This window comes from Metopolophium dirhodum, chromosome 4 (assembly GCF_019925205.1).
Source record: "Metopolophium dirhodum isolate CAU chromosome 4, ASM1992520v1, whole genome shotgun sequence".
NCBI classification, from domain to species: domain Eukaryota; kingdom Metazoa; phylum Arthropoda; class Insecta; order Hemiptera; family Aphididae; genus Metopolophium; species Metopolophium dirhodum.
Genome location: NC_083563.1, coordinates 18868089 through 19012267, shown reverse-complemented (window position 1 = coordinate 19012267; position 144179 = coordinate 18868089). Strand labels below are relative to the sequence as shown.

Sequence of the window (144179 nt, the reverse complement as noted above, 5' to 3'; positions counted from 1 at the left end):
TAGGTACCTATATCGTATAATATAATACTTAATAAGTTATAAGTGTATATCCAACATATTAGTACTTGTATTACCATATTACGCAACACTAATATTATTATAAACGTAGGTATGATATCTAAATCTATTAACACAAATAAATAAGAGTTCACCGAGTAGTTAACACTTAAACGTTAAACTTAACTGCCTGCCCGGCTGCCCCGAGTACCTGAATGCTCCTTGATGTCATGCACACGCTCATGCTTATTGCTTAGATGCATACTGACATACTGCTATAGTAGCCAGTACTAGTACTCAGTAGGGTATATATTGTATATAATATTATATACATTATACTTATGCTACAGTATCCGTCAGGATTTTCGTTGCCCGTGGCCGTGGCCAACAATATAAAAATACAAAATTAGTAGGTAAAAACTTAAAATATTGTCTAAAGATTAGTGACTAGTGAGTCGTCAAATAGGGGGGGGGGGGGTGCTTAGCCCCCCTAGAATTTCTATAGCCCCCAAAAACTAATGATTTCACTACTATAATTTAAAAGTATCATAAGAGTATCAAGTATAGACCTGATACAGCCCCCTCAAATTTCAAACACTATTTACGCCTATTTGACCTATATTTTAACAGAACATAATATGTTGATTTATTACGTTGATATGTTATTCGAAATTTCGAACTGATTTTTATACCTACCTACTTTGTTTCATATATCGACTAGAATTTTAGTATTTACCTATCATCACGTCTTGTTACGAAGTGTTTACCGTTTTAGTAATCTGAAATAGATACTGAAATAGTGAAATATCACTTTGAACATAATACAGAAGTTTATGATAAAATAAGAATTATAACGTATTACATTGATTGTGCTTTACACACTCATGCTCATTGAATGTAGAGTATTGCAGAGTGTGCTTTTCCTTAGGCACTTGTTGTATATTTATATAATATAATATATATATATATATATACAACAATTATTTTATTAATATATAGTGAATACTTATCAGTTATCGGCACCAAATCATTAATCAATATGAAAATGCTCTGTCTGAATAATGGTTTTCAACTATTGGATGGATTTAGGATACGCATTTAACTTCCTGTTTATTGAAACTTTTTTTTTTTTTTTTTTTCAATCCTTAGATTGGTTAAATGACTTTGATGGCTCTCCACTTATCCCTATCCATTACAGCTACTTTTAGTTCTTTATAGTTGGTTTTCTCTATATCGTCTATGATCTGTTTCATAAATGGTGTTCTTGGTCTACCTCTCCCAGCTTTATTGAAACTGCGGCTCCCTAAATGACAAAATATATTATAGTATTATCAGTGGCGTATCCTGCAGGGGGGTGTTTTGAATGTTGAATTGTTGAAACAACCCCTCCGGCCATCAGCTGTATCATACTATCATATATGTACCAGATTAATACACAATATGTTGTCATATATGGTTCTATACTTCTATTTCATATTTTATATTATTAATGTGAAGATTGATGACTATAATGGTGAGTATGTAAATCCTCCCACGTTTTATATTTCAAAATAAAACCAAAACACCCCCCCCCCCCCTTCCTACCAAAAAAACAAAATAATAATCCTGGCTACACGTCTGAGTATTATACAATTTAGTTTTGTTAGTCTTCATTGTCCATAAACGTGTTAATATTGTTTATCACACATTTCATAGTAGGTATGAACTCCGACAATATTATAGTCGATGAGTGCATGAAACATTTTTTAAACAAAGGCATATCACATATTGACATATTATGGATATGGAAATGGAATGTTTATATTTACGACTTAAAGAATATATCATATTATCATCAAGTCAATAAAAAGGAACTCGACCTATAGTTTACTACTTTACTGTTTAGTGTTTAGGATAAAATCGTTTTTGTTCGCTTCTTATTCAAATACAACTAAACTATAATATAGACAAGTTATTATATTGGTTACCGAACTCACAAACCACAATAATTACGCAAGTCACAAGCTACATATTTATTTTAAAAGCCCATTATAAGATAAGTACGATTAGCTTAATGTAATAAATCTATTATATACATTATAAATCAACATATACCACATATATCACATCAGGGGCGGCTCTAGAGACATGGTGGGGGGAGGGGAAGTCGTCATTTTCAGAAAACGTCGATGATTTTTTTTTGTAATTTTGCTTTTAACAGTATAAAATTATTTAGAAATACAGCTTGGGAGGGCCGCGTCCCATAGGGCCCCCCTAAAACCTCCTCTGTACCACATATACATTGTTATTTGTCAGTACAAATTCTTTTGATAGAGATTTTGCTCTCTCTATATACTATTATATTAGCAGTAAGCCCTAAGCACCATCAATAACCTCCAAATCAACCTTCATATTCAATCAGCAATCGATTGGCAGATAGATTACTATTATAGGTAAATGTATTTAATTGCATCCAAAGTTCACACGACGCCTATATACTAATAAAACATCTACCTACCCTTCTTAACGTTCCCAGAAAACCCCGGTTAAACTTTCTGACACTGCTTATTTCTCTATACGGAACTATATTAGGTTGGTAACCTATTTCAGAAATTCTAGTTAGGTATTAAATAGTTTCTGATTGTACTACATGCGTCTATACGCGTGTTCATAACGGATTAGCGTTAGCATACCATTTTTCCAATAAAAAAAAAAATAAAGTTAGATAGATACTATTAGATCGTATGCAGTTTACCACCTTTACAGGTATTGCATAGGTATACCATTTGGCATTTTAAAGTGTATTCATACCTAAATGTGATAAACTTTTTTTACAATGTTTTATGTCGTAATTGTGTAAGACTGATATATACTTACTTTTATACAAAACCATTATTTAACCAAAAATAGTATATCGTACCCATATTATAACAATATTTATATCGTGATTTAAAATTTTAAAAAAAATACTTAAATATTTAAACGCATATAGCTGCATTAAAAAAATTGTAAAATTTACTATACATTTTATTTCCCTAGTTTACTATCGTATATTCATTATTCACACATCTCTAAATTCCAATGGTTTACATTTAGTTTTTACATCGAACTTTGTGATGTGATAATATTATAAGCAATTTACGATATATTTAAAATGCGTTTAAAATTTAAATTACCGACTTTAAAAGAGTCCAAGATAGCTGATACATTTTATAGCCTGTAGGTACATAATATTATTTTATACATAGTTATTAGTTATGAGTTTATGACATATATTATATATTCCTACTTAGTGGCTAGTGCCTAGTAGTTAGTATACCTAATACATATTAAGTACCTACATAATATATACCTAACTTAATGTTATTATTAATTTATAATATTTATCAATATTGCATTGCATAAAATAGTTAAATAAATTAAAAATCATTTCTTATCGCCATCTTATCGCTTACGAGAATACACAAGTAGGTACGAGATATTAGACTAAATGGAGAAAACATTTTTTCTAGCATTATATTCGCACTATTGCACTAATCCGTAAAACTTTGTAGTTTGAACTATATACTTCATGGACTAGTTACGAAAATACAATATAAACAATAAACATAATATTATATTCTTTGATTTATTATTTAAGAATTATCACAATGACACCAATTGTGTGTCATGGCCTAAACAATTGTTAATAAATATTTATTTTTTTTAAAGTTTACAGAGGTTAAATTATATAATTCATATCATAATATTTTATACTTGCATTATAGCAGTTGTGTACTTTATATAAATATTGGTGGATTACTATTTACTAAATACTGCAGGGTATTTCTCAAGTTATCCACTATAGTAGTCATGAATTACAGCTTGATAATAATATATATATAGGTGTTACAAGTTATACTTAACTCTGATATAAAAGTAATGTACCTAATAGATAATATATAATATATAAGTAATAATATTTTGTTGCCAGGACGTTTACTAGGTATAAACAAGTAAAAAACACGCGTGGCTTATCATAAATTCATAAGTATAATAAATTGTGTGAAATATATTTTGATAGTATGTAACTATATAGTGGATAAGTTTTCATTTTAATAACAATAATAAATAATTAGCCATAAGGCTTATACTTTGTATTAATAAAAGGGCCTTTCGCTGGTTTTTCAAATTTTCCTCAATTCTATAAATTGTGAAAATATATTTTATATTTTAGTTGCCACCTTAATAATTATATTACTTTTCCACTAATCTCCTGTCCGATGCCTATTTAGGGAGGAAGGGTTGATAAGTGCATTATATCGAAAAAAATGACTTCACGGGTATTATTCTCTGCAGGCCTTGTAGAATTGCCGGATTTTGATCTGTCCATCACTCCAGCACCCCAAGTTCTAAATTTTTGTGGCAAAATTTTATAATATTATATAACCATTTTCTAACGAAATGTAACCACGATAACTTTTTAAGTTCAGAATTCCAAATTTTAATTTCAAGTGCTAGGGTGACGTTATCTTTCGAAATTTGTTTGATTTAAAATTTTCATAAGATTATGTGACCATTTTGTAACCAATTGTAGACTTTCTACAGTCCGAATTTAACTCCGATTTTTATTTTATTACTTATAATCGTGTAATATAATTTATAAAAACTAGTTTAAAATTGTATTATTTTTGAAGACATATTATAAAGTTTTCATTGAAAACCGGAGTTCAATGCGGCCTGTAGAATATTACCCTCTATAAGTTAAAAAAAATAATTATCAAATTTGGTGAATTCTACAGAACAGGATCATTATTTCCGAAGACTGTATTTTTGTGGACATAATTATATTGGCACCGGGTGCCTTAAGAAATTTTGTAATAAAAACTTTAATCGAATTCAAAAATATAATCAATTGTACCTAAATTAATTTAACTGTTACCACATTTGTTTTTATTAGCTAAGGCGCTAAGCCATGAAATAAATAAGAATACAGTCATAACTTAAGTCTATAAGTACCTATAAAAAAAAAAAAAAACACTTTAAAAGTGAAAAACCATAGTATGATTTATATAGTTATAATGTAATTAATGAGGTAGTAGAATCTATTTTGTTGAATTTACAAAATATTTACCATGTCCATAATACCCACAAATTATAGGTAGGTGGTAATTTTATTTTTATTTAAAAACTATAATCGAATACATTTAATCATTTAAAATTAAAAAATTACTTTAGTATAATATCATTTTTTGCACCACACAATTAAAAATTTAATCACTATAATACTAAAATATACTAATCTCACTTGATTTTTATTTCTAATATTAAAATACTATTAAGCATTGATATTGTTAAGTATTGAAGTTAATATCAATGCTGAACCAAATAGCTTATTATAATTAATAAATTATAATGATTTCAGAATTATAATATAAAAAAGCCTGGTGTGGGAAAAAATTTAGGAGATAAAATATTTCTTCTTTGCTGTTTGCACAATTTTGCGTTCCTAACATTAAACTATTATAATTTATATCTCATATAGTCATATCTAATAAGCTGTATTTGATACAATCGAACAAATACTTTAAAATATTGGTTGGTATACACTATACTTATAATTTAATATTTAGAAAATGTACGATTATTTTTCAAGAAATTGAAAAGGTTTTTGTTTAAAATATAAAAATAGTTTGGTCCTTCAATATAATAAGGTTGAAAAACGATGTAGGTATCTACCTAATTTAATTAGTGAAATTCAATTTTGAATTTTGGAATATTTAAGTAACTTAAGAATTAAGGACCATATTTTCAAGTATGTACTATTAGTTTTTAAACTAAAAAGTTACATACTTCGGTTTTCAAATGAGAATCAACATTTAAACATAACTGTAAGTTGTCAAGCAGGTGGATTATATAATATTTTATGTAGGTATCTAAATCAAAATTCGAATGAGTAGGTAGCTTATACTAGCTTTTGAGATATTATCATGTATAAACTAAGGATAAAGATATTAGTTCAATATTCTTAAATTTGTATTTGTTTATAATATCATTATGTCATTTTCATAATAACTAGGTTCATTAAAATTCAAAACGATAGGAGTACTAAGATTTTATTGTTTTTGTTTGTTATGAGTTCTTTATATGCTGCAGGCTTCATGTATAGTTTTTAGGTAGAAAGTTAAATGTAACCTGCTTTCTGTTCGTCTTTCATTAAAATGATTACAAATTAAGTTACGATGAATATTTGTATTTTTAGAATATATACTATAATTATTATAGACTATAGTAATTACTAATTAGTATTTAGTATGTACTATATTGTATGCTTGTATGTATATGCTATATAGGTACTGTATGTATGTATAGTGTATAGTTCAAATAGTTAATACTTCAAATTTCAATGCTTTATAGTTAGTATACTTCGATATTCAATCCTTGAAAATTGTTTACTGATGTTGTATAGTTTACTGGTATGAATGATACATATTTTTTGTTGGTTACGTAACTATGGGTAGGTACCAGCTACTATATTGTAATTATAAATTTTGCAGTGAAGATATCAATTCTCCAAAGAATTTTATTTATCTACTTAACATGTAACTAATATTATAAGAACAAAGTGACAACTATCGAAAACAAAAATCGCATCAGAAGATTGATCTTAAAATATAACTGATTAGGTGACTATATTTGTAAAAATAAAAAAGGATATATTTAAGCATTGAGATTCACTTCCGAAAATAGGACTACGTAAGGTACCTACTTATTATTTTAATTTTATTTACTGTATGTAATCTTATTTATACAGTAAGTAAATAAGGTATTATTTTTATTAGAATAACACCTATTTTAAATTATACAGTTGGTACGCTACAGTATTACACAATAATAATAAAAAAAAAACACACGTATACATATGGGGAAGGACTGAAGAAAGCCTACCAGTGTAGGAACACCCTCTGACTTTGAAGAGGGACAGTGAGGCCTACTTATTTAAATAAAACGTTCAATGATATTGGTATAATAATTGTTATTGTAAAATATAGAAATATATTTACCTATTTAGTAATTTTCACTTACAGGCTAGGAATGTCTTATTATTATAATAATAATAAAAAAAAGAAGTAATTTTCAAATTAAATCAAATTTATTATAATAGGTTATTACTGTTATTAGGCAGTGTTTTTATTTTGTTGTTTTCATTTTGTAATTATTATGAACTTCACGAGTATTAGGTCACTTATTATATATTGAATATTTGGTTAACGTTTTAAAATGTTCAAACATTGTTCATTGTTAATAAATTTAGTATATTTTGTGCATCAATCACAATAATTAGATAGGTAGGTATTGGAATTTTAAATGACTATTTACATTAATTATACGAGCGTAGTTATATAAACAAATGATATTGTAACAATGTTACCTATTGTTTATTAAATTGTTTAAAGGATTAATTATTTATAAACTACTATGCTCATCGATAAAAATTGTAAAATAATAAAACTTTTTTTTATTTTGTAGGTATAGTTATTAATTTTAACAGGTACGTACAATGTACATATTATATTATTCCTAATTAAAATTTAACAAACAGGAATTATTTAACTAGAAATTATTTAGTAAATTCAATAAAATAATACAAGGTTTTATAGGTACCTAGTACCTAGGTAGTTAGTTTTAATAATAAATAGCTATAAGAGGATAATAATATATTATATGTTCATTGTTATTTGTTTGATATTGACACATTGTAGGTACAACATATAGTTAATAAATAACATTATCATACTAATAAATAAAATAAATAATCAGATGGATAAATTGTTTAACATACAAAAATGAAAATTCCAAAAGGTACGCAAATTTACAATATTACAATGTACATAATATACCTAACGCCTTAAAACATGGAGTTTTTTTATTATTTTACTATAATATGGTATACATCGTTTATGTAAGCTGCAATAATCATATAACTATACTTATAGATATAGTATAGGTATGTTGCATACATATTAGGTACATAACATATTATCCCCATTCCCCGGTCGACTTTATTTGTCATCTAGATACTGCGGAAAATCGCATACGTTATCATATAAATCAGTTATTTCAAAACATTATTTTATCCATGTCTAATTTATGTCTTTATACTTATTGTATTGTGTTATAACTTATAAGGAAATAATCTACTTGAATACTTCACTAGACATAAATATAATAATATAATATTCATAATGTGTAGATTAATTTTGTGATGGTTCTTTATAATAAATTATTATATAACACACATGCGAGAACAATTTTTACTAATTGCGGGAGTGTAGTTTGCGTTAGAATCTTTAATCAAAAAACAGTCAAGTAGGTAGGTGTTTCATATTTTATTTTAACTATAGATATTAAATTATACGATCAGTATTTGTTATATACTTTTAACTATTATTTTCACTCTAATCTTCACTTTAAAAACCTACGACCTACCTATATATTGAAGAGCAACAATTATTAAGATACGTTTTCACTTTTTTATACGATTTAAAATATACCTACTTATAATTTAAGACTCATATAAATGACAACTGGTATAATTTTGGTTGCAATATTATGGATTATTGTTTTAAGTTTTTTAAATATGATTGTGATATAATTATAATATGATTGGTTCTTAAAAAATAGGTTGTGAAATTATGAAGGTACCGCGTTGTGATTTTTTACTTATTCTAAATTATACGTAATTATAAGTTAAAATTATTTATATTATGTTTAGTTATTTTTACATTGTATAAGTACCTATAAAAAAAAATGTATTGATGAATGTTCCTAAAAAATTAGTTAGATAAAATATAATAAAGGTTATGGTAGTAGTTATATTAAAATATTAATGTTTTCTCGATCTTCTAGAAAATTTAATTTGTCAGAAGTTTTTGACGTTTCTCGTATCTATCTTAATCTATAATATAACCAATTAAAAAAAGGTTACAGAATTTCGTAATTATTTAGTAACAAAACGAAATTATGTTTTGTTAGGTATTCCTGGCATAAACATTATTTTATTTATTCGAATGTTCTAAAAAGAGCAGACATGTCACGAACTCACGACCGTATTTGTGTTTTCAACTGGTTTGTTGTTGGTGCAACCGGTTATGATGATTCTCCTGTAGTATCGATAGACGATAGACTGCTGAAAATAATCTCCATTGAAAATCAAAACTCTGACCTCAACTCGAAGAGAAAATATATAGAGAGGAGATATTTATTTATTTTATAAGCTTTAGATACACCGTATACGGTATTCCGTTTATTCAAGTTGAATCTCCCAAATATTTAAGGTATTAGGTATTAGTGTACCTATACACATTTCATAACATCCAATTATTTAAATACATTTATTTTGCAACTAAGATTATTCATGCAGTACATCGTATATACTACATGATTCAGTTGGCTTGATTCAGTCTAGGTGGTAGTTCAAATTGATAATAATCATCTAGTAGTAGATAACCGTGATAATAATATTTTAGCCTACCTATTAATTCCTACCTACGCTACCTACATAATTTTGTTATATAAAGTTTCATATACTCTTGTGCTACGCAAAGATAATATACATAATATTGCATACTTGTTCGAATTTTATAGCGTGTTCATAATTTGTTTTTTACCATATTATTAATTTTCAAGCAATATTAAATAGACTTCTTAGAAAAATGATTTAATATTACTAAGCAGAAATTAACAGTAAGTACTGCCAGAGAAGATGATCTAATAATTTGACATGATATTCAACACCGACAACGTTCACGTTAATTGTAGACAATTTTAAAATAATTAATGTGGCGATTGCAGGCAATGTTTGCAAAGGCGATATGGTCGGTTAGTTAATGAATTTATGGGTGCCATCCAAAAAGAAACCAACATTTAACATCATATTATCAACTCCTCTCTCCGCCCCCCCAAAAAAAAATTATTTAATTATTTTCATTCATAACTGAAATAATTCAAAACATAACACAAATACCTGCAGCTTAGGTACTTATAAGCTTTAATCATTATAAATACTGAAATACGCAGTATACCTATACTTACCTACTCTCATTTTAAGTGTAAAATTTAATATTTTGAGTGTAATATTTAATTTTCAAGTGCTTCAACTCTTCAAGTAGCGATAGTTCTAAACAACATAATAAGAATACCTTAATCTCATGATACATCAATAAATCATCATCATAATACACCCCCACACGCTAATTATCTGTATTTATTACGTATAGTTTTCAAAAATGGTTACTTTTTTGTCGCCAGTATTATTTCAGGGACTATAATTTTATATACCATAGTATGGTTAAGTGATATATTGTATTATTATCATTGTCTGGCGCGCATTATCGCACGTGTCGTACTGTCGTGAAATCGAATACCGTTCGGTGTTCGTTGCCGTCGTGGCATCATCGCGTATTTTGGCGAGTGTAACTTATAAAATATTTTATTGAGACGCAATTTATTCGGCGGCAGCGGGTAAGTGGGAGGAGATCAGGGATGCACAACAGCAATATTACAGAGGATTTTTTTATGATATAATAATATGTACCCATTACACATTTTACGGTCACGTACTACAGTCGTACAGGCGTGGCAGCTATTATTTTTTGTTTTTAAATATTTTATCCAACTTTGTTTTTGACGGTCGAGTAATTAATCGCGTGTCGATTATTTTGTTTTCGAACTGAATGCTGCAGCAGTACTCGAGCAAAGCTCTCGCGGTGTTTATATTATTATTATTACACTATTTCCGCCGCGCGGCCGACTATAGACGTTACACAATATGCGCCTCGTCTGTAGGGCGCATGCGTTTGACGTCATTTGTTTTTGCGTTTCGTGACCCGCTTTAGGGGACTTTACTGGGCACTACCATAATAATATAATACTATAATTTATAACATTTTTTTTTCATACACAACACACATGTTGTGTTCTTGACTACAACTTCACAACGTTTCTCCACACGCGGCCGTCCGTGGTAGCAATGTACAAACCCTTCGGGGTGGTTGCCGGGATTTGCGTCTCGAGAAATGAATATTATTACAACGCGTTCCCTGCAGCGTTATTTCCCATATCAGATTTCTCATTTCACACGACTCCTGCAAAGCGATCTCTGACGGGCGGTGCTGACAATATTATACGGTCTTGTTTACTACGTCGTAAAATAATATTATTATTATTAATATTATTTGTTGTTGTTGTTGTGAGAACCATATGTCTCGTCTGCAATGGCTGGGCTGGCGGTGGTGAATTTTACACATGACATGCATTATATAGCCATTAACCGGGCGACTTATTGTCGCCGCAGCACAAAGCTAAAAACTACAATATCAACATTCCCGTTCGATACATAATAATAAATATTAAATAATAATGCGCATTTTAAAATACCATATTATACGTTTTTATTGAAGCCTATAATTTATTGCTCCGCGCGCAACGTGTTACATTTTATGAAATTACAAACCTACATATCTAACTGCTAAGTTTACAAAAATATAGTAGGTACACGGAACACGGAATACCGTAACCTATAGGAAAAAATCAACTTCTGAGCTCTAATATTCATGACGATACGTTTTTAGTCCCTATAATGTTAATTATCATTAGGTTAATACAACGAAATAACTAAAATGGTTAAAAGAACTGTGCATAATGTACGTCGTTTAAACTTTTTGGGTGAATGGAAAAATTAAACAATTAAAAAAAAAACACGTTACTTGGGAATCGGGGCTATGCCCCTGAAAAATAATTTATATGACGATTTTAATTTGTCAAGAAGTTCCATCATTGCAGGATAGATTCTTTTTTTAAGCCTCCCATCAACTCCCACAACGCTTGTACTTATTGTAAAAAAATTAATTTACAGATTGTATAAATAAATTAATAATGTAACAATAAAATAAAAATAAAAAAATATGACGATTTTTGTTAAAATTCTAACTTTAAATCCTTATAAAAAAGATTGTGACTATGTGTTTTCGATATTTTTTACATGGAGTATGAACAACTTATGAGGAACCTTTTATTAATTTTTCAAACTTTTTGACCCACCGTAAAATGTTTTATTGATAGTAGAGGTGAAAAAAACTTCAAACGTGTGGTAAGTGGGTACCGTTTTAGTCGTTTTACTATATATTAGGTGTCGTGTGGCCGTGTGAATCACAGGTGAATCGCCACTCGCCAGGGACGGATCCAATGCCCCCTCATTGCCCCCCTGGATAAGTGTCCCTGCCCCCCAGGCATATTATTTCTCTAATTTTATTATTTACTTAAACATTGACCTAATAATTTAGCGTTTTGGAAAAAGCGGCAATATGAAAAGACGTTTGGATTATAATCATTAATTGTCAGTTGATTTATTAGGTACATTAAGATTATATTAATATTGAGAAAATTGGTTGCCCCCCCCCCTTATCTTAACTCCGGATCTGTGCCTGACTGTAATGGATGTGTTTAGTTTGAATTCAATGATATAAAATCATCATATACGATAAACAATTCAGAGCGAAGACGGTCTATCGCAAAGATTAGTATATTATGTCGTCTTTATTGCCAAGTAGGTATACTTTATGATATTATTGCTATTAAGGTAATTTATTTTATTATTAGTAAAACAATAGGTTGAATTAATTTTGCAGATAACATTGCATTTTAAAATGTCATAATGTGTATAAAATATAATAATATATCTATATTTATATGTTTATAAACGTTTCAAGTACCCACGACCAACATTTTTAAATTACAACTAAATAACTAAAATTGTTATTCTTTGTTAAAATATCTAATTTTGTCTAGATTCGAACTTAACGTATCTATAACAAAAACTGTGTTTATAAATTTGTTTAGATAGTGTTGCGTAAATATTAGACATTTATAGACTACCGTTTTTCATAATTATTTTTAGTATTTCTCTATTTTTTTTAAAAGTTCTATGAATATTTTACATTTGACACCCCCCTCCCCACAAGTACCACCTAGATCTAATTTTATCTCAAAACCCCCACTCTAAGAAAACCCAACTAGAAAATTGAATACTATTACTGCTAGTAACAAACAAGAATTGATATAAACTGTTAATAATGTTATCTTTTTAAGAATTAAACGATGAATGTATTATACGTTCAAAAAATGAAACTGTAAAATAATTGTTGTGATCTAAACCTTATATAATAATATATTCTTTTATACATTTTCAATATAGTAAATGGATGACTCAGCCTGTATTTAACAGTATAAAATTATTCTGATGATATAAGATGATTTAAATAATAATGTAAATTTTATACTATTGTTTATGTCAATTTTTTATTATGAAATGTCTGAAATGATAACGTTAACAGAATTTTAAATTATGAAAATATAATCACAGACAATTTTACGGCTGTTGGTCACTACATTTTAATTAACTATAGTTAATATTGATTTGTCATATATGTTATACCAAACAATTTATACTAATTTGATGCTTAGAAGATTCGTTAAAATTACATTATACAGTTTTAGAATGACGTGAATATAAATTAAAAATTACATTAATCTATGTTAATTGTAAATTTATTTTTAAATTAATTACTATGTTGTGATGAAAATTTAAATATTCAAATTTGTATTTAATTTAAGAAAAACATTATAAAGAATGGTAATTTTAGTTATTCATATTTAAATGTTTAAAAATATACAATAGGTACCTACATACCAGGCACCAGCCTACCAAATATTATATTAATTTAAAGTATTACATATTTTAGAATTTACATAATAATAAAGATTATGTCACTTTGTTACAATATACATACCCTATTATATAATATCCAGAGCCATCCTAAAAATGTTCGATTCCTGAGTCAAACAAATAAAATCTATTAACCCGGTGAAAAAATTTAAATATTTGTTTTGATTTTTTAGTTTTTACTTCATACTTTTAAGTTATAACATAAGAAAATTATGAAATTCTCAAAACTCAACTATGCACGGTGGTATACAAAAACAATAAATAAAACATTATCAGAAGAATCAGCTTATTTTTGAAACAGTTTATAATACTAAAATGATATACATCCACTAGGTAGTTTAATATATAGGTTTATTTAAATATTTATAAGGCACAGATTTGAACAAACTGACTGTTGACTGTTGGGTTAAATTTTGTGTACATAATTCACAATAATACAAGACGTACCGGACTGCGAAAGGTATCATTCAACCTGCCCTATGGGTATTTTATATATTTTTTTACCTCTTACAATATATACCTAATGGATATTAATGGCATAAACATTATACGATAAGAAATAAATTTTATACTGTTCTTATCGTGATTAATTAGGGACCTTTATTATATTATTATACGTACCTATGTAAATCAAATTCAATTATATTTATGCATTAAATAAAAACGAATATTTATCATAACATATTATATTTTATTAACATAATACATCTAGTGTGGCTTAATCATATATATCACAATCTCGTGCTGATTTAATGTTTTGAAGTAATTGGCAATAGTTCATATTATACTAATGTTGTAATCGTTCTAAAAATTAAATTTTTTTTTTAAATAGTTGAATTTATGGCATGAGATTCAACATAAGAATAAATAAATTCTGGTCCAAGCTAAGAAGTTATTGTGATTTAAATATCAATATATAACTTCTTAACTTGTATGTTATATGGTAATGGGCTTATATATTAAGTTATAATATGAGTATATGAGTCGTGATTCATGAACGTTATTTACGTTATATACGATAAACTAAATAACACTAAATTAATATCGTACATCTCACATTTTTTTTCATGATTTTCTACTAAAATACTACATTTTTGATTATAGAAACATAAAGTTCAAGAAAAATTTGCTTTTATTCATCAGGTTGTGAACAAGATTCTTTCAAAATCAAAATCTAATATATCCGTTCGTGGTTCGTCTATTCTGCTGTAGGTACAAACAGTTAAAATTAAACTAAAAACTTGATTAAGTTTTATATGAATATTGTATATGAACAGTTTTTAATTTAACACCAACAAACAATATTACAGCTTTTAGTAGACCAAAAAAAAAACAAGTAGAAATTTAAAGTGGTTAATAATTACAATTTATTTATAATTTGAACACTTACTTTGGTTGAAAAACTTTAAGCTTTAAAGTAGTGGGAAATATGAAACTCACTAAGGAAAATAACACAAGCAACACGAAACGAAAATCAACGCACTACTAACTAAATTACTAAGATAAAACAATATATAAACTTGCAAACTGTCGGGATTTTGATGAATTTTGTCAAAATTTGAACTTTAAATGCATATTAAAAATAATCTTACCTATGTATCATTAATATTTTTGAAAATCTATTAAAACATCTTATGAGGACCATAATGTTAAAATTTAAAGCTTTTTTACTAAGTAAAAAAGTTTTTAACGACAGTGATTTAAAAAAAAATTACAACATTTTAAAAATTTCTCAAGGCTATATACTAGCTATAGCTCAAAAATATTACAAAATATTTCGAAAATATTACCATTTTATATGGAAAATGCTAATATGTATAAACATTGTATCATTGTATCATTGTAAATACAATACATTCATTCGCTACGCTCAGAATCTAAAAATATTCTAGTTTTTTTCCGTAACGTTAGAAATTTTTAAAGTAGGTACCTCCTACTTATCGATTAAAATTTATAATATCCAGATTTTCTTATTTGTTTGAAATATATTTTAATTAACATATATTTTTTGTATTGTTTGTACTTATATGCATAATTCTAAACAAACATATTATTCAACTATGTTGCTTAATACTTTAGTTTTGACAAAATGAGGTTTGAATTTTAGACTTTCCCTACTGTAGTATGTAGTATTATACATTTATACAATTTTAATCCTTAAGCTATTTAAATTACAAGATTTCACTTAATCCTATAAGGTTAGCCACGAGTCGTGACATGTTTGAAGTAATTCAAAATAATTTACTATTATATTTACTTACTCAAGACCCATTGCATTATCCAATAGGTAGTTGAACTTCTAGCCTATAGGTAATACAAACCAATATAATGCATGTACATTGTACCTACGTGTTTATAAATATTTATGTGTAACTTAATAACTTACTCGACCACTGTGGTTATAAGTTAATTATAAGCTATTGTACAGTTATAGCTAATATAATATTATAGTCAATTTATCTAAAAACCTGTAAATTGTAATATAACAAGACACAAATTGAATATTTAGGTTGAAGTTTTGAGCAGTATATTTCAAAAAATAATGCTTTTACAATTTATTAAGATTTGTAGCATTAGAATATCTTAATATTTTAGAAATGAGTACCTAAACTGTTAATTTATGATTAAAATTAAATTGAACATGTTATTTTACTTAACTGTTGTATTTACTTTGTATAGCTTACTAGTTACTACGTATACAATATTTAACTTTCCATTTAAGGAAGAGTCCGCTGTATAATTTAATCATTGAGAATTGTGTAGGACGTATAGGTACATGTTTTGAATGACAATTTTGCTTTTCTTATTTGTAGAATGTAGATGCATATGTTGGTACTACATTTAAGATGAATTACAATTATTTTAGTTATTCCTAGGATCGAGGTCCATAACTATTTCAAACAATATGTTTAAAACGTAATATTATAATTATAGTTTTTAAATCTGTGTTTAAAATGTAATAGATAGGTAACGTTATATGAGTAGATACAAATGTCTAATTATAATCATAAATTCTTAAATCAATAGTATGATTTGTCAAAAATAGGTGTACCTGCCTACTTGTACAATTCATTACAATTTAAATATATTTATGCTATAGAACGAGTACGAATGTATTAGGTATAAACTATAATTAGTAAATTGTTTGGTAGGTAATGAATCTTTGGTATACCTATAGTCATAATATTTATTTAATAATAATGTATATAGGGATGTACATTATAACTATGTTAATACTTAATACTAATTTAATACGAAATTAAAAAGTTGAAGCAGCCGAGCAATATCATCTCGTATCGTTCACCTCAGAGCAGGATAATAGTGATATGCCTTGATTTGTGAAATTAAATTTGAAAGCAATGAATTACATTAACTATCGTATTCAACTCACAATTCTATAAGTGGAACTCAATTAAAATCGTATTAGCAGTTAACTATATAAGATTTCTTCAAAACTACGCTTACTGACGTTTTTAATACATTATATTATAATATGATAATAATTGGTCACAATTTTCAACAACTTTTAAAATCTTATATTTTCATAGGCAATTGTTTTAGGGGTTGTTTAAAAAACATCGCCGGATCCTTCAGCACTATTGATGGGTTTCTTTATTCAGTTCATGATTTTAAAATGTCAAAACATCATATTAGTAAAACATTTTATAGTTATTCTCATTGTGTAATAGGTTTGTGTCTTTTTAAAATATTCGTGATTTTTAATGATATGTGTCATGCCTTGTAACGTGTAGTTATAAATTATAATAGTTTATTTTTATTACTGTACTTAATGTTCCATAAAAGTAAATATAAAATAAATGATTCGTAATAATTTATAAATCGCATCAAAACACTCGTAATTAAACTAAATTTTACTTATTAGTTATTTTTAATTATAAGTATTACATTATAACTATATTATTTTGATATATGGATATCGTCGAGCCGGACAGTCCTTTATATAATGTGATACATTGATTGCACCTACCCCCACAGGGACAGTCTGGAATGTCCTTTAGTTTCCGTTTGTTTAAGCGTTGGTTCAACGTCCTTGGACGGTGTGGATGCTATTGAGGCGGATCTATGTTTTACATGGGAGTCCCATTCCTGCAGGCTGTGGCATTGAGGGGCAACTGACTAGTTTCCCGTTTATCGGAAGATTTTCATGCCATTCGGTTTGCAGTGCGTTCTGGTTATTTTTGTAATATAGCTTGGCAACCTTTCTGCTCTGTAGAGAAGAGGTTTACAGGATTTCAGACGATGTATCATAATTCCATCCTAGCTAGTGGATCGGAAGTTCAGGGTCTTTATTGATACGTTCCACTAGCTTTAGGACAGCGAATTCTCATATGATGTGAGTATATACGTTTGAGTACAATATATACTAAATAATATTACGTATAGGTATGTATTATACTTAATACTTATAGTTATAAACTTATAACTTTTATTAATTAATGATATCCATTGCACACACATGTCGCGACTTTCTTTATCAATTTATAATAGTAAATTATAGGTGTTATACCTATATTGTTTTTATAAAAAATAACATTTTACGATAACTTTGGCTTAAAAATGAGTACACACTTCTAATGGCTTATCTTTGTTTTTGTATTATTTTATAGCTGATATTCAACTAATGAAATCGTCTACAATGATTTTGTGCATCTAATTTTATTTACTTTTCATATGCCACACAATCACGTGTTGTTTAAATGTGTTTACTGTTTTCGTAGTATTCATTTGAACATTCTTAATTTTATTTTGTAACATATTAATATTAATTACTGTTTTAATTATATATTATATTTAACTTAATCTTTACATTTTAGAGTTTAGCTGTATACACTTATTATTACGATATAATTAAGTGTAATTTTTCTTAATAAATTAATCATAATTGTAATTAATATTTTGGCTTCTATATTTACAGTTTCAGGTATAACACTAAAATCATAAACCTAGGATAGTGCAAGTCAGATTTCTTACTTTTTTAGACTTATTACTTTTTAGTTTTTTATGTTACGACACCAACAATTACTTATAATTCTTTCTATTGATCTCAACTCCTATCATTATTATAACTTCTGTAATCTACATTCGTTTATAAAATATTGAATCTTCAACTGTACTGAATCTAGAATTAATACAATTTAAATCAAAGCTAATGATATAAAATATATTTCAGTCATGAGTGGAATTATTTTGGAGAATATCATGTGCTTATAATATCATATATTTTTTTACTACCTATTTCAATTGTGTTCAAGAAATTATTTTGTATGGTAATCTATAATTTTAATCAGTTATTTTATACATATTATTAAACATTAAAAAAAACTAAGGTGATGACCGGTAAGTATTATAATATGATGGCATACACTCATATCTTGTTTCCACTCATATATGAGTATTGCCTCCGATTGTAATATAATTACAAAACTGTAATTATAGAACTATTTTAGACTTTAAGCATAACCATTAACCATCCAGATTTTTTGTACGTGTATTATAATCATTTTGACACACCTGTACAAATTATGTTTACACGTATTCTAAAAAATAAAGGCAGATACTATATAATATGTAATATGTATACAGGCACATATTTTAATAGCGTGTCGTTGCAACAACATTGACTGTTAACATTTAAATAGGATTATATTTTACTGTACATATCTACCCAGTAATTTTTAATTTTAGATTATAATTGTACATAAGAAGGTACCACACATATTTGATTGGCATTTGACTGGATTTTATACTTTTTATATTGTGCTGGTAGTCGGTACCTATCTACTTAACTTAGGATACATTGATAGAATTACTTATGAATCGTCTCTACCCACTTCAAGCTTACTGTAGGTATGGTTAGATTTCACTAAAAACTGTACGTACATCAACCTTTTTCATTTACTCTCAATTTTTTTTCGGCACTTTGACAGTTCCACAAATAATGACGTATTTTATTAATCTTTGAAGTTTTTTATATTTGTACCTAAAATATCACCATAAATTATAAATAATAAAACACAATATTTAGCTTTTATATTTCGTATTAATATAGGTAATTTAATTTGTTTTGTATTGTTTAGTACTTTAGTTGTCAAGGATAATTTAATTTATTTTCATAATTCTTTATCAGTATTCAAGTTAATCTTTATTTCATGTCAAATCTACCTATCACCTTGCTAATTCATATACATGCAAATTCCATTCTAAAAACACGTGAACATGTGCGATCAAAGCACCAGTTCATATACTTCTAATTTGTCGACAAGTGTAGTGTGATTTTTATTTCTAGATTGCTCCTTTGGCTAAAGAATTACGAATAGTACTATTATTAAATTTACTATGAAGTAGGTAGTTAAAAAAAGTATTATAGACACTGTGTCATAAAGCTGACCCTCGTAATTACAAGCACAATATAGTGTCTAAATTTAAAATTTTCAATCTGCAGACAGTTCTTTTAAAGTAGACAGGTACACAATTTAATTGAAAAGTCAGATTGCCCTTTAATAAGGTCCTTCTTAATTACACGTTTGTTGTTATAGTCTTAGTGAGCAACCTATATTTATGTATGTTCATGAAGTATTTTTGGATTGGCAGACGAAGTGTTTTGAAATGCATATATTGTCATTGGTATACCTATACCAACGAAGCTACGCATATACGTTAGTATATCATCAACACTAAATATTGGATAGGTATCTTTCATTAATCGTTTATTATGTATTATAGATACTTATTAGTTATTACCATATATTACTTATATTTCAATAAAGAGGTACCTACCTACACCTATAGTAATAACGATGTTGTATTTTTCTTTTTATGAATATAGATGAATGACAAGGACAAATTTCAGAACCATGTCCAATTATATAATTCAATCAATTCAAAAACAAGTCGACTAACCAATACTACTCACGCCATGAAGTACTATTATTAAATAGTTTTTTTAATCAAGCCAACCAAACCTTCTTATGTATCCCTATTGTAAAAATATTTTATACAGATTGTACAAATTAAAATAAACATGACAAAAAAAAAAGTTCAATAACATTAATACCAAAACTTGTATTCAAATTATAAACTATACTACCACAATACCACCCATTAAATAAGAAAAAAGACTATTTAAAGATTCAAAATAAATGCCAATCCAACCAGTGGTGGTCAGTGTCTTGTACTCTTGTATGCCATGGTATAATATGGGAGTGAGGAGTCGACGGAGGTGTCAGTGTTTAGTCATTCTGTTATCTGCTTGTATTTTGGCGAAACTTTATTTATAAATTATCAGAAGTTAGAAACATTTTAAAATAATATTGTAGAAACAAAATTTAAAATAGTACATTCAAAAATATTAGTAATTGGAATTTGGATTAGACCACGAGAATTAAAACAAGTATTTAGTATTTTAGAATAAAAATCCAAATAAAAATTATTTTTAAGTATTTTAAATGCATTGGTCAAAAAGTATTTGAAATACAAAAAAAGTATTCGAATAATTAACAAGACTACCTCCAGTATTGTTAAACATTGAAATACTTAATATTACCTCGATGTTATAGTATACATTGATTAATGTTTAGACGATTAAATACTAATCTAACATTTAATATTTTTATCATAAAAATATAATTTAAAGCTTCAGCTGAAAAAAGTAATTGGATTGACGTCATTAAGAGATCAAAGTCCACAATATTAATTGATTAATGTAGGTACATTAATATACTTAAGTCTTAAACATCAAAATATTTTTTTTCATATTTTTAATCAGCTATTTCTTTGCAATAGAATCTATACAATAATTATAACTTCTTCATATGACGTATGTTCTTACAAGTACTTAAATATTTATATTATATTAGAAATGTGTTTGTAGTATAATATTATAGGTATAATATGATCGCACTTAAAAAATATATTCTTATTCATTATTCATGTAAGTAAAAGTTTAGAAAAATCCAATGAGCGTATTAAAATTTTAACTGAGTTTTTTTTGAAAGTTTAATATACCTACGAATATATTTTATAATTTAGCTCAACATTCGGTATTGAATTATACCATACGATTAGTAGCATAAAAATATCGAAAACAAAAATAATAACAATATTGATGAGTGTCTAAGTATAATATTTATTACAGCAATACCTACTTATTAATTAGCTAAGCCAGAATATACAACAGATAAAGTCATGAAGACTACCAATATTATAATATTATTTACTTATGAAAGAAAAGAGTGGTGAATTATAATGATAATGATTATTTAGTTATTGTATAGAACTATATAATATTATATACCTATTATATACCTATTTTAAAATGTTTAATATTCTTTTAAATAAATTGTCACTTGTCAATTGAAATATTTTAACGTTTCGTGTTTATTTTGATCCAATAATCTTTTTACTATATACTATAGGTAGTAGGTACCTATGTACATTTTTCAACAACATATTTGTTTACTTACCACACAACCATAAATATATTAAATTATAACGTTTAGAACAAAAATAAACTCGGGCTTATAATTTCTATTATTATACATTTATACATTATATTGTACCTAATGATAAATCCATATTATACTTGAAAATCAATTTCTGGAGATCAGCTGCAGCCTGCAGATTATAGTAATATGCTTATTTTATGTAAAATTAATATAAATAATATAACTAATTAAGTTAACCAGTATGATAAGCTTATTATAGTTTTGTGTGTAATTATTATTTCCTGAATTCTCGTAAAATAACTAAAATCTAACTAGGTATTATTATTTTTTAATTTGTTGATAATTTTTCTTTATGCTTATTATACATTATAAAAAATGTTTATGATGGAGGATAACTGATGAGTGATGACATTATGTATCTAGTACATAAATAACTTAAACTTTAAAGATTAAAAATTAGATGTATAATACATATATAATACAATTTAATGTTGTATTATTATACAACAATATATGAAATATCTGTTTAAGTTAATTTTGCATAAGGATAAAAAGTTATTAATTATAGAGTTATAATACGGAATATAATCAAAAACAAGTATAATTGCCTGTATTTTATCCGTTATTTTCAGTTTAAAAATCAGTTATTATATTTCATAATTTTTTTTAGTAACCTATAATTTGAACAACAGTTTGAATATTTTATATTGTAGAAACTGAGAAACAGACAGTAATAAACTATTTTATTCTATGAAAATTCAAAGTTGGATTTATAAGTCAGGGGCGCCATTTGGGGTATCGCAGGACGCAGGGTATACATTGGTGGCCCTATTTTTCCCCGTACTTGGCCTGATTCAATTTTATACTGGCGCTGATGTATCAGTTCAATTGAATTAATTAAGCAATGTAATATAAAAATATTTTATAAATAATGCAATATTATACTTTTATCAGTGTTATCGCTTTAAAATATTGACGTTAATATTTTTAAGTTAAGGTGCTATTATTAAATGTTTGAATTAGGGTTATAATTGACAGTATAATCTAGATTACATAACGGCATATCGAATACAAAAAAAGGAAGCTTGCTGATTACTACTGTAATTTAAAAGAAGTAAAAGTTCTAGTGGTAGCATAGGGTTCTATTTGTATTATATTAGGCAGATTTGTTGTTCATCCTAAGTTTAGAAATAACTCCAACATTTCAATTTTCATTGTTATAACTGTGGCCTAGCGGTGGAAAAATGTGGTCTGATAAAAAATTTGGCAGCCCTATTTCAAAACTGAAATGGCGCCCTTGATATACATATTAGATTTTTTTTTCTAAATTTATAGTTAGAAGCAATACATTATTATTAAATACAGTTTTTTTTATAAAAAATTCAATTTTAGTAAAAATGTAGATAAAATATATTATATAAAAGTCCCTGCTAACTAAAAAATAACTTGTTCAAACTTGTTCAAAAAAACTATTCAAAATATTTAGTTCATTAATGATGGATTATTCAAAGTGCACCAGATTTTCAATGTGCAAAAAGTATATACAAAAAATTCAACTAGAGTTACATAACAAAAAAAAAAATTGAAAGAGGGTGTTGACGCCCGCAGGCAAATGCATTTTAGAAAACAAAAAAAAATTGAAATTAAAAACTTCAAACTAAAATGTCCAGAATCTTAAACAGAAAAAAACCATTCAAAATATTTAGTTCATTAATGATGGATTATTCAAAGTGCACCAGATTTTCAATGTGCAAAAAGTATATACAAAAAACTCAACTAGAGTTACATAACAAAAAAAAAAATTGAAAGAGGGTGTTGGCACCCGCAGGCAAATGCATTTAAGAAAACGAAAAAAAATTTTTAAAACAATATTATTGTAGGAATACACATTAAAAAGTCTATACAAAAAATTCAACTAGTCACATAACAAAAAAAAAAATTGAAGGAGGGTGTTGGCGACCGCGGGCAAAAGCATTTTAGAAAACGAAAAAAAATTGAAATTAAAAACTTCAAACTAAAATGTCCAGAATCTTAAACAGAAAAAAACCATACAAAATATTTAGTTCATTAATGATGGATTATTCAAAGTGCACCAGGTTATCAATGTTCAAAAAGTATATACAAAAAATTCAACTAGAGTTACATAACAAAAATAAAAATTGAAAGAGGGTGTTGGCGCCCGCAGGCAAATGCATTTTAGAAAACAAAAAAAAATTTTTAAAAAAATATTATTGTAGGAATACACATTACAAAGTCTATACAAAAAATTCAACTAGTCACATAACTAAAAAAAAATTGAAGGAGGGTGTTGGCGCACGCAGGCAAAAACATTTTAGAAAACAAAAAAAAAATTTTAAAAAATATATTATTGTAGGAATACACATTACAAAGTCTATACAAAAAATTCAACTAGTCACATAACTAAAAAAAAATTGAAGGTGGGTGTGAGCGCCCGCAGGCAAAAGCATTTTAGAAAACAATAAAAAAATTTGTAAAAAAATTTAGAAAAAACTATTCAAAATATTTAGTTCATTAAAGAATTACTCAAAGGGTACCAGATTTTCAATGTTTAAAAAATTTGGCTAGAGTTAAAATCATAAAAAAAAAATTGAAGGGAGGTGTTGGCGCCCGCAGGCAAATCGATTTTAGAAAACAAAAAAAAAGTTTGGAAAAAAATTTACATTAGAAACACACATTACGAAGTTCAAACTAAAATGTCCTAACCAAATCTTAAACAGAAAAAACTATTCAAAATATTTAGTTTATTGAAGAATGATTATTCATGGGGCACCAAGTTATCAATTTTCAAGTCAATACAAAATATTCAACTAGAGTTACAGTACTAAAAAAAAAAAATTGAAGGGAGGGGTGGGCACCCGCAGGCAAATCGATTTTAGAAAACAAAATTAAATTTGGAAAAATAATTAGAAAAAACTATTCAAAATATTTAGTTCATTAAAGAATTACTCAAAGGGTACCAGATTTTCAATGTTTAAAAAATTTGGCTAGAGTCAAAATCATAAAAAAAAAATTGAAGGGAGGTGTTGGCGCCCGCAGGCAAATCGATTTTAGAAAACAAAAAAAAAATTTGGAAAAAAATTTAGAAAAAACTATTCAAAATATTTAGTTCATTAAAGAATGATTATTCATGGGGTACCAAGTTATCAATTTTCAAGTCAATACAAAATATTCAACTAGAGTTACAGTACTAAAAAAAAAAAATTGATGGGTGGTGTTGGCGCCCGCAAGCAAATCGATTTTAGAAAACAAAATTAAATTTGGAAAAATAATTAGAAAAAACTATTCAAAATATTTAGTTCATTAAAGAATTACTCAAAGGGTACCAAATTTTCAATGTTTAAAAAATTTGGCTAGAGTTAAAATCATAAAAAAAAAATTGAAGGGAGGTGTTGGCACCCGCAGGCAAATTGATTTTAGAAAACAAAAATAAAATTTGTGAAAAAAATTGACTGTAGGAACACGCTTTATGAGTACACGGGTACTCAGCGTACTCCCAGGTATAGCCGGTTAATCTTGAAAAATATTTATACAAAAAAATCTACTAGTCACATAACAAAAAAAAAATTGAAGGTGGGTGTGGGCGCCCGCAGGCAAAAGCATTTTAGGAAACAATAAAAAAAGTTTGGAAAAAAATTTACATTAGAAACACACATTACGAAGTTCAAACTAAAATGTCCTAACCAAATCTTAAACAGAAAAAACTATTCAAAATATTTAGTTCATTAAAGAATGATTATTCATGGGGCACCAAGTTATCAATTTTCAAGTCAATACAAAATATTCAACTAGAGTTACAGTACTAAAAAAAAAAATTGATGGGTGGTGTTGGCGCCCGCAAGCAAATCGATTTTAGAAAACAAAATTAAATTTGGAAAAAAAATTAGAAAAAACTATTCAAAATATTTAGTTCATTAAAGAATTACTCAAAGGGTACCAATTTTTCAATGTTTAAAAAATTTGGCTAGAGTTAAAATCATAAATAAAAAATTGAAGGGAGGTGTTGGCGCCCGCAGGCAAATAGATTTTACTGTATGAATACTCATTACATAGTACAAACTAAAATGCCCAGAATCTTAAACAGAAAAAACTATTCAAAATATTTAGTTCATTAAAGAATTACTCAAAGGGTACCAGATTTTCAATGTTTAAAAAATTTGGCTAGAGTAAAAATCATAAAAAAAAAATTGAAGGGAGGTGTTGGCGCCCGCAGGCAAATCGATTTTAGAAAACAAAAAAAAAAATTTGGAAAAAAATTTAGAAAAAACTATTCAAAATATTTAGTTCATTAAAGAATGATTATTCATGGGGCACCAAGTTATCAATTTTCAAGTCAATACAAAATATTCAACTAGAGTTACAGTACTAAAAATAAAAAAATTGAAGGGAGGGGTTAGCGCCCGCAGGCAAATCGATTTTAGAAAACAAAAAAAAAATTTGGAAAAAAATTTAGAAAAAACTATTTAAAATATTTAGTTCATTAAAGAATGATTATTCATGGGGTACCAAGTTATCAATTTTCAAGTCAATACAAAATATTCAACTAGAGTTACAGTACTAAAAAAAAAAAATTGATGGGTGGTGTTGGCGCCCGCAAGCAAATCGATTTTAGAAAACAAAAATAAAATTTGTGAAAAAATTTGACTATAGGAACACGCTTTATGAGTACACGGGTACTCAGCGTACTCCCAGGTATAGCTGGTTAATCTTGAAAAATATTTATACAAAAAAATCTACTAGAGTTCAATGAATTGAAAAAAAAATTGTTTGAGAAATCTGTGTGAAATAACACTAAACAAAAGAATACGCTGGAAGCTAAATACTGCAATACATATTAACTACAATCCAAAAACTAGGTATTGTTTACATTATAATAATACGAACAGTTATTATGATTAGAGGTGTATCACCGTAATATATGTATTAGAAAATGTATAAAAACGAACGTAATTTATAAAGGATGCAAAAAAATTAAATCAGAAAAAGGTCCTGCACGGACTCTATTATGTGATTGTAATTTATGAAGGACACAAAATAATGTTTAATTTAAAATAATATTGTGTTAGGCTGGGTCTACATTCAATATTAAATGTAAAATGTCTAAATGTAAATAAAAACATAGTCAGATATCTGTTTTAGTCTTTGTAAATATGTGCGGAAAAAAATTAGATATAGTACAATGTAAAAAAATGTGGAAAGAAAACCCTGAGAATTCTTTGACAGTAGGATAATAAAATACAAAACTATATATTAAATTAAAACTATTGATTTTATACATTTTCTATTTACAAAAGCTCATAAGTATTGAAAACCTTATAAAATCCTAAAAAAATTATATTTTGTTATATTTTAAAATACATTTTATAATTTGTTGTGTTAAAAAAATCATTATTTAATGTTGGCTGTATTTAAGTTTTTAATAACTATACTGGTACAACTCTAGCTGACAGTCTTTAAGACCGTGTTAAAAACTATAATAATTAGTTAACGTCTAATTTACTGTCCTATCCTAACCTAACCTAACATAACCAAATTAATAATATTTAAATATTTTCTTTCATTGTTATGTTTACAATATCGAATACCTTTATAGTTAGTAGGAAAAGATCATCGCAAAGCTCACGACCAGTGATTGTAGTCGTCTATCATTACCATACCTTCAACTAACATTAGGTGTACCAAACTAGCCTTCTTATGACTAATTACATTAGGACACTTTGAATAAATGATCCTGAGTTGATGGTTGCCGAACTTATAAGTGATTGATTAAGTTGATCCTTTGATTGTTGACACCTTAGTTCCCCTCGAAGACCGCTGGTAAGACTATTATGTCCTATCCATTATGTTATATCTATATTATCTATGATGGAGCCATACCCAGCTCACTCGTGTAAACAATTTGAAGCACATAAAAGCGATTAACGAGTCTCTATTAATGATAATATGAAATCCCAGACCTGTCCCCCATACTCTGATATTAAGAGCCCAGCCCACCTTCATATTCTCTATGCAAAAAGTAAATTTAAGACAAATTTGTAAATCAATGCACAGTCTCTCTATTGTACTAATATTTGTGATTTCATTAATTTTCAGTATTTTGTATAATTAGATTGGGAAAACATAAGACAATATCATTTACAAGACTGTGACTAACACAATCATACTTTGATAAAAGTATATGATATAAGTACCTTCTATATTTGAATTATTCGTTTTTTTCCCGGTACTTTATTGGTGGACGGCACTTTAACAACGGTCCCTCGATCTACTAAGGCAACCTTGAGGCATTTCCTTTTAGGAAATTAATTAAATTCTCAAACATAACTCTTAATTCAAGAGTTTGTAACTAATATAATATATGTTATGATAATTATGGACGACACTTGCACCATGGCCCCTCGATATAGTAATGTGGCGACCCGGCACATCTCTTTTAGATAAATGATTAAATACTTAATCAAGTCTTCCAATTTACTAAACATTTATGTTTTGTAGATAATTTGAAGAAAAATTTAAAATTGAAGAGAGACTGTGTGAATTAACAACATTTGTGGTATGAAATGTTTATTTGAACACCTGTTATAATGTATTATAATGAATTTAAGTTAATTTTTTATAATGTACTAAGTAAACATTTGAACGTTTATTACAATATATGTATATTATACATAGATTTCAAGTATGATTTTTTTTAGTTTTTTTTTTGATAGTTACCTACCTACTACAATACAAGACACTTTATTTTTATATTTTGAAGCAACATTATATATTTTGGATTATTTAGATCTATATAAACTAAATTTCAGACCCATAGTTTAGTATTTAAAGTTTGTATGATCAAAGTCGTGGAACCAAATTTTATCAGACTCTACTAGAATGTTGTAGTTAAATTAAACTATAATATAGGTATGTGGAATAACAGTACCTAACCTTCTATTATAATTTGTTATGAATATAATATTTTAAGTAATAACTCAAATTTAGCACTTTTACGGTACTTAATACATTTTCCTAATATTTTAACAGAAATTATGGAGCTAAAAATATAGAAATACCTATATTATGTCACGGTCCATAGTTTATAGTTTTGTTTCGTTTATAATAATAATGCTTTTTAATATACTTTTTTATAAATTAATATTTATTACAGTTGGCTTTTATGATTTGTTTGAGCTATTAGTACGTATTTTTTTGGGGAGATCCCTATTATTACAACACCGTTACCAATATGCGTTTTTTTCTGGTTAGTTAATATAATTGCATGTTTTCATGATTTCTTCGTATTTATGCTTATTTTCTTAAAATGTTTTTATATTTTCGGTTCATCCGTTACCTACCTACCAAGTGTGTAAATAAAGAATTTTTTTTGTAAACCAATTTGAATTATTATTTATTAATTTAAAAATTTTTAATAAAAACGTTTTCATTCAGTATTTTTTTGAATATTTTATTATTTTTAATATTTTTGAATATTTCAGTGCATATATTTGCCTGTTTTTAGTGCATACATGCAGGCAAATATTTAACACTTAAGAGGATGTCAGATTTTTAGCGCACCATTTATTTCTCCCTCCGACCCACGCACAATCATTTTAGTGTTTTCTTAATCGTACATTTGGTATGCTACGCGTGGGTCAAAGATGGAAAACAAATAGTGCGCTGACATCCCAACCAGCAACAAGTTTACACGAGTGAGCTGGGTATGGCTCCATCATAGATAATAAAGATATGGATAGGACATAATGGTCTTATCAGCGGTCTTCGTCCTTCGAGGGGAACAATTGAGGCCAAATAAAGTATACTCATATCGAGTATCGACTATCAATATAAAGGAGCCTCAATTGCCTTCCCCTCCGGGAACGCGGCCTCAAATGTATTTAACATAGGCGTGGACTATCCATGGTGTCAACAATCAGAGGATCAACTTGATAATCAAACACTTAAGTTCGGCTACCTGCAACTCAGGATCTTTTTATTCAAATAGTGTCCTAATGAGTCATAAGGTTAGTTAGGTAAACCTATGGTTAGTTGAAGCTAGTGGCCTTTGCAATTCAAGATCTTTTCCTACGTATTCGGCATTGTTAACATAACTATTCTACCTTTACACTTTTCTTTCCCCCGTCTCTCACAGCTATATACAGGTTCAGCCACTCTCATTCCACACCTCCATATGATCGGTATTCTGTCTATCCATCTCTTCTTCAGTCTTCTCGCCCCTCATTTCCCACCTAAATTAACTAACTTCTATAGCCACTCTCACTATCTCTTATCATACAGTGACCGAACCACCTAAACCTATTCTCTCTTGTTTTCACTACAATATGTACACTAACCTACACTACCCTTAATTAATTAATTTCTTATTCTATCCTCTTTTGTACCTTAACACCTAACTTATTATTCTCATATCTGCTACCCTCACTCCACTTACCTACCCTAACCTTACATTTATTTTTCATCTTTCCCTTTCATACACCAAACATTCTGAAATCCTGTTGACCTATTTCCTTATCTTCGCCATATTACACACTACCTAATTCCTATTCACCCAGTTTCTAGTTACCTACAAGTCATCGTACTTGATTATCGGTGAAAATATTTAAATACCATTGAGCGAATTCCCTACTCGAAAGAATTGCTTAAAAAAATATCATACCTCACCAATTTTCTAATTTTGAACACGACTTTATTGATAGTCCGAATAGTGTTATACCGGTATAGTTACAATACAAATATTGAAAATTTTCGGGCAATACATCCCCTGATCAATTAACTATAATAAAAAAAAAACCTACTGAGAAATAAGAAAATACATACCCCGTGACGGAATCTAAATCTGCTACGAAACTTAGTCTTCAAAACACTGAAACGTTCACACATTCCAATCTACTTATGATATATTATTCCCAGTTTGAAAACGAAGTTCACTGACGAATACCATTTCTGAAATAACACGCATCTTATGCAGTAAAATGTTCTACAATATTCTAATGACCTATGCGTTACAGTCTACAGATGTTATATAAACCTACCAATAAATACCTAATATTAATTTTTATTACACAGAGTTTGTATTTTTAAATGTTGTATTTAAGGATTTATTAGTTTTATTTTTATACCTAACAAAAATTACATTTATTCACAAGTCAGTTATCAACTAACACGCTGTCGTCGAAGAAACAGCTATCTTCATCCGTCTACATCTCGCTCCATCTCCATCTCTCTCTACATCTCGCTAATTGAAACTTATCTAGTATACAATACTAGTACCTTTATGATCTGTAATATATTCTGGTGTTCGATGAAAAAGATTGAAATAAGATAAAAATACATATTTTTTTGGTTTTGAATATGAAAGCTGTGAGATGATCGATATGAATTTTGTGCGAAATCTAGAGGTACTAGACAACTGAGACGAGTGTGTTGAATGAAATAAATTAAAAAATTGATTAACGCAACAATCGCTTAAAAATTAATTTAATTAAAATAACGAGATAAACCTTATTAGACCATTTAAATTGTCCAGAACAAGCCCCCAGTTGTTGGTCGCGTGCCAATTTTAACCATATACTAGACCACAAGTTTATAGACATTCTATAATGTATTCTCCTGCCGGTGACACTGTTGGGGAAAATATATTTTTTTAGTAATTAAATTACGATACGAATTATAAATTACGTAGATACTTGTCCAATACTCGACTACCAGAATTAAAATTAAAGAATGTGATATACCTAGGTAACCTATCGATCGATTCTAAAACAGAAACTTAACCTAGGCACAAATAATATCACAATATCAAATAGTGAAATGTGAAAATTTGAAGAAAATTTCCCTTAGGTATATCCCGTAAAACCCCCCCCAAAAAAAGTACGTTTGAGGTGTTCTCTAGGTATGATCTGCTATGTACTTACAAATCATATTAAATAACATTAATCATTATGTATTTTCTTATTTTATTAGGTAGGTATAAAAACCTACCTTCCTACTTATAAAAGTATTGCCTAATCATTGATTTCAAATTTTAAAAACTATTCTACTATAACAATAAATTAACAGTTGTAGGCAAAGTATTATAATTTAAGGTATTTTTCATAATTTTTGCACATCTATAAAAACTGGATTTTAAAAATTACTATACGTCTAGAGGGTATATAAGTTTGTCTGACAATAAATATTTACATTAGGTCTACCGCCTCAACAGAATAGAAGGACAAGACTTACGTAATTATTTATTCTTCCGGCGAAACGCGTTCCCTTCGAGTGTATAATATTGTCTAGTGTCAGAGCTGTGCATCTCCGCTAAGGAAAATGCAGCGCGCGTCTTCATATCTCCGATCCAAAAGTTCAGTCAGGAAGTATTGAGATTAATGACATTTATAAAAATAGGCACCTAGTTTAATAACCAGAATGGAACGAAATATGTGAGTACGTATTGGAATCGCTGTTCGTCTCAGACGATTGTCATTTGCCATAGATTATTTATAATTATAACCTCACCGTCCTAATCATAGAAAATATATATATGGTCCTAACCGATGGATGGTGGATATTTTTACATTATCTTCAAAAAAACATTTATTTGTTTCTACTAGACGCAAATGCGGTAAATTGAATTCAAATTTATAATATAGATAACGGTTTTTTTTACTTGGTAACCATTCATTTATTACTTGGTTTATTAACAAATTCTAATTGATATAAAATAGTAATTGAATAAAAATAGTTTTATTGATCCCAATATTTAAAAATAATGTTTCAAATAAAATAATAAAAAAAATTTAAGAAATACCTATTAGTTAATATGTATTACCTAAATAACAAAATAACTAAATAAATTCGTAGCTTAATAAAATGTCCAGAAAAATTAAAAGTCCAATTTAAACGAATATAAAATATAATTTAGATAGGTGTATAGGTAGTGTATTCGTTATATTTTGAGTTTCATTATAGGACATCAGTCAATCAGATGCTATTTAATATTTTAAAATAAAAAACTTCGACAGTAATTCCATATTGGCAAGTGTTGTTTTCTATAACTGAAGACCGAAGTTATAGTATCGAGCATAATGGGTACGTAAAAAAATAGAAATATAATTTAAAAAAATTACCTTTATTTAATTGTATTTAATTTTTTTTTAATAAGTTTTTATAATATTGACTTCAACCCATATAAATGTTCTTATTTCATTTTTTCAATTCGTTGATAATATATGAAACAAATTCTTTGCTTGGAAAGCAATGTTTAGAAAATTCAGAAAATGCAGTTTATATTTAAATCCGTGGCCTAATTATAAAAAATAATTTCTGATGCATTGATGCTGAAGAGTGAGAGAGGTGCACAATCAGCCGAACCGAAATCTAACATCTTAAACACTTAATATAAACAATTTTTCACACACGCGTCATGGTATGAAAATAAAAAATATTTATAATTAATATTTATACCGATTTTCTACCGATTTATACCGATCTTCTATATTAATAATAATTATAAATATATAGCAATAACAAATCATTTTTGAGTAGCGGCCAACCGGGAAAGTTCCCAGTATCCCGCCGGCCCAGTCCGCTCCTGGTTCATATTGTAACCGAAAAATCTAAATAATCTATTATAAACACAGTTACTTTTTACAGATATTATAAGTTAAAATTTGGACGAAATTACATATTAAAACCAAAAATAACGATTTTAGTTATTTTGTTGTAATTTAAAAATAGTAAGTATTCGCGGATTTATGAAACTTTTAGAGTATATTATTATAATTTATAGACACGATGACACTTTCAAATGTTATAATTTGGGCAAAAATGACTTTAACCTACTATTGTAGGTGCTAATGTCTAATAGTAAAATAAATTACTTTAATCTCAATATTATTTATTATTTAACGATGTCTTTGCTCAGAATCGTTTTTCGTTTGTTCGTTTTGTATTTTAATAATTTATACATAGATATATTATTATTACTAATAATTATAGTAGGTGTGTTTGTTTTATTTCATTAATTAATTTAATACTATACCAATAAATTATATATTAATTAATAATTTTTGAAACATTGTGTTCGAAAAAATAAAAATAAATGTGATTTTAATTAGTCTTGTAATGTACCTACCTATATGTAAAAAATAAATAAATATAATAATAACTATTGAACTTTTAGGGACATAATAGGTAACACATTCGTGTATGTAGTATTACACTATTTATATACCTATACGAGTTTATGAGTAGGTATATTATTCATAAGTGCGCACACGTCAGGTTAGGCAGTTGACCATTCCGTGAATATACTTTTATGTGTGCATGGTTATACGGCCCTAATCCCTATGATATAGAATATAGATATTAGGTGAACAATAGAAGTTAAGTATGTGACACTAAATTAATAGCTACCTATAACTTATAACGTTGTATTTGGAAAAAAAAATACCAGTTATTAATTAAAATTGTATCTTATGACTATTATCAGTTATAAGTCATAACATATATTTCTATAAATTAAACCAAAACATATATATGTATTTATATATATTGAGTACCCTATAAAGGTATGCACCTATTAATTATAATTATTCTACGAACAGGGACTGGAAAAACGACGACGACGTTTATATCTCGCGTATTTTATACATTTCTAGTCTGGAACTAAAATATGCGCCTACAACACTTGGATGGCACATTTTTCGTGACATTAAATATTTGTTTTAAGTCTTAAAAGTAAATTTAAGCCCCAAAAGAATATAAAAACAAACTTACTTTAATTATCGACTCTTTCGGCGGAATCCGTGACGTGTGTGAATTGCGACGCCCATGAGGAAACGCTCCAGAATACAGCCAGAACTTAGAATATCTTCTTTGCTTATTGAAATTTTAGAATTTTTAGTCGAATGTGTCTTCTGCAACGACTCTGAGATTTGCCATAGATAAATAAATAAATGATAGATATTATACTAGGTACATCAATATGATGAATCCACGGATATAATATAATGCAACTTTTTGTATCAAAGAGTTCCGTGTTAAGGAACAATTTGTTCATTGAAATTTAATATGATAATAAACCAAAATAGTTTATAATTTTGATTATAATAATATGATATGGGTATTATTTAAATTATTATTTTCGTTTATCAATTTAATTATTGATTAAGGTGGTGAATAGATATCAGAAGCACAATAATATTTTTTTAAGAGCATATTGTATTTTATGAATTATTAAATAAAAATGTGATTACTGGATTTTAGAGGTACAGTAAATTCATCAAATACTATAATACCAACTAGATTTCTAAAACTCCGAGTCCATAATTCTAGATTCTGAGCGGATCGATGACTGTATTAATTTTACAATGATGTGTTCTTTATTTTTTAATATTTTTAATTATTTTTTTCTTGGTGGTCTGTGTAAACGATAAGTATTCGTAATAAAGATTCAATTTTCATATATAATATTATTTTATAGGCACTCAGTATATGTAATCATATGTTTATTTTTAGTTTAGTTTAGTTGTAGGTAGGTAATTAGTAAATAATAATAGGTATACGAAATTGTTTTTTCGAATAGCAATTTATTGTTTGTATTAGTACCTACACCATAATAGGGAACTACAATTTTGTAAATGATGTACAAATGTATTTTTGGTGTTTTAAGGCTGCTGTAAGATCAATTTATGAGAATCCTTGCATTAAATTGTTAGGATTATTTGATATGAATAATTATTTTATTACATATAGGTAAGTCGATCAGAAACTATATTTACACTGAATGTTAATAGTAAAAAGCTATTAAAATATCTATTATTTGTATTTATTTGTTAATAATAATTAAGACTTAAATATTAGCAGTAATCTTGTTCCTTTCACAAAATGTTTTTTAATTATTTTTAATTTAATTTACATTTATACGTTTGGCATTTATCCCAAAGTTATCTCTGAATAATAATTCAATGATTCAATTTAATAGTTACATTATATGGATTATAAAAACTACAGTTTCCAGCTTCTACTACAACATTGTTTTATGTTTTTAATTTTTTAAATTCAGTCTGCACCTTGTGTCGGTGATTTTACACGTAATATAAAAAAATTGATACTAGTGATGAGTAGGTACCTGATTGTTTAATCAAATTATTTACACGATTTCAATAAAAAAATATCTATGAAGTATAAACATCCGCATTTCTATTAACTATAAATTCATAATTGTATGAGCTATACATGTTACATATATTTTTCGAAAAAATTATTTAAAAAAACAAGAATAATTCCTATTTTACGCCTAATTTAAGTCTAAAAAGTAAATGTAAAATAGTAGGTAATAATATGAAAACAAACTTAGTCGTAAACATCTACTCTTCCGGTGAAACGTAGCTAGAGTGCCGCCATCGCCGAAGAAACAGCCATCTTCATCCATCTCCATCTAATCATCTCACTCCGATGAACTGAAACTTGAAAGTATCGAAATACTTTATGAAAATAACCTGATCATAATGAAATTTGCGAGTTTTTATTAAAACTTACATTATAATATGTACGGTTTAACAAACTGTCTGTTTATATTAATGGCTTATTGTTTTTTTGTTCACTGAAATCAAAATATACAATATATTATATTTATAATACAATAGTATTTGCTGAAATTATTAGAATTGTTAACCGTCGCCGACGAATTTCGACAATTGACGATTGCCATAGATATTATAAAATATATTGTTTATTATGATAAATCCATAGAACTTATATATTATAGTATTATCTAGTATTATCAGTATTATCAGTACCTATACGGTATATTGATAAATCGTATGTTCTTTTACAGAAATCTTTGTCATCTGCAATGCACCTATTCTGGTTTTCTATTTCAATTATAGTTCGCATGCCAAATTTAACTATACAAACTGGTCCAGGCGCGGACTGGCTGGGATGCTAGGATGCTACAGCATCCCTTGCCCTAAAATATATTTGCCTAATATTATTTATTATATATTTAAAGACTCTAGACACCTAATGAACAACAGATTGTTACCAACTTACGATTACTAGTAATCTATAATATTGTACAACTTTGATTGAAAGTTTTTTGTAACTTGGTACTTATTTACGTGTTTAACGTATATTCAATATTTTTTCAAAACAAAATAAAATATATTAATATTTTATAAATAATCTACATGTATTAAATTCGCCCCAACAATTTATGTTATTTGCCCTTTAAATTGTGTAGCATCCCGTGCCCTATTTTACCAGTCCGCGCCTGAATATTATATATATTCTATAGTTAAAGACAATACAAAACGTATAACCACAATGCAACTATATTAATAATAAATATATATATATATATATATCATATCAATTATCAACATTATAATTTAAAACACAGAGTGAAAACATATTTAGTTTCCAAAATATTTTTAATACTGTCGAAAACTTTATATTATAGTATTATATTATAGGCATGCACATTAATTTCATATCCGTATGAGTATTGAGTAGGTATTATATGATAGTCAATGTCAAATATTATTAATACTTATTTGTACAACATATAATCATATCAACAGGTATTAAAAAAAGGTTAAATGCTATCGCAAATATCGGGTCAAATAAGTCTGCAAAGTGCAAACTAAAAAAAGAGGGAAACTAGGTAACCACTCTACTGTACATTATAGATGTTCAGTGTATTTCTTTAATGGGTAAGTCGCTGTTATGTATGTGTTAAATTTGAATTCAATGATACTTCATTGCATCCGAAAAATGATTCTGAGCAAAGACAGTCAGTCTATATTATTAAGTATATTTTTAAGGATATAAAATATATATTAATATATTAATAATTTTAAATAATTTATACCAAAAATATTGCTTTGATTTTATTAATTAATTATTATAATAACATATATATTATTTACATCATATATTTTATTGATATTAACTTATGAGTCAATACCAACTTCTTGTAGAATGGTAAAAAATTTGAATAAGTTTGTGGTATGAATAGGCTATAATAAATTCTTAAAATATTTAAAAACAATAAAAACAACTCGTAAAACATTTTTGAGATTTTGATAGGGGAAAATTTTCTTTTTACATCATAAAAAAAAAACAAAAAAAAAATTGAAATTTCAAGTATCTGTGATAATTTGTTTTTGAATTACAACAAAATAAAAAAACGATTTTGTTAAAAACTGGTTTATCGTAAAAATTATCGTTTTCCATAATTTTTTCAATACAATTTTTTGCATACACCACACTTAATTTTGAATATTGAAGTATTTTTTCTGGCTATTGCTATCATAAGTCATTAGACACACACAGAAAAACACCCATCATTGTAAAACAAATATATTCATCGCTCCGCTCAGAATCTAAAATAATGTTAAGAATAGTTCAATTGTGTAAGTGTGTAACATAATTAAAATAATTAATAATTTATTTAGTATTTTTAAATTAAAATGTTTATTAATTAGGCACTAGGTATTGAAATGGTTAACATAATTTTTAATCACATTTTAATCAGTAGAAAATATTTTAATCGAATTTACCATTCCTTTATAATTTTAAATGTTACAACAAGTTTTACCTTTAAATTAGAATTATACCAACAGTGATAAATTAAAATCCATAAAATTACTATACCTATTTGGTTTATATAAATCTAAAAAAATGTAACTGTTAATATAATATAGATAAACTAGTTGGAAAATATTAAGTACGACTACCTACCTACACACATTTAAGTACCGATAGGTATATAGCCGGTAATATATAGTTAATCAGTTATTTAAATCATCAGTATATAAAAAAAACGCAGATGTGTAACGTCCTAATAATTAACTAGGTAGTTAGTTTTCTTATTTGCCATTGTCTTATTAACTATTATAGTTGAATACATTGAATTTTAGGTTTATTTAAATTTTTGAAAAAAATTTTTTCTACTCATTAGATTACTTTGACATTTTATACTTAGGTATATTATTTTAAATTTTGAAATAGAGGATATAGGTATATCAATGTTAACCAATATTATTAAAATTATGTATGTGTACCTAATATAATAATATGAATCATGGTCATCCAGAAAAATTATTATTTTTTTTTTTTTGTTTAATATATCATTTTTAATGTAAACTATAATAATTATTTTATGGAATTAAATTCATTACATAATATTCTGTATTACTTATGTCTATTCATCAACACGACTTAGGTATCTATACTTATTTTATGAAACAAAAGAGCGTATAATTATTCGAGTCAAAGATTATTCATATTACCAGTATATACCAGTTTGAGAAACTAATCTATAAAATAAACGACATAAACATATATAATATATGCAATTAATATTGTGAGTAAAATTGCATATATATTAATGTAAAATAATATTATAATAAATTAATATATTGATATATCCAGTTACCTCTTATAAGATCATAAATCATAATTATTGGTGGCTAATGTACATTACTGTTATTATTACAATAAAATAAAATGTTTAATTTAAAATATGTTATAACTTATAGCTTATATATAATAATAATAATATAACTAAGTTCTTATAGGTAATATCGTCAATTGGTCGAAATTCTACCAAAAATCAACACGCCCTAAAATATTGCATTCTTAGCACAGACAAAGTTCGGTATTGGCGTTTGTGCTTTCTTCTTTTTATTCTAGTTTTTGTTCGTATAATATTAAACTATAAAACTATAAGACTTTATACATGGCAAAAACAGGTATTTCGTATTTTAGTTTTATAAAGTCTATATAAAGAATAAACATACAGACATTGTCTTTTAATGTATATATTTAAAAAACAAATAATAATTAACTATTATTTCATTTTACTTTTTTGAATTAGTTAGGTTACTGATTTTTATATGTTGTGTTTTTTTTTAATTTTAATATTTTTACTATACAGTAACATATGTGTGTATTTTTTTTTCGTTTAACTCTATTCGCCAATACCTTTTCAATGATAGGTATACCTATTTTTTCCTACTATGTATACAGACAGAGTTATCGGTACGACAAAAAAAAAATGCTTGCGTATTAAATATTAATATATTATACATAATAAAAATAAAGTATTTATTGTATAATATATAGGTAGTCTTGTAAATATAATGTACCTATATACCTATAACAAGTTTTTCGTATTGGATTAATTAGATTTAATCGCTTGATTAGTCACCTCTGTGATAGGAAGATAGTTCTTAAAAGTATATAGCGATTAGGAAAATATTATGCTATTGATAGTAAATAATTGTGATTAAATTAAATTATAATTTATAATCATTAAAACTCACAGTACAGTTAGTTGGAAATCAGACTGTGGTTTTATAAAAGGCTCAATTTAAGGCCGATATATTATGTAGATATTAATGTAGTATTGTAGAGAACCTACTGCATTAATTTTATTTCTACCTAGGTACCTACCTACATAATATCATTAGATAATCATTTAATTATAAATTCGGTACTATATTTTAAAAATATAAAAAAACCTATATCATATAATGGCATAGTGTATATTTTATGGCTCTAAGCATTGTTAAAATGTTATGCAAATTTAACCCTATCGGATCCATAATATCAATAGAGTATTGTAGCTACAAAAACAAGAGCATCGGACTCGTACAAAAACATAATAATATCACCATTGCATTTATTTTAATTAATGGTTAGACTGTTAATTAATTAACTCACATTATTGCTTCCCAAGGCCTAAAAGCTGTGTTTTTCAACCTTCAAACTTCGTCTGTAATATTTATCAATACAAATATATTGACATTACAATTCTGCCAATTCGTAATTGATTCAGGAGAAGAAAAACTAGGGAAATAATTTTGGATTTTAATATTTCCGCTTATCATGCAGGTACTAAAATTTAAATACAATACACTAATACTTATGTATAGGAAACTTTTCATATAAATACCAAAAATCTTCTCTCACATCTCACAATACTATTGGAATTTTATAAAAATTGTAAATAACATGCTTTTAATGATGCGCTTCATATTTTCTTAATAAAAAAGGTAATTTATTGCTACATTAGGAAATATTATACGTAAATAACAAGTACCTAAATATTCATAAATATTACAAAAGAAAAAAAATATGCTTTCATAATTTAAAATTGTTTAGTCCTTAATTAATACATAACATTATTACAATCATTATTTTTAAATTATACATTAAAGTTATGTTCTTTCATATATTCAATAATTATATGGTTACAGTGTAAGTACCTCCCTATTAAAATTAAATATTAAAAACATCATTTTAGCATATTAATTAGGTTGTGTTAAACATAGCCAGTTAGTTGAAAAACATTAATAGTTGTAAATTCAACAAATTGTAAAATTATAGAGATGATGCAAGGAACACTGCAGATAGCGTATTTATTGGAATACGTCTTAGCTAAATAATAAAATAAGTAATAATAATAATATTAAATATATTGTCGATGTGTCAAATAAAAATGTCACCCTTTTTTTTTTACTAAATTTGAATAATATTTCATTTTTAACCAAGTATAAGTATATTATTTACATTTTAGGTACTTTTTAAACAATGTTATAGATGGAGTCTTGAAGACAGTTGAAGTTATCAATAAATTATAAATATGATAAACTTAATATTATTAGGTAATTTGATAATATTAAGGCCAAAATAGTAAATTTAATGTATTGTGTAATTGCATGTGTATATTTTATATTTTTTGAAACCTTGTTTAATAATTAATTGCTATAATATTTCATAAAAAGAGTTGGATGTGTTTCAAAATGTCATATTTGATTACGTTGCACGAGGAAGAAAAACCAGATTGGAAGGCAACGTCGGTAAATATTTGCATATCGTTTTATGATAGGTAGTATTGTTTAAAAATATACAAATAATATTTTTTTCTGTAGACCAAGCAATCAATCAAATCACTAAGCGATTCAATTATTTTTTAAACATTTTAAAGATCATAATATATTACTGAATTATTCTTCATATTTTTTCATAATTCGAATATTATATTTATTACTTTTAAGCGTTAAAAAAACATGGATATCATATACATCGTATATATATTATATAATATATATATATATTTGTTATTACGACAAAAAATAACTATTTAAATACAAATACAAGTTTATAATATAACTTATGTAATTTTTAGAAGAATTAGCTTAAAAAATTACTTACCAAAAAAAAAAAAATCAAATTATTAAATATAATATTTCAAATTAAGTTTATTATTATATTATTAACTATAAAAATATGCTGTAGAATATGTTTTATTGAGGAAGTAATAAAAAACTATTTCGATTTTACAAATTTTTATTATAAGTTATAACATATTATTTTTTAATGAGAAATTTATTCTACCATCCGTATTTGCTTGTGGTACCTATAGCTATAATAATATACTATAGATAGGCACTTTATCAAAATCGATTTATCACGAATAACAACTATATTATATTATACACATGTATATATAAGACAAATTGTGTTAAAAAACAAAAGAATAATTTATAATAACAGATGACTAAATTTAATGATAATGATTACAAATAAACAGATTATTTGTATGTACCGAGTAACGACTTACGTAACGAATGTGTGTTTCTATCATGTGCTACGCTCATACACTATTAAATATTTTATTTGCCTAATCCTATATATCAATATATTATACATAAATATAACCATTAATTTGTTATGCTAAATGATGCCATTTGCGCTATAACAATGACTGTTAGTTGGTTTAGTCTCCAAAATGAATAAATATACTTGTATTTATCGACTGCACATCACATGTTTTGCTATACGTTTTCTAATGAATTTAAATCGTGGAAGTAGTATAGATAGTATTTAAAACCAACAATTTTTAATTGTATAAACGAATATAGTCAGTAGTGGATTTTCAATATTTTCCTAGTATGTTTGTGTGTGTATGTGTGTATTGGGGGGGGGGGGGGGGGGGGGGTCTGGAAAAATAATGTCCATTTTAAAGGTACCTGTTATTTTTGTTTTATAAATTTATAATTGTTGAAAAATTAAAAATAATTATTCAACATATTATTTCAGTAGGTATATTTGAAATAGGTATATAAATAACTATATAATATAAATACCAGGTACCTATATTATATAAAATAAATATTTATGTTGGTGTCTGGTTGTGGGGGGGTCCAGTGCCCATGAGGGATCCCCCGTCAATCCGTCACTGAATAAAATGAAACATAACTAGGTACCTAATATTTTTTTTTTTAATTGACTTAATTAGTTATATTTATTACAATATTATGAGTGATGATACATTGATACAACATTTAACAGCAAAAACTTGATTCTAAATTTTATAAATAATTATCAATACCGGGGAAGTTTGCTGTATAATAGAAGGTTACCTCCTATACCTCGTAATTGAGTAGGTCACTGTAATGGATGTGTTAAATTTTAATTAAGTGATAAATCATTATACATACGAAAAACCATTCTGAGCAGAATGTGTCAGCCTCAATTTCTAAGGATATTTTAAAATTTATTTATATATGGTTAGGAATTAATAGTTTATTTTTCCATTAGGTATAGGAATTATTATGTTGAATTAATTTTTGCCAAAAACATTGCATAAGTTATTATATTATTTATAATAATAATATTATATATATTTGTGTCATACATTCATACCTATATTAAAATTGTTGGTAACTTATAAAATAATACCACGTGGCCACGTGGGTAGTTACTATAAAATTATGTGAATTGGCTCGCGGTATGAATAGCTTTAAATTAGTCTGAAAATGTTTCTAAAATTGAATTGTGAATAGATAATTATAAATTATAATACACGCAGTGGTGAAACTTTTCTATTCTCTACGACTACAATTTTGTTAATTTCAAAATAGGTATAGAATAAGTAAAACCGGTAGACGAAAAATCCATAATTTTCCTTTAAATATGCAAATTTGTCAAAATTAGAACTTCATACATCTATAAAAAAAATAATGTTATGTACCTATATATTTTTATTTTTTGAGAATGTCGTAAGATCAATTTATATCAAACCTTGTATTCTGTTATTTTAACTTCAGTATTAAAATACAAATATTTAACTCAGTTACATACTGAGACACTGCACATCATGCATGGTATAATGTTAATTTGCCTATGCTGTATCTTGACCGGATCCTCCAAAGCTATATGACGTCGTAATTGTTGAGGAATACACTCACGTCTTATGATATGGCCTTAGGCTTTAATGCTATAATATTCTTATTATGTTTGATAAAGACACGCAGACAAATTTTATCTAAAAACAAACTATACTATCAAATTTATCTTTTATTTTGTAAAAATTCATCAATTCTTTAAAGTCAAAATACATCAAAAATTAAAAAAAATTAACTGATTTAAATGATTTTTCTTTTAGTTTTATATTGTTAATAGTCGAGATACAATAATAATATATATGTTATTTTTAGATATTTAGATTTTTGCTTTCAATAGTGTCACAGACGGCTTATTGATTTCATTAACTTTTCGTATAAATGTTATTAACATTTATTATATTTAAAAAATATGAACCGATCAATAATAAATAATTTATCATATTTATTTAATTATAAAATGAATAGGTAAAATATATTTTTTACTCAAATGAGAAACGTGATAATTTTTTCTTATTTAGTCTACAATGTTGCAATTAATAAAACGTTTAATTATATACTTGAAAAAACTGCTGTAATTTGTTAGTACCTATTCACATTTAAACATAAAACAAGTTTATAGTATCCAATAGGTACAGTATTAACAGGTACCTAACCTACCCATTCAGGTAGGTACAACAATATTAACAAAATATCAGATTTTATTATATTGTACGGTTATACACTTATACCCATGTATAAAAGTGTTGTTCACACATAAACTTGATTTAATGCTGTGAAGTTAATTATTATTTTTCATCTCGTGGAGTTCTTGTCAGTCTTCTTTATGTTATCCCTCTCCTAATATTCAACTTCTCTTATATATTGGCAATGACGAGTGGAGCTCTTTTTGTTCTCACGGTCATCGCCAATCTTATTTCCTTCATTAAATCATCTGCAAGTTAAGTAACCAATTTAGATTCTGAGCGAGGTGATAAATGTATTGATTTTACAATTATGTGTGTTATTTAAAAATTAAAAAGTATGTATCTAATAACCTATTATAGTAAAAGCTAAAAAAAATGCATCAACCTTCAATACATAAGGAGCCAGGTGATGTAGCATTGTGGGTAACAAATTGGATCTGGTTTGTTCTCTTAGGAGTCAAAAGCAAAACATTCCCTATGCTTTTCAAAAAATCAGAGAAAACAGATAATAATAAATTACGGAAAAAGAGAAATATTTACGTAAAATATTGATTGGTTTTAGAGAATGAGCAGAGCGATGAATGTATTGATTTTAGTATTTTACAACGATGTGTATTTTTTTGTGTCCGTCATTGCCGTTTGGGTCAGTAACACTGGTTCGATTTTCTTCAACAGTATCTTGTTCGATGGGAGGGGAATCTATTTGATGCATTTAGGAGGTCAAAATTTTAAATTAGTTTCCAAAAGCGCAGGGATAAACAAAACAAAAATTAAGGAAAAACTGTAATTTTTACGTAAAATCGGTTTTCGGCAAAATCGATTTTGGTTTTTGGTTTAACTCTAAAACAAATAACCGTAAGTACATGACATTTTCTCCTGAATGTTTATATTAGAATTTTCCATACACCCAATAAAATTCTACACACGATATTTTGACTTGTTTTGAGTGGTTTACGGACATTTTCAGTTTCCAATTTTTATATCATTGAATTTACACCATTTATATTTATATTACACATTTAACACCATCCATTACAGTGACCTACTTATAACCTACTGTACAGCAAAGCGATACCCACTTGCCCACTTTTTTTTTAAGTTCAAATTTTGTTTCACGAATTTTCAAATTATTCTGTTGTTGAAAATGCATATAATTTTTATTATAATACAAAATGCTTGTAAATTGAATACAAAGTTTTTCTTTTTGGTCTAACAACAATCTTAAAATATATTATAATACTAAATTATTATGCAAAATTATTTTCATCGACATTTGGAGACAGGTTAGGTTACATCGAGTCGAAAAAGATATTTATACTCTAAACCACTCCTCTCCCCCATTTTTGCTGGCTATGGCCTTTTATGAAGTTATAATTTTGACAAAACTGTATATTCAAATGAAAATTTTATTATTATGCTGTAATTCAAAAAATATTAATTTGAGACTTGAAACTTTCCATCATTACGTAATATTACTTTCTGGATTTACACAATGACATTTTTAAAACATTATCAGATTAGTGTTTAGCTATTTTCTCCACAAATTAATTCACATTATTGTATGGTAGTATGATACATTGATATACCTGTCACGTATACGCGGTATTAACTTATAAGTTAATAACAATATTATTGGTATGATACAAATATATAATATTATAATTATTATTATTAGTATAAGAATATATGCGATGATTTATGTAATACATGTATTTGCATTATATATGTTATACGTCATGTATACGTTGTGTACCTATTATAGACTTACAAGTGCCACCAATTTACGGCCCAGCCCGGTCCAACGATTTTTTTCTGAAGCCAAGCTCGGTCCAAAAAATGTTGTGAAAAAAAGCCTAAACCCGGCCGAAAAATCATCCTAAGCTCTTAAAAAGCCCGTTCCGGTCCAAGGATATTTTTTATAATCCCGGTCCAGTCCAGTCCGTGACGTATTCATCCAAATTAATTATTCGTCCAAATGTATTTTTGTAAAGTTTTCTTACAAAAACCCCACACATATATTAAAGTAAAGTGAAAGAATATTACATTATATTATTAGGAAAGAAACCAGTTAATCAAAGAAAATATAAATACTAACAACTAACATAATATTGAAGAATAAAAGAATGTATGGCTTCATTTGAATACCTAGTTTACTCATTACCTATTTTTTTGTGATTATTCTATAAATGAATGTATCACTTGGAAAATATTTATTATGAGCCACGGATTGGCCACAGTAAAATAGGTAACTATTTTTACAAAATGTATGTGATTAATGCATTATACTAGTCTGAGATGAAGGTATAACTAAAGTTATTATTTTATAATATTTCTTTATTTAATACGACTTGTCTATCATAAGCCTGAAAAATTATTAGAACTCTGCTATTTTAGTTATTATTGTACTTACATAATTTTATTTTATTTTACAAACTGTTTTTTTTTTCAATTTTGAAAACAATTAGGTGTAATGTAATAAAAATATAAAATACAATAATATAATGTATAAACCGGTTTTAATGTTTAGTGTAAACGGTAAAAATAAAATAATATGCTGAAATCATAATTATTTTGCGGAAAATAAAAATTATAACTGATAAGTACCATTTATAGTAATCAGATTTAAATTAGACAAATCTATCTAATATCTAAACTCTAAACTCTAAACTCTAAAGAATACCCGAATATGGATGGATTAATATGGCCATACAAAAACATTTCTGAATCACAGTATTATAATTGAAAACCTTTATCGAATTTTCAATAATTTTGTATTTGAAAAAAAACTTCTTCCATAAGTATACTGGTATATTTTGTATAAAACGTTTAACAATTCTAATAACTTAAAAATAAAAATATGCATTGTGTTCCGCAAACAATTATCATCTATATACATATTACATTTTAGATCGACAATTCATACGTCCATGTATAGGTTTATAACAGGGAAATAAAAAAGAAAACGACGACGACGACGACGACAACTGAAATTGGCAAGAGTGCAATAACCAGTTACCAGTTATATTATATCTGCGTTAGAAATATTATAGTGATTCGTATTTATTTATCATTTGCACCGCATAAGTATGACTGCAAATTTAAAACCATATTGTACAGAGCATTTTAATCAAAATACGGTGTTCGCTTTCATATCATATATTTACATATTACATACACTTAAAGTGTTATGTACTATAATTATTATATATAATTATTATACTATTATAGTATTCAAAGTTAAAGTCGTGCGCTTATATTACCATCTATATAATCCTACTGCGGGACCATCCGTCACTCCGTCCACACGGCACACAACAACAACAGCAGTGACTAATAACTAATAAGTAATAACTGCTATATTATAATATTTTAACGGTCAACTACAGCGTGCTGCGGCCGTACAAAATATAACCGCAGCAATCGCCATAATATCATGCGGCTGCGGGGGTGATGTTGGTGAACTTCTCCACCAGGCACACGCTAACGACCAACGCGGACGTGCTTGAAAAAAATATTCGTCGTCCGTGCATGTCAAGCTGGTGGGAGTGGGCACGCCATGCAGGAGTTTCACCAGCAAAACGCAGTCCAACGAAATTAACGGGACAATGAGCGACGAGAGGGGCCACATAGTGACGTCCACGTTCAGTGACCCACCCAATAACAGTTGGAGGACACGCAGATCCAGAAGCGAGGATCAGCGAGGTCAGCTATGCGGAGGCCAACGGCTACAGGCCGGTCAGTTTCAATTTGATCGTCAACGGCCCGGACAACGATTTCAATGTGACAGCAAAAACGTAGGCCCCGATGAAACGCAAGAATCGTCTACTCGGCCACACAGACTAGTGACTACTTGATGCAGTGGCAATGCAACAACTTAATTTTGTTTTACTTGCATTTTATTTTAATATTGTTTTACGCCAATATAAATGTATATACGGGAGATACTTCCGGTACTATGTGTGAGTTTCGAGTATAAAAATCAGATTCTATATGTGAAACATCTAATCCCCCCCCCCCCCGATTTCCACCAATGTGCAGTGGGTGAGACCGGCTGTTAGGGTGGCAACTCATAGACACGCACTCATTGCTTTCTTACAAATCCAGTGTTGTAGAAATAAGTATAATTAGTAGTAAATTGTATTTTATTTTAATGTTGCTTTACGTCAATAAATGTATATACGGGAAGTACTTCCGGTACCATGCATGAGTTTTGAGTAAAAAAATCAGTTTCTAGATGTGAAACCCCCTAAAGCCTTTTTTTATTATAGTCCTATTGTTAAACCTGGGTATTTTGTATTTATTGTAAGTACATGTTGTACATCCATCCCGTTTCATCGTTTTGAGACTACAACAACTGTAGTAGAATATTATATCACTGTGACATATTATTTAATTAATGTGAATTTATGGCACAACCAAAATTGTTTTCAAATTCAATATTTCTGGCTGTCAAATGGTATTTGAACTTATAGTAGTTACAAATGTTACAATGTACATTGTACATATTTACTCTGTATAATGTTATTCACTACTTTATAATATCTAGTGACGTATTTAGCTATTATGCGCCTCATTGGGGAATTATTCCAATTGTGCTACATAAATATACTGGAATTAATGATATGCATTGTTTTCACAAACGATTATCATCTACATGACTACATCTTAATGTCATGCTGCGCATTATAAATCTTATATGTTTAACAGGGAAATACAAATTACGACAAGAACAAAAACGTCAATTACTTAAGCAATTATAATACAATAACAGCGAATAACCAGTTATCTTCGTCACAAATTGTATACTGATTTGTGTTTATTTGTTTTTCATTTGCATCGTATAAATACGACCGCGAATCAAAAACTATTTTATTGTACAGTTATTGTGTTGACGTGAAAACGAATCCCGTATATTATACATACTGTGTTACTATAACTTGGAGTCGTGCATAATTCATAAGTGTACCATCTAAAATCGTCATCACCTCGCCGGAAACCTACTGTGTGAGACCGTTCGTCCATAGAACAACAACAACAACAGTGACAACAGTGACAAAAAACAATAACTATTAACTGTAATATATTGTAACCCGTAGCAGTGTGTTGCGGCCCTACAAATAACCGAATACTGACAATAACTATCGCCATAATCATGCGGTTACTCACGTTCGTCACGCTGTTCGGGGTGGTGGCAGTGTCGTTGGTGAGCTGCGAGAGGTATCAACTATTGGAAAATGGCTACGTGGACGTCACGATGGCCTCACGGACGTGTTTGAACAAAAAATCGTTGTCCGTGCCCGTCGGCCGTCAAACTGGGGGGCGTGGTGAGCAAGTCAAAAGCGCCGCGGAAGAGTTTCACCAGCAACACGCAGTTCTTCAAAATGGACGGAGTAAAGGACGGGTTAAAGGGCGATGAGAGAGGCCACCTGGTGGCGTCCACGATCGGTGGCCCGTCCGACAACAGCTGGAACATGGTGCCGCAGCAAGCGAGTGTCAACCGGAAGCTCACAAAGGAGAGCAATCTAATGGCCTGATGGGACGAGTTCGAAAAGTGGATGCTGCTGGAGATCTCACGAAAAAATACGATTCGGTTCACGATCAAGGTGAATTACGATAATGCCAGTGGCTGCCGGCCGGTCAGTTTCGAGGTGGACGCCTATTCCAGCGCTAAATCCACGACGGGCTTCAGGGGCACATTCGTCAACAGGCCGAATGACCAATTCAAGACGGCCGCGGAGTCGTCGGTGACTTTGAAACGTAAGAAGCCGTGACTTTTCGGTCATTCCGTCTAGTGCTTACTCGATGCGGTGGCAGTGAAACTACTTAATTTTGTTTTTTTAGTACTGTTTTACGCCGATAACTTTACGTTTAAGAGTTCCGAGTATAGAAATCAATTTTATTTAGTTCTATCGTTCAATTTGATTTTTTATTGTAAGAAGTAAACGGTATAGGTATTTGTTTTTATATAATTGGATGTAAAATGGTATTTGAACGTTAGTATATGTTTTACTATGTAATCATATTGTATATTGTAATATTTAGCTACAGGCTACTTCATGACTGCCATTAATATTTGAATAGGTATAATAACAAATATGAAATAATATCTTTAAAATTCAAATTTAATTAAGCCTATTGGTTTTTATATGTGAGTTCCTACCTAATTGAAACGTAAATTGTTTATGTGTATTTATAATTGTATAATTTAAAATATAGAAACGCTGCAAATTGAACTATAAATTTAATTTTCAGTTAATTTTTTACATTTCGGTACAATAATATAGGTGGGCAAATGCTTTTTTAAATATTTGTGTTTGTTGAAAACTCACTTAACATTTAAATTTGGTTCGAGTGTTATAAATTCATTAAACCTGTTCCATACCTGAAGGTAAAAATTTATTATTAATATTTATTTTCTTTATTTTGTAGGACTAGTCTATTATTTAAGCCTGGAAAGTAATTATAACCCTGCCATTTTTATAACTACTGTATTTACATAATTTATTACTATATTATGAAATAGATTTTTATTTCAACTATATAATCTTAAATTTTAATACAGTTTAATACAATATATAATAAAATATGTACTTATACCATATATTGTGATCCAATTTTCAAATGTTAAAAAATTAAATTTTACATACATAAGTTTAGATGATTATTGTCAGGAAAACCTTAAATAATAAAAAAAAAATAATAGAATATGACGTATTTTTACCTTTAGCGTGTAATAACGGTTTGTTGGTATCCAGTTTTAGTAAACAGATTTAAATGAGACTTAGTACCTATACCTATAAATTATTCACAACTGAAGAATACTAAATAGTAAATATAATTATAAGAGTCCATTAATTTCAGATTAACCAATATCTATTTTTAGCTATATAACCAGACTTCACCAATGAAATGAAAAAATATAAAATATAGTGCACTAGCTATTGGCGTTTCTTGGTTTTTATACCTATACCGCAACCGAAATGGACAATTTGGCTGTAGCTGTATCATTTTGTATTATATATTCTAAAAGTTCCGGGAAACTTTTCCTATTTTTCTTTTAAACCTTATTATTTGAACAATTAAGGACATTAAAAAAAAATTAGTCTAATCAGTCCAGGCGTTTTTTCGTCTTCGGTGTCCTTCGGTCTAAATCCCACTTCTGATCCGATATGTTAACTTTTACCCGGAAAATAACGTCAAAAACTCAAAAATCAGGCCCCTGTTCCGGGAATTGAACCTAGGTCTCTCGCTTGCCAAGCGACTGCTCATACATTATTCAGATTATAAGTATAATTTTAAGTCACTTGTGACCGATCGAAAAGTTGCCATAAGGGCAAATTGGTTGCCGAACTGTCATGTAAAATGTTATTTGAACTTTAGTGTATGTTTTACTATGTGTCTATGTAAGCATATTGTATAATGTTTAACTACAGGCTACTTCATACCTTTCGTTAATAAATAGTATTTGAAATTTGAATATAAGTACTAATAGAATATGTAAAATCCAAATTTAATTAATCCTATCTCCTTATTTGTGAACACTTGAAACGTAAATTGTTGAAATTTATAAATTTGTATTACAAATTCACGAATACTGTACCATGAAGGTAAAAAGTTATTGTTAATATTTAATTTCCTTATTGTATGGGACTTGTCTATCATATCAGCCTGCAAAGTAATTATAACTCAAATTTTCAATAAATTTGTATTATAGCTATAAAGTATACATGGTAAACTTTAAAAAAAATAGAATTACAACCTCTATACATAAATATAATAAATATATTATTTTTTAGCATTGTTTTCCGCAAAAACGATTATCATCAGCACCCTAATGTCATACTGCAATACTACTATTCACTCTTTTATATTTAGGTTAGTAACAAAGAAATAAAAATTAAGATGGTAAAAAAACGACAATTAGGCTATTACTGTAAGTCCTCGTTTAACGTCGAGGTTAAAGATTCCTAGAAAACGTACTTTAGGCGAAAAACGTTAAGTGGTATATACTTATAGTTAATTTGAATGTATTCTTGCCAATAAATAACTAACACTGTAAAATATATAACGTTATAATAATAAGTAATACACGACAACTGTGAAGTGAACAGGAAAAGTTTCGTTAAACAACTCATATTATTTTTATTTTATATTTTATTAATAGTAGGCGTGGACTAGTAGCCTAATTGATTATTGGGGTTACATTGCAATAATAAAATTTACATATCTAATATACATATATTTATAGTTTTGAATAATTATTTAATAACAAATAAGAAAATTTACAAGATAGAAACCTATATGTGTAAAGTTATGACTTATGAAGAAGAGGAAATTGGTTCTACATTGGCAATCCCGAATCCGCATCATCCTTGTAAGATCAATAATTAAGTAGGTACTAATACGAAATATTACGTCCATATAATATCCAAATATGATCGCGACCCCCCAGGAACACATTGCCTGTCTGGAAGATTCCAGTTGACGGTTTTGAAGGAACTACAAAGTCTGGGTGGTGCGTAGCGGCTATTTGAAATAGACACGGTGTCCGACGGCCATGCCACCCCGGGATCCAAGTCTCACCGTGTCCAGGAGGCGTACCTTTAACCTAGTGTCGCGTAGGTACGTATGAAAGGCATGTCAGTTAAATTTGATAACAGCATCATTATCTGAGTAAAAAACCTTTGGATTCTATAAGTGTGTCGTGTACGTACATAAACGCAAGTACGCAAGGTCGACTAAAATTAAATTACATGCAGTCTGATATTAAAAACGACGGTGTACCTATACTGAAACTGTTGCAATAGGTTAAACGGAACATAAATATTTAACTCTATGACGTGATAGCGAAACAACATTAAAAGAGGATCGGGGAGTTACTATATAGGTATACTGCAATAACCATTTATATATTCGTTAAAAATATTAATCTGATTTGTATTTATTTATTCTTCATTTGCATCGTATAAATAAGACTGCAAATTGAAACAATTTTACAATACGATTGTGTCGACGTGCTAACGGTGAGGTGTTCGTTTGCATATTAGTATATCAAACATTTTGTGTTACTTTAATTTGGAATTATTCTTATAAGTTTTATTACCATCTAATATTGTCACCACTCGATACTCACCTGCCGGAAACTATTATACTGTGCGAGACCATCCATCCACACAACAACACAATAACTGTAATATATTGTAACCAGCAGTGTGCTGCGACCGTATAAAATATAACCGAATAAGTACTAACCAGTAACCGTAGGAATCGTCATAATATAATGCGGTTACTCACGTACGTCGCACTGTTCGGGGCGGCGGCAGTGACGATGGTGAGCTGTGAGACGCTTCGTCATCAGCTATTGGGAAATGGCTATGTGAACGTGACTATGGAATCACGGACGTGTTTGAACAATAAGCCTTTGTCCGTGCCCGTCCTGCTGGTGGGCGAAGCGTCAGTTGCAGGTGCACCGTGGAGAAGTTTCAATAGTGACATGCGGTTCTTAGCAATGGACGGAATAAAAAACCCTACAGACAAGATAGATGCCGACGAGAGGGGCCACCTGGTGGCGTCCACGATCGGCGGCCCGCCCGACGACACCTGGAACATGGTGCCGCAGCGAACGAGTGTGAACCGGAAGATCTCAAAAGAGAGCAACTTAATGGGCCGATGGGACGAGTTCGAAACGTGGATGGTGGAGGAGATCGGACGAAAAAAAACGGTTTATTTCACGATCGAGGTGAATTACGAGAGAGCCAGCGGTTGCCGGCCGGTCAGTTTTAAGGTGGATGGCAGGTCCAGCGCTAAACCCTCAACGGGTTACAGAAGCATTTTCGACAATAAGCCGGGTGGACCTTTCAGTACGGTCGCGCAGACGCAGAAGCAAATGAAAGACAAGAAGCCGTGATTGCTCGGTCATGTGCCGACCAGTGACTTATTCGATGCGGCGGCAGTGCAACTGCCAACTACTTAACTTTGTTTTATTTTAATACTGTTTTATTACGCCGATTACCTAACAAATGGAAAGTACCTATACATCTGGTGCTATACGTGAGTTTCTATCATATAGAAATCAATTTTTTTTTTAGTCTTATCATTCTGTTTGATTTTTTAGTCTTATGCAGGTACACTATATTATTATTTATTTTTATATAATAAATTCGACTAATGCTATTGCTAAGATTTATAAAAAACTAATGCAATTATCTTTTATTATATCCTCTATTACTTTTTGAACTGACGGTCATTTTACTGTTATTAGTAATTGCATAGAATATGACTGTTTTTGGAAATAACTTTTAAGCGTGCAGTGCTTATAAGTAAGTATCCAATTATACGTATATATATTTTTTGAATATAAAATAAACTTTTACCAATTTATTTTTCACATAAATTGACCATTAAAAATGGATGTCTCAAACTTACCTGCAGTATATGGCTGTATATAAAATGTTTTATTTGAAATCTGTTTTCGATTTTGCTATATAATATGAATATTTTCATAAATAATTTCAGATTTTTAGACTAGTATAATAGTTAATACTAAATTACTAAATACATGAAATACAATATGTATAGTACGTGTATAAAATAATATTTATTTATAATTGTATGTTTATTAGACATTTTTTTTTTTTTTTTTATTTATTTGAAGAAATCTACAATCTATACATGCTTTTTGTATAATAAGTAGGTTTGATATATGAAAGGTAAAATATGGTATGAGTAGTTAGATTAGGGAAGATACCCAGTGGTAACACCCTGTTAATTAGACATTAGACATAATATTATAATGATAATCTTTTGGCTGATATTTTCCCCATCTCAATACCTCATTAATGATTAATGATTTCATTTCGATAAATGTTTACCTATAGGTATGTATACATCACGAATAATATTTAAACTGATAAGACAGTTCAGCCAAGGTTGCCAGGTTTTTCTCAAGTATGTCTTGTGATGTTTAACTCAGTTTAAAGGTATGTAAGTAGTATTATTACAGTACCTAGTACATTATAGTAGTAGTATTGCACAGTCACAGTATTCCGTGTAAGCCGCGTGATTAACACGTTAACATATGATATTATCCGTGTGGTTAATTGCTTATTTTAATGACTAGTGAAATTGTTTAACCTAAACAAATAAATATTAATGTCAATATAATTTAATTTTTTCAATATTATGGACATTTTGTACATGTTTTTACGTGAAGCATGGTGATAGTTTAATAGTAATAGTAGATACAAGTATCAGATAGGTAGGTCGTAGGTATAAGTGTCGATAATGATCGTTTGATTCGTATTAGATAGTAGATACTGATAATATTGATAAAGTTATTAACATTTTAAGTACCTAAGACCTAACTATGATATTAATTATTAGTTCATATTATTACTATATATAAATATATAATATTATAATTCTGAATTAAAATTAACGAATGGACTATGAGTTTTTGTTCTTGATTCTCCGATTTATGGTGGATAATATTATACCAATTGTTTATTACGACTTCAAAAAAACAGTCATTAGCTGAGAGAACGATTTACATTTATATGATACATTTACATACATTTATATATTATATAACATAGTATAGTACATTCTAGTATTAAATATTAATTATTGATAACCCATTTACAAATTAAAGTCATTAACTATTATCGTTCAAAATATCGTTTTAAATTTCTAAAAGTAGTTCATATTTTTCTTGAACTTCATAATTTATTTTTTAATTGATTTGACCATTTTTTCATAAAACGATCATATACTTAGTTGTTCTAAAGAGACATCTATGAATTATGAAAGTAATGAATAAAAATATTCAGTAAACCTATTTTATTATTTTTGGGAAAAGTTTTAACCCTATAACCACCCTCCTTTTTGTGTACACGATAATTTTTACTATCGAGATCTATAGCCAATACAAGACTTATTTACTTTTTTGTATTATTACTTAGTATATAGTTAATTACGTAGTTCCTATGGGTGGTTTGCGTTTGGGCGAATGATTTTAATACATTGTAATGTGTTTCGGCGATCTTTTTTAATATCCTGGGATGCTATATTTTATCAATCCATTTTCTCTCTCATTTTGACAAACTTGGGTTGTTCATGAATTCCACGTGTATGATTAAAAATGGATTTTTTTTTGTGTGTGATTAAAAATTAAAATTTTTGAAAATCAAGTTAAAATATTATTAAAATAAAAATAATACCTACCATGTAAATAATATATTTAATAAGTGTGTGTAGTTAAAAATTGAAATTGTGTGCCATATTTAGATAGATATAAAATTCCCAATAGATTTTATATATTATTTTTATAATCTTTACACACTTACAATTTTATCTTTTGTATTGTATCATACTCGCTCAAACACATTACTTTTATTATGTGGGTAAAAAGGTAATTCACCCGAACGCATGACGACCGTTCCTATTGTCTATTTGTCAACATTGTGTAGTGTTTTATAAGATCTCCTAGCTTTAATTGAAACTCGGAGGCTGGTGTAACTCGTCGAGAGTGGGTGCCGATGAAGGAGACAATTAGACAATGTCTTTGCAATTATGAAAGTCACGCCTGTTGAGTCGTATTATGAAGGTTGATTAAAACTATCGAAAGTTTGAGGACGCGATATTGTAACAAATTTTTTTAAACTTTAAGTTCATAGTTATAACTTATAAATTACTTTTCTTTTATTTAGTAAATAATAACTTGGCTAGTTAACAATTTATTGCACTTTTCAACTGAATATTTACAATCCTAACCTAGCCTATGCCAAATCATAATAACTATTATATTAATTGTAACAAAAAAACTTAATGCGATTACCTATACAGTAGTTGTCAATTAATTAACTGATTACTGATTAGTAACTACAAACTGTCGTTTAATATCATAGACAAAATTAACTCGGTAAGTTATTAAAAGTTACATTTGAAAAGATTAACTCATTAAATAACGTGTTTCATTATTTAATCACTAAATTATTTTAAAAGTAACTTAACTTAAATTTTTAACTCGTTTATGCCCTTGAAAATCATATTTATATATTTTATGCATGCACCTGTGTATGATTTTAACTATTGGCAGCTGAACGTCGATTTCGATTTGGTTTTGGTACTTACTTACTACTTAGTGACTTATATATCGGCTGATATATAATTAATGTATAATATAAAAATAAACTATGCGTATAATAACATACTTAATACTTAAAATATTATATTATCACTTTCCAGTTTCCACTGATACTGGTATGCGAGCTTACCGTACATAATATTTTTAATACTACTCGTTATACCAACAAATTGCATTATTATAATATATTCACAGTGACACAGTGGGATTCCCTATCGTTAAAATATCGCGTTTTATTCGAATACACTAGGAAAAAACCTGTCGACGGCAATAATAAATAATAATTACCTGCAGGTATTTTTACCTCGTGATTTGCGTACCAAGAACCTACTAGGTACCCACCAATCTACTGTACGTGAGCTAGTTATGCCGTGATGGGCACTATCGAATAGTATTCGATTGTTAGTACTTAGTAGTTACCATCAATTATCAAATTATGATTCAAAGCAATAAATATTCGAAATTAGTATCGAATAGTTCGAATGCGCCGGACTATCGAATAATTCGATAGTACTTTTTCGATAGTGCGCTGTCCATTGCACTAACGAGATATAAATTAGACCGTGGCACTTAAGAACTGTACAGTGTCACTTCGGGAGGCAATAACTATATTATACGAAATCAAATTTTACGATTATCGATATTCAAGTTAATTTATCGTCAATAAACGCGTTTCCATATTACATACGTAACCAGTAATAGTTTCCGAGTTACAAAGTTTTCGACCAGTCCGGTTCGATATTAATTTACGCTATTATAATATTATTTTATCCTACCAGCGACCAAGGATATTTCAATAATCAATATAATATTGCGATTGATCAGAGACACGTCCCGTGGCTGACATGTTGAGAGACAACGCGAATGCGCAGGTGGCTTGCGCCGTACTGCTGTTGATCGGAGCGATGATCGTGGACAACGTCGGGGCGTCCACCAAGTACACGCTGCTCGGCAAGAACCAAATCGAAGTGACAGAGTCGATGGTGACGTGCAAGAACGGCAAGTCCGTGTCGGTGACCACCGGTGTGAAGGGCGAGCTGTACGCGCTGTCGACGACCAGGACGAGTTTCTCGGGCGACAAGTGGAAGAGGCGGATGGCCGAGCTGGACAGGGAGTCGGACGACGAACAGGGACACGTGGTGGCGTCCGTTTTCGGTGGACCCGTCGAGACGTGGAACCTGGTGCCGCAGCACCGGAGCGTCAACAGGAAGATCAACGCGCAGAGCAGCCTGCTGAACCGCTGGGACGAGTTCGAGAAGTGGACGCGCGAACAGCTGGGCAAAAAGAACGGCGCCCCGGTAAAATTCACCATCAAGATAAAGTACGCGGCCAGCAACGGATGCAGGCCAATCGGTTTCGAGATCGACGCCACCAGCAAGGCGGGACCCGGGTTCCAGGGGAGATTCGACAACGGCCCTTACGGGACTTTCGCCGTCGCCAGCAAAAAACCATCGAAGAAAAAGCCGTGAAGCAGACGGGACCCGAACCCATTTGGGCCACCAACGATGTGGTTTCTGTGATGATTACTGGTTCACCATCTTTCGTAATGTTATACTAAAAATTATGATTTAATTTTTTTTTTTGCATTTATTTTAAAATTTTAATTATTTCAATAAATAATTGTTTTTACAATGGCTTAAACAAATACAAGTTACAAGAAACTTAGACTTATAAGTATCGACTATAGTGTAGTTTTCATTGAAAATGTATAATGGAATCGATCGAAAGATTCGACGCCAAACATTTCAATACATATAATAATATTAATCAATTCCATAAATAATTCCAATAAATAATAATACATGTTTAGTGTGGTGTTGTAGGCACATCGCACATTATATAGGTGAGAACGTCAACAATAATGTATTCGGTTTTTATTTCATAACTCTTAATAAACAAGTGTGAACATATTATTACGGTGTAAATATGCGTGTTCGATTTTAAAACAAAAACACTTAGGTCTTATTTACTTCTCGTACGAAGTCGTACCTATCATGTTTCGTGGGACACAGTGACTCATATATACATTTATACCATATATACCGGCTACAGAAACCGTTGAAGCATGGATAGATTTTGTACATCAAACTATAATAACTACATAATTATAGTACCTATAATTACTATACATTATACATATAATAAATTGTATAGGTTTATAGGTAGGTAATAGGTATATTTTACATAACACAATATTGCAAATATTTAATAAAATAATACAAAACAAGAATATTAAAAATGTTAAAAAGTAAAAACTATTTAAGAATTAAGATCTTGTCAAATTGCAAAACAGTAATACACTTATATTATATAACCATACGGTAAATAGACCTACTGCTACTTGCACAAGTACACAACTGTCAACTTCTGTCATAACAGTTACAATTGTACAGTAGACAGTAAGTACTACAATAGTAGATACAACATTGAGCGTTAAATCAAACATTACAATTTATAATATTTTATATACCTAATAAGTAATAACTAATATTATGTCTGTATAATAATCGCTACAAATTAAAATATCCTATTGGCTATTGCCCAGGTTTATACGCCAGTACGTCGCCAACACTATGGGCTACATCAAACTACAACAAAGCAAAACGCTGTTCTGACACGTTTATGGTAAATGTATATTGTAATTACTTGCCTACGTGAATACGTGATTTTACATATTATTACCGCACACTAATAATTACCGTGTTAATGGATTTTTTTTATTACCTACGTTGAATAACTATTATAATGCAAAATGTATTAACAATCGTCGCTCATTTACATTCGAAAATATTCGCAACATTTTAGTCACGGAAATACACAATGTATTGTTTATTTGAGCAACAGTTTAATAGGTAATTATTATAAACACGATAAGCATTTATAATTCAAATTTTTATTTTATTTAAAGTCTAACTAAAAAAGTAGAAAGATTAAGAAAGAAAAGTAATATAACAATTTTTACTGCCCTAAAAGGTGATGACAGACACAAATAAAATTATAATAAAGACAAAAACAGAATTAGATTTTACCGCAAATTGCAATGATTGGATTTGATAAAAAACGATTCTGAGTGGACGAGAGAAAATTTATGAATCATAAATAAATACATATGTATTAATTATTAACAATTAATTGTATATACCTAGTGGGAATTAGGTAATTTTTAAATTTTATTCGTTTCTATGGTGATAGACAAGCGTTAAAAAAAATAGGTTAAAAAAATAAATGTTGGTGGTTATTCCCGTAGCGTGAAAAAAACTATTGAGAAAATCGAAAAATGAACTCTTTAAAGTATCATCTTGATTCTTGATCCATTTTTCTAAAAGAGAGGATACTATATTATGTTGAAATCAGAGCACTCCTTCTGGTAGACATTTTTGTTTACAGGATAAAAAAAAAATAAATATCATTGTAAAAACATTAGCTTATTCCTTTATTAAATTATTAATAGACTTATATACTGAACATACAATTACTAATCTACTATATAGGTACTACTTAAAATGCCTATAAATAGCTTAAAATCGTTTAAAATGTTTTTAAAATTGGGTTATACCAGAATATAGAAAAAGTTAAAATTGAATTTGTCAAAAACTAGCCAAAGTACCAACAAGATTCACTTTCCTTCCAGAAAAGAGGATGTTGAAGAGAATTGTAGCATTTTTACTGTTCCAAAACTCAAAAGGTGATGACAGAGTCTTGAATTTTGTATATTATATTATGTCTACAATATAAAATGTCCCCCCCTAATAATTACTCTGATGACAGACCATTGTAAAATACTAAAACCAATACATTTATCGCTCCACTCAGTGCCCTTAGGCCGTTCTTATCATCTCCGGTTAAAGTTAACGTTAAAATTAACCGTCGGAATTCTGCCGGTAATAAAATCTGTTATCAGCCAGTTAGCGTTAACCCTAACCGTTAGCCTTATTATAGTCTGGAGTATATTTTTTCACAGTATAATGTAATGTTATAAAAGTAAAGATAACATTATATTATAAGTTTATTATACTAATAATTGGCCATCACCGTGGCCAATTATTCCCGGTCAATACTTTTAAAATTTGCTTATATGGGTACCAAGTGATACCATATACCGTATTTATCAGTATTTATCAGTGGCCACTATCGGCTTATCTCTAACGAAAACAAACTTGTTGATAAGGTATAATTTATTATTAATGATAATATTATTATTAACTGTGAATAAAAATGTTTTATTTTTTGTTTTTAATGTTTTACAAAAATATTTATTGATTTATTGTTGAATAATATAGTACTTTGTTTGTTTTTTTCTAAACAAAAATAATAAAATGTTTAGTATTACTTTTTTTTGGCCACTGATACTGTCCTCCAAAATATTAGAATGGTTTCCCGGTAAAATCTATCGGCTATCAGATTCAAGTAAATATTTTTAATAGTTTTTTTATTATATTTAAAATATATTATACATAATCACAATTCTAACTTGTAATATTTAATTTATATTAAATTGTAATATTACTCGTATTTCTGGTTCTAGTACTAAAAGTATGTTGGATTATTGAAATGATTAGGTACCTATTATTTGAATGTCAAAAGAAGAATAAATATATTTTCATAAACCTAGGTACTCATAATTAATTTTATTTGTACCATTAACAAAATTAGAAATCAAAAGCCATTTATTTATAATATTTTTAAATCTAATTGGTATTTAAATTTCAAAAGATAAACAGGCTACGGACTTACGGAGTAGATATTTGCTCAGTTTTGCATCCCCCTTCTAATTTTTTCCGATTCAAGCACGGATTATAACGTACTATTTATTATTAATTAAGAATAACTAATTAAAGTAAATATTCTTAGGTTACTAACAATATTTCATGTGTTTTTTTTTATATCTTTGATAAATAGTATAAGCCCATTACTAAATTTTATATACAATATAGATGTGTCCAGGGTTTCAGGTCAGTTACAATAAACATTTTTAACGACCCAATAATGAATAATAACTAAAGACCGGATTTATATGCATTTAAAATTTTAAAATATGCACTTCAAAAGCACAAAATTCAAAATTTTTGAATATTAAAGCTATTTATGTTTATTGTAAAGTTATAAAATCAAAACATTAATGATGAACAAATTATTATAGAAATAAACTACAATATTTTATTGTACAATATATTTTTTGATTGTGATTAAAAAATATACAATTTAGTCATTATTGGAAAAACAATAAGTATTGATAATAATTTTCCATATTAATCTCAAATAAATTATAACAACGGTTTGTAACAATGTGTTTGTAAGCAGAAAAAGTTTGTTCCACATCATATTTAAAACTTGACAACATATCTGGGGAAATATATTGGATAGAAAAACTCTTGAAATCAACATTCTTACCTTGGTGTATTTTAAAAATTTCTTTTAAAATTTGCAATTTTTATTAATAATTTTAGAACATTTTTTTTTAATTAATACACTATTTTCATTTTCAGAAATATTATTAATAGAATTTGTGACTTGTTTAAACATTTTTAAAGCATCTATGAGTTGCAAACCTGAGTTCTCAAGCTTTTTAATGCTTTCAACAATATATATTATAGTCTAACACAGTATACTTTCGATTATCCACAGATAGGGTGACACACTGACATGGCAACCACAAATAAGCAAATTTAATCAAAAATAGTTCTATTTTATTATTAAAAAAATTATACTATGTATGTAATATACTAATATTGTTTAGTATTTAAAGAAAATTACTCATTTTTATTTAAACATTTACATTTATTTTTTGGCAACAACATAACATTATATTGTACTTACAAACTGTTTTTAGTGCTGTACATAGTACCGCAGAAAACCACAGATAATCGAGAGTTAACTGTATTATAGTCTACATTATAGGTCACCAAAATGGGTGTACACAAATTAAATACTTCAATATGTACTAAATAAATGTACTAATATGTACTAAAGACATAATCTTTTTTTAATAAACTTATTTTTATATTTTAGTTTTCTGTGGTACCTATTGGTTATTGAATCACTATATAAACACTATTAATATAGCGTTCGGAGTTTTGAATGTCAGTAATTTAATAGAATAGATTAAACTATTATTATATTTTATTGTAATATTATAATAGTTTAATTTATTCAGTGGTATAATTATTTTTAAATTAAATTATTCTCCCCATCACTGCTGTGTAATTAGTCATTATACAGTGACCCAGATTGAGCTTAACCAATCCAGACATGTAGCCGGACAATACAGAAGCACAGCCTGATACCTACATGCACACGCTACACACGTATATTTAAGTTCTTTTTATTTAGCTACCGAATGTGGTGTTTTATTACCGTAGGTTTTAAGTATAATGATAATATAATTTTATCACACTATACTGTATAGTATAAAAATTAAATATCAATAATTTATAATGGTTTTTATTATTTTAGCTATTTAAATGAAGAGGATTAAATTGGTGGTCAAAATAAGTAATACTTACAAACAAAATGACAGAGCACTTTGCAAAAACATCAGTGGTTCAAAATGAATTGTTTCAAAATCCAATTGAGTCCAGGCATATTGAAATGGATAAAGTTGAAGTAGAAACTATTTTCCCAGTAGAATATATATGTTATAAATGTAAGGCTGTATACTACAAACGAACACAAATAGAAAAACATCTAAAATTATCTTACTGTGGGGAGAAATGTATAGTTACAGATAAAGTAGTTCCTATTATTAAGAAACTACCAGGTTTGTCAAAAAATGAATCTTATTTTAAATATAAATATCACCAGTGTGAACTGTGTTCAAAGTCTTTTACAAACAAGACAAAATTGATTCAACATATTCAGACACATAGTGGAGTGAAACCATTTCGTTGTGAAACTTGCTTTAAAGGTTTTTCTAATTCTTACAGTTTGAAAAGTCATGTAAAAACTCATACTGGCATAAAACCTTATAGATGTGACATTTGTCAAAAGGCTTTTTCTCATTCACATATTTTAATAAATCATAAAAGAACTCATTCTGGAGAAAAACCATTTAAATGCGAATTTTGTCAAAAATGTTTTGCTACATCTGGAACGTTAGTGGCACATATACGTACACATACAGGTGAACAGCCCTATAAATGTGATGTATGTCAAAAAACGTTTTCCTTATCAAGCAGTTTAAATTCACACAAAAGAGCCCATACAGGCGAAAAACCTCACAAATGTATTTTTTGTTCAAAAGCATTTGTAAAGAGTGGTGACTTGGAGCGTCATTTGCGAACTCATACAGGTGTAAAACCGTTTCATTGTGATATGTGTGATAAATCTTTTACACAGTCGTCTGGATTGATCATACACAAAAGAAACCACACAGGTGAAAGACCATTTGCATGTGATACATGCGAACGATCATTTACTAATTCGGCCAGCTTAATAGCACATAAGCGAACTCATACAGGAGAAATACCTCATATGCCTCTACATGTCCTAAATGTACAACAGATTTCAAATTCTCAAAACACTTTGCAGAAAAATATTTTTTCAGAAATACCTACAACGTCTACAACAGGTTTATGGGACACTAGTGTTCAAACACCATCAGTTGGAGATTTTAGTTACAGTTGGTCAAATTGGTTTCAAAGTGAAACGGATCCTAATAATACTAAAGAAGATTCAATTCAAAGTACTATTGAACTTCCGGTACCATTTATTCAGCCTGTGTATAATGGGAGAGAAAACATTGGTGGTATGAATACAATAAACAGTCTAAGTATTTCATCAGACAATACTGTTGTACCTATCAAAAGACCCGAAGGTCGGTGGTTAGATTGTGATGTATGTCACAAGACTTTTCCTTATTCATCCAGGCATAAACTGATTGAACACCAGCGGACACATACCCGTGAAAAACCATTTAAATGCTATATATGTCAAAAATCATTTTCTCTATCTAGTACCTTGATTGTGCATAAAAGAATGCATACAGGAGAAAGGCCTTTCAAATGTGATTTATGCCCAAAAGCATTTGCTCAAAAGTCGAAGCTAAATATACATAAAAGAATTCATACCGGTGTAAAACCTTTTCATTGTGATTTATGTCAAAAAACGTTTGCTCACTCTTCTAATCTGGCAGACCATAAAAAAACTCACACTCAAGAAAGACCATATAAATGTGATATTTGCCATAAGTTGTTTACGCTGGCAAACAGTTTACGGAAACATAAAATATTACATTCCGGTTACAAACCATATGTATGTGAAATATGCCAAAAAGCATTTGCCAAAAAAGCTAGTTTAGAACGTCACAAGGGTACACATGATGGTGTACCGCAATGGACCAAACCATTTACAAACGGTGCAAAAGAAAAGCGAATGAGTAACACTGATAAGCCTTTTAAATGCCATATTTGTTTCAAGTCGTTTGCTAGTGTAAATGGAATGACTAGACATGCAGCCAAACATAATGGACTAGATCAATTTCAGTGTGAAATTTGTAACAAGACTTTTACGGGTTTGTCAGTACTAGCTAGACACAAACGAATACACACGGGAGAAAAACCATTTCAGTGTGACTATTGTCACAAGGCATTTGCTTATTCATCGATACTAGTATCTCACCGACGCACTCACACTGGGGAGAAACCTTACCAATGTGATCTTTGTCCCAAAGCATATACCCAATCCTCCAGTTTAATAGTTCATAAGCGAACCCATTGGAACCACCACCAACCAATTAATACAATCGAACATCTAACGACTGTACCATTAGCCACTGTACCAAGGACAACAAATCAATACGAATTGCCAAATACTTCGGAGGCAGACGACTACACTGACAATTGGTCGAGCTGGTATCCTAGCGAACCTGATATATCTCTTGTCACAAATGAACTGCCTACCGAAGAACCACTCATACAAAATACTGCAATCCACTTACCCATACAAACCGCGCCCAACGGCCATAATGAGAAAATAGACTTAATCATGTTGCCGCAAAAGTTCAAGTGCGCCAAGTGTAAAGAAGCTTATGACGAGAGTTTTATGTTATTAAAACACATTAGGGAAGTGCACAGATCTTTGACGGTCAAAGCGAAGAATACGTCCACGTTAAAAGGCGATGACGTGGTCAAGCAGAAAAAGAAACGTGGTGAACGTCAACGATTAGAATGCGATATTTGCCAACGGCCGTTTAACGACTCGTACAAACTGAAAGTGCACCGCCGAACACACACCAGGGAGAAGCCGTTCAAATGCGACACGTGCGACAAGTCGTTCATCGACTCGTGCAATCTGAAGGAACATCAAAAGGTGCACACCGGCGAGAAGCTTTTCGAGTGTGACATATGCCAGAAGACGTTTTTGCAGTTGGGCACGTTGACCACGCATCGGCGCACGCACACTGGCGAGAAGCCGTACAGTTGTGACGTGTGTGACATGACTTTCGCGTTGCTGAGCAGCATGAAGACGCACAAGCGGCGCGCGCACACCGGCGAGAAGCCGCACAAGTGCGATTTTTGCCAGAAGGCGTTCGTTAAGCGCAACGACATGGTCCGGCACCGGAGGACGCACACGGGCGAACGGCCGTTCGTGTGCGACATTTGCCATCAGTCGTTCACCCAGTCGTACGTGCTGGTGCTGCATAAGAGAAACCACCACTCGGCCGACGGGACCGGCCGGGCCGCGCCGACGACAACGGACAAGTGCCGGTCCGCGCCGCCCCGAGACAAACCGTTCAAGTGCGGCGCGTGCCACAAGTCCTTCGCCAGTCAGTCGACGTTGAACACGCACAACCGGACGCACACGGGTGAAAAACCGTTCCACTGCGACGAGTGCGGCAAGTCGTTCACGCAATCGTCGGGTCTAGTGGCCCATCGGGCCGCCCACCACGCGGCGAACAAGCCACCATTCGGAGACGTGAACGCGCTCGACACGAGCCGAAGTAGACCTCAGTACGCCGTGGCCCCGGATATTCACAGGATACCTCAGTACGCCGGCGACAGGCCGTGCGAGTGCGCCGTGTGCCAGTCGTCGTTTATCCAGCCCGTTCCCGCCGTGATCGAGCACTTCGACCATCCCGTCGCAGTCGCCCCCGCGATGTCCAACAGCAACATGTTTTACAGTTAAGCCTAATAGACCCATTTCACACGCGCCGGGCCGGTCCAGTGGATTTACCCTCGCGGCGCTGGTTTGTTTGAAGTTAAACCCGGTCGCCGGTGTGTGTGAAATGTGTCTTAGGGTGTCGAGGCTAACACAATAGAAAAAAATTATATTCATTTAAATAATTATTTGGAGCGAAAATTTAGGCAATAAAATTGCTATACTCATGTTGAGTAGCCGCCTTATACATGCATGTGTGTGACGTCCTCGAAAAACAGGTATAGATTTTTCAATATTTCATGATTTAAAGAATGATTAGAAAACTAAAATAAAATTTACATAGTTCACCAATTCTTATTTTTATATATTAGTCTTTTTTAGTTTTTATACATATTATACTGATATGAGGTAATAATATAATATATTATATACTACTATAATACTTAGGTATATAGTTATATACATTGACACATTGTCACTATACACATTATGTATTTAAAATATTTTATACAAATATATATATATATTTTAATGACGTTTTCAATTTGTTCTACATGGTTTCTGATTTTTAGATTATTGTCTTGATAAGCACACCAACATGGTTTTCTCCATTTCTCCAAACGTACAAACATAGTCAATTTGCGTTGAGGAGAACCAAATTTTTGTTTTACCTTTAATATTGGAGCAAATTTACTATCAAACTTCAGACTTGAGTAAAATACTCGAATACTTATGAAAAATAGTATTCCGAAATAAGTATTTCAAATTCTTTTTAAACACTTAAACCAAAGATTAGCCAACATATTATATAATATTATAAGAAAAAAAACAACGAAAAAATTTGGTCCAACTAAACCGTGGTTTGAACTTGAGACATGTGTACTAAAATACATAGAAGTGCCACTGCACCAACAGGTTTATCGCTTTAATAATAATTATTATTATTAAAACCAATAGCAACCATTTACAAACAAAAATGTAAATAGTAAATTTCATAATCCCTGAATGAGCACTTCCCCGGGTTGGAATTTACCCTTTTTAAATTAGCCTACTTTCTTCCCAGAGGTATAATCTATCTGTGTACCAAATTTCATCGCAATCAGTCCATGGAGCCATTTAGGAATGCATAAAGAACATACCACATAAACATTCATTTTTATATATAGATTGATAGATTTAAAAAAATAATACAAATTAACAAACATTCCCGATTAACCAATAGCAACCAATATATAATACACTATTATTATTTTAATCTGCAACAATAAACTAAATTTTTTATTATTTAGTTGATTTTAACATATGGCGCCACTGTTGTATTTTTATCAACCAAATTTTCTACTTTTACAGTGGATTTTCCTAAAATTTTCTTTCATATGAAAGGTTATGTCCAGACAATTACGAACATAACAAAAAAATAATTAGCTAAATCGGTCCAGCTATTCACGCATGATGCCATGACCAAGGAAAATAGGATCCATTTGTATATATATATAGATAGATAATCACAGATAATGTCTTACTACCTTTAATTTTGATTTTAAATCAATTTATTTAAGAGTATCGCAGCACACGTATTTTGCATACGCTTTAGACCAATAAGCGGTGGTAAATTACACATAATTCAGAATGTCCAATCTTGATTTTTTAAACATTTATGAACTCTGACAAAATATCCAGGCTTTTTAGGAAATTGATTTTCAATTTCAAAAAACCTTAAAATTAAGATTTTTATTTAAAAATCCCATTTTTTGATTTGCATTTGTATTATTTGGGGCACATCTGATTTTAAATCAAAAAAGTGATTCCTAAAGACTAAAGAGCATAATTTTAAAGCTTATAAATTCAACAATTTTTTCGAGGAATTACAATCAAACTTCTGGAAGTATATTTAATTTACTACCGTAGTTTTTATAGTGATGCAAACAAAAATATTTTCATTTTTTGCAAAGTATTAACATGTGAGTGGTGCGTGTGCGAGAGTTGCCTTAAACGCGGCATTAAAGCAATTTTCACAAACACCCACTAATGTTAATTTATTACTCACACATATAATAGCCCAAATGTTTATGTCATGTGAATTGCCAAAATATTGCTCCTTAAAACACGATACGCTGGATAAAAAGGTTTAAGTTTTAACTATTGAAAATAATGTTGATATGCACTTGTCTGAATCAACATTGGTACAAAATGAACATGTTAGTGCCAACCAATGAAATCATATTTAATTTGTCCAAGAATTTATTATCATTTTCCTAGTAAGTAGAAGTAACTATTTAATAGATTAATGCTTTTTTGTATACATAATAATTAATTTAGTTTAATTTGTATAAATACTTAACTAAAAAAATATCTAATTTAATTACAATAATTGGAATATTTTTAAAATAAGTGTATGGTGTACAGTATCGTTGTATAGGCACAAATTTAATTATTATTTCAGAATTAAAGCGCTCATAAGTTTATTTTTACAAAAAAAAAATATATATATATTATATTTATATAAATAAGATTAATAACTATTAAAAATTACAAATCAAAGATTAACATTATGGAAAAAAATGTTTTATATAATAATAAAATACATTTCATTCAACACTAAATTCAGGAGAAAAATAATTGTGAGAAATTGAATTTGTAGTGCCTAAGTTAAGGTAAATTCTGTACTTAAGTGACCAAGATTGCACGATTATGATAAATGTCAAAGTACAAGAGAGATGATTTATGATAGCAAAAATTTATTTTGTTGCTGCCTCACGCTCTTCTCGAGAACGTTTTTCTTCATTTGCCAAACGAGTTTCTTCCTCCAATATCTCATCAAAGTTCTGCATAGAGTTGGATCGAGATGCAACTTTTGTCTAAAAATGTGTATACAGAAAAATTTAATACATTTCAGTTTATATTATTTTATGTTGTTTATAATTAATACCTTAACATTTTCCAAAGCTGAACCCACTTTTTCTTCAAAAGAACGGAATGATTCGGAGTTCTTAATTTGGCCAAGTTTGGTTGTGAGACCACTACCAAATCCTCCAAATATTGTTGTAGCTTTCTCTGCAGTTGTTTTTACTACAGATTCAGTTTTTTGATAACTGTTAACAACATATTAATTTTAAAATATTGAAATATTTATAGGGACTAAAGACAAACATTATTAAAACAACATACTTTATTAATAATTACTGAAAAAAGCTTGTAGTAAGTTATACAAGTTGGCAAAATCAAGAAAAGTCATGATGGTTAAAAGAACAGTCAAAGCATTAGATAAGAAGTCTGACACACACAACCATGTTTGGAAAATTGGAATTAATTATACAAAATAAATAATCTTAAAAAAAAAAATATTTATAAAAACTTAACATTTTAAAAGGAATTATTATGTAAATAATACATATAGGGATAATACACTGGGATTAGGAGTTTGAATATTTATCAATGTAACTAATTTATCATTTTAATAATAATAAATTATTAGATTAATATAAAACAAACTGATTTAATTTTGAAAGTTTTGAACAAACATTCATAAAACCAAAACATATATTATCTATGGTCTTTAGTTTTGTTTTTAAATTTAAGGCTTGATTATTGAAAAATAACAATTTATTTAATATTGTATACATAACACCTTAGCAAAAAAAAATAAATTCAATGGTTTAAAATAAAATAAAATTCAAACAGATAATATTCTAAGTCATAATATTGTGTGTTCATGCGTTACTAATACTAGGCAAAGACTTACATAGGCGTTTCGGTGACCGCTGATCCAAACTGCTTAACCTTGCCTTCTACATTTTGGTAACTAAGTGTTTTTACAAAAATAGAAATAACTAATTAGAAGATAAAGCAAAAGTGCAAATAAGAACATTTACAAGCAACATAATAATGAACTGAAACAAAGCATTAATTTTCTTCCATAGAACTCAAGAGTACATGCAAGAATGTACACGTAGATTTTATATACCAGTGTTTTAGAACCATGTTCCTGGTTGGGGTGCGCATGTCGCCCGATTCTGGTAAAGAAAAGTTGAATCTAGTAAAGAAAATACAATAATATTGTCATTGCCAAATCATGTATTATTACAATATACAAATTTAGTTAACGTTGGTAACTAAAATTAATTAGTGCGATTCAAAGGTTTGGTTCAGTAAAATATTTTTAAATTTCAAAGTATAATAATTACATAATTAAAAACAAAAATTTATTATATATATATTATTTTAAGTAAGAATGTTATTTCTAAAAACTAATAAAATATTATTCCAGTTGCTACAAAATATTTATTAAATTTAAGAGAATTCAAAACAATATGAAAAGTCTACAAAATTTAAATAATATATGGGTATTAATTGATTCTCAAAAATCAAAATGTAGGACAGATTATTCATTATAATTTACTATATAGTATTCTATTAAAAAGTAAATATAAAGATTAAGATCATGTACCTAACTTGTAATGAGATCTTAATAAATATAATTGACATCATTTAGTACCTACAAGCTCTGATTTCAGGGGCAGCATGAGACTATTACGACCCATTTTCCATTAGTTTATTTAAAATATAAAATAGATCATGTGTATAAAAAAAAATGTGAAATTGAGTTTTTCCTGGAGAGGTGCTAATATTATTTGGGGGGGGGGGGGGGAATCCCATAAAATCTCACATTTTCTATGGTATAAATTATAAATTAATAAAATGTAACCCTTGTGTAAATATAAAAGGATGGGTATAATGTAGTATCCAGATTAAAAAAACTACTTATTTTTAATATTTGGATTATTGATACAGAGAAAATTGTAAAAAAAAATGTAAATGGAGTAATAATTTACTAGATGCTTTATCGTAACTGTTATTTTACATTAATAATCAAATTTGAATCGCACTAATATTTAGAAGCTGTGTTGAAGATGACTTTCATTTTGGCAGTTAATCAAACACTGATACATAAAATAAACGTTAGGAAATTGAAATGCATGTCTTTGTACAGAAGACTTACATTGGTGCGTCAACAACAGCTTTTCCAAATTGGGTAAATTTGTCCTCTACATTTTGATAACTATATAAAAATATAAAAATAATAAAAAAATAATAATATTTAAAATAATAGAAAGATGGAGGATAAAATCATAATAGTAATAAACCAAAAGCTAGCAAAATTAAAAAAAAACTTCAGCACACATGGTGGAAAATATTTATAACTGAACTCACACATTTGACTCTTTAACATTTCGTAAACTCTGTGACACATCTTCACTAATCTCTTGCCAAACAGTATAACCGAGCTTACGTCTAAGCTCTTGAGATGCTTTCACCTTGGAACCCAGCACTTCGCGTAATGTCTTGATTTCTTCTTCCACCTTGTTCAGCTCTTGTTGCCATTCTTCTTTCTGCTTTTCCTGTTCTTCGAGGCTAAGGCCTTGCAATTCGTTAATTCCTGAATCTGGTGACATGATTACTGGGGGTTCTTCACCTAAAAAATGAAAAAGTTATTAATTTGCTCAATTTTAAACAATATTTTTACAATAACAGTGTCTGACAAACTGTAGGTAATTCTTGAAAAATAAAATAGCTACAAAGTACGACAACTATATGTCACTTCACAAATATTAATAATATTGTGATTGGTGAATCATATATGCAAAATTTCTCAAAATCTAGGTACTATTTAATTGTATACTTTGTACAAACATTAAACATGCAACTTTAATTTTTAAATGACCTTAAGTAAATCATATTTACATGTTTCACCAACTAGTGATTTGGTATTAATATATCTACTTTGGAAGCAATAAATTCTTAGTTTTTTTTGAATCGCCATATATATGTACCAAGGCTAAAATGGTGTATTATATAATGAGGCATTTAATTTGTTTATTAGGCATACGTTGGTCCGATACTAATTTATTCAAATCGTGTTTTAGTCCAATATTATGTATAAATACTATGAAGATATAGTAAAAAATAATGATATTGAATGATGCATGGGTGTTAGACTTGAATTATCTATTTTGTATATGCAATCAGTTTAAATAGTAGGTATCTAATCAATAACTTCTTTCGGATAAGTAGTATACATCAAATCAAATCTAAATATTAAATACCGCCATACATTCATACAATCATACATCATACACGACGTCATAGAGATTACATAACGTATACTATTCACTTATTAAATAGTTTTTAAGATACTACAAAGTATAAGTCTACGAATAACAATATCAATATGATGAAGAACTCGTGGACCTATGTGGTACACTGGTACTGGCAACGGGTCCGAAACTTAATAAATGCATACATGCAGATGAATTATGGATGTATCGATGCATGATGCATCCGAATAAGGAACAAATAATTAATCCACAATAATAGCTGTAACCAATTCATGCATTATTGTTATTGTTATTGTTATTGCTTATTGGTTAGGTCACCAAACACGCGAATGTTTACAATTGTTTAAATGATTTCCAAACACGACATTGCACAAAGACGTGTACAAACCGACAAAAAAATTAGTAAATATAAATTAAAACAATAATTGTCAGTACTCTGTAGACATAACGGAAAATAAGACAGTAACTGCAATGTCTGTGTATGTCATTAATTGTTGTACGAGTGTCAAATTTTCGATTTTGCTCGAATTATTTGACCTATGAATACGTGATACATAATAAAATAGATAAAAACGACACTATTTTTTAACAAACACCAAGTCAGTCGTAGTTGCCACGTACTATAATGGTTAACTTTAAGTTTTTAACTATAAAAAAACTATATAGCTTTTAATACCTATTATTACTGCAGCTAGGTACCAAAGTTTATCAATAAAATAGAAAATAATATTGTTGAACAAAGATAAAGAAAATAGTAGAAACCACGAAAAATGATAAATATATGAATATAATGTATTTGAGTCATTTGGAAATTGGCGATATTATAATCGGTACTAATTCCTAGTAAATTATACCTAATAAATTCGTTTAAAATTATATGCGTGTAAAAGTTAAAAGCCGATGATATTTCCAAAGACATATTATATTATGGGAGTGAAACATTTCAGGACTTATGAAAAATATGAACTTGAATAAAAAAATATTTCAAAAAGAAAAAAAAACAAATTATTCCGTCTGACCTGGAGTTAAAAAAATTATCGAATTGCGTTAAAATAACACAGCACTAATGACTAATCACTATATTATATCATATTATTATAATTTATAATTTATATGTAACTAAATATAGAAATATGTGACTGAACAAGTAAATCGTGTACGTTTGTATCGTTAGATCATTATAATTAGATAAATAAAATGAGGTATGTAAGAACAATCATAATATAAGATAAGAGTCGCTAACAATTGTTTTTGAAACGTTTAAATTCATATTAATTTTTATAGGTACGAGCAAACAGTGTGACTATTACTGACTAATACAATAGATTAAACTATTAGATTTAATATAAATTGTTTTTATTATTGTAACATAACATAGAAATATTATTTTAATTTTATAATACATAGACGATGAGTTTATAAATTTATAGAAAATATCATAACAAATATCTCGTAAGCCGTAACTCATAAGGCAAATGTTGCGGATGTAGAAATTGTCTAAAATTTAGCAATTTAAGCATAAAACTACAATAGGTGCATCATATTTTTAATCAGAAAACTTATCTACTTCAATGATTTAAATCAAAAAATAATTTACATACAATACTTAGTAGAAAAATACAACTGCGTTAGAACAATGATAAAAAAAGAATATTTTTTATGGTAGTGAGATTTAACCATATAATATTATATGAAATTCTTATAAAATTATTTATCCCATCAATAACCACTGTGAATTATGGTCGTTCCAGACTTTCAGTACACAAACAGACAGTTATATTATATCAGTACGTCAATAATTTTAATATTAACAAAGAAATATAATGAATAAAATACTGTCCAATGTCCATAAAGAAATCTAAATCTAAAATCATAATTAATTATTTCCAATTATAATTATTTTTTATTACCAGATTACCGAGTAGTAATTAATTTAAGCGTTAATGTCTTCGTTATATTTTTTCAATTTTATATAATTAATACTCGATGTTTTAATGATAGGTACTCTTTCTAATCGTAAAAAAATATTTGATAACGAAATCGGAACTACGGACATAATATTAAAATATAAGTATATAACCTGCCATTTAAACCTACATATTATTATCAACAATCACAATATACTCAAATACTCAATTCATCGGAGTAGTCAGAACTATTTCATATATATGACCACGGACTGACAAAGAGTAGTTTTTTGGGAAGTTCAGTAAGTATCTATATGATTATAATATTATAGTTTCGCAGGGTTGGCTATCGCGAGAGTGGCTAAACACGTTAACTGTAAACACGCCTTTATCTCAATATTATAATAATTAATATTATTAATTATCATTTACCTAACAATAATATTCTATGATTCTTATTAAGTACTCGAGCAATGTCACTCATCTACAAAGTTGTTGCCTGTTGAACTAAAAATTGTGTAGAGCTACATTAACAGTAATACGCGGATAAGTTGATACGAACAATATATCTATATTTCTATATACTTTGATCTAATTGAATGAAAAACGTCAAATACCATGTAACGACACCCGCCAACTACATTACCACACAACTATTAGGTAATATTATACGCAGTTATGTCCGTTGGTACGGTACCTGCACACGATAATATAATGCGAGGTAAGACATTCATATATTATAGGTAGGTAGGTAACAATAATAATTAACGATTATTCGTCAGCACGCGCGGAAAAATGGAACGCGAATACGCGACGGGCCGGTTGAACAGAAAAAACGACGTGGACGTTTACAATATTATGCGTAACACCGGTCGCAGACCTTTTTTTTTTACGATCCTCGCCAGCTTCTGGTAGCTTTTGTGTTCTCGGATCTTGTCCATGAACTTGACCTTGCCAGTGGCTGAGGACGACGACCGCGAATCGGTGACCGAGGTCGATGCCGTCCGGGCCACCAGCGGAGAGACGTCGTCCTCTTCGCCGACTCCATCGTCGTCGTCCGGATCGGATACGTCCTCGTCGACGATGACGAACGTGCTGCCCAGCGTAGCGTCGTCCGCGTCGAAACTAGGCGTCTCTGTGGACATGTAAGCGGTCTCTTCGTCGTCGTACTCCAGCGACGGCAGATCCACGTCGTGCACGATAACGTCGCGGGCCATCCCGCCGGAAGGACGGGCCAACTGTGTCCCGTGGTGTGGTGGCTGGTCGTGGCGTTACGTCCAACAGTGGCGGAGACTATGGTCGGAGCGTTGCATTTTCCGTACGCGAAATGGAACAGCGAACGCGGTCGCGCGCTCAAGAATAAGTAGTCCGGTCGGACAAGACGATGACGGCGAAAGGGAGACACGCGGGAAACGCCAAGATACGAAACATTCGGTGTACGTCACCGGCTGCGCACTGTAAGCCGTCACGGAGGAGACCGGTTCGGTCGTCTCCGCTCGGGCCAGAGTGTTATTCACATTTTTGTTATTTATTTTCCCTCTTTCTCGCTCCATATCACTCACGCTCCCCCCATTCTCTCACGCAGCTCGCTAGCTCACTATCATCCCCTCTCAATCAAACTGTGAAACGCGTTATTTTTTACAGCACGAGAAAAATATAATAACGACATTATTGCCAACCAAAATGTATAAAATACCGTACGGATCTGTTGCGTGCGGATGCCGGATCAACAAATTTGACATTAGAAATTGGGATTTGTGTGGGCTCAACATTTTTGTTATGCGCACATGTTTTTTTATTGGTCTCTCGCAAATGCTTATTATAGGTATAAGGTAGGTACCGCGAAACATATGCACCTAAATCGATGTTTGACGAATGACGACGATACTACAAATTTAAACTAATAAATTGATCCATATCGTATAAATAGTAATTATTATACAACAAACAGTATTTAGTCTTGAGTCTATACAGTGGAGCCCAATAAGGCAATAACACAATATTATAACTGCTCATTTGTGGAACTGTCTGGACTAAAACGTGCTGTAATAGCTTTTTCTAAATTATGTTTACCTGTGCGGCTGTGCCAAAACCCAAACAAAATGTATGGTTGATGAAACAAACAATATGGGTAACATTTTGTTAAGAATTTGATCCAAAACGCGCAATTAAAATAATCTTTTGTAAAATACTTTATTATGGGTATAAACTACAAAATATGTACAATACTAGTAGACAATAACAATAGATAGTATACAAATTGTAGGCATAAGATTCGTGCGAAACAAATTAAGCTTATGTTTTATTTATAATTTTAAAATACAAATATACAAAAGAAATAATAATATTGAATGATACCTATAGTCAAGATAATGAATACTGAATCCAATTTCTATCCATAAAATCGATTTTATAGACGGTAATTATTATAGACTTTACCTTACCTATCATAATAAGCATAAGTTTTATGTTTTTTTAAAAATAATTTTAGTTTTCAATAACTAAAAAAATTGATAAATTCAATTCCTATCGGCTACCATAGTAAAATATAAGAAAATCTATAATCTTAACCATAATCGTGATCCCTACTACAGAAGTTATATCTAAAAACAATTATAGTTCACGTTCTTGATAATTTATCACTACCCAAATCAATATCACACCAGATAAGATGACTGTAGTATACCTGCATATTATATATAATATGTTATATGTAAAATGTATTACTATATAAGAACATTGATTTATATATAGCTATTAGACATACCACCATTAAAGTTAAAAAGTTTCAATTAAATATTTTCTCAAGATTGCTAAATATAAATCGGCATCATTTTTAAATATATTTAATTAATAATATTAACTCATCAAATCGCGACTCAAAATGTATTTGGTTAATAAATGAAATGACTTAATTTATACAAAACAATAAGATTTATAAAAATAATTTAAACCATACAATATATTAATATAAAGACATTTTACTATTAAACTAATATGGTTATACACTTAAACAATAAATTGTCAGTTATATTATATATATCGGCTATCATAATACAACGAGTAAAAAACTAAAAAGTAATATATTATAATCACTACTAGTACGTAAGACGTAACAATGTTCATAATCTGACTAAAAACTAAAAAGTTAAAGATGTGATCTGAACAATGAACATAACCAACTTCCGCAAAAAATTAACTATTGAATAGTAATTTCCAAAATACAAAAATCCGTGATCATATTATCCAAAAATGCATTGCTAGCATAGTAGCATTACGCATTTGCGTATTTGGTTACCGTGCGCGTCGTAAGTCACAGAACCCTAGAGGCCAGATATATACAATAAAAGAGATAACCAAGTGCTCAAAATCGTTCATGTGAATCGGGGGAAGTCGTCAGATTGTTGGCATTACAATTTATAAAACATTCACCTGTTATTAGTTTTGGCATATTTAATCATAGTAAACATTATTTAATCACAAAATTAACATGCATTAACTAAATCATGAATTACTCATATATTTTTTTAAGTTTTGTTTCATTTTTCCATAATAAGTTGTATAAAATATAAGTGAACAAAATATATTAAAACTCCTTAAAGCTCATTAGTTTAATATTATAAGTTAATACAAGCCATTTTCTTAAAAATGGTGACATATTTTTATACTACTCCATAATTAGTACCTAGTAAAAGTTAATACAAGTATTTTATTACCTAATGTTCATACTTAAAATAATTCAAATATGTAAATTGTAGAGACTTATCATAATTTTATCTACATAAACATAACAGATAACATGTGTAAGTTTATTAATATTTTAATAAGCAAATCATTTTATAATGAAGTTAATATCACTAAAATTAACTTTCTAATAAAATTATTTTGCATAGTCTCTGATTGATTGAATATTTATTATTATTATGTTTAAAGTTTTCCTGACTTCTTGCCGTCTGAGCTTAATGATAAAGAATAGATAGTACTTTGACTAACACTACAATAAGTATTTTCAATATTTTAAAATTAATTAATTAAAAAGTTTTATTAAATAAATAGGTAGGTAATAGGAGTTAAAAATAAATCACTATGCTTTTATTCAAATACCTAGTTGAATTTTAATATAATTATAGTTTAAGACAGCACCTAATGGAACATGTAAATAAAATACCTACAGTAAATTAATAATTATTATTTTACATTTAAAATAATAAAAAAATATATGATCACAAATTGTTTTTTAACTTTAATCCCTGCAATGTCTAAATAGGTGTTTACAATTCATATTTGATTATACTCAACATAATATAATTAAATTGAAGCAAATGTCTAGCGTTAACCGTTTAATTTATTTTTTCATCACAAAAAAAAGTACAAAAGTAAATACATATTGCTATAAAGTTGAACCACCAATGATATTATAATAAATTATCAAGTAATGAATAAAGTAAATTATATATAGTATCTATAAATTCACTTTTTTTGAAGCGATTCAAACAGATGTCTAATACAATAGTTATTTATATTAGCCAAATCAAATCATAGGCACATTGATTTGATAGAATTGCAATTGAAAATGTTAGTTAATTGATACAAATAGCATACATTATAATTTAACTATCTATTAAATACCTACATACATAAATATGGATATAAATATTAATATTTGTTAATAAACCATTAGAGCTTGTGTTTTGACCTGAATAAACATAATACAAAGTTTATAAAATAGTTTGTGCACTTACCCACTGTGAGAGTACTCATTCTTCGATAGTTGAATACAATAGACTAAAGTAGATATTATATTCACACAGTTTTATAATACGTTTGTACAAATATAATACTGTAAGAATTAAAAGTGCAAAGTCCAACTTCGAGTTGTGTGTAGCGATTTTTCTGGTCGGCTTATCATTTATCAATGACGTCGGTGTTTTCTTCTGGGGCAACAATAGATAAAATAATAAATATATGGGTGTACATTATATATACGTATATAAATATAAAAAATATCAGTGTGACCAACTGGAACGAGTTCTACTTCGTAAATAATTGATTAATTTTGTTCATAACTCATAAAGTCATAACTCATAAGTCATAGGCACCAACTAAATATGCATAATAACAAATAAGTCACAAGTCACAAGAATAAAAATACATTATAAACGCAAACAAAGACTGCTATAGTTCTTTAATCTACTTATCTACCTATAGGTACCATAAATTATTAGTAGGTACTAAGTTTTGTTTTGTATAGTTTAATATATTTTAGTTAATTATTGTTTAACATATTATAAATTACAATATAATATTATATGATATAAATTATGACCTAATTCTAATGGACTGTACATTTTAATACATTATATAAGTACCTACCACAAACGTGTTATTCAGATTTGATACATCTGACTACATTTAGGATCGGGATTCAGTAATCCCTAACCGTTCTTAAAATCGTATTTTGTCTATTTTATTTTATTCTCGTATTCAATCCAGTTATGAATTAATCTTTGTGTGTACCTACTCTTTAAACTCATTACTCATTAATCATTAAATAATTAATAATTATGTATGGTAGGACTGATAGGTTTTTGTCTATAACCATTAATCATAATATAAGTGATAATCAACCAGCCCCTATTTTTGTATATTTTTTTAATTGTATTGTAAACTTAAACAAAATGTAGACCAACTTATTATTGTGATGGAGCATAAAGTATAAACACTTTTTGAGAAATTTGAATGCGAATATAATTCGGTTACTACAGAAGTATACCTGCCGGCTACCCTATTAAAATTTAAATTCGAATAATCGTATCAAATGGATAACTACTATTCCATACTACTCACTTTGATTACTAATCAGATGTTGACATGTTGTTTTAGTAATTTTAAAATATAATTTTATACAAAGACACAATTATTTTTTTATAATCGATAAAAGTTCAAATTATGACAAAATTATACAAATTTGCAAGTTATTTTGTAGTTAAAAATGTGTAACATTTTCAATTGTAATAGCTAAAAATTAAAAATGTTTAGATGTTCCACATAACTTGTTCTTACAGATACCTAAAAGTCTCAATAATAAAGATACGCATTTTTTATGAAGATCTCAAGTTTAAACAAAAAATAACTATTAATTATTATAGTTATATTTTGTTTGTAATTTAAAAATTATGATTTGCTGAGTCTTGAAATTTTCACCATTAAGGTACGTAGGTATTATTATTATTATTATTATTATTATTATTTGCCGAATGCGGAATTGAAGTTGTAGTTCTGTTTTTCGGTCACTTAGTCACTCAATGCTTTTTACTTATGGCTTAACTATGGCTTACTTATGGCGTAGAATATATTTTGTCTGTAAAATATTTATTTATGTTATAACTAGATGGCGCTGCTGTGTACGATACTACGATGTTACCATCACGGTTTTATATATTAACTACCTATCTTAAATCGTGGTTAGAATTATATTTCCAACTTCCTAAGTCCTAAGTCCTAACCTAACCTAACTGATTGGCCATGTAATAAATATTATTTATGTTTTTTCTATGATAATAAACAATTAACTGACATAAATGTCGTATAAGACACGAGTGGACGACTGATGAGCTACTAAAACACAAATAAAGTATTATTATTTATTATCTATTAAAATTTAGAGCCCTGCGCAAGTATTTAGAAATAGCAATTTCAGTTATCTTACAAGTTTCCAAATAAAAAATTATCTCGGGAGACCTTAGAGTATCCCAATGTGTAATCGTACTCTCGTTGATACCAATAATTACTGTGGTAGGGAATCGAGAAGGACCCCGCCGCGAGGCCCATGGCCTTAGCTAAGGCAGTATAAACATACTGGCTGCTGTATAAGATGGTGGAGGAGATATTGTCCTTGAAGGAAGAGAAGAGAGGATTAGGCAGCATACAGAACTCGTGGCCGGCGGGTTGAGAGCCGTCGAGGTATGTTGAGGTACGCGACTACCAAAAGCGGTCGGCGCACGTCAGTTCACGAAGTGGACCTCCAGCAACCGACTCAGGCCCGTAGCCATACCAAATTTTCAGGAGGGGCAAAGCAAATTTTTTTTTTTGGGGGGGGGGGCATTATATATAAAAACAATATTAATGCAATTTTTAATTTGTTTACACTGATATCTCATTAAATTAACACAACTATAATTTTCCATCTAATATCCATTTATAATAGAATATTTTGGGAATTTACCATGAAACGTTTATATTAAAGATACAAAACGAATAATACTAAATAATAAAAATAAAACTTAAATTAAAGTTTCCATCTACCAATTTTGTTGTACAAAAATACAAAATACAAAACCGTAGTGCGATGAAGAAGATTGATGTTTATAAAACCCCTTATTATTTTCAAAAGCTTTTTTCCAGTTGGAATATCCTGTCACAGAAAATGCAATTTCTTTAGTCTCATTATTACCAACAATTCTGCATAGATAACAAAATGCAACATTTTTTTCTGGACAATATTCAAGCCAATCAAATAAATTAAACCATTGACTTCTAATAGATCTACCACCTACATGTTAGGATACGACTGAAGAATTATTTGATTTTTTTTGTGTTTGAAAAATCGGTTGACTATTTGTTTTATTAATTATTGAAGTGTTCTCTGATGTTTTATCATTATTTGAAGTACTTACAGACGTTTTATTATTTTCGGTAGTATTTTCAGATGTGTTTTTGGTTGTTTTGAATCCATATTATGTATTTATGTTTAATAAAAACTAAAACTAAAAATAATATTTTGTTTAATTACCTATTTAATTATATTAATTATATATATTTTAATTTTATTATATTTATTTATAAAAAATTTTACTCATTTAATTTGCCTCAAATTAAATAAATCTGAATTTAATCATAATATAACAATTTATTAACTTACCTTTAAATAGCAGTGATATAATTTCTTGGCACATGTGTACTGCTGCAGTTGGCGACAAAATGAAAGAATATTTAGGTTTTTTATAATAAATGTCAATTGATAGGAAAGTATTAAGCTACGATAACGATAGCAATCAATTTGCCAACGGTCGTCGTGACTCGTGACATGTTGGTATCGTCATGTCCCGGAATGTCCGAAATAAATACTACAATACGGCTAAAAAGCTTTTTTCTATTCTATTACCGATGAAAATGTTATAATTATAAGCAATAAAATACATACCTACCTAAAAGTCTTTCTAATAAAATAAATAAAATTTAAAAACTAAAAGAAATTTAAAACTAAATGTACACTCTCAGGTCACCTAAAGTCTACTCATACCGTCATACGACATATTATACTCTAGCGATCGCTTTATAGAAAGTATAGTTAATATGGCCGCCGTGTTTTTGTAGCCATTGTGTTAGCCCGGGACGCCAAAGACTAAAGCCATAATGTAGCGTAAAAAATTGTCGCAAATGCTGCGTAACGATAACGCCCCAAATAAAATATAAAATAAAAAAGCAGGTAAGTGGATGTTGCTCTGCTGTACAGTAGGTTACAAGTGGGTCACTGTATAATGGGTTGTATTAAATTTGAATTCAATGATATCATATTATCATTTTAAACGAAAAACGATTCTGAGCGGAGACGGTTTGTCAGTCTGGATATTTTATATTGTTATTATATTTTATTATAGCGTGTAAGTTGAGTTAATATTATAAATTACAACAAAATTACTAAAATTGTTATTTTTATTTTTATTTGTTTCTATGGTGATAAACAAAGCGTTGGAAATTAAAATCCCATTTTTAGCGGTTTTTTGTAATTTTTTGGTGGGTTTTCCAGTAACATTAAATAAGAATTGAGAAAATCGAAAAATTACCTCTTTAAAGTACCATCTTGATCCAATTTTCTAAAAGATAAGATACGATATGTTGAAATCGAAGAACTCCTTCTGGTGGAAATTTTGTATACAGGATAAAAAAAAAATTACCAGCATTGTAAAATCACTAGATCCCTCACTCTGCTCAGAATCTAAAATAATTATATACATTTTATGTATTATATACACCATATAATATTATATAATATATTGTATATATATTTTTTACGCGCAATTTATTAATCCATAACATTTAAGCGACGAACTTTTTTTGATGCAAAATCGTCAATTATATTAATTACCCATATTATAGACCGTCGACTATATTTTATACTCCGAAACAGCTCAGACCAGTGATTGCTTATGAAAAATATGGTTACCGGGTAACCATATAAAACAATTTATTGTAAGCGGTAACCGGTTTTAGGGTTTTTAGAACCTAATCGATCATTAAATATCGATCTCTAAAAATTTGGTTATCGGTTTAGAAGCGGTTTTAATTCTTCAAGATTACCAGTAACCACTTCGGAAACGGTTTTTTCCATTTATGTTATTTCAGAACATTTTAGTTTTAACTTTAATTCCACTTTATAGAACTGTTCAGGGCAAGATAAAATAAATAATTTTGTCATTTGAGGCTATGGATAAATATAAATTAAAATTAAATTATACCCATAATTTATGGTTGGGCCATGACCATTGATTCAAAAATAGTTAAGAGGACGCTACACCCGCATATTGTGTTGTCTCCGTCTTACAAATGTACAACATAACAAAAACTGTTTTGCGCGGGAAAGAACAGAGAAGGCTACAGTCATAACTAAGAAACGATATTTTCACCACATAAAAAGGAAAACTTTGACTGTGCAGCATTGTTTTTATTTTTTGAGATCATTTATGTAAAAAAACTGCATCTGTTTAGTTTTTTTTGATATTTCTTCCGCTTTATCGTTTAAGTGAATTAACAACAATTTTACATTTTTGTCGCTTGTGTTTTGTTTTTAAAAAATAAAAATTTTAGTAGGCACTTGAGAGAAGTATAAGAAATGTTTTTAAGTAATTTTAATTACTTTATTGATTATTGTTTGGGGAAACCATTTGATAGCGTTTCCCACTGAGTACTGACAAACATAATATTTACTATTAAGATTATACAAATATAATATTTCATATTATTTTTATTCGTATTATCACTAATCTGGTTATCTTCTTTAATCTGAAACATAAAATAGGTACATTACAATAATTATTTTCAGTAGGTACCTAATAAATTTCAAAAACTTCATTATTATAAACTTACGGTAATATAACACAAAATTGGGGAATCGATCATAATACAATTTACTATAAATAAATAAATAAATACGTTGTTATATACAAGTCAGCTACCTATATATTGAATTATAACTATAATGCAAGCATGTTCTTTTTTGTTTTTAGCCAGCTTCGTATTCGGTGTATGTTTAAGTTTAACTTCAGGAAAAAACGTGGCACTAGTACCCCCCAGAAATATTTGAATCCTACCCAGTGCGTGCACTCATAACCGAATGGTGGAATCAACGTGCAGCCAAAATTACCGTAACGATTTATTTGAAACTTTGTCGAAAGTCGAAAAGATTCGAATGCTATCAATCACCTGAGTAAAGTCTGCGGTGAATTGCGGACTCTGTTATTAGGTGCTAACTAGAGTCGTATTTACGATTTTGGTGCCCTAGGTACACCTACACCCACTCATTGTCACAAAAAACTTTTAAGCCTCCTCTAATTTACAATTTATTTTTACTTTCTCTTTGTTAAAAGTGCAGGGCTTGAAACCGGTATAAACCGTTATAAAACCGAAACCGAAAACAAAATCAAAACCGGAACCGATAAATATTGGAAACTGGTATTAACTTCAAAACCGAAACCGGAAAAAATTGGATATCGGTATTTACTTCAAAACCGAAACTGAAAAAAATCGGATATCGGTATTATAGTTTAAAACCGAAACCGAAAATATAATTTAAAAAACGGTATTTTTTTGGATATCTTTGTATCTTGACATTTTGAAAAGTTTATACTATTCAAACGCTCGATCCGGCAATTCAAAAAAAATTAATAAATTAATAAACTAAGAATAAACGTAAATAGTGCAGGCCTTGATTCCGATTTTAGAAACCGTTATAAACTGTTTAAAAACTGAAACCGAAAACAAAATTGGAAAAAATTGGAAACCGGTATACAAAATCGAAACCAAAACCAAAATTTCCTAATGTCAGTATTGAAAAATTTGAACCAAAATCGAAAAAAAATAAAACCCGGTATACAAAATCGAAACGGAAACAGAAATTTTTTCAATCGGTTTCAAGCCCTGTAAAAGTGATAACCCACAATGTATATTTTCCCCTTATTGCATTTTTGTTTCAACTAATTTAGAGAACACTTTTATTTTACCATTAACACTTCAATTATTCCTCATCAAAAATTCAACCTTTATAATCAAGTAAACAAATAATAATTTTAGATTTTAGCCTTTTTTATGACAATATAATAATATACATTATATATAGAAATGTAAAAGATATTATAAGAAAGATACAGGTTATCACTATTATCAGTTACCACAAGTATAATCAATTTCTCAAGAAACCTAATAAAATAAAAAATAAATTTTAGATTCTGAGCGAAGCGATGAATGTATTGATTTTACAATGATGTGTGTTTTTTTTTAATTTTTTAATTTTTTATTTTTGTGTCTGTCATCACTTTTTAGAACAGTAAAAGTGCTTGGATTTTCTTCAACAGTAACTTTTCTGATAGGAAAGTGAATCTAGTTGGTACTTTGGGGGGTCAAAAGTAAAAATTTCCTAGAAGTTTACAAAAGCGACGTGAAAAACAAAAGAAAAATTAAGGAAAAACGGGAATTTTTACGCAAAATCTGTTTTTGAAAAAATCGATTTTGGTTTTTGGTGTAACTCTAAAACAAATGACTGTAGGGACATGACATTTTGACTGAATGCTTATATTAGCATTTTCTATACACCATAAAATTTTGAAAATATTTTGACTCTTTTTGAGCGGTTTACGGACATTGTGAGTTTTCAATTTTTTTAGTTTTTTTTTCTATAAATATCAATAAAAAAAATTTTGTTGGGTAAAAAAGCGTGAAAATTTAACATAAGGCTCCTGATATATCGTTCTAATAGCAGTTGAAATATATTAAAAATACATAGGCACAATTTTTTTTTATAAGCATTTAAAGTTCAAATGTTGACAACATTTATCAAATTTATAATTTATTAATTATTTTGTAGTTAAAAATGTATAAAATGTTTAACTTTTATGGCTAAGGATTGAAAATTTAAAACAAGGCTCCACGTAAATAGGTTATATATAAATTACTTTATTCACAATAATATCATCAAATATACTTGGTAATATCATAGGCTGACTGACCGTTTTCGCTCAGAATCGTTTTTCTTATACAATGATATTATATCATTGAATTCAAATTTAATACCATTCATTACAGTGACCCACTTGTAACCTACTGTACAGCAGAGCGACATCCACTTATCCACCTTTCTTTTTGTTATAACCTCTAGCGATGGTGCCTTTTTGAGGACTCAGAATTTTGCGCCTTGAGGAAATCCCCCCCCCCCCCCACCCACCTTCAAAAATACGTCACTGGCGCCTGCCACTGGTAAGGTAAGTTGAGAATGGGAAATATAGTTAGAGCATAATATGAGACTCATCAGTCATCACTGTGAATGGGTTCTGATTTTGGAGGTGTAGTCATAGATAATATAATATTATCTATGAGTGTAGTCCGATAGTCGTTACAATTATATAAATCGTAACTGATATAGTTGGACTATTGTCTTCGATGGTTTTATTACTAACTCAAATGTTTATGGAGGTGATATTGTGATAATATTTGACGTCTGTGTCATTATTATTATTATTTATTTACAAAATACAAAATATTACATATATATTACATAATAATATAATATAGTGTACAATGTATAATGGGCCTCACTGAGCGAACTCGTGTGGACTGTGGATTCACACGAGTCTTAAAATATAGTAGTTAATTACAATTTTTATATTTACTTATAATATAACAGCTAGGTATTTATACTTAAGATAAAATTGTATACGTGAATTATTGTAATTGATAGAAAGATATTTATAATACAGGTGAAATGTCAGCAACTTGTTGTAATAACCAATTTGATACATTTTGTTTGAATATATAATATATATATATTCAAATATATTATATTTGTACTTTGTATAGTTTTGTATTTTCTTTTTTCCATTTTGTTTATTGTAATCAAAATATGTAAGTTTCCGTTCTTGTAATTTGTCAACTGTATTATACCTTATATTAAAAGGGCTCAAGCCCGTTAAATCAATAATAAATAAATAAATAAATATATTATATTATAATAGTATATTATTTATTATGTATACTATTTATGTAGCTATCAATGTATGTATATTTAGAAGTATGATATACTGATATAGTAGTTTGAAGTATAATTTTCAAGGTGTGGGTAATGAAGGTATATAAATCCTTTAGCCTATTATTTATTAATAATTGATTAATAGTATATTATTTATTATGTAAATATACTTTCTATGTAGCTATCAATGTATGTATGCTTGTAGCCAGTTGTAGGTATGATATACTAGTATAGTAGTTTGAAGTATAATTTTCAATGTAGTATGGAAATACAAGGAGAACGAAACTTCATAAAAGTGATACTTCACCCTAGTATAAAGGTCTAACTATAGGTAATTTTCAGTGTACATGGAACTATGGAAGTATATATAAATACAATTGTTATATGTGAGGGAGTCGTGGGGGTATGACATGACTACTGTATGGAGTGTGAGGTAGGGGGTATGGTATGACAACTATAATCTAGGATGATTGGGGAGGGTCGAGGGTATGACCTGGTATGTATGTATAAGTTCTAAGTATATTATTTATGTTTACCAGTTGCTAACTTTCTATGAACTATAATTAGCTAATGTATTTTTACGTGTGGTTAACAATAATGGTTCGATGGTTATTAAAAGTGGTGGACTTAGGGCGGGGGGTATGTATGAATGAGAGGGGAGGGGTGGGTACGGCCGAGCACTGTCGCGTACTTATGTGATAGCATAGAGCTATAGGCTGGGCGGGGTAGTCGGATTTTCCGGATTGGCCGGGGTACAGATGTAACTAAAATATTATACTACTATCGCCGTTTAAATAAATGGTATAGCGCAGTTTGATGCGTCTCAATAATCTCCTTCCTTTAAAAATCTAAGTAATATAAACGTCGTTTTAAAAAACGGTTTTCAATCCTTTTCCTAATTATAACAAAGATTTTTGCAATTTTTTTTTAGGTAAAATTTTTACTAGACGGTGCCGTAAACTACTAGCTAAGTTTTGAAGTTCACTAGGAAATCCTTCCACAACAAAATTCATTAAAAGCAAAATGTTTAATAAAAAAGTCATCAACAGGACGTAAGTATGCAGTAGTATGTCGCCAAGAACTAAATTTTATAAAAAGTAACAATTTTCAAATTTTTTTTTTTATCAGCGTATATCTTGTTGTTTAAATAAATGGTATAGCCCAGTTTGATCCATCTAAATAATCTCCTTCCTTTAAAATATCTAAATAACAATTTTCAAATTTATAGTTAGCGGTAATGGGTTTAGGTTTAAGTAGATATTGGGGTTGAAGTGATTGAAAATGTTAGCAATTTCTACTGATCTATCAATATAAATAATTTGTAAAAACGGTATAAGTATAATAATTACTACAATTTAAGGTTTATATTTTCTAAATTGATTTTTAAGGATTATTATCCTTAGTATATAATGTCGCATCCATTTAGTGAAATCGCTCATTTCATGAAGTGAATGTCCACTTCATGAAATGTATCCATTTAGTGAAAATTATATTTTACTACACTATATAGACAATTTTTTGACCTTTTCATGAAGTGGATGAAATTCATTTTATCCACATTCTGTATTATATACTACTCTAGTTGGTTTTTTATATTATGAAAATGTATGATTTGGTTTTAAGCCCCTTCTGAAAATTTGTTCCAGCTATAGCTTTGATTACGTATTCGTGTTATTACTTTTAAATGATATATTATGTTTACAATACTGAACCAAATGAAAAATGACAATATTAATTATTATATTGGTATCATCGCGTGTGAAACGCCTGCAGTACCTATGACTTATTAACGCGTTGAATGAGCGTTTTTATCAGCACGCTTATAATAATGTAAATATAATTATATACAGTACATAATATTATTATACACGTATAGTCAATAATATACAGTGTAATACTGTAATCGCAATTCAACATTCATAGAATTTCTTTTCTTTATTAACGTTTTCCAAATAATGACATAAATATTAAATATTTTCGTTGGTATCGGTTGATAAGAGACCTACGGGCAACGGCCAACGGATATTAAGCTGATATTATTCAATACAAAATAAAATACGATAGGGTTTAACTTTAAATATACCTAATAAAATTATACAGTTATTATTTAATATTTATCTAGTAAACATACACTACAGACCATTAATAATATAAAAGCCTATTAGAAAAAAATTAATATTGGTAGCCCGGTCTTGATAACAGTTGAACAGTATATTATAAAATAAGTGGTGGTTGCTGGTACAAACTGTCGTATGACGTACCCATATAAGACAATGTGGAATTAATAACAGGTATAAATTAATTATTTAAAATTTTTAGTAAGAGAGTGAGACAAATATTGAAACATTATAATCATTATACATTATACATAATATTATTATTATTTATTATTATTTATTATAGTTGACGGTTGGAGACATGGAGACATAAAAAATGTAGCCATCGTGCTTGCAAGAGAAAGAGAGAGAGAGAGAGAGTGTGTGTGTGTGTGTGTGCTGCACGCTCTCTAGTCTCGACTTAGATTAAGCCGATTAAGGGGTAGGTAAAGTGTTGGTTGGTAAACCGAGTCCGATTTACATTGGTAAGTATTAGAGTGGTAAGCTGGGTCCCGGCTTTTAAAAAAGGTTTATATTAAACTGAATTCCCTAAATAGCAAGTTTTCTCAATTGTTTTTTAATAATTATTTTAATCCACAATATTGTCATATTTATACATAAAGATCATAATTAAGTACATTATATATTTAGCCATAATACTATAATAGCCAATAAGTATAATTATTATTTATTAGTAATATTTATTTTATTACTATTTCTGAATACTAGTATGTATTTATAATCGATGATATTATATACGTACAGTGCTCATGGTCACGTTTGTAAGATAATATTATACGAGTATACGACTTGTAAAAAAACTCAAACAAAAATAAAATCGTACTTTACGATACCGTAATAATTTTATGTTAATTGAAAAAAATAGTTATAATGTTCAACATTTGATTTTCAGAAAGTAAAAACTTAAAACACCACCAGAAACCTTTTTTTCGTATGCCATAGGTTTTAACCTACAGCGGTGATGATAGAATTGATAGCATTTTATATATTATTATTTATTACTGTCTTGGTGGTGCTGGAGTGTTGGACTCAATTTACCTACAGTAGTCTCGACTTGACAGTAAGTATATTCTATTATTATTACCACCCACCCAATTTTCTAGGCAATTTTATTGTACTACCTGAAGTACGTGTTCGCCGTCACTAATGCATAGATCTCAAGCTAAAAAAGACACAATATTTATAGCAGTTTGATTTTTTTAAATTATTTATTTATAATCTTTTACTAAGTAGGTACACTTAGTTTATTTTTTATTTGTCCTCTAGTACCCCTATATGGGCTGTATGGGCATATGGCTATATTAATGCGCAACTTTTAAAATATTGACACAACTACTACACTAGTTAATTAATGATTGTTATTAATAACATTCTATACATACTATATTATAAACTATATTTACTGAACTATTTACATTTTACATACAACTATTTTACTAGTCTATTTTAAAATTTACCTTTCAAAATCACAAAAATAAATAGAAATAATCCTTTTAGAACTAATTCAGTGGGCTGGTCACTGGTTATATACATATATTATGTTTTATTGATATTTATATAATTTATGCCATTAGTACCTAAATAATTTATTAGGTACTTAAATGTGTCAGACTTTTAATTAAACGATCAATAATAAAAACTTTACAAAAATAAATAATTAGGTAATTATATTATGTACCTATTACATTTTTATAAAAATTAGAGTTGAACTAATTTTTAAATTATTGACAAATGAGTCTATTATAGTCGTGGTGATCAAATGTTTAAATATAATAAAACTAATAAGACACTTATCTCGAATTCGAAAAACAACATGATATTATAATCTATAAATTTCTATATTATACAATTTAATAACATGCTGAATGTAGGAAATCTCGTTGCATGATGTAACTCAAAATATTTGACTGCCTATTAAATTAATTAGGTTAAGTATACGAATTTAATTTATGGTTACGGGTTACCTATAAATTTTTAATGATATATAGCGCATAATGATATAAAATATATTTATTTTTTTTTGATAATCCATTTCCCATTGATATTCAATTTAAAACAATTTTGTACATCTCTCTATTTGGATTTGGAAAAATAAATACATTTTAATGTAACTTAATATTAGCTATTAGCACGATTTAAGATACTATCTTAAATCGTGGTTATTGAATATTGGTAATCATAATTATATATTTATAATAATTTATGTAAGTATAATAATATAATATAATTATTACATTACAGTCCTGGATGATTAAAAGCATCTAAACAGCATCTTAGCCATGTCCTATTAAAATATTAAATAAAACAAGTCAACGTATGGTCACCATATGTAGAATGTAGATATTATAAAGAGAATAAATTAATGCACAGCGCTTTGTCATAAATTTAAAATACAACGCTATTATATTCGTTGTTTGCTGTTATGATTTATGAGAATATACATTAATTATTTCATGAGATGCACGTTCGTATGATTTTAAACGATTTTTGGGACTCAAACTTCGCTATTGACTCTTTTAATACAATTTATTAAAATAATGTATTTGTATATATGAATATAATATATATTAATATGGTGCAATACAATTATCGATGGTGATTGTAATAATTATTAATTGGTACTGTAATTTAAAATTAATAATTAATAATTGTTTATTTATTCTGCAAGTTAGTATATAAAATAAAATATAAGATAGGACATGTTGGCGTAAAAATCCATTCAATAAATTTATGTTACGATCCATAACTTATAATTAAAATGTAGGTATAAGACATTAATAAAAATATTGTAAGATCACTAAAATCATATTATATAATTTATATTAACGAATTAGTGAATTTGTGTATATAATACTCAAACATATTAGTTATAACTTATAATATACTATAATATACCATGTTATAATGAGCGTATGACATTTGCGCATTGCTATATAAGTAACGAATGACTTTTTTTAGAGGCTGTTTGCGCAGAATTATTGTTTAATTGTTGTAACATTTTTTTTTTAAATAATTAAAATAAAGAATGATTTGTTAATTGTTCATTATCATTTGCTTATACATTCACAAAACAATTTACAAAAATATAGATTGTTATATGAAAAATTATAAAAATAATATGTAATTGGGGGACGGAGTGGCCGAGCGGTTCGAATCTCGGTCACTGACGGCACTTCTCTCCGGGCAGACATCTGTCTGGAGAGAGAGGCTGCCATCCCCAGACCGGGCATGGCAGAAACCTATACAGGTGCCCAATTTGAAATTCTGCCAAACTAAAACACACATGGAATATATGAGATTTTATCACATTTCTCTTTCATCTATCTTCTTTAGGATATCTCGATATCATCTATCCTGATATTATCAAAATGTATTATTAGAATATTATAAAAATAAGTTGGTAAGTATTTTTTAATACTTTTAATAATTTTTAAATTGTAATGTAATTAAATCTTGTATTAAAATAATAACTAAATGCCAGTCATATCCCAATATTTAAATTGTTTAAAAAAAATATGAATGATAATAGTATAGTCAGACGCCCAGACTCCAGTAAGCATGTTTATGGAACTGACTGCGCTGATCTGAGGGCGCGGGCGCAGGCATAGGTCTTGATTGCCATTCCCTAGAGCCTACAGACGGCCCTAACGAACACGTAATATACATATACATACATTAAACTTATGCATGTATCTGTATACAATATAAGTAATAACTAATAATTGATAAGTATAACTAGTATAAGTATGTATAAAAAATGTATGATGTAGGTACATAATTATATGTGACTTACTGAAATAATACATAGTCTGCTAAAATTGTAGGCTGTAAAGAGAATTAGGTACAAAAAATAAATGTTATAGATTTATGTACAATCATGATTGATGAATCATAATTATTAATTAATAACAGAAACATAATATAATATAGTCAGTGTTGATTATTTTATTCTATACCTAATATTTATATACAGTAAAAACAAAAAATTATTTCCGTTTTTAAATTATATTTTATAGTTTATATTATCTTTTTTTATGGTAAAAATACGGACAAAGGTTATAGGTATTGTACCTATTATAAGTGGTATGCCGGTACCTACATAGTTAAATATTTTTTTTCACTAGGTACTAAATAAAATAATGTAATGCCTAATATACCTACCGACTATACCGAACAATCATAGAACATAGGTAATATTTTAACACAGGTGTGATTTATATACTGTATTATAGTACATTAGTACCTATAGTCTATATAATATAATAATTTATGATATACAGTCCTGTGTTAAATGTAAACTGTAACAACGCAATATTTTTATTTTCAAACTATTTTATCTGTACAATATACATTCTAAACACTTGTATAATATAATATACATATACTATTTCAATAATTTTGTTTGCATTTATCAATCAATGATAATAATTTATTGTAAAATTACTCATATTAATTTTCATATGATAACTTAAATACTATATTATTACTGTACTTACTACTGTAGTCTGTAAGTATTAAGTATTTACCACATTATATAAGATATTATTTTTTTTTACAGTATAATTTACATAGCTAATGAATAATAATATACTACTTAATATAATTTGGTTTAATTGTATAATATTAGTTTAACATAATATACGATATACTACAAGTCTACAACATAGTCCTGTATATGTGTTATTCATTAAACTTAAACCACAGTCCACAGACTTTATTGGCATATAAACCACATATTTAAATTATAGTTTAAGCACAAACATTAAACTTTTAATTAAAATACAATAAAATATTCTGTTTTGATACCAGATTAAAAATAATAATAAATAACTTAGTATTAGTTTAGGCTTTTAGGTAATTAATAATCAATAATCACTTATCAGGGGTCAGGATATTCCTATTAGCAGTAATACATTGGTTATCAAAAGCCGCGTATACATATACTATATTTCCGTAAATAACGGTATCTTTGATATCATAATTGAATTGATTATTATCGATAGTAGGTAAACAAAAATGTATAGTAAAAATATATTAAATAATTATGCACTACAACCTGTTATAAAAAAAATCCGGGAATTAAGCTTTTAGATTTTTTTACATTATGGAACAACGTGGACGGTTTTTGTTGTATGTCATTTTCGTACAGTAAAATAACTGAAAAAATTAAATTAGAAAAAACCAGATTTCACCAAAAAATCATAAAGAACTATCAACTAATATTGAATTAATTTCCAAGCTTATTATTATTTTCTATTTAAAAGTCACTGAAGAAATAAATAAAAATAATAATAAAAAAAGGACCAAATAGTCTTTAAATCAATAAACGTCAGGGACCTATAAACCAAATGTCTAGAAATTTCTACATACATAACGCCAACATGTCCAAATATCAAGGACTAATTTCAGTCGTTCATAAGAATACCTTTTTAACAAACTGTTTCCGTGGAAACCCTACTAGAAGACCCCATAAGCACATAAACTCACGCCGAAATGCTGTAATTTGATTGAGGGGGCTATGATGTTCAATTTCTATCGTTATCCTATACAGCTATTATACCTCTTAATTTTGATTAACATAATATTTTCTCATACAACAAAACATAATAAAATATAAATTATTATAAATTAATTAACATATTATATTGTTATTACCTTCTTTAACCTTGATTATACATCATGATTTATGATATAAAAAAAAATGTTTAAAATCGTGTATAATGTTATATTATAATATTATATATATGTATGATAGGGACACAATCTTTACACCTATATAAAAGAACTTGATTCATCATCATTTAGCCTGAACCGCTAAATCTACAAGTATGAAATTTAGTCGATAATTTTGTTTTATGATATAGAGAGACCCACTAAGAGAGGATTTTCCAGAATTCACATTTTTAAGAGTTCTTCAAACAAGGAAAAACAACAAGAGATTGACGCTGGAAATTGAGATTTTTTTGTATATTAATTACTCGGGCTGATGAGGTAAAATCCAATGTCGTGCCTCATAACTTTTTAGAAGAGTTCCCAGAAACAACTATTTTAATAAATTAAGGTGATTTGATAACTAATAATAGTAATAATAATTATAATATTAATAATGGTAATGGTATAAACTACTCTATAAGGGCAATCTCTATCTGTAATATAAAAACTGATAGAAAAAAGTTATGACACAAAAAAATTGCACATCGGCGAAGCTGAGTTATTCAGCTAGTATTATAGTATATAGGTACGGTATAACATATTATATTTTAGTATGTAAGTCTAACATGGGAAGTTTCCGAGATATAAATTATGATGTGGTCACATAACGCTAACGCCACTGCGTGTGTGAGGAAGAACCCCGCGCTGTATTGCTGCTGTCGTTCGGCAGGTGTTTGTAGTTTGTGTCACGGTCGTAACGAACCGACTGGAGAGGCGAACGACTGTCATACGGACCTTCAGAGAGATATTTTGTGTTTGTTTTTAATGCAATAAAAGTGTTTCCGACGGTAAATTGTGTTAAACTTTTCTTGCCATCGTTTGAGTGTTTGACGTTTGATCTTTAAAAACTGAACTATATCGGGGTATAAAATATATATCGAATCTAGATTCTAGAGTCGGACGGACGTAAAACGATAAACGTATTATGTCATTGCCCTCACTTTAAGTTAATAATGCTGGCCTAATTGAATTTCGGATATAGTCATTAACTTGTGTCCTCGGGGTAAGAGTGTAATACGTTGATTTTAGTGCGTGTCCGTCGTCACTATCTTAATTAATAGTGTAATTTATTTAATTTTAATTAATGGACAAATTTCACGCGTGGGACAGGTGGAGCAGTACAAAATATTTAAATATAGCCATTTGCGGTTTGCTCTTTCCTCCCATAATCCCATGGCGCCAGTTTAGAGTCGCCGCTGTTGTATTGTGTACATTCCAAAAGTATGGCAGAAAAATCGAGGTAATTTTCATTTGAAAAATCTTTCGATCTAATCCGAATGTTACCAACAAATTTAAATTTCTTAATATTTTTCTCGTAGGGGGGTGGATTAAAAGTCCTCCTGGGAATCTAAACGATGACAAGAAATACACTCAAAGAAGTAACACTAATAAGTAATAACATTATACGTTACACCCATTGTATATTTATACTATAAAAAAAAAGTCATGCTTAAGCAGTCAAGCGACTCAAGCGTTTTTTTTGGCGGCCACTGACAAGGCGTCTTCGGTTCAACCCCGAAAAATAAGGAACACTACTAACATATTTTACTATCTTTATTATATACAGTCTCAACAAATATATCTAGACAATTTTTAACTATTTTCAATTGTTTTTGATTATTGTCTATGAAACTCAATCCTCCGTAAATATAAATGTAAACTATCATATTTTTTTTTGATTTCTAGTAATTTTGTGGAAATCACAATATATATATTTTAGTGATAAGTGATAACCAAGAAACTTATTATTACTTTGTTATTATAACAAAAATTCTCGGTAACCAATCGATAGCTCACCTGACATTATTTATCTGTTCTTCGATTGTCAAACTTCGTGGAAAAAGGTAAAGAAATACAAATATCTACTTACCTGGAGATACCTTTTAGATACCTTTCAATGATACTAGTATTTATAATCAATGATAGTACCCATCTCACGGTTATTACAGGCAATTTTTTTCCGTATATTTGAGACGTATTGTATACTTACAAGTTAGGTACTCAGCCACTCGGGCTGTATAATTCCGGTGTTCAGAATTATAGCATTAGCAGGTTAGGTTTTTTTTTATTCTGAACACACAACATACAGTATTCCAGTTTTTAAGATCAAATGATGATGAAGCTATCGAATATAGCCAATAATTTTTGGTTATTTTTTAATTTTCATTTTAAAGGCATTTGTTGTTACTCATTAGATCCAAAATACTGAATCTGAAATTCTGAACTATTATTTAGTCATTTTATACATTTTAATTATGAATATAATCATAAATATTCTTATTATGTTACGGTCTGACCGTCCTCTATGGGTAGGTACGGTGTATAATAATATATTTATTTATTTAAAAGTCGACAAGCAGTAAGATGAGTAAATAATTTTTCATTTTAATGAATCCAATATTCATTACTTACCTAACTATAATTGATTAATGTACGATAGGGGTAAATTAAATAATTAATTCGAGATAAATTATCGTGCTAAGCACCATACTCTCCACCATTTAGTATTTACGCCTAATACTCTATATATAGTACCATTGTACTGCAATGGAAAACGTTGAATATAACTACCGGACAATGACACAATGTTCTTTTATTTATAAATAAAATAAATTTGTAACAATTTGTATTTCGGGGGCTTATATAATACAATAATATATTATACATAAACATATATAGGTATGATAATCGTTGTTTCTTACTATGGGAAAAAAGTAAAAACTACTTAATATTTTGCATATGTCGGCATATTATAATGAAATATAATCATATTCTTATGACTGCAGCATTCAGAAGTTAAGGATTTTTTCGTTATCTGAATGGTGAATACACACTAGAAACATAACACACTGAACAAGTGAACACGTTCGTAGAATAAAAAAAAATTGCGTTTTGAAAATGCTACTTCAGTAACAATACAAAATACATTATTTTTATATTTTAAATGAACAATAATGATCGTTTTTCTAACCGAGTACCTAATGAAATTATTAGTGTTATTTGTAAATACTTATATAGTTATATTGTACCTATTACTGTTATAACTATTATTGGCACCGGTTCGTGCGATTTCATATTTTTATTCGAAATATTTATAATCCACAATTAAATTGGTAACTAAATTAATCGTACACCTGCTTATTACCTACCTATAGACATAACACGTTTGTTTATTGCGTGTGCATCTTACATAAATGACTACAGTTCATATTATAATGACTATATTTACATATTATACAATATTATTGAAATAGTTATTCTTAACCGTCGTAATCCGGTTGGATTGTTTTCGTGGTCTACAAGGGACAATACAGTCGACTGTCAACGTTAAAAGCGGCGTAATATTAAACAATAATATTGACTTATTGTTGTACAGTTTTTAACAGAGTCTACTCGAAAAGGGTCGTGGGGGCAAGATCGTTCGACCGTGTACGATCGAGGATACCTTCTGCACAGACGCACAGTAATCGAATGGGGTGATAGGAGGGGGAGTGGGGGGGGGCCGCGTTTAATTTATGCCGGACACTCGTCTGGTCTAGCCAGCCAAGCAGGAATTTCGACGTCCATACATTATTTTAATTCACGTTTGTCTCGTACGCACAATAATATAGGCGTCCTGCAAAACGTATAAATGCCGCGTGGTATGCGTTATTTTATTTACGGTCTCAAAACGATAAACCCGTCTCGCGCACTTCGCATTATAATTATAATTATTTTTATGATAGTATAATACATATATAATACATATAACTATTATATGCATATTATAATAATATTATGCATATATCTAATATATATTATAATATGAATATAATATTATACGGGCCTCTGCAGCGTTGCTACTTTGCGAACGGCAAAGATTCTCTACGCGCGTAATATTGTGTTCGAACAATCCGATTTGATTTTATAGTGCTCGGGATGCTGACGAACGCCCTGATATTTTTATGGCTTTTACACTGCGCCACTGTGGTTATGAATATTTATGTACCTATATAGACGATAGGCACTGACACGCGATCCGAATATTGTGGAATGTGGAAAACAGACGGGGATAGCGAATTATTGTAAAAACGTTGATATTTCTCTATAATAATAATATTATCAGCACACATCACATTATGCGTCTATATATAATATATATATATATATATAATATTGTATACGATCAAGTGTTGTGCGGGAATACCCCGGCGTAAAATTACACCAAGAAAATTGTCGGAAATTTATACGAATATCAGCGCACAATACGTAGTCAATACGTAGTATTGTGCTAATCATAGACCTATAATAGGTCTATGGTGCATTGGTGCTAATGTTGTACAAATATAAAACAAGTGTGGAAGTTTAGGTACCTATATACATATTAAAATAAGAAATAACGATATTGATATAACAATATAATATGTATAATATATACTGATTTTGAATTTTTAATATCATTGAATACAAATCCTACTCATTGTGTATGCATTATACATATTTTGTAAATTTTATTAGCACGGACGCGGTGAATACCATAGTAAGAGCAACTTGGTTGCTATAGTCACGAGGTTTGAAGTATTGTCAAAATTCAAATGGCGAAAAGGCCGTTAACGAGATAATAATTTTAAAACCACTACAGTAGGACCTACTTCATATCTAGGCTCATGTCGGGTTGCGTGTGGTCATACTACAGTCTACCCTCTGGGGGAGGGGGCGGCTCCAATAAGCAAGGCTACGGATGAAATAAATCTCAAAGAAATTTTGCAAAAATACAAAATAATATTAAATACAACAATATTAACTGTACGGGGGCCCGTTCCCGGTATAACGATTACCGATTATTCGATTTTTTTTCTACGGATTATGAAATCGTACGAGTACTATTATAGTACAACTGTTCTCAGACGACCGGGCGATATCCATTCAGTATTCTACAAACAACCGGTCGTCGGCACTCTGAACGATCTACGCAGAAAACGCGTTTGGATTGTTTGGAATTTATTATTTTATTTTTTTCCTTTCTTTTCGAGTTTCGACCGTTGTTGTGTACGGTTTCGCTCGTTCGGCTCTGTTCGTGTCCGGTACTCCGGTTGCCGCCGCCGTCGCCACCGCCGCATCCGCAGCCTCCCATTGGCCGACCGGCCGGCTGTTACCTTGTCCCCGTCCGTCCGCCCGTCCATCCCACCACGCGCACCGGCGGCACGGTACACATGTTCTCCGGTTCCCGTCAGCCGAGACCGAGTTTCGAATCCTAACCGACAATCCGATCCGGCATTCCTAGTGAGTAGTGATAAAATTCGTTTTGTTGCCGCGGAAGAATTATTATTGTCGTTGTCTGCCGAATTCAGAATCGTTATCATGTGCCGCTGCCGCTGCGATCATCCCACGGCAGAAGGACGCAAATCGTCAGCGTGACCCACGACAATCCGTCGTGTTTTTATACGCGATAGTGAACCTCGTCGGCGGGACGTTTTGCGCGCGCGTCTCATCGTCCACCTTACAACGACGGAACAGGTAAAGTAATGATAACTAATGTACAGCGACGACTAATTATCGTTTAATCGGCACTCATGCCGTAGTTAGTTAATGGGCTATAATAACGATCCACTGGGCTCTGAACGTACCGCCGCCAATTAGCGTAATTGCGCGTCGTTAGGGGTGCACGATCGTCGCGCGTTTGACCTTCGCGAAAAAAAAATAATAAAAAATTATTACTTTGGCCGGGTGCGCACATCGTCCCGTTTAAATGTTTGCGTTCAGAGCTCACCTTTGGCGTTCGGAGAGCCGTTTGTCGCGGCAGGCAAAACCATTGATGTCGAAACGGCCGAGCGCGCCAAATCACTTTCTCGCCAATAAGTGGGTCGCGTTAGGGATTTTGCGGATTAAAGCTATGATACTTGGACACATTCTACACGGTTACACTTCGTCATGCATCGTTCGACTTCTGCTTGACGCGTCCGTTACGACGATATTATCATGGGATTAAGGGTACTTACCTTTGTCCGTGTACTTGCCGCCAAATTTTTTTCCATCGGATTTTTTTCTGTGAAATTTTTAAACGTCGATTGTTCAAGACTCGTTTATTATGAGTTGAATGAGCGATCGGAACAGTCGAATTGTGCTCAAAATTTTTTTTTTCGTACTTTCAAAATGAATTATCTCGTTGTCTGGCTTTAAACATTAGGTCATAGCGTATCTAGATATGGGTTTCTTAGACAAAGCGTACCTAATTATAATTAATGTGGTAACAAAATTATTCATAACAACACACCGATTATTATTTTTTAAACCTGCCTAACGTTTATAAGAATACAGTTTTTTTAATCCGGTATTTAATTGCTACTTATAATATAATATTATAATGTACCTAATTTAATGTTAAGTAAATATTTGTTTTTAAAATATTTTTATTAAATTAGCAGTTTGATATATTTCTTTATACCTTACTACTTGTTATTTTGTTAATCAATTACTTTTTTAATATGTACATAATCTTGTACATACCTAAAACAATTTGGTATTTTCATTTTTTAAAAATTCAAAGTTAATTTAATGATTACTATTTTTATTTCAATTAATATAAAGTTCAATAATTTGAATACATTAACATTATTTCAAATTTTTTCCCTTCTCTAGGTATTAGAGACAATGTAAATTAACGTATTTTTCGGCAACAACTAATAACCATTGATGTTCGGATGTTCCTAATAGCTCAGGTGATAATAGTTTGACCCTGATGTTAGGGTTATTTAGTTGTACACCAAGTCTGAATGAATAGCGCTTAATTATTCCTAACTGATTGAATGAGTTGAGTTTAATATGTATTTTGAATTTTATTTCAAAGAATAAGATAAAATGTTAATAACAATGTTCTAGCCACACACATCGGTATTATTGTAACGAATTAATGATAACATGTTCTGAATAATATTTAATACTACCTATTAGTACCTATCTCTGTATGGTTACCTATTATTTTATTATGTAACTAATTTTGTAAATATTATGTAATATAAATTTCACTAGTATTTTTAATTTCTAATTTTTGTATATTGTCTTAGATTTGTTCTTTTTTTTTTAATAGACAGAATAAAATAGGTAAGTTAGGCTTGAAGTGAACCTAAGTGAAAACGTGCTAAGGCCAAATTATACCTAATTGGTTAATGTACAAATTCCATTGACATTTATTTTAATTGATTGAGGCACATGTTTAACCTAGACAGTACAAAATTATTCATTAATTCATTAATTAACTCTTTAGCAGGCCATTTTTAAATAGGTACCTACAGAAATAATTAAATATAAAAAAACAAAACAAAATGTAATAGGTACAATCAATAGAAAATGAAGACTATAATAATCAGAATAATAAACATTAGGTACATTTTATTGTTAAAATGTATCAATTACCTATCAACCTAAGCGCTAAATAATTTATCCAATGTTTTAATTTCACATGTAATTATTTTATAAGTAGGTATATACCTATATTTTTTTAATTGTATTTTTAATTTTTTTTAGATAATCAAAAAAAAAACAATGGCAGACATATCTCTAAAAGAATCTCCTTGTTACAACAATACATTAGTAACTACCTCAACACCTTACAAAAGCATAGATGATCATGACAGTGGTTACGATACTCCAAGTTATGTTTCCTCTAATCTCAGTCAGATATCCGAAGTATCTATTTCGTTTGATCATACACCATCAGATATTGATTCACTTCAACTATCTTCACCAACTCATGATTTTACCCTAGACAAAAACTATAGTAAATTAGAAGATATTACCAATACAGTCGAGTCTCCAACGAAAAAATTAAAACTGTGCTCTGACTTACAATTTAGTTTTCGTTTACATGAAAGTTCAAACAATGATGACAGTCAGTTCTTAAAAAGAAAAAACTACACTCAACCAAAAAATGTGAACTGTGAACGTACTTCAATAGAAGGTCGAGAAAAAGTTGATTTAATGTATTTTCTGTCGGAGCGTTATCATTTCCAACCAGTCATAGAAAAAATAATATCTTTTTTATCTGGAAGTGACGTTTTGTCTATGTCTATGGTATCTAAAATTTGGTCTACCGCTGTTGAAAATTCCCCAATTGCTCAAAAAAAAAAACAAAAGTATTTTAAATTATCAAAAGAAAATCGCTGTGGATATGTTGGCCGAGACCGTTCAGCTTTTAATAACAAAGGATGTCTAGCAAATATTAGCAATGTTATGCGTTCTCCATCAAAAAGAGATTTACCTCAAAGAAGTCCACCTGTCAGTCCGAGTAAATACAGATTCCATGTATTTCAAAAAGTAAGTAAAAATTTAAAAATTTATTTAAGCATTTCTCTAATTTATTATACTTGTGGTAGTTCAGTGTTTTTTAAATACAAAAATTAAATTAATTTATCTCAAATAATAGAATTAAGTAATAAAAAAATAAAATCAATAAATATTATAATATTACATAATACGAGTACCTAAACATTATTATTATATTAAAACGGAAAACACTATTATTATTTTTATAGCAAGAGTTGAATATAGAAATTAAAATATATGTAGGGGGGCCCGTTAAAAAATTGAAATTCAGATCATAGTTCAATTAACCAAAATATTTATGAGCTTATGAAAGTTTACACAGTAAAGATTAATTTTGTTATTTGAAAAATTACTAAATTGGTCTGTTCTAAGAACATTAATATTTATTGTAATAATGTTTTTACAAAAATAGTATATTATGTATAGATAATGTAATATTGACGTATATTTTCGTTTTAGGAAGCCAAAAAATTAAGTTCAGATCAGCAATTGGTACCTTGTCCACGTTGTTCAAGGCCAGCATCTTGGTCACCCTCCCAATCAACTCGAGCTGAATGTAAAGGTTTTCATTGTAAATTCATTTTTTGCACAGAGTGTAAGTGTGAATATTCTAACAAATTTGAACACAAATGTTTATCTATACCAATTTTGTCAATGTCAACATATAACAACTGTCGTCCAATGGTGTATAATATCAGTAGAAGAAAACACAACTTGCGAAGATTGTAAGTAGTGTAATTTTTATCAAAACATTTTACCTCTCGACATAGTGTCTTAAAATGTTACCTAAACATTAGGAGTTGTATGCTTTTATTAAAAAAAATGTATTTGTAACAGATGAGAATCATAATTTTTTTTTATGTTGTTGTTATTAATATAATATTTTTTTTTTTTAATGTTCTGACCAATTTGGTTTTTATACAGTCACTTGTTTATAATTATAATTTTTTTTTTTTTGAATTTTAATTATGTAACTAATTTATTTCACATAATTATTATTTTTCAAGTCGATAATTGAAATTATTTGCTCAAAATATTAATATATAAAGAAAAAAGGAAATGATTAAATATAAGATTTTGAATTAAATTTTGAATCGACTGAACTTTTAAAAGTAATGTTACCAATGGCTTATTGTCATAAGATGTATCTGTATACTATTATAAGAAAATAGTTTTAGTTGAAAACTTATGTACAAATTGATGAATCTTAGCTCTCTAATTTATTTTTAAGTACTTTGTTTTTATATTTTTAAATATACAATTAACATCTCTACTTAATTTTTGTATCTTTTTTATTTTAATTAGGTTTTTATATTTGCGTAAAGTGATTTTTTAATAATAATTTAATGTATTTAATATATTTTAACTTGTGTTCCCATATTTTATAACTTTACGGGTACAATTTTTTGATTTTCATGACTTAATTTTACACTTGAATCTCATAATTTAATTTTGTATTAATCACTTTGTTTATTTGCCATATGGTTTTTATTAACCAGAGTTTTATTATTTCATTAAGAATACCTTCTATATTTTATAAATATATATACTTGATCAAACATTCCCTGCTCAATTTTTTTTTATATTGTGAATCTTTTGTATAGTTCTTAAAAGTAAAGTAATACAAAAAGTTGAATAAACTTTATAGTTATTAAGATTTACTTAAATTTATTTTTATAAAATAAGAAAATTGTATATACATAAAAAATAAATATTAAATTGATTTGAAATAAAAATTAATTTATATGATATTGTTTAATACTTTTATTTTTGTTCTAAATGCTATTGTTTGTAAAATATTTTACATAGGCACTACAGTTTTTTTTTAAAATTAATATGTTACTTTATTTATAACATATATTGCCTTTGATTGTAAATATTTTTTAGCATAATTCAGTAGTATTACTTAGATCCAACTGGTAGTTATAGAAAATAACATGAAGTAGGAACTTGAAATCTAATGGTCTGTACATTTAAGTTGTAATCAAAATAATTTAAGATTGTCTTTGGTTGACTTAACAATCAACAAAACATAATATTACATAATATATAAAGGAGTTAAATCTCCTCTATAACCAATAATGTAAAATGTTTATATTTATATACTCTTCTATTTATTTACAAATAAATTATTTTATTAACCTATTTTAAAATGCTATATATAATAAATAGTATCCATCAACAGACTTTTTAGCGCATAATTAATAAATATGTTTACATTAATAGTTGCATATAACATGTTAATGCTGGTAAAAAAAAATATGTCAATAATATATACTCAAACATATTCGCACATACATATCAGTGTGTGTTTGTGTGTATGTATGTATATTTAAATCCATATTGTGGCCCATGGCCGCGTGTTGTTTGATTATTCTCTAAGTGTAAAAGCAACCTACTTTTAATCACATCACTTTTGTTTGATCGTTGTAATGAGCAAATGTTTCAGAATAAATGTCTTGTCATCCAACTTATCTGATCTGACCGTGGCTGTAATTTGTACTCCATTAAATTGTTTCACAATTCTGCTCACCTTGTATATCCTAGTAGGTATTTAGGTATCTGGTATGTGTAGCGAGGTATGGACATGATAACAGACATCCTAATAATAATACGGTTTGAATATTAATACAACAGTTTAAATAAGACAGTAAATTAATGGCTGTTGCTTGTTGTAATATTGAATTATTGTGTTGTACATGCCACCTACTGTGCTATTCACTAATTTTGTCTATTAAATTGTCTTTTAATTGAACATGTGGCATGTACAAATAAAACTACTACACATTATTCAATAATCAATATAACCATTAATTAACAGTCAAATACAGTTAGTTCCAGAACCATTGCAAATTGTTTAGTAATTAATAATAATTCATTTAGGTATTTTTTTCTCATTATTATTAGCTAATAGATGCTATTTATTTATCACTTGGATCAAACATAAATTGTATTTTTAAATAATTATAACTTAAACGCGTGGAACTGGAACAGCCTGTATGGAAATAATATTATAATAAAATTTTAATTTTTAAGACAAAATTGAATTTGTTTTGTAGTTTTTTGAACAATATTATTGACAAATACAGTTTTCAGTAAAATGTTTGTTTCTTAATTAACATTATTTAATTGATAAAATATAATATTGTCATAAAATCTAATAGTATTTTATTCAGTTATTTTAGTCTGAACTTATATAAATAGTTAATTTGTTTTTTTTTTAAATATTTGTATGCATACTATTTGGTAAGTTGATCAAATATCTTAGCTATTTATTTTATGTTACCCAATTTCTAAAAGATAAATCAAATAAAATTTAACTGTCCACTTTTTTAAATTAAAGCTTATTCAAAAATATAAAATAATTTGGTAGGTAGATACCTACTTTGATGTTAAAAGATTATGCGAGTAGCTATGTAAAATACTAAAATTTTATTTAACAATATTATACTTATATATTTTTTTCTCTTCTATTTTGTCTTAATATTATTTTCTATTAAAGAATTTCTATTAGGTACTAAAACTAACCCACTCACCAATAAATAGAAGATTTCTGTAGGTGAATATACAGTGATAGTTACAGATGACCGTCACCTTAGAATTTAGATCATTGTCACTCTTAGAAATAGTAAAAATGAAAATATTATTTTTTTTCCTTTGTGTTTAGTTATTAAAAAAGCAGGTATAGCGGTTAGTATAGCATTAGTCTTAAGTTCAAGCTCTGTGTTTTGTTGACTGGCATGTATGGTACTATAGCAGGCACCCAATAATATTTTATAGATATTAGAGAAACATACGAGGCTGTGAACCCATTGTAAAGCCACGCACTCCAACTAATACGTGAACCAGCATCAATACGTGATTCAATTTCTTGACATAAGATCTTTCGGTCATGCGAACGGCCCGATCTGAGATCACATATCATACGTTTTTTGCACTCTGCATCACATGCAGGTCTTGTTGGTGAGTTTTTCCAGTAATGCCTGTAAAAATCATTAATATAATTTATATTACAATTTGATTATTATTTATCACAGTGTAATATTTACTTGTAATATAGATCAAATAAAGTTTGATCTTCAGCTAAATTATTAATAAACACATCCCAATCCTCAGGCCTTAATGAAGGTAGACTATATGCCGCTTGTGTAGAATATAATTTTTGCCAGATTGGATAGTCGTATAAATTAGCTTCTTTCAAATTCATCACCCACGTTTCGTGGTCCAGCACTGCCTGCAGATAGATTAGTAAATATTATGTTCACTTGGCATTTGCAAGTTGGATAATTTAAATTTTATTACTCTGGTTGAATGCTCTCTATCCCCATCTACATAATATATTCTGTAACCGGGATTGAGATCGTAGTATGGAGTGACAGAAGGACCAACATATGCAATGCTTACTGGTCTACCAAGGTCTTGTGTATCGTAGAACAGTTCAAATTCATCGAAATGGGTATGTCCAAAAAATTGAGCTGTAATTGTGCTTTCGTACCTGTTGAAATAAATATTTACTCTGTAATGTTAGTTTAATTTTTAATTTAATGTAATAATTATATTTTTACATTTATATGGAACTTTTTTTAGTTGATAAACCTAATATTAGGTATTTTGGTTTTGGTAGGTATGTACCTTATTTAACTAAAATTAAATTTTAAATTGTACACAATGTTATTTTAATTATAAAAATGTCTAATGAACATTGACCGAGTAATTCATAATAATTTAATATTTTAATGTACCTATTTTTTAATTTAATTTATATTTTGATATTATTTAATCGGTAGGAAAGGTACCCATGTGCTATGTATATATACATATTATTTTGTTCTATAACAAAATATTATTACAGTCATTACTCATTAGACACCTAAGCATACTTCGGCACTCGTAAATCTTACTGAATCAATAAAGTATAATTATTTATTACTAATAATTAAGTAAGTGACGGGGAGTACGCTTTGTAAAAAAAATTATACCTAGTTATGATAATTACCTAATAGTTGATAGTATAATAATAATAATTAATACCCAGTTAAATTATAATAGTCATTACTCATTACTGATCATTATAGGTACCTAGGTGCCATAATATTATTGTGGTGCCGGCCAATATAATTATAATGTAAAACCCACCTGGAGATTATGGCGTAATAGTTTCGACTCCAGACTTTTAAACAATCCGGATGCCCAGGTGGTATGTGTCCCAACACGTGGACCTTTTCGCCGTTGAATTCGGCATTCTGTAGTTCGTATATGAACCACTGGAGTTCTTTAACCGGATCAGTGCTGTTCATCAATAGCCACCAATTTTTATTGTTGCAATAGTTCATGTTCAACGATATTATGCGGAACCCAGGCCGGACCAATACACTGTAGAAAGCTCCACGTTTGATGGTCCTGCTCACCGAACCCGGTAACCAACGTCGCCATTGTGTGTCCAATTCGCTGTACAGCCAGTCGATGGCGTACTCGGGTTTGTTCACCAACGAAGACGGTGGAAAACTGAACATTAGATTAATATTAATACAGAATAATATGCTCATTGGTCTGTGATCATAAAAATCGTCCAAAATTCGAATGTTACAATTTCAGCGCACAATATTAAACGTTTGACACAATGGAAAATATGTAGAAGTATCTATATGATATAAGTACCTATTCACCGGAACTGCTTCGTGATTCCCAAGTGCTGGAAATATGGGAATTCCAGGAAACATTTTGAGTAACTGCGCCACAGTTTCCTTTAATATGCTCAAGTTTTCTTCTTTCGTCTGGTTCCAAATATCGTGCGCTGGTAGATCACCCGTCCATATGATGTAATCGATGTCCTTAAATAAAATGTCAATTTTTAGTTCCAGATTTTACAATTGATTTATTCTGAAATCGTTTACAGTGTGTGTAGCAACAATGTGTTGAAGCATATTGTCAATGGTTCGTTTAGGAGTATCACATTTTCTATAGTCTCCCCATCTTCCCGCTCGGCTTTGAGGACTGACCGCTGGGCCATTGGTCAAACGGCAACATAAAGGTTCGTTGCAATCGGCATTTGTTCCTTCTTCATAATACGGATCAAAATGGGTGTCGGACAAATGGAGAACTTTGAACTGAGGAACTGGTTCCTAAAAATGTTCAAGGTTATCAATAATTTTTAAATGTACAGATCGAATTACCATGGTATATCTATTATCTATATATATTCCCTATGGGCCATGGACTACCTACGTATAGTAACTTAACATTATACTTTTATGACGAAAGATTCTTAAGAGGCTTCGCTATGGCTATTAATTAAGGGGCAACATTTAGGCAATTTATAATCTCGTCTTAGCCGTCCGGGATCTATGCGTTATTAGTTGTAAATGATTATTAGTGTGAGTGAAATTCAATGTGGACACCACTCTTACGCGCATGGACATATCAATAATTATATAAAATCCACCTTACGAATTTCACGACAACTTACTTAATGTTTTGACAAAATTAGAGTTAGTTAACGTTGTCTGATTTTGATTCTGAAAAAATATTTAAATTCAGCTGAAAAATGTCTGATCGTACGAAACATTTTCTGTTTTTAATTTTAATTTTGATTTGAAAAAATCAATATTTTCAAGTTTTTAATTACAGTTCACAATAATATAAGACTTAATTTTTACAAAGTGTAATCTATGGGCAATTTTCTGACGAGTTGAAATTTTATTTCAGAATCAAAATCGGACAATGTGAACTAACTTTTATTTTGTCAAAACGAAAGGTCTTTTGAATTAAAACTGACGGCAGTGGCGAGACTCCTTAATGGAGATACCTACATTTTGATTTATTTATGATATTTTATATGTTTGATTAGAAGTACCTACATAAGATGTCAAAAGTGAAAATATAATTTACCTAAGTAATTAGGTACTACCTAAACCTGTATGTCATATACCAACGATACTGACGATTTTTAAGTTTTAAACCAATAGTTGTCATAGGTACCTAATACCTATATTATATTGTATTTTTATTCAGTTTTGAAATATTTTACCTACTGAAACTGATAACAATCGTCATATTTAAATTATTTTTAGTTCGACAAAGTTATATTGATACCTTGGTAAAATGGTATCTAGTTACGTGTTTCAAATTTGTGTTAGGTACACGCACAGTCCATAGTATACCTAATACTGCATACAATATTTATTATTTACTACCTATATATTACTTTTAATATTTTAATTTCGTTCGGAGTGGGTTTGGGAACAGGAGGAAAAACTACATCCCATTCGTGTGTTGGGTTGTACACATCTCCACATGCGTCGCCAATGACAAAGCTGCAGATTTCTTCGGGTCCGATATTTATTCTTTGTAGAACGTAAACCACTTCACCCTAAAGTTAGTAATTCAATTAACCATATATTTGTAGCTATAATTATTTATACGCATATTAGGTATCTCATACCTATTATATATTATTATGTTATTCAACAGTATTATTGTCAAAGTGACTTACACTAAATAGCTCGGTAATGCCCTCGCAGACACGTGGCGTCTGTAATTTAAAGCTCGTGCAGAACTGGTAGGTAATCTTTACAATGTCATCGCGTGTTTTACCGTGTTTTATATAGTGCTGTAGTAGACCAGCGCCAGCTTTACAAGCGGTACATGACATTTTAGACATGACGCTAGTTTCCACCTCGCCCACGACCTGGTTTAAGTTGAGTAATTGCAATGCTTTGTCCACGAACCCGGGCAGCGCAGCCCGCGAAGCTCGACTGTCTTCTTTATTTTTTCCGCCATTAACGTCATAGAAATACTTTGTGTAATTTGCCTGAATAGAGAAAATAAAGACGTTTAATACACATTTACATTTAATTTTGATATATTATGTAAATATAAATACCGAATTTTATTTTTATTTTTATTATTAGGCTTCGACAACTGAGGGCATTAGCCCGTGGCTGTGGGGGAGGATACTGTTGGCTTAAACACGTGTGTGTATGTGTGGAAAGGATTTGTCACTAAAAATCCCGGGTGGTCACCCATCCGGGAACTAGAGACACGGGCCGGTGCGCACATTCAGAGCATATGCATGACTGAATGCAAACACCACGCCACCCCGAGCCATGCCGATAATTTATTTGTTTAACTTGGACAATTTATACAGTTTAGTATAATTAATAATTATACACGAAAATAAGTTTTAAAAGAATCCCTCCACCGAGCAAGAAGTGATGAAGGTCAAGTGTTTATTTGGAAACTAATTTTTGACACACATAGTATTATCAACCCATTTATATCAATATGTAAAACATATATTGAAAATTAACGATACTCTTCACTTAAAGTTAAAATTAATTATTGTGACGTGTTATTATAAAGTTATTTAATTTAAAATAATATTTCCTTTTTTAAATAAATTACTTTTAATATTTGAAACTTTCTTAATGTCTCGTTTTCCATTTTTTCGATGTCTGGGGCAGTGTAAACTCCAGTTTGGTTGATCACTAGCAACGGCTGATGATTGGAATCTGAGCTCAATAATACTACGTCTTCCCAGAGGGACATGTTGTGAGTGGTCCATTGTGGTGCTGTCGTTAGTGGTTTTTCTATTGGAACACCTACAATTAAAACAGCATGATGATTAATGGCATAACTCATAATAAGTTAAATATGTAATAGGTTAAATATGTATATATAACGTCTGAGAAATATGTGTTATGTACGTATTAAGTAGTTTTAAAATACGAAGAGTTTTTTTTTTTTTTTATTTTAGTTATAATATTATGTTATTTTATAATTGAAAGAAAATTTACTTAAGACAATATTGATGTATCATTTCATACTCATTATTGATTATTAATTACCTACCGTCTATTTTTTGAATTAAGAAGATCAATATGGATTTTTTGTATATAGGTTACTTATACAATTTGTAAATTACCTAACAACACAGCATAATCAAATATTTTTAAACTTTTTAAACTTAAATTTAGCTAGTTTAGGTTTATAAATATAATGATACAATTTTTCATTTTACTCAATCGTCGTTTACAAACATATAGGTAATTAAAATAATGTTTATGATTTGATTCATGGAGTTTCAGTTTATAAGTAAAATTTATTTAGTTTCTGAAATAAAAGGCTTATATCTATGTGTAGTACAAATATATCACCATTTTGAACAAACCAAGGGAAGTAGTTACCTAACTACATTCATCACTTTGTTTATCACATTCTTCAAATCGGTGGCCATTTACTAATTGATATACGTAGAATATGTGTGTTTTAAATAATTGAGAATTTCAAATGTGGTGTACTTGTGTTTATAATAATAAATTATTTATATCTATTATGATTTGTCCTCGCCATTATTGTAGTTATTACCTGCTGTGAAGACTGCACACACAGTAATGAACGTTACTATTTGACGTGACCATGTTGTTAACAGACTGAACTGCATAATATGTTGAGGATCTAAAAATAACAACAGAATAATAATAATAATTAAAAATAAGTTTATGTTGTAGGCTGTAAGACAATTAATAATGATATATAATAGTATAGGTAATAGGTATTGTCTTAATATTTAATTTGTCTGTGGTCACACAGATTTGGATACTACAGGAAGTGTTCGATAAAAAATAAATCATTCATTTAATTCATTAATTATATTATGAAATATAATATAAAAGGTGGAGTACAGTCAGTCTACTAAAATCTTAGCTCTTTAGAAAAATATTGTCTCGCCTAACATGTTTGACTCATTTTTTAGTAAGTAGCCACTAGCCACGTATTACATTTATATAGCATAGATATAAAATATAAATGTTATTTATAATAACTAATAAGTAATAACATATTATTATTTAAGATACTCAAACAGTCTCAATTATTTCCTATAAATATAAAGTACTTTATGTTTACATTCTGATAATTTATTAATTGTACAGGAATATTAGGAAGTAGGTATTATGGCATACTGACATAGTGACATACTGTATACAAACGAACTACCTACATAGCTCATATTATATTATTATTACGGATAACATTGAATTGAGTCCCGCAAATACTTTTGGGTTATCGGAGTTGAGTCCGACCAATATTTTTAGGTTGTTCGAGTTGAGTCCCTTCAGCCTATTAGCGTTACCCTGAAGACACCACGTGGAGGTTGGCTGGGTAGTGAAAAAAAATGTGTGTGATTGTATTTTTTTAATCGTAATAATAATACGTACAAAGAGTCAGCAAATTAAAAAAAAAATTTTTAAATAATTATTATTATGTACGATTGTATAAGTACACTGTTTTTTTTTAATCATATAATAAATAATAATAATTATGTGTAATATAATAATGTTAATAATTAAATAGTTGCTGATAAAAATTTAAATGATACAGATTTTAAAATGTCAAATCTGCCAATTTGCTTATTTATGTATTTATTTGTCTGCTCCTGTAAAAAATTTTCTTTTTCTAATGTTTTTTTACATGGTCTCTTTGCTTTGCTTCTTAGTTTTATACATGTGTCGGACTGTATTCCCCGAAAAGTGTCCACAAGAATAAAAATATTTGGATGCCCCGAATGAAAAAAGGCATTTAATTTTGCATGAAAATTTTCACAACTGTTTTAGAGGTCCGATTAGTGGTTTCTGAAAAATCACTCCAAAATTTGGGAGGAAACTGTGCAACACCATTGCCAACGTAATTATTTAAAATGTAATCTATAAAACCATCAATTTTTTCGTCACCACATGGTTTTATTGCTATCAAATCTTCCGTGAAACATTGGACTACGTCATTTTCGTTTAAAAATGGCAATTCAAAAAAATACTTGAGATATCTACTTTTTTCAGAATCAGACTTGTATTCTTTAGACAAACCTATCTACTGAATGAATTGTACGCCACCAACTTTGACCCAAATGGAATCGACACCCTTTAATTCTAACATCGGTCCAGACTTGTTTAATTGCATTGTAAATTCCATTTTCAAAATCTACATACATTTCTCAAGGGCTAAATGCTAAACTTAGCGATGTACAATAGTTAATAATATGTTTAAATGCTTTTACAAAAATATTCGGCTCTTTCGTGGGCAACAACAAAAACACAAGAGGAACATATAAATATATACGGACTCAATTCAAACACATAAAAGTAGCATGGACTCAATTCAATATCACTGATTATTACATTATAATAACCTAACCTTTATATAACCTTTTTTTATAGGTATTCCGGTATTCGTATTCGCAACTCATGTCATTGGCATGTGGCCGCGTAGGTACGAAAATATATAGCCACATAGCACTAAAATTTGTTATTAATTATTATTGCCTCGATTACCTTATATATGATAATTTACGACGGATTTACAACAAATATTACTTATCATTAATACAATAATGCCTTTGGATTAAGGAGTATTGGATAGGCAATTTTCGTATAATATTCCAATGCGTCTATTCGTTTTTTTCTTTTGTGATAACTGGTTAGTAGGTAATTTACTTTATTTTATATTAATATACTGGCTTGTATTCTTCAATGTTATTTTCTTCACTACGCTTTCTCCCTCACATGGCACTGATGTATTATGTATATTATATTAAATATATTATGTTAAAATCAGCGCACTGCGATGAAAAATATGTATGCCTTAAATGTAGGTTACTAAGTTAGACCACGGCTTGCACGGTGCTATTTTTTTTGGGGGGGGGGGGGGGGGGTGATGATCCTCCCTGTCGTTAAATTTATTTTTACACCTCAGTTTCAATCGGAATTTAAGTAAAACCAATAGTTTGAAAGTAATTTTATTATTTGTTATACAGTCTCATCTCTTTTATATTATATTATCTGCAAGTAGAGAGGTAGTACATGATACTGGCTATAAACATTTTAAATTTGGAATTACAAAGTATTGAACATTTGATTTGCCCTCCTAAAAAATATACTTGGATAAGGCAAACTAACTCTTATGGAAACAATTCTGGCACCGTTCCTGGACCTCAAGCATGACTATGAAAACTGGAAAGTATTAAAAGTGGAACAAAAATGCATCTGGTACTTGATCTTTAATTTAAATTTTGGATATTATACATCTTAATTTATTGGTATCTTTAGTAATTATTGGACAAAAAATACTTTTATGATAATATATTCTACTAGTTTGTTAAAAGAGTTAAAAAAATAATGGTTTTTAACTAATTATTCAACATTTTTTTTTGTATCTAAATGTTCATTATAAATACCAAGTTAGAAACTAACAAAGTTACATTAATATTAATTATTTTATATCGAACCGGGGTACTTAAATATATAACAAGGTATTACAGAAAAAAAAATATGTATACAATTAGTACATTCCTTACGTCATTTAGAGCCATAATAATCTAAAACATAAGGCGACTAAAGATTATTCAAATGTGTAAAAATAAACCATGTAAATTATTCACTGATAAAATTTCTTTGATAAAATGACCTGATTTTGTAATGAAATTGCAATTAATAATTGTATTCATTTTTATTCATACCGGCAGTAGAAAAGTAAAAAGTAATATTTTAATCATTAAATTCATTATTTTCGAACAATAAATTAGTTATGATTTAAACGTGATATTATTAAAGTACCTAATATTTTTTAAAATAACGGTGTTAAGACTAGAAATGAAATGAAAAGAAAATGAATGTTTTTTTTTTTTAAATTGTATTTTTTAATATAATATGTGTAAAGATATAAGCTGTAATCGTATATTATAACCATTTTTCTAATAGAAAATAAAAATGTATACCTATACCTACCAACAAAATCCATATCAATATTGCCTAGATTAGCAATTTATTTTATATATTATAAAAAAAATAATTTCATTTATACGAAGCTTATAATAATAAGTTCAGCTATTAGTTCGTAAGAAATATAAAATATATAAAATATATACAATATAATATTCTGTATTAAATTTTGGCCAATAAGCATAAGAAATGAAATTTGACTACCTACCTAATAGTTATTTTTACTTTTTATACTACATATTGTTTATTATTTTATTGTTTCGTTAATAAACATCTCACAATTCTTAATCGGATACCTATATGATTTCCACTTTCCAAGATATGTTTGCGTTTGCGTTTCTTAATTTGTATACTTTCATGATTTAATGATGACCTGATTAAAATTTCATAAATTTGTATAGGTATTCAGTATTTATATACGTAATAACATAATATGAATTTCGTACAAATGAATAGCTCAACTTAATTTTTATTTAATTATTATGGCATTTCCACGAAGAGTTATGCAAATATAATTGGATTATATTATTTTTGCATTTAGGATTTGTTGTTTGGCCATCAGTTGGTGCCTTTAAATGGTGACTTATATGGATAATATACGAATCATTCGAAAGTTGAAATTTATTTTAGTAGTCGATATTCGTTTATTGACATTTTGAAGTAACGTTAATAGATTTTTTGAATGTATACTTTAATATTCAAGTACTTACACCTATATAGTTAGATTATAAAAAGTGATAGATTAGGTAGTTAAATATTAATATAAGGCTGAAAAATGGATTTCTGTATTTTAATAGTTTATAATATCTATATTATATCCTAAGTAATATATAGTTTATATTATATATTTAAAAATTCTTTAGAAAAGTATTGTCAGCACATAAACGTATTTTTTTCTTTATTTTTAAAAATGTTCATTCAATAATAATATAGCAACAAAAAAATTGACAACAATAAAATAATAAAATAATAAAATAAGATAAACGATTTAAATTTATTATGCTTTATAGCACATCCTCTGAACCAGAGAAAAAAATGATTGAATAAAAAAACGCCTATGAAATTTAAATTTAATAATATAATAATACAGTCAACAATAAAACAGGAAATAATATTTGAATAAATGCATACTATAAGTTGACTATTCTCCATTATTCGTACCTACATGTATATTATAGTGATGTATACTGAAGTCTGAAATTTGCTATAGGTACTTGAATAAAAAGTTAAAAGATAGAGGTATCAGCCATTATATGAATAGTACCTACGTATTAAGACGTATTATAGTAAGTAGTAACCTAACCATCAACGACGTAAAATCAATATTGTTATTTATTTAAACTGTTTAATAATACATAGGACATTATTAAAAGTCAAGGTGAAAGCAATAATTACATACCAGCTATATAAACACATTGTATTTTTATTTTTATTTTTATTTTTAATACATTTAATAATAAATTGATCTATATTTTTTAATGCGTATGATAATTTAAATACATGGGTGAATAATACCTATATAATATATTTTATCATGTTGTAATGTGTTCGTAGTATCCTTTACCTATTAAAAATATTTGAGAATATCGTATCATAATAATATTGATTGACTATCTTTTTTTATTTATTTATAAATACCTAATACCTATATTACCCCTAGCTGTGGATAGGTAGGTTTTTAAGATTTTGAATATAATACGTTTGGCGTTATATAAATGAGACCTGACCAGACCTACCTCTTATGTGTAGACGTGTAGTATCCATATGTACAAGATTTATTTTTTGTTCATAAAAAGATTTAATATATATTTCAGCCATAGGTATTTCTATTACTCTATTAGATACATTTTACTAATATGGTTGCAATAAACAATTTATTAATATGATTTATGCGTGTGATTGAACTAATACTATACACAGAAAACAAAAATGAGTATGGTCTAGTATACCTATCTGTCTTATATGTGACTTAAATTTTCTCCTGTTTTTAATAATATGAAACGTGTACAAACACGTATGTTTCTCTTTTCTACATGCCACTAATCATTAAAAATCGAAAACAAACAACAATCCGTAATGATCTCGTAGAGCATTTTATACATGTAGGTAATACAGATAAAAGTATAAAACTAACATTTTTCACATCTTTCGAGTTTCACTCTTTTTATAATAATTGTTTGTGCGTGTATGAGAAACTGGTGAGAAGTAATGATTATCTACTATGATTACTAGTGTGCATTTTATTTTATTGTTTGATATTTTATTTAAAATTAAAATTAACAAATTTCGATTTTTAATAGATTTTATTATCTAGTTGTATTATAAAATAAGTATATTCTAGTATTGGTTAATTATAATTGTTCTTATTATTTTACACGAACAAATTAAATTTAGTTAATCTTACCATCTTCAAAATATTCGAATTTATAAAGAAAAAATATAAATAAGAAAAATAAAATATTATTTATATAAGAAAAAAAAATTGATTGTTATTCAACTACACATAAGAATAACATAAATTAGTAAATATAATATGTGTATAAAAATATAGGTTGTTATACATTGTTGTCCTTTTTTATCAAGTACAAAAATAAATCTACTTGGTTTAAATATTATACTTTATTTGGTTAGTTTAGTTTTATTGGTATTTACCTATGATTTAGATGTTTGTCACAACTATCTAATACAATAATTGATTATAATATAGATGACAATTTTAGCCTTTAGGACTAGACCTACAGGCTACAGTGAATTGTGATTTATGGTTAACACAACACTAACTATTTTAAAAACAGTAATTTATTATTTTTGATGTGTAATTTTGTTATTTTTACCCACATTATTCAATTATGTTTTATGATTATAAAATTATATTACGTATTAACGTTTTACATCTAAATATCTAATATACAAAATTGTATATGTGTGTATTGAGAATAAAAATAATATACCACAAGCCAATGCCCCAGCTGCCGTGACTTAGCATCAATAAAAAAAATAAATATGTACTTATACCTTGTAAAATCAATATTTTATGATGTTTGTCTTTTATTTTTTATTGAGTCCATTAGTTGTCATACACATTTTTTTAAATATGCAATTCAATGAAAACGACATAATTGGAATTTCGTTCAGATTTTTAAAAAGTTAAGTAATAATTTAATAACTATTAACTATAAACGTCTGTTGTCTAAATTATTCTTGAATTAAAAGATGATGTCTTTAGTACAGCGTTCGTCCTTGACCATTCGTAATACTTGTAGTAGGGTATAGGTAGGTATAGTGTTATGTTATTGGCGCCGTGCTACAATCGTCTGAATCCGATCAATTGCACGCCGTTCTCCTTTATACATCGATAATATTTATAACGGTATTTATGTATTTAATAATACGCGTTTCATTTGACCAAACAACCTTTTAAAAACATAATCAGGGTCACGTCATCACATACGAAAATAGTAAGTATAGCTTCATATCTAATAAAAAAAATATTCGCAAAAATATAGGTATTATGATTTATGATAATAAATTATTAATTTGATATTCAAAATTCAATATTATTGAGAGAACAAATTGGAGTATTTTATCGTCTACAAATTATTAAACTATTTTTATTAATCTTATTTATAAGATCAAATTGGGAAACTTCATGCAATCAACATATATAATATATATTTATGGTACACTTATAAAGTGATAAGTTAGGTACCTATAAATCTAACCTATACGTTTTAACTGTCAATTGAAATAGCCTTAGCTCCAATTAGTAAGTACATAACAGCACCCGTTCTTCTAGAATAAGTATAATTATATAAAATACTGATTAACCAACAACAGTTTTAATTCGACAGGTGTATTTTAAATTTAGCTACATTAATTATGAATTACAAATCTTTACGAAAAACATATTCAAACGATAAACATCAAAATTATATAATTTTGAAAGATTTAAGATTTTGAGGATTTTGAAACAACTAGTGACATGTTTGAACATTAAGACCATTATGAAATTCAATTTGAAATGTAAGTATACTATTTAATAAGTAGGTATATTTAAAATGTATTCAGTAGCTATATATACCGACATTTGTTAGTACTTGCACAAATAATTACCTAATTAAATATAAATACTGTTATATCTTATATATAATTATTTTATGTAGGTACCTATATAATGTATATTGTATATGAATATTAATGAAAATAAATAACAAGTAAGTAGCTAATTTTGTTTTTGACAAATCTGACTTACAAATTCTAAATATTAACTTAGCTAATAATATTAATAGTTAGTAACAAGCTGCAACATTTTTATTACACACAATGTAAACACATTTATACAGTTTCTATTTTAAATATTACTGTTTTTTTTTTCAACCGTAATCATAATTAGAAAAATAAATATTTAGTTGATATACATACCTTATTAAAAAAAATAATCCATTCTGCAAATAATTTGAAATAGAATTACTACGTAAGAACCTTTATACCTTACTACACGTAACCGATCACTGAATGGACAATGGGCTCTCGACTCTCGACTAGGTTCTACTGCATTGCTATTATTCACCCCCTCTTAATGACAATGGACGTTCAACCACTGTTCTTAGTGGTCTTATTAATTATTTTATAATACAATAATATGCGTCATTTACTGGCTACTGCACAGTAAATAGTTTAATCTAAATACTTAATATGTAATTAAACAAATTATATTTATCTTAATAGGTAACAAATTACTAAATTTAATAAGAAAATTAAAGATAAGTACCACACTGGTAAAATTATGTTAACGATTTCAATATATTTAATTAATTATAATAGCAAAACAATTTAGTGGTAAATTATAAATAACGAGTATGTACATGTTACCTATAACTTTTTTTTGTTTTTATGGAACATTTTTTTTTGCACATTAGGGTGTGTAGTGCCTACCCAAGCTCTGATGAGTAAAATTGTAAAAACTTGGGATTTTTCAGAAAAACGGGATTCGGCAAAATGGGATGTTTTATCAATCCATATACCTACAACTGGTTTTTTTGTCAAAGAAATGGCACAAAACGTATTAATTATATACCTTTGATTAATATGTGCATGTCTTGTTGTACAACAAAATATTGTAGGTCTCCCCTCCCAAAATTCAGGTCTGCGCACGCCTATGATGAATCGTGAATATTAGGTTTATGGCAAGTATTATTTAAGTAGGTACTAAATATATACAACATTCCAATGATGACATACTGACATCCAAGGAAACAGAACAAGATTAACTATATATTATATAAAATAATTTCAAATACTATGAATTTACAAATTATTATTTAATTGTGTGCATATTATAATATAATATTTTATCTTATTATTAATAAATAGCATTTATTTCATTATTTGTATATTGAACTTATTAAAAATCTACATTTATTAGTTATTACATAATTTATTAAAAAAGTCCGAGATCTAGGAATATTTTACCAAATTTAACAAAATACGTTTTTGTCTTGTGATATAGTATCGACAATTATTAGAAAGTAATCAGCTTCTGGAGGTTTTTTGTTATACTAACGTATTTGTCAGTGAAATATATTGTTATTTAGGTACTTATTTTTACTTCAGTTATTTCTTATCTGTCTTAAAGATACTATAGGAACATAAGATTACAGATTAGGTAGATTATTTCTTGTTAAGGTCATTTTTTAGAAATAGGAAATAATGTTGAATGTTTAGATTATATTATTAACTATTTTAGAAGCTACAGTACTCTTTTATATTTTTGAGTAGGTACTTATTTTAATTTTGAATTGTATGTATTTTATAGTTAAACTTATGCAAAATAGTTATTAAATTTCAAAAATCAATTACAGTGTGTACAAGAAATTATTTCATCTATCGAGAAGTATTTTTCCGGTTGGAATATAATATATTTTATTCACGTACCTATTCATATTTCATAAATCCTTGACTCGGTAGAAATTAATGCTCATAACGCCAATAACGGAACTAGAAATTAAACATAATATTACAGGTTTAAATACCTACTTGAAGGTAATTCCGCAATACAAATCGAACGAGACTTCGTTAAGAAAATTGCTCCTTAGATAAGTATTAAATATTATTAAATATCTGATGAAATTAGTATGTTAGTAACTGAGAGACACCGAGACCATATTATATATACAATGAATTTTTACAATATATTCTCCGTTAGTTGACATATATTCATTATTGCAAATATTATGTAAATCAGGTAATGTAGGTAGGTAATATATACATTTTCAAAGGAGTGAAAGTAAGTTAAAATTAAAAAAGAATCCTAATTAAAATTTAGGATCTTATATTATAAGACAAGTATTTTCCAAATAAAGTACGTTTTATTAAAAACCTTATAATAACTAATTTATTATTTTATATTATTTGTATCGTTATAATCTAAGGAACATCTAAAATAATATGTCCTTATAGAATACAATCTAAAATTGTAGACGGAATCGGAATGTACTTAAATTAATAAAATAATTTTCATTTTTATTAGAAATCTTTTTCTTGTTTATTTCAAATAACACGAGGATAGGGAAAAAATACCAAGATAACCGATATGTATAAAAACAAAATAATAACTCAAACGATAAGATCTTTAAGAGTGATACGCGTTAAGTTATAGAATGGAGAGAAATTCTCGTCGTTTTATGTCATTGTAAAAGGGCTGTTTGGTTAAAACTTAAAACTCAACCGGTGCCGTAAAACTACCTGTAAATAAAGATTGAGTCGTTTTTGATTTCAAAATACGTGTAATTTTATAAATATATCATAGGTTTTCATTATTTTACGTCATTTTTACTATTTGTTTAATTGATGGGTATTATAATATATTTTATAATTACATCGTTTCTAGGTTTGGTTGATGTTTGAAAGACATAAAAATAATACATACGTATTTTATAGGTACGTATTACCTATATACTATAAATTCGTATTAATTATCGATTTAAATAACCTGATATAATTTTTATCTTGTATAATTGACATACATAAGCCTCATTACCTGAGGATATAATTTAAATCTTACGTAATTTAAAATGACATGTCGTTCAGTTTTATTGATTTTGTTAATTTCACTGTTCAATAAAACTACTTAGATATCTACGAAATTCGATCTACCTACTTACTCAAAATCAATGATGCAATTTGAACGTACGTACTTCACTATTAAAATAATAGCACCTATAAAGTTTATTTCTATCAAATTTAATATAAATCGGAAAAAATAAAAACAGGGTTTGTAATTTTTTTTCATCATCAAGAAAGTATTTTTCTGTGATATCCGTGATTATAATAATGATATAGATTTTTAATTAGTTTATTGCAATTTATTGTACACATATTCAGCTTTTTTGGAATATTACAAAAGTCAAAATATTTTATTCAACCACCTAACGAAGTTAAAAGCAATTAATAATTTTACTACTTGTATACCTATCAACAATTCACAATGAATACATATTATATACTATATTGTAAGTAGAAAATCCGAGAATAACATTGTATTATAAATGGTAAATGAAAGATACAAACATGGGCAATAGCATACACTATATGGCGTATATGGAAACGTTTCCTCCGCCCCACACATAGTTTTTTAATTTTTTCGGGAGCTGTGTTTAAGCAGGAATTCCGGGAGTGGTGGCAGGAATTTACAGGAATAGAGCACTAATTATTGACGTTGGAAAAAGTTGAACAATTGAAATGGGTGGGGATGAGGAAATGTACGTGTATATGCACATATGAACATAGGACCTAGGTAACTATATAAATAAGTAATATAAATATAATATTAATATAATACATTTTATATAGATTGGTACCTGAATATTATCTAGACTACTTATACAACTTGGAAATATTTTATAGTTCTGTCGAATTCTAGTGATATTATTTTTTATTTCATTATTTGTAACTAATCTGAATATATTTAAACTTCACGATATAAACGGTTTTTGAATAATTATCTAAATTTAAGTAGACACATGGTCTAAGCGATAACGATTTCCGGCAGTAACCTTTAATCTAAGATCTTTGTGAGACACATTTAAATCTTGTTTGCGGTCTTCATCAAATCACTAATGTAGCATATAGACTATAGTCTTTAGTATATTATACTATAGAGCGTACAAGTTTACAACCCTCATAACATTGTTGGTACCTCATTAATATTTCGAGATAAAATGTTATCGTTATGAGTTATTACTTTTTACATAGCTGCACTTCTTTCATTATAATTTTACACCAAAATTCATTTATTTTTTATCGTATATAATTAAATGAGTCGAATGATGATAGTTCTTGCTTATACTAATTAGGTATTTCGTGTATCTACATAATATATTTTTATTATGCCTTAATTATAGAAATAATGATCATAAGTGGGAAGTGGCGTGAGTTGTTACCTAACGGCTAACAATACGATACCTAGTTGTTATCGAGCGTATATAAATGGTAAGCAATTGTTATGATTTTACAACATAAGCCTAAGGTGTTTCTGAAAACAATTTAAAATGTAAGCCTCTACTACGCTCGTAATAGAAAAATCTATACATTTGACAGGGTTAAATTAAAGGTTTTTTTATTTAAAAAAAAAATATAAATTATTCAACACAAACGTCACAAACATTGTGCTATTTAATTTCAAAAACTATAATCACTAGCAATAAATATATAAATACGATTTATATTTCATTTTTCGAATTTTATTTATGTAATATTATTTGTTCACGAATTTATGCAAATTTAAAGTAAAGAAGTGGCATTATGTCTTTTTACGGTTAATGATATAAATTAGTTGTTTTTGACACGTAAATAACTATACACTATATTAGATCTTTGTCAAGCGTGGAATTACGAAATAGGACAGATATAGTTTTCAAAGTAAGTGGTCAATTATATGTTTTGAGAACATATTGAAAATAAATGGGAAATAGAAATTATTGTGAAAATAAAATAAAAACATGTTTTATCTGCCAGAGGTACATGGCAATTTAAGCAATTATTTTGAATTGGAAATATTTTCAGTACTGAATTTTTTTTGTCTACAACACAAATGTGTTTAAAGTATAGGTAGTTATTATATATAAAACAACGTTTGATAAAGAAATTAAAAACAGTTAGCTACCAAATTTTTTTCTGTTATCATTATCCAGTTCTAAAAATTTAGGTTTGTATCAATATTTAACGATTATTATAAAGATTGTTGCTATTGTAACCTTGACCTAGTCTCGGTGGTCCGCTACATGACCGAATCAACCGGTTGATATAGTATTTTTTTTCTTTTGGAATACTTGTATTAAATTGTCACGGTTGTTACACGCGGGGAGTCTTGTTGAATCATAACTTATTAAGTATATCTACATTTCCTATTATTATTATTTTTAACACCATTAGATATAATAACAAAATTATAACGGAAAACTAGCATACTCTAAATTTGCGTAGTCTTAAAAGTTAAAACATTTATGGTATCAAAATGCACGCATTTGAATAATTTAAAGTATAGTCAGAAATCATAATGCGGACAGTAGTAACCAAACTAAATAAATATGTACTTGAATGATATTATGTTATATTTTGTAACATTGTAACATTGTTCATTATAATAGTATGAACGTAATTCGAGTTTTAACAATAGGACGAAGGAGAAACAATTAGTAGATAAAACGCTCTGATATTATGCACAGCCATTGTAATAGTTCGTGAAGAATATAGATAAGTATATAGGAAATACAAGTATATACAATAATTGTATAAATTATAAATACACATAATAATCATAATAATATTAGGTAAATAAAAACGTGTTGTAAACAATATTATTGTTGAAAATTGAAAAACAGAAAGAAAAATTGTATTTTCACAGTTTTCATTTAAATGATTTATATTTTTGATGTTTATTACTGATGACCGATAAATGTTATAACTTATAATGTCATGTTTTAAATGTTAATCTTAGTGTTTCGTTATCATAGGCGCAATAAGCGTTTGGGATTTGGAGGGGGGGGGCTAAAGCCTTTCTTTGATAATATTGAATAAGCATAAAACAAAATGTAGGAAATGTTTGAGGGGCTATAGACACTTTTGGAGGGGCTTAGCCCCTAATAAAAACGTTAAAAAAATTGTTGTCGACACTCGTTTGATGTTTATGAACATAATATATTAAAATGTTTATTAATTTGTCCCTACTCCTGGGTCATATTATTATTCCTAAACGGTAGTATGCACATTTCATTTCCCGGTGCCCTGCAGCAGATGTCGTCGACCATACTATAGCGATAATAATAATATAATAATATTGGTACGTGACCAGTGTGTCGAGATTAACCTACTTGGAAATGACACTCACCACCGATCGACAGTCATACAACCGTTTTGACGTGCCACTCTCACTATATAATATACATTACACACACATGCCAGGTATATAGCAGTATAGAACACGCGTACCGCAACAGACCATCATCAATCTACACCCAGATGAAAATCATAACTAACCACATCGTCTGATTTGCGATCGAGGATTAGAGAAAAAACGACTTTCGCTCAAATTTTATCACTATAATATAGTTGTGGTGTGCGCACAAATATTATGGCTGGTGTGTGGTTAGAAGTGATAAAAGAACTTCCAAAAGTGAACAATTATTACGCTGAAAGTGCACCTTGTAAAACGATATTTTACTGTTTGGAATAGTCAATAATATTCCATAACACTTTTCAGAAAACTATGAAACACATTTACTATTGCATTGAACTAATAAAATATAAATATAATATAGGTAATGACAATTAACGATTTTCAAGGTTTATTTTTGTATTGTAATTTATACTTGTATAAATTCTTTTACAATCACGACAATGTATTCAGAAAAATTAAATTTGACAAATTTACATTTAACGATTTAATGCAATTAATTTTGATTGATTATTTTAAATCAGAGCACATAGCATACTATGACGTATAAACAAATAAAATGAATAATATATATAGAAGAAGAGCTTGAACTTTTTCAAGGTTAATTTATTATGCAGACACATTGCTTATTTATCGTTATCGATTTACCAGACCTATATTTTTCTATTCCATATACTTAGGTAAATATAAAAATATCCATACGAAGCTAACAAAATTAAATTATTGTTTTTAAAATGTGATTTTTTTTGGACTTGAAGTTTTTAAAAATAATTCGATATTATGTTAGGATCACGCTTATGTAAAATTATTTTAATATTTATAATTAATTGTGTACCTTATAGGTAATATGACCGAACTATGCGCTTGTTTTTATGTGTAAATTGTGTTATTAGGTATAATATAGTATAATATAATATCATTAGGTATAACAATAAATTGGTATAGTACTACTACAGTAGTAGGTATTATAATAATATTCTCACCAAAATAGTTAATTTTTTTAATTCAAACCGCCGAGAAACGGGTTTTTGTAAAACATCATTCATGAAAATAAAAGAACCCAATTATGTATTTTTCATATCTGTCATGACTTATGACTGATAATATGAGTTATTTACACGGCTACACCTAATGAATCTACAACTAGAGTAGTATATTATACAACCGTTAATAATTCGCGTATTTCTTTAAGTACTAATATTTTGATTGATACACCATCGTAATAAGCAACAACAAAACACCAATTGTCAATATTCTGGTAACAATAGCTAGACTAATGATATTGATATTTCCTATTATGTTTTACATGGTTAGAGATGACTTCCTACTGAGACGTACGTACCTACTGTTATTATTATTAATATATAAAAAGAAAATACGATGAACCCGTTTGGTGTGTGTGCGCTGGATGATTAATTATTTTATATCGGTAAATATTCACAGTGTTTCAAATAAAAGTTGGCAAAAACTTGTTTTACTCGATCGTGGTTACTAACAGAATAGCGGGTTAGAATTAATGTACATACCTACGTAAATTAATATACAGTCATGGTGAGTTTCTTCTACAACTAGAGTAGATAATATTGTGTTACCTCAGATACTTCACACCTATATAATAATATTATAATATAATCCGTTATACACCTCAAACGGTCGCACTCGGAAATATGGGACACCTATTTATAGCAATGGGGTTAACATCTACATATTTCTTATAGAATCAATCTAATATAGGTGCGAGTATAGGTGCTAATATAGATATAATATTAAAGGCTGTGGTTTTTGAAAGAATAATGTTATTGTTCGTCTATTTTATAAATGTACTCGTGATCTTTTGCCCAGTGGTCGTGAAGATAAAAATACTGCCAGCGAACCAACCGTTTCCGGATCCAAAAGATTTCACCTCCGTTCCCGGAACTTTAAAAAATGTGTTTACAATGGTCGCGTGCGCGTACTTACGACTTGGATAGGTTCGAGTGAAAGCGATATTCACATGTGTGAGTGTGTCAATAAAACGTATGATTTATTAATTTCTTTTTTTATACTCACGTGCGAGCCACTTATTTCGTGTTCAAAATAACCACCATGAATCGGCGATCAACACGCTTTTTCCTCTTTTTCTTTTTGTCGTAATTTTTTACGTTCCGACGGGAAAAAATTGCGTTTTACAGAGTCGACATACCTACCGCCGAGATCACGTCTTACAATAACACACAATGTATTGGCAAGTAAAAAAAAACAAATTTCCAAGAACAAAACGCGGTTTCGAACAAATGTGCACTCCGTCGATATTTTATTTATTTTATTATATTATATGTACCGCGGTGGTCGAAATACGCGCATCCGATGATGATTTATCGTAACTTATAATATCGAACTAATCATAGAAGAAAACATCGAGTGAGCACATTACAATATAATATTATTTTAATAAAATGATATTCGAGTAAAACCGTTCACTGTATTATTTTTCGAATACGGGACGGCGCGCGGCGACGGTGACGACTGCGCGGTGTAGGCAACACGAGAAAGTATCACAGTGGACACGATATTACCGACTGCACCAGTGCACCAGTGGATTTTCGTATACCGTTGGCCGCGAGAGCACACACACACCGACACGTTATATAGATATAGTAATAATTAGCACAGTGCTGCCACGTACCGGACGCTCACTTAAGTCTCCGAGATACTATTAATATTATTTATACATATTGTAATACAACTACTGCCTAAACACGCATAATATTACGCTTGTAGCGTTTTGTTAATTATTATTACTACTATTGGCGTTCGTCTTCGTATATAGGGTTTTTGTTTTTTTTTTTTGCGTCGGCACCGAAAATCGTCTACAACAATAATATTGTATTACTATATTGTTCGTTTGTTCGTTATTTACGATATTATTATAATAATTCATACTTACTTACACGCGACGCCGCTTGTTAGCCGGTCGTTGTTATACATTATATATTATATTATGACGACCGAGCTCGCCGTAGAACTCTCGAACTTATGTATTTCTGCATAATAACCACCGTGGTTGAAGACGATTTTCGAAAATTATTATTGCGCAGGTACATTCAACGTTTTTTTAAGGACACGACTCTAGAAGACCACATTTTTTAGATTATGCTATTATTATTTACCAGAGCTTGAAACTAGTTTCGAAATATGATTTGTAAACCGGTTAAATAAAATTTAAAAATAACCGAAAATAGAATTGCAAAGCAAAATTGAAACTGAAAATGAGAACAAATGGACAGCAGAATATTAAATTTAGACTTAAATAAAAGACAAAATGCTTTAAAAATTAAAATCAAAAGCGCGTACACAAAGTTTAAATTTTTGTTTTCAAGTGAGGTTATCGTAATTTACATTATAAATTTAAAATTAATTATTTATAGCCAATAGCTATACATATATAGGTAGATTAATAAATTTGGATTGTCATGTGAATATATTTAGGTACTTAATAATATTAGACAATTGAATCACTATTTTAGTAAGGGAAGTATGTGATCGATTGAATTATATGATTATTTATTCAACGTCACTACCCAATGTGTTCATTTAATTATTTTTTTTTTTATTTAAAATAAAGAAGCATTTGTGTATAATCGTAAGTTGTTTTATTGAGTTGTCACTTAAACTTGATTTGTAGATAGTAAATACATAATATATAAAATAATGCTACATTAAAAATTATTGATACAGACGTTAACAATCAATTAATATAAAGGTACGGTACATGAATGAACCATGCATGTACAATAAACATAATAAACTGTATTGTTATCTCACTACTACTATAATATCCATTAAATATATAATAATTAAATATTTTAACTATAAATTAAAATCACTGTTATTTATATGCGCAGAGTTCATAATTCACGGTAGCCGGTAATTCGTCTGATCGTAATTCAAACATAATGAAACTGTCTAAATTTGATCGATGCAATTTATGTCTTGTAAAATACTATAACAATTATTTAGTTATGATGTAAAATATTAATTGTTGAACTTTAATCCATTTAGTATTGTGATTTGTGATATGCAGGTACGTAGTTTTTTATTAAAATACGAATTAGTATCTGTTTACATTTATTCTTATCGAATAAATTATATCAATTAGGTCAATAAGTAGTGTTATAAAATTCTTTACAACTATGATGTGTGTGTTTTTTTAAAAATTGTTTTGTTTATTTATCTTTTTATTTTTGTGTCTGTCATCACCATTTGGGACAGTAACACTGCTTCATTTTCTTCAACAGTATCTTGTTCAATGGGAAAGAGAATCTAGTTGTGCATCCGGGAGGTCAAATATTAAAATTCCCAATAGGTTTCAAAAGCGCCGTGAAAGACAAAATAAAAATTAAGGAAAAACGGGAATTTTCACGCAAAATCGGGTTTTGACAAAATCGATTTTGGTTTTTGGTGTAACTCTAAAACAAATAACCGTAGATACATTAAATGTTCACTGGTTGTTTATATTATCATTTTCTATATTTGATAAAATTTTCAAAATATTTGGACTCATTTTGAGCTGTTTATGGACATTTTTAATTTATTTGTTGGGTCAAAAAGCGTAAAAATTTAATTCAAGTTAAAAAATAATAAAAATACATATGCACACATTTTTTTATAAGCATTTAAAGTTTGCATTTTGACAAAATTTATAAAATTTAAAATTTAAATATGATTATTTGTAGTTAAAAATTCATAAAATGTTCAACTTTTATAGCTAAGGATTGAAAATTTAAAACAAGGTTCCACGTCAGTAGGTTATTCTGTAACCAAAATACAAAGCACAGTTATTTTTTATAGTTATTTAATGTTCATATTTGGTCGAAATTAGCTAGATATTTAAATAAAGAAGAACGATTTTAGTTTTGTGTTATATATTAAAATATAATTCGTGGGTACTTGAAACTTCTAAAGTATATATTATTATGTACAAACATGATAATAAACAAATAATAATAATAATAACTTAACCGGCTACCGTATTAATATAGTAACAATTTAAATATAATATAAAATATTTTAGGTAGGCTGACAAACCGTCTTCGCTCATAATTGTTTTTCGTATACAATGATATCATATCATTGAACATTGAAATCAAATTTAACACCATCCGTTACAGTGACTCACTTGTAACCTACTGTACAGCAGAGTGACACCTACTTACCCACTTTTTTTTAAATTTTTTTTTATCGATCTTAAGCATCGGCAAGTGGCAACTATAGCCATTAGCATTTTGTAGGGCGGTTACCGTAGTTGGTTGAGGAACACGTGTTTGTGGGGCGAGGATTCATCACTAAAAACCCGGGTGGTTACCCATCTGGGAACTAGTGACGCCGGGCGGTGCTTGACCTTAGAAAACGTTAGTGACTGAGGCCAACCACAAAGCCAAACTAGGCCTCAAACAATGAAATTTATGAGGACATTCAAACAAATTCGATTGTACTTTTTTAGGTGTACCTACAATAATAATATTTATTTATATTCATAATTCAATAAACCATGTGATGTTGTTAAATTTATAAGTGTTTATAAGTCCTCAGATCATTGTATTGGAATTTCGTACACGATTAGTATAAACACATAGGCATTAATATTTTTTTATTAATTTGAAAATTATATTTTTTTGCAGAGTATATATATCTAAAAACTTTATTAAAAATGTAATAACTTAGGTAATTGTCGCCTGTCCGTTATATTAAATTAAATCGTTATAATAATGGTTTTTAGTTTTTTCTATTACCGACCAGATATAATATTTTTATGTTATTATTATAATAATAAAACGTAGAATGAAGAATAATGGCTTGATAATGGGTAACCAACTGTTTTTGCGTGATTGAGTGACAAGAATACCACTCTTATTTTGTAATAATGGGCAATTTTCAACCAAGTTGGCGACCATCGAAGAATCGGATTTGAACACACCGTGGTAATAACTTTACAGGTAGTTAGTATACCTACATTAAATCTTTTTCCTGAAACTTTTGGCTATGGATATCAATAAATAATAAGGTCGTCGCCCGTCAGCGTGTGCTTCATATTTAATTTAAAGTTCTTATGTTTGGGTTAACGTTCACACGAACAAGTGGACAATTTATTGAGGCTGACACTTCTTATAAAATACACAAAAGCAAGAACTTATCACTACAATTATAAATTTATAACCCTTACATAATTTAATAACTATAATAGTCTGCGAACGCTCAGATATTTTGAAATATAATGTAGAATTATGTGGAATTATAGGAATTAAATAAAAGTCATTGAATAGAAAGCGAGAGATTTGAAAACATGTACCAATTATTATTCAAGATTGGGTTTGTCGAATTCGGAACAAAAAAATTAAAAATTAAAAAGCCAAACATAATTAGCACACAAAGAAAACTTAACATAATATAGTATATACGTAGGTACTCGAGCAAATAAGGTCACTGGGTAGGCCATCATTTTGCAATTTTGGTGGGTGTGTATATTTTAGTGTAGAACCGGTGTGTGTGTAATGCGTGTGTAAGTACATTATTATTTTAAATATTTGAAAACGATATTACTATATTATATTATATTCTACCTATCCATGCATCACAATATAGCTTGGCATCCGAAAAAAAACGATTGTATAAGATCTAAGCTCTATAGTTAAAGTACCTATACAGTATTTACGATTATAAGAATTTTCAATTTTACAATATATTACAAAATTGATTGTATTACGTTTAATATGTTTTAGTATCTATAACTTATAGGCGATAAGCTTCTATAATATTTAATCGGAATTTTCTTTGTTTAATGCCATAGTGCAATGAGTGTTGTTACTATTATTTGTTTTTAATGGAATTCGTTATACTTTTGGAAAAATCATGAACCTGAAATTAAAATGCCAATGTAAATTCTTTGCATCAGATATTGGATACTGGATAGCTAATTTTAAGTACTTACCTAAAAGGAATTATCCAAGTCTCAAAGAGATCGTCCTACCACCCCGTTAAAACCGCCACCGGTGCACCGTAATACGATCAGAATAAATATACGTAGCACTGCGTGGTGTAAAGTACGGTAACCTCTGTGGTACATCTGCGGGTGTGCGGGGAAAAAATGTACCCATACTGGCTTCTATACCTATATCATTAGGCATTAAGTAATTATACAGCCGGGTTGGCGGGTTCACACTACACAGTACACCGTGTCGTGTTCTGTACATTAATACACGTCAGGTACAAAACATTGGTACCTAACACGTTACCTACAAGTTTAATATAATATTAAAATTAAACTCTTTACGATACGTCGTAGTGAGAACCATGAACTAAGATATATTATATAGTTAAGATATATCTTAGTTCATGGTGAGAACTGACCAACAGGTGAACAGATTAACTTATAACCCGGGTTAATGGTGGTTCATGGCATGTGGTGATAATTTTGGCGGGCGGCAGTCGTTTCCAAAACAGAAATTATATAAATACGTATTCAACAAATACTATTATACTAGTATATATTATTATTATTATTATTATTCACGATTCACGCGGCTATAGCCAATAGCCATATAGATATAATATATATTATTGTTGTAATATGCGACTATAATAATCGTAATTTCGTCATTGTTGCCACAGTACCAACTCACAGATCCGATCACAAAACTCCGATCCCGATAACACAGACACTATAGATATATCCACGTGATATAGGTCAGATCGATTTATATTATTATTTATAAAATATAATAGGAACTTCAACGTTTAAAATCAATTATCTCTTTATGCGATATCTTCAAAATCAAATGGTTTATCGACATAGGTACATCGATGAAGACAGACTAGGGGTTCTCAAACTCCATCTCAATAATAAAATAGTAGAAATAGATTTGGCGGAAACGAAAGTCACATTTTTCAATGACCGCCCATTTTGGTAACGGCGCAATAGGTATCGTTTAAATTCGATGTCCCATGTCTATTATCGTTATGTGACTTATCGCATTTTTATTTTACCTACATATTAATTAAATATTTATAGGTAGTATTTATAGCGTTAGAAATTAAAATCCGTTTTTAGCGGTTTTTCTTAATTTGTTGGTGGTTTTTCACGTGGCATTAAATAACTATTGATAAAATCGAAAAATGACCTCTCTAAAGTACCATCTTGATCTAATTTTCTAAAAGATAATATACCATATTTTGAAATCTAAGCACTCCTTCTGTTAAAAATTTTGTATGCAGGATAAAAAAAAAATAATAAACATCATTGTAAAACCACTAGCTTCCTCCCTTTGTTCAGAATTTAAAAAACTATGTTTATATATTATTTATTAGATTTTACATACGTTTTTTTTGGACTGGGTACAGATATTTTTATTTTCTAACCGATTTTGCGTTACGCTTTGTTATGGCGTCTATCACCATAGAAACTAATAAAATGTAAAATTACCTAATTCCCTCTAGGTATATATACAATTAACGTTTATTCTTTTATTAATATATATTTATGATTTATATATTATTTTCTTCGAAGTGGTCGATGATCACCACTTTTTTGGTTACAGAATGAACAGGTATAAAAATTGATTTACTATATTATTATAGACTGCAGGTGCCTCCTACTCGTGATATTTAATATCAATAATGTTTGAGTGTTGTTTATATGGATGAAATAAAACTTACTCATTGTTAGGTTTCGTATGCCGCTACGCGTTACATATAATATTATACAGCATAAACGATTGTTGTCTGAAATTTGCTCCGTTCCTTATCATCAGAACTAAAGCGTTGTTGCGCACGCTATGACAATCATCATTCGTATCGTGATAACGGTATCGGCTCTTCGTAATCGTGCAATATAATACTGTCTGGAAAGAACTAAAGACGAGTATTTTTTATTAGTCCGGTGGAGACGTCATATTATTATGTACCCAAGTAGGTACAGGCGGTACAGCGTATTACACTATTATCCTCGCCGGTCTCTGCGCGAGATGAACGATCGTTTACGACGGCGATAATAATATTATGCAATAATAATTAATAATTATCATTGATCGAACTCGACGGGTTGTCGTTTGTCTCTGCAGTACGATACGTCAGTCATAAATGATAAATATCTATACCTACATATAATATAATTCATATAAATAACTGAAATCATACTAATCGAAAATTCTATAGGAGGAACACAACACTCGTAGTGTTGGTGCCGGACTGAGGTCGAACACCGTCACCTGAGTCGGAAGTCCGCTACAGTGGATAGAACGAGCTTATGTAAAGTGGCGGTGTCCGCATCCGACCAATAATTGTTGTAATTTTGTCGGAGAACAATGTGTAACAGCTTCAGTACTGCGGCTTTTGACGGTTTACGAGTAATTGCTATACATTTTCCGTTCACAAACACCGTCGAAATATTATATCGAATCACATTTTTAAGAAAATAAGCATCGTACGTGTATAACTATTAATAATATCACCTATATGCTATATAGCGAGAATAGCGAACGTTTGCAGAGACAACGTCGACGCGGCATTTGATTTATAATTTTTGTGGTGTTATCTTTGTATATATAATATATATATAGTTTTTCTGTCCACGTGTGTCACTACACTCCTCCTAAACGACTGGACCGATTTTGATGACACTTTTGTGTGTTTGAGTGATTCCTTGGATGGTTTATAGATTCACAATTATTGGACCCGGTAGGTCCAACCAGGAAAGGTTCTCAAACGGGGGTTTGAGATTTTACGATGGACATTTTTGTTTTCTATTTTTGGTTGCTAATCTAACTCATTAGTTGCTCGGGCAGATGAGGTAAAAGCATCCATCAAATCGTCACGTTTATAATTCCGAATAAAGAAATTATATCTATTATAAACAAATATGAGAGTTGAATGTATATTAATTGGTACTCAAAAAATACTTGACCGATTATGTGAAAATGTCAAATTGTTCTTGGAGATATCAGGAAAGTTTAACAAGTAGTTTAAACCACGTTCGATTTATAGCAAGTGCTATATCCAATTTACAACAAATAAATTGTCCATCTTGGTCGAATTAATAATCACAAAGCGACGTAAATTTGCCTGTGAACTGAGGTAGGTACACCAAAACTAGGAGACACTTATCTAATCTAAATTTTGTATGTTTTCATTTTCTCACGGGCAAAATCGGGTTATAAAACTAAAATTGGATGTTGGTTCATCTGAAGTTAATAACCTCAAAAAAACGACTGACCGTTTTCAATAAAAGTTATATCAGTTGATTTCTTGAAACTTGAAGGGTGTTTATAGCTTAATTTTTTAACTCCTATATTCTATAGTTGGTTTAAAGGTAACTCACACCTAATTTTTTTTCGAAATACTAAGTTTGAACTTTAAATTTCATATTTCATCGACGATAATAATGGAAATTTTACGAACTTAAATGAATTACACTCGTGTAATTTATGTAAATATAATATAATAATTTTATAATGCTGGTTATATTGGTGTCGATGTGTTTATTTGTTCAACATACTCATACCTTATATCTAACGTCGCAAATTATAGAATAATTAAAATTGTTCGTAATAATTAGAGGTATTCATATCGAGTTTTGCTGATCTCCGGCAGTTCAATGCACCTTTATTATATATTACTATACTCATTATTCATGTGCACTGATTTATGAATAATTTCTTACAATATGGCACAGTGCTGGTCAAATGATTTTAATATAATATAGATATGGCTAGTCTTTTCCACTATTCGATTATTAAAAATATAATTTATGGTTATCAGATCTTAAACATTAAAAAAAAGGTCACGGGGATCTATTCCTCTCACTCACCCCCTTGTTTGGCCAACCCTAGAATGACAACAAAATAATTTAGTGATTTAGTGATTTAATTCTTATATGTTAAAACATGATTTATGTAAATTACGACGACGGTCATGTCCCACTCAATGAATATTATCTTCTTGGTTATCGCTATGCGATAAGACACTGGTAAGTGCGGTAATTGGTAAATACGAAATATCAATAATATCATAGTTGAAAATATGTGTGATTGTTTCTATAAGTATAATATTGACTATTCTAACACAAAATACCACTTTTTTTTTGCCATATCGATTCTGGTTGTCTTATCGTAATAAATTCGGCAAATAATTATTATCCTCGTGCCTTTACAAATTGTTTTCAATTACTTATATTTATTTATTTATTACAATAATGTCATATAGCTAGGTGCCTATAGGCTATAATATATGTATAGTACACGTGACAAGATTTAAAAAAAAATTATTCTTTTACTTATTAGTTAACTATTATAATAGCTAATAATATGATAGTACTGTGTTCAGGTTTTACCTAGATTTTCAAAACAAACATAAATAATGTTGTCAGCCAATTGAATTGAGTGCAATATTTGTCTACTTATCAGGATAATTTTGGCTAACACTGATAACTATTATTTACACAACAGATCAAGAGTTATACGGTATTAGATACGGCTAAAATACTTACAGGTGAAGTTCGCCATGGTGGTTGTAGTCTTTGTTCAATCGCGGTCTGCCCACTACTGAATAACTATTGCTTACTATCACCGACCGTAAATAATTTTAATAATGCATATATGATTATTGATTACCTACAATATTGTTGTAAGTCTTTAGCAATTCAAATGCGTCATAATAATTTATTATTTTAATTTTTTGAAATTTCTAAATTAAATTACCTTTACCTACTTAAAAAAGCATTACTTATAATTTTATATAATTATTTTCTTTTTATTTAAAAAAATTGCTTATTTAATTAGTTTCTGAACCACCGTCACTGTTTTAACAGTCATTATATTTTATAAGTCACAATTGTCACACAAAACGTTTCTCAATTAACTATTTGAGCTATTGTCGTGTATAATTACTAATAAACAATGAATAATTTAAAACATATACAATCTGTTAGAATTCCTCAATAGTATTCATTTTAGTAATTATACCAATATCGTGGAATATTTGGCAGACTTCTTCTTTACCTGAAGTTATAGACTATGGACGAAATTCGGATTTATGCGCCTTTCACTTATTTTAGACTATCGCATAGGTAATAAACCTAATTACTATGCATTTCTTAATTTATTGTCCTCTGTGATATTATTCCAATAATTTATTAATTTACATTTTGTTTTTAATCTATCGTCTAAATAGACAATAGTTTATTAATTAATATACCTATTAAAATTAATCAAAGTCATAACTACTGTGATACTGCTATTGCTTTTACACAACCTTAGTAGTCTGAAAATGCAGTAATTACCTATAATATTATACTTGTTGGCAATGCAATGTTCAATATTAATTGCTGAAGTGTCAAAAAAATTCCATTACCTGTCGTTGCAAAACTATAAATTAATAAAATGATTGACCTTAAACGGTATCGTTGTTTGTCGTATTTAATCATTTATTTAAATGTACCATTTTATTTATTTTCCAATTTACCATCCCACAGTTATTATAGTAACTTATTATTATAGGATCTTCAGACGTTTAACGATTGTAAGTAATGAGATAATTGAGCGAAGATAATTGAACGAACAATTATAACTATTATTCGATAAAGAATACTAAGGTGATTATATTTTATATGTATGTACTATGCAGTTACTAGATTGTTAACGAATAACGTGTACAATATATATTTGCCACTTTTATATTATTTTATAGTAATTTGTATATTGGTTATATTATTATGATACCTATATAGTGTAATAAATATTATTTTCATTTAATTAGGTAAACGTAATGGTAAAGTTGGTCGAAAACTGTCTATTACTGTGTATATAGGTATAAAGCTTTACATTTTAGGCATTTAATTCTACAATATTAATAAGTATGATAATTATCAGTAGGTACAATACTCGTCCAACAGTTCAATTGGTACAGACTAAAGGTATAGCCGTATATTACATAAAACTGACAAAGTAGACAATAAAATATAATCTGGACGTTGGCAAAATATTATTTACAAATTTGAAATTACAATTTGTGTATGTCTTCTACTCTTTTAATGTATTATTACATTTTTATTATTTAAAAAGCGGGTAAGTGGAAGTCGCTCTGCTGTACAGTAGGTTACAAGTGGGTCACTGTATAATGGCTTGTATTAAATTTGAATTCAATGATATCATATTATTGTATACGAAAAACGATTCTGAGCGGAGACGGTTCGTCGGTTTGGATATTTTATATTGTTATTATATTTTATTATAGCCTGTATGTTAGTATAATATTATAAATTACAACAAAATAACTAAAATCGTTATTTTTATTTTCATTCGTTTCTATGGTGATAAACAAATCGTTAGAAATTAAAATCCCATTTTTAGTGGTTTTTTGTAATTTGGCTGTAGTTTTTCCCGTGGCATAAAATAACTATTGAGAAAAACGAAAAAGGACCTCTCTAAAGTACTATATTGATCCAATTTACTAAAAGATAAGATACTATACATTGAAATTGAAGTACTCCTTCTGGTAAACATTTTGTATACAGGATAAAAAAAAAATAAAAAATAAACAGCATTGTAAAATCACTAGCTTCCTCGCTCCGCTCAGAATCTAAAATGTCCGGTGTATATTTATTATTTAGTTTTTGGTATAAATATACATTACAATATTGGCCTATATATATTTTTATTATATATTTATGATTGCATATTAAATGTACGTTGCACCTAATATTATAAATAACAATACAGTCCAATTGACAACATAATTGAATTGCGTCGTAATAATAGTCTTGTCATATAACTGTTTTTTTTCAATATATTTTTAATGTTTTACGTATTTAAATTTTTTGTTGTATGAAAAATACAAGGTCATCAGCCTTGGTTGTATTGTGATGGAATTTTTTTTTTTATAATATTTTATATTTTTTAGATTTTGATCGAATCGAGAAAAATATTTACAATATTATAATATGTTGTTTTTGAATTTGTTATTTGAATAAAATTTTTGTTGTGAACACTGGGTCATCGGGGGCTAGAAAAGTTTTTTGTAAATACTTTAAATACAAGAAATCTAGTCTCATCTATCCGGAATCTGGATAGTGAAGGTACTTTATACATTTTCTAAATGTTTCTCAAAACATAATGAAAAATGACTATCGAAAATAGTAATAAATTGTATTAATGGTAACTTAATGTCTTAATATTGTCTATTTAGTATTTAATGTGTATAAAGTACAAAGTAATAAATCCACATTGATTTTTCTACAAAAAAATATTATGTTTATTTTATTAAAATATAATTTTGTTGAAATATCTATTCAAATATAATATTGTCTTTCGAATCCTATGGTTCTTTACTTTCAAATTCATTTTAATACCGAACCACTGACTCATCCATTTCCTCAGCTGACCCACTTGCAATGTTTCTTGCTACTATTTCAAACGATATAAATTAAATGTAGTAGGTACATAAATGCATTTTAGAAATTCAAAATTCAAAATGTTAATAGGGTCTTAATGTTTGAGATTTTATTAAACATTTTAAGTATGTGAAAACAATTTAAAGGTAATAATTATTTATTTTTCTCGACTGTATGTTATATCATTGAGGTACCTAATAATATTATGATACTATAATATTATTAACACGTGTTTAGAATTTACACTAGATACGTTTATTTATATTGATGTAAATGATAAATGTATATGATTATTGTTTATTAATAGTATTATGTATTATGTATAAGTTGACACGGCCCTAGAGGTACTTGAGGCCGCGTCAAAGTGTATAACCGATCAATTATATTTTAACCAATCAATAAAATATGTGTAAATTACTTGAAATTATTACGTAACAGTCTTGAATAAGGTGTACAAATACAGTGTTTATCTAGGTACATGGCCTGATTTAATTTATATTGTAATTTATTTTGAACAATCATCATAGCCATTCTATACGGCCGAATAGATTCATTTATAAATTAATACTTTGTAATTTGTCAATAAGTATATGTATAACGCATAAAATGTGCTATCCACATTCAAAACAAGTTCGGTGTTTGTACAAATCACTCATCTCATTAATAGCTAAATGGTAACTACAGACTACAGAAATACTTTTGAATTGCTACCGACTACTATAATAATATATTAATATTATATCTACGCGAT

General features: G+C 28.7%; 6 protein-coding genes and 1 pseudogene across 16 annotated transcripts; 5 read left to right on the top strand and 2 right to left on the bottom strand.

Moving 5' to 3' along the window:
• Positions 1–49395: 49395 nt before the first annotated feature.
• LOC132943362 (uncharacterized) lies at positions 49396–52070 on the top strand (annotated as a pseudogene).
• A 1963-nt stretch (positions 52071–54033) lies between these two features.
• Positions 54034–58495, top strand: LOC132942476 (uncharacterized). 2 transcript variants are annotated; one of them, XR_009664287.1, is made up of 2 exons: positions 54034–55144; positions 55972–58495. XR_009664287.1 is itself a non-coding variant. In XM_061010891.1 (1 exon), the coding sequence occupies exon 1, from the start codon at positions 54375–54377 to the stop codon at positions 54999–55001; it is 627 nt and encodes a 208-aa protein (XP_060866874.1). In that variant the 5' UTR covers positions 54034–54374; the 3' UTR covers positions 55002–55330. The 2 variants fall into 2 exon arrangements, 1 of the variants encoding a protein (XP_060866874.1); XM_061010891.1 differs by lacking the exon at positions 55972–58495 and having other exon boundaries at positions 54034–55330.
• A 327-nt stretch (positions 58496–58822) lies between these two features.
• LOC132942477 (uncharacterized) lies at positions 58823–59912 on the top strand. The gene has a single exon (XM_061010892.1). It carries the CDS (start codon positions 59084–59086, stop codon positions 59705–59707), a length of 624 nt encoding a protein of 207 aa, XP_060866875.1. The 5' UTR covers positions 58823–59083; the 3' UTR covers positions 59708–59912.
• A 2520-nt stretch (positions 59913–62432) lies between these two features.
• LOC132942475 (zinc finger protein 91-like) lies at positions 62433–68865 on the top strand. The gene is made up of 2 exons (XM_061010890.1): positions 62433–62645; positions 64692–68865. Exon 2 carries the CDS (start codon positions 64749–64751, stop codon positions 68358–68360), a length of 3612 nt encoding a protein of 1203 aa, XP_060866873.1. The 5' UTR covers positions 62433–62645; positions 64692–64748; the 3' UTR covers positions 68361–68865.
• A 1878-nt stretch (positions 68866–70743) lies between these two features.
• Positions 70744–77883, bottom strand: LOC132942877 (tumor protein D52). Of its 7 annotated transcripts, XM_061011562.1 has the most exons (7): positions 77237–77883; positions 73545–73806; positions 73333–73392; positions 72298–72366; positions 72076–72135; positions 71263–71425; positions 70744–71191 (listed from the first exon to the last, which is right to left on the bottom strand). In XM_061011562.1, exons 1-7 carry the CDS (start codon positions 77571–77573, stop codon positions 71072–71074), a joined length of 1071 nt encoding a protein of 356 aa, XP_060867545.1. In that variant the 5' UTR covers positions 77574–77883; the 3' UTR covers positions 70744–71071. The 7 variants fall into 7 exon arrangements, with proteins under 7 accessions (XP_060867545.1, XP_060867547.1, XP_060867546.1 ...); XM_061011564.1 differs by lacking the exon at positions 73333–73392; XM_061011563.1 differs by lacking the exon at positions 72076–72135 and having other exon boundaries at positions 77237–77882.
• A 24238-nt stretch (positions 77884–102121) lies between these two features.
• Positions 102122–107901, top strand: LOC132942634 (F-box only protein 5-like). The gene is made up of 3 exons (XM_061011198.1): positions 102122–102978; positions 104986–105774; positions 106243–107901. Exons 2-3 carry the CDS (start codon positions 105004–105006, stop codon positions 106510–106512), a joined length of 1041 nt encoding a protein of 346 aa, XP_060867181.1. The 5' UTR covers positions 102122–102978; positions 104986–105003; the 3' UTR covers positions 106513–107901.
• Positions 107875–140558, bottom strand: LOC132942633 (sphingomyelin phosphodiesterase). 4 transcript variants are annotated; one of them, XR_009664301.1, is made up of 13 exons: positions 140528–140558; positions 115150–115239; positions 114187–114383; positions 113276–113593; positions 112988–113152; positions 111678–111905; positions 111442–111614; positions 110920–111288; positions 110086–110278; positions 109833–110017; positions 109581–109766; positions 109320–109401; positions 107875–108385 (listed from the first exon to the last, which is right to left on the bottom strand). XR_009664301.1 is itself a non-coding variant. In XM_061011195.1 (12 exons), exons 1-12 carry the CDS (start codon positions 140541–140543, stop codon positions 108313–108315), a joined length of 2193 nt encoding a protein of 730 aa, XP_060867178.1. In that variant the 5' UTR covers positions 140544–140558; the 3' UTR covers positions 107875–108312. The 4 variants fall into 4 exon arrangements, 3 of the variants coding, with proteins under 3 accessions (XP_060867178.1, XP_060867179.1, XP_060867180.1); XM_061011195.1 differs by lacking the exon at positions 109320–109401; XM_061011196.1 differs by lacking the exons at positions 109320–109401; positions 140528–140558 and adding an exon at positions 131059–131582.
• Positions 140559–144179: the final 3621 nt, after the last annotated feature.

What these genes read in the sequence shown, in the direction of transcription:
- LOC132942633 (XM_061011195.1), bottom strand. An exon ending in GAAAGTTTCAAATATTAAAA is followed by an intron (nt 113,594 to 114,186) that starts GTAATTTATTTA and finishes TTCTCTATTCAG; the next exon opens with GCAAATTACACAAAGTATTT. An exon ending in ACGAAATTAAAATATTAAAA is followed by an intron (nt 111,906 to 112,987) that starts GTAATATATAGG and finishes GAACATTTTTAG; the next exon opens with GAACCAGTTCCTCAGTTCAA.
- LOC132942475 (XM_061010890.1), top strand. Translation starts at nt 64,749, where the DNA reads ATGACAGAGCACTTTGCAAAAACATCAGTGGTTCAAAATGAATTGTTT.
- LOC132942634 (XM_061011198.1), top strand. Translation starts at nt 105,004, where the DNA reads ATGGCAGACATATCTCTAAAAGAATCTCCTTGTTACAACAATACATTA. An exon ending in GATTCCATGTATTTCAAAAA is followed by an intron (nt 105,775 to 106,242) that starts GTAAGTAAAAAT and finishes TTTTCGTTTTAG; the next exon opens with GAAGCCAAAAAATTAAGTTC.
- LOC132942477 (XM_061010892.1), top strand. Translation starts at nt 59,084, where the DNA reads ATGTTGAGAGACAACGCGAATGCGCAGGTGGCTTGCGCCGTACTGCTG.
- LOC132942476 (XM_061010891.1), top strand. Translation starts at nt 54,375, where the DNA reads ATGCGGTTACTCACGTACGTCGCACTGTTCGGGGCGGCGGCAGTGACG.
- LOC132942877 (XM_061011562.1), bottom strand. Translation starts at nt 77,573, where the DNA reads ATGGCCCGCGACGTTATCGTGCACGACGTGGATCTGCCGTCGCTGGAG. An exon ending in AATGTTAAAGAGTCAAATGT is followed by an intron (nt 73,393 to 73,544) that starts GTGAGTTCAGTT and finishes ATTTTTATATAG; the next exon opens with TTATCAAAATGTAGAGGACA. An exon ending in CAGCTTTGGAAAATGTTAAG is followed by an intron (nt 71,192 to 71,262) that starts GTATTAATTATA and finishes ACACATTTTTAG; the next exon opens with ACAAAAGTTGCATCTCGATC.